The sequence below is a fragment of the Meles meles genome, chromosome 12 (genome assembly GCF_922984935.1).
Source record: "Meles meles chromosome 12, mMelMel3.1 paternal haplotype, whole genome shotgun sequence".
NCBI lineage: Eukaryota > Metazoa > Chordata > Mammalia > Carnivora > Mustelidae > Meles > Meles meles.
This window is the reverse complement of record NC_060077.1, coordinates 78,165,564-78,297,584: the sequence shown is the minus strand read 5'-3', so window position 1 is coordinate 78,297,584 and position 132,021 is coordinate 78,165,564. Positions and strand designations below refer to the sequence as shown.

The following is a 132,021-nucleotide window of genomic DNA, read 5'->3' as shown; positions in this document are numbered from 1 at the left end:
AAGGCAAAGGGAGAACCCACTAAGCCATCCAGGTGCCCCAAGTTTTAACTTTCTTAATGTGGCTGCTAGAAAATATTTAAATTATGTATGTATGAAGTTAAAAGAAACACTTTTCCAACCATGCTGGGTTCAGAGCAAATCAGAATCTTTATGTATCAAGATATCTTTCTTTAATACACTTACTTGAGGATGTCCTCTCTCCCACGAGTACAGAAGAGAGAGAGAAGCAGCTATGGGCCCAGGAAAAATGGTACTCTTCTAGATTTCAAATGGAAAGCATCCCAGGGTGACCTCTCCAGCATACCTAAAAACCCAAATTAAAACATAAAGGAAGTAAACCCTAAACATTGCTCCAAGACTAGAATGGGGATCATTTAATAGGTAGGACAATTAAGAAGCTGGGAGCTCTTAACCCAATGAGGAAGAAGAGTTAGGTATTTTTTCTCCCCCTCTTGGCAAGAAAAAAGAAGCACAATTAGAAATGTCAAGAAAGCTAATGAAAAACTAGAGAAGAAACTTTTTAAAAAAAGATTTTATTTATTTTTTTGAGAGCAAGTAAGCATGCGTGGGAGGTGTAGAGGGAGAGGAAGAGGCAGTCCGATGCAGGACTCAATCCCAGGACCCTGGGATCATGATTTGAGGCGAAGGCAGATGCCTAACCAACTGAGCCACCCAGACACCCCTGGAGAAGAAAGTTTTGCTTCAGCACAAAGTAGCAAAAGTGTGTCTCGATCTTGAGTGCTTGATGGAATAGAAGAAAATCCATTTAACCTTAACCCTTGGGACATTCTCCTTTGAGAGGATCAGTGACATATTTTTCAATGGATCTAACCACCCAATTTCTATCCTTTTCTTTCTTTTTTTAGAGAGTGAGAGAGAGTATGTAAGGGGAGGGGACGGGGGAGGAGGAGCAGAGGGAGAGGGAGAGAGAGAAACCCAAGCAGGCTCCATGTCCAGGATGGAACCCAACACAGGGCTTGATCTCACAAACCTGAGATCCTGACCCTACCTGAAATCAGGAGTTGGATGCCCAACTGATCTAGCTCCCCAGGTACCCCCAATCGCACGATTTCTGCTGTGACTAATGACTATGAATCACATTCACCTAATCACATTCACACAGTCATAATTAAATGGTTACTAGTTCCAGTTTTTATAATCAAAACAGAAGCCTTAATTGATGGTGTAGAAAAGCATGCACATGCGAACAGTTGATAGGGTAAAGGCGGTGCTCTGGTGAGTTCCAGCTGGCAGCCGGGTGCGGGAAGGCGAGTGAAGGGTGCGGCTTTCCCCGTTTGACTTTGGGATGAGGCAAGAGATACCGCGTAGGGAAGGTGGAACATAGAGCATGGCGTATAAACGTGTGTGTTTAAAAGCGTCAAGGCCACTGACAGAGGAAGTAAATATGCTAGCGTAACTGACAGAACTCACAGGAGGGAGAGACGAGGGGACCTGTAGGGTCAATTCTTCCTCTCTCCCCGAGAACAGAAATGACTTGATGTTCTCTACCCCCGGGAAGTCCAGAAATTGCGATCTGGGCGTATTGTTTAGAATTATGGTAGAAACCTGGAAGAATGAAAAGCCAAAGGTTAACAGGGGTTTCCTCCGACCTGTGAAACTTGGGTAGAGGTAGGCAGGGTGAGACAGATGACTGACTGTACTTTTCATTTGATGCCAGTCCTTGTGGCTTGAATTTTTTTTTTTTTAATGATTCTTTTTTTTTTTTTAAGATTTTATTTATTTATTTGACAGAGAGAGATCACAAGTAGGCAGAGAGGCAGGCAGAGAGAGAGGAGGAAGCAGGCTCCCCGCGGAGCAGAGAGCCCGATGCGGGGCTCGATCCCAGGACCCCGAGATCATGACCTGAGCCGAAGGCAGCGGCTTAACCCACTGAGCCACCCAGGCGCCCCGTGGCTTGAATTTTTAACTCTATGCGTGTATTATCTTAGAATATCTTAAAAATATACGCACCGGGGAGGGTGTGTGCTGTGGTGAGTGCTGGGAATTGTGTAAGACGGATGGATCACAGACCCGTACCCCTGAAGCAAATAATACATTGTATGTTGATTTGCTTCAGTAAAGATAAAAAAAAAATGTATTTATAAAAAACTGGTGCTAACAATCGGTGTAAAGAAAGCCCTAATTAAAGAATTGCTTTTCCCTGCTGGTGACGTTTGCTAGCTTGAGTCTTTAGCTAATGATGTATCTCCTTGTCCTTTGGGGAGTCCCTACTCTGCAGCTGAATTCCTTTTCTCTCCGTGGACACTCTCCATCATTCTAAATCAACGCGTGCACTTAACGGCGCTATTTAAGCCTTAATAAATATTGTATCAACATTCACAGGGGATGGTATGGAGAGATGGGAGTTCACGAGAGACAGACTCTCATCATGGCCATTGTGTGTGTATTTGTCAAAGAGATGGGCACAGAGAGGAAACAAATTGTCACGGAGATTCTGGAAAATCTGCTGGAGAAACTCACAGGGTCCTTATACATTTCCTCTGGAAGGGGGGGTAAGGCCAAGGGCTCTCTTGGCTGCTCAGGGCTCATGCTTCTGGTCTCCAATAAATGCGCCTTAGTCTGTGTCTTGCATCGGGCTTGTAGGATCTGAGTGTTCTCAGCAGCATGGTCATCAGAGGTCACAGCATCTGGGCACTTCTCAGAGCCTTCCCATGGGACGTGGTGCCCCGCCTTCATGCCCTCCCGGCGCTGGCGCTTGCCCGAGCCGTGCGATGGCGTGATCCCCCAGAACCTAGCTCTTCGTGGCGCAGACCTGAGGCCCAGGGCCCTGCTTCTCCACAGAGCTCCGCTCACGCCTCCTCTCTACTTTGGTCAGTCCTCTGCCGACTAATGTGCCGCTAACACTTGTTTGATTCTTGACCTCTCTTCTCTTGCTTGGTTGATTGGCTCTTGGCTCCTCTCCCCACTGGGCCTGATCCTTCCTAGTCTTCTCATTTCCCACTTGCCTCTAGATCTCATGCCCCGCCATATACAAGATAAGATGCTGGTGATACAAATATGAATACGATTCAGCCCTTACTGCCGAGCCAGGAGAACTAATCTCTTTTTTTTTTTCCCTTAAAGATTTTATTTATTTATTTGAGAGACAGAGAGAAAGAGAGAGAGAGCATAAGAGGGGAGAAGGTCAGAGGGAGAAGCAGACTCCCTGTGGAGCTGGGAGCCTGATGTGGGGCTCGATCCCAGGACTCCGGGATCGTGACCTGAGCCAAAGGCCGTTGCTTAACCAACTGAGCCACCCAGGAGAACCAATCTTAAACAGAGGGCTGGAACTTTCATTTCTACCTGTAGACCTCCTGGGAGGTAAGAGGGGCTGGAGATTAACTTCAGCCAACCGGGGAATAGTGATTTAGTCCATCGTGCTGTGTAATGAAGCCTCATAAAAACCCAAAAGGAGAGAGTTCAGAGAGTTTCCCTGTTGCTGGACACGGGGAGAGACGGGGAGAGTGGTGGCTTGGACAGAGCAGGGAAGCTCCACGCCTTTCCCCCATACCTTGCCCTACCCATCTCTTCCAGCAGGCCGTTCCTAAGTCCAGTGAGTAAAAGTTCTCTGAGTTCTGTGCATTACTCTAGCTAATGAGTGCGAACCAAGGAGGACTTGGTGGAAATTCCAGTCTGTGCCTGGTGGGTCAGAAGCACAGTGGTTAATTGGTGTCTGCGGGGAGGGTAGTCATACAGCACTGAGCTGTTATCCCGTGGCATCTGCTGCTGTCTCCGGGAAGATAGTGTCAGAATGGAGTTAAATTGTAGGATGCCCTGCTGTGTCCAAGAAGTGCTTGCTCCTGGAATGTGTGGGAGCCCCTCCTGCATTGGAATTTGGGCATAGAACTCCATTAGTACGTCTTAGAGCATTTGTTTAAAACACAGTCCCGTTACTGTCTAAGGTTATTTAACCATATTCTGTACATACCTTGCCTCTTGATGGGATTCTGAACTTCTGAAGGACAGTGGACCACGTTACACTTCGCACGTGCCGTGGCTGCTCACACAGGTGCGGGGCCCACGTGCAGAACGCCCATAATTATCCATGGAAGGAACAAAGAAACAATGCACTTGTTGTGAGAATAGAGAGTAAGTGCTATTGGCCGCACTTTTCCCAACGGGAAATCTCTGGGAGTGGGCGTTCTGTTTTGGTTCATTCTCTCTTGCACATCGCTGAGCACAATCACTGAAATTCAACTTAAGGGCCGCCACATTTGAAAGAGGTCTGATCAAAATGCAAAGTCTCTGTATGGCTTCTCCGGTGACTTTCAGCTCAGTAAAAATAAGCCTAGAGGGGAGGATAAACCTTTTCCTGAAACCTCACACAGGGAGAAAGTGGAAAGTTTCCCAGGTTTCTGAGAAATGACTTGTAGCTCCGAAGTGGAGTTTGATTAGGAACGCGAGAAGCCAACGTTGGTTGGCAGCCATGGAGGGGCTACTGGGAAGCCCAGGTACTGAAAGCAGGCTTGGAGAGGGAGAGACAGAAGTGCGGATCTGCAAATCGAATGCGGCTCCCAGATCCCCTGCGCCGTGCAAACACCGGGTGGCAGAATCAATTTCTCACCGCCAGGTGCTGCCGGCATTTTCTACAGGCTGAAAGCCACAGAGGTAGGTAACTTGCAAAGGTCTCCAAAAAGGACAGCTAAATGGCCTAAAAATCATTGCTTTCGCCAAACCATTCTCCCTGGCCTCTTTCCTCCCCTGGAGAAGGTTTGCTGTTTCCATTCACCCTTCCGGCCCCTGGCTACAGTTTTGCAAGCAGTTTGTGATGGAGTCCTGGCTGCCAAGAGATCTAGGGCCAGCGGGGTCAGGCCTGGGTGTGGCAGTCAGCACGGGGACCCGCAGGCCTCTGGGAAGAGCCTGAAAGAGAAGTGAAAGGGCATCAAGGTTAAATTGCGTCTGCTTCAGAATTTTGCGGAAGGCCCGCTCTGCATACCCACTGTGTGTGTGAGTGTATGTGTGTGTGTGTGTGTGTGCGTGCGTGTGCGCTATTGATCCGATGACTGGTTTCTGTTTGCTTGTTTGTCTTTTCCTGCATTGGGGGACTAAAGCATATTTAGAAAATGCTGTGCGGAACTAAGGACTGGAACTTTGCTGGGAACTGTGGGATGGCTGCCTCCAGGAGGTGAAGAGCGACAGGTGAACTATTCACAAAGACCGTGCTGCTCCTCTCCGGTGGAGCTCGGAAAGCCCAGGGGTGGGAAAGGAGCGCACTGCGGCTCTGCGGCGGCTGCCTTCTAGCCTCGGTCTAGACTTGAGCTGAGCTGACAGTTCTGAAAATCTGGGAAACCAGGAGTAGGGAGTGGATACAAAGAAAGACACCTCGTTCCTTCAGTGTGGCTGCATGGAGTGACTGCCTTCCGAAGAGGATGGCGTGGAAGGGGGGAAGAAAGCAGCTTCCCAGAGGGGAAAACTGATAACACTGCCTGGCAGCAGGGAGTGGGGGGTGGGGGGGTGGAGGGTGTCCGCGGTGACCAGCCAGGGGGGGAGTTTCAGTGACCATATAAACCCTTGATTTAATGTGAGGAGGACGGAAGATGGCACTTTACTGCTGTAATCTTCCTCCCCCAAACCCTTAATCCTGGTCTAATCATAAAGGAAACATCAGACAAATCCCAATGGAAGAAGAGCCTACGAAATTCGTGGCCAGTACTCCTCAAAACTGTCAACATCATCAAAAATAAGGAAAGTCTGAGGAACTGTCTCAGTTTAGAGAGGCTTAAAGAGACACAACGCCTAAATGTAATGGTATCCTGAAGGAAGAAAAAAGCGTATTAAGCAAAAACTAAGAAAATCTGAATAAGATATGGGCTTTAATTAAGAATAATGTGCCATTATTGAACCATTCATTGCAGCAAATGTACCATCCTAATATAAGGTGTTAATAAGAGGGGAACCTGGTTACGAGGTATAGAGAAACTCTCAGGACTATCTTGGCAATTTTTCTGTGAATCTGAAACTCTTCTAAAAAAGTAAAGTTTAGGGGTGCCTGGGTGGCTCAGTCATTAAGCGTCTGCCTTTGGCTTGGGTCATGATCCCAGGGTCCTGGGATCGAGCCCTATATCGGGCTCCCTGCTCGGCGGGAAACCTGCTTCTCCCTCTCCCACTTCCCTTGCTTGTGTTCCCTCTCTCGCTGTGTCTCTCTCTATCAAATAAATAATCTTTTAAAAAAAGTAAAGTTTATTTAAAAAATTAATGTCCCCATGAGAAGATGCTTGGCATTCTTAGTCATTAAGGAATGCTAATCAAAACCAGAATGAGACGTGACTTCACATCCAGTAGGATGGCTATGATCAAAGAGACAGACAATAACAAGTGTTGATAAGGGTGTGGAGAAACTGGAAAATGCACACGTTGATGGTGAGAATGTGAGGTAAGGCAGCTGTCAAGACAGTTTCTCCCCATAAAGGGTATTCTTTTCAACAAATGGTGCCGAAGAATATGAAAAGGAGTAAAGTGAGACCCCTGCCTCACTCCACATGCAAAAATGAACTCAAAGTGGATCAAAGACCTGCACAAAAGAGCTAAAACTATAAAACACAGAAGAAGGGATGCCTGGATGGCTCAGTGGGTAAAGCCTCTGCCTTCGGCTCAGGTCATGATCTCAGGGTCCTGGGATCGAGCCCCACATGGGGTTCTCTGTTCGGCAGGGAGCCTGCTTCCCCCTCTCTCTCTGCCTGCCTCTCTGCCTATTTGTGATCTCTCTCTCTCTGTCAAATAAATAATCTTTAAAAAATTAAAAAAAAACTTAGAAGAAGAAAACATAGGTTTAATTCTCCATGACCTTGGTTTAGGGAATGGTTTCTTATGTATGACATCAAAACTACAACCCAAGAAGAGGCTGTGTGAGGAGTGGGGAGCAAGAATGAGCTGGAACCCATGGGGTCAGCTGGAATCCTCATCTGATGAAGGACCTCCCTGATGAAGATGGGGGAAAAGCTGATGTCCTTCTCCATGGAGCCTAGTCACCTGCTGATTTAGAGCAGCCGAAGGAAGATGTGGGACAGGAGTGATAGGATGGGCATCTGCCCCCTACAAGCAAGGAGAATCAGCAGGCCGGTGACCCCATGTTGGATCTGCAGTAGTGCTGGAGCCCTGCACCAAGCTTCTTAGTGTTAGCAGCAAAGATGTGGGGGCACTGCTTTACTTCTGCCTTCCAGGTCTTCTGCAAAATATCTCTTATGGCTCAGGCTAACCCAGAATTAGGCAGGTAAGGAAATTCTACGGGATAAGGACCTAAGTAGACACAGTTCCAATCTACCACAGGACCTTAGCGTCCTCTCAAAGAGCTCTTCTCCACTACTGAACCCCAGTTTCGGGAGCCCACAATGTCTTATCTCTGCTGGCGCTCTGTTTGTGCCACTGCGCTCACTGTCCCTTGCAGTCATTACTCTACATGCTCCTTGGCTTAATGATTTATTAAATATCTCCATGCTACCCATCAGCTGTCTAGAAGCAAGGACGTTGTCTTATTTACTTCTGGATCTTTAGGACCTAATAATCATCGCGATGAAGATGTTGAATAATGGTAATCATCTATTTCTTTCATGTGCTAGGACCACTGTAGTGGTTTATGGATATGAGTTTTTGCTTATTGAACATGGAGCCCAGTACCTGGCAGAGAGCCGGTGTTCTGCTTCTAACCTGGACTCCTATGGGATGTCCAACGGGATCAGCTCGGTTGCCTAAAGACACGTGGGAGTAGATTAAAAGGGTAGCCTAGTGGTTATCCCTTATTTTAAGAGAGCAAAACTCACTAGAAAGTGACTTGGAGTTTTTGCAAAATCCTTTTTCTGACCCAAAGGAGCTATTATTCTAAATAATAATATTATTCTAAGTAAATTATCACCTCTGAGAACATTAGGCCCTCAAAAGCACAGCTATTGGGAGCACAATCCCCTTCTGGGGGCTCTCTGCTGTCTGGCCAGGCCCTCTGACACCCCTAGATGGTCTTCTGGGCTGCTTAGTCTCATCTGCCTGACAACCAGAGCCCATTGTCCGCCACTCACTAACTCTGCAGGAAGGGACTTCAGCTTCAGGACATTGGGAGATAGCCATCTTCAGGGTGGAATGTTTTTGAACCTTCTTTAAAAGTTGCCTACTTTAAAGACTCATTGCTCATATATCACTGGTAGGCATCTATTATTTGTGGTTATATCACTTTATTGATCCCCACATCCCATGGGCAAGCTGAATGACTTAAGCATGAGTAATATCATAGAGGAGCACCAGCACCTTTAAGAAGAGTCTGGTCTCCGATGTGCTTCTGTTTCTCTAGATGGTTCCTCTTGATTTATACTTGAAGCTGTTTTTGGAAAAAGGAAACCCCTGCAAACTGAAATTACCTTAAAAGTTAAGAAAACACATTTAATAAAAGGAGATTGTGCACAGCCCGCCAAAATGAATGGCGGCACATTCATGGGCGAAGGAACTTCTCCTGGGGTGGAAGTCTCTCTTTGGGTCCCCCCATTTCTTCTCTTCTGCTCTGCTCTCCCTGTGGACTTGAAGCACCACAAAACCTACACTCTTGATCCCCTTTTGCCTCTGCTGGACTTACTGGAAGATGCTGAGCGAGCTGAGGTCCAGCCAGGAGAGAGGCAGCTGAGCGGTGGTGGGCAGTCATGAATACTTGTGGGCAGAAAATGGTTTTGGAAGTTGCCCATGACTCTGGGATTGACCTCACAGCAGAACTTAGAGAACATTGATATTTCACCTTGGGCAATTTTTCTAGAAAAGGAATGTCCCTAATTGTAGATAGGCCAGTGTTAGGGAGGGGAGAGGACTTTGATGCTCCTTGTCAGCTTTCCTTTGCCATCAAATCCATTGGAAGAGTATTTTAGATCTTGTGAAATTTAAGGCTTGCAAACATATATCATAAGATTTAATCCATATGGGTGATCTTGATCTTGGATGTTGTGGTTGGAGTAATGCTGAAGACAGTTTTGGGGACACAGCCACCCTTGATAGACCTCTGAAAAAAGAGGCTATAGAACCCAAGCCCTTACTTGCCAATTCCAGGCCCTACAGCATTATCATAAGCGACACACTGTCTTTCTCCTTCACTCTCTTCTCTTTTTCCCTTCCTCCTTCTCCGTCCCCACCTCCTGTTTCTCCTCTTTTGTCTTTATCCTCTTTCCACAAAATGTTAAGAGCAAATTATAAGAACATCTAAAATGAAGCAGAAAAAATATAAATGACTAATTAATTAACTATAGAACCAAGAGGTCTTGATCAAGGTTCAAGTGTCCAGTGACCAGGCACACTTTCTCATACTGACGGTCAATGGATTGAATTGTATCCTCCAAAAATTTTTATATGTTGACTCCTAAGTGTTGGTAATTCTGACTGTGACCATATAGGGAAATAAGGTCATTGCAAATGCAATTAATGAAGATCAGGTCATACAGGAATAGGGGAGGCCCCTAAGGCAATATGCCTGGTGCCCTTAAAAAGGGGGGAATTTTGGACCCATACACACAGAGAGAACATTCTGTGAACACGTGAAGGTAGAGATTGGAGCCATGTATGTCTACAAACCAAGGAAGGTGAAAGATTGCCAGCAAACCACCAGAAGTTAAGAGATGAGCCGGGAACAGGTCCTTTCCAAGCACCTTCCCGGGGAGCATGGTCCTGCCAATACCTCTGGACTGCTGAGATAATAAGTGATTGTTGTTTTAAGCCGCTAAATTTGTCCTAATTTATTATGCAGCCATAGAGTACTAATTCAAGCCCCAAATCTTCAGTCCCAGATGACCAGCCATATTCCAACAGCAGGGTGGGGAGGGAACTAGGCTAAGCAGGCTGGGGTGGCCTGAGCCATTATAATTGGGGGCATGAGCATGGAAAAAAGGGGCTACCTCCTTTGATGGTGTTGTCTCTTGTTCCATGATTTGCTTTCACCTTATTTTTAACATCTGCTTGTTGTCATCATAAACATTGTGCTAATGAAAATATCCTTGGAAAGATACTAGTTTTATAAGATATGCTCAAGAATAGCAACAACGTCCCGACTTTCTATCTTCAAGTTGGTTCATACCCTGTGTCCATCCCTGACACAGGCTGGGGATGGCTGTGTTCTCCTCTTGGGGGACATCTGGCTCCCAGCACTGCTTCCCATACTCCCGGGTGGGCTCAAACACCCAGAACCTTCAGCCTTCGGCCAATTTTGATCCTATTTCTTGTGTCACTGAGTCACAGTGTTAGTTTGGCTTATGTCTTAGATATTTAAAGAGGATAGAGCCTCTTATTTTTTTTTTTTAATTTCTGATCTTCAAGAGCTCTATTCAGGTGCTTTGGGGGAATAGGTCAGGAACTTAGTTTTATCATTTAATACTATCCCTGTCTCTTACTGTTCAAACAATCTGCTTTAGGAACTAGTTGGGTCTTGTAGATTTCCTCTCTTTTCCTTCCTCCTCCCTGAGTTAGTGTCTGCTTTTGTTAGAGGAGGGGAGAGTGGAGTGGAGGAAGGCATATCCATAGGTGTGTTGGGTTAGGTTCTCTGGGAGGAAGACCCTGAGACTCCAAGGTCCACAGGTTTACCAGGAAGTGCTCTTGGGAGCGACCACTGGGAGGGGCGAGGAAAACAGGATGGAAAAGAGGGGAAGGTTGGCTGGCAGTTTGGGGGAAATGTTCAGTGCAGGAGGATTATATTAGGAAACACCATTGGTCACAAATATAATGCATGTTCTCCAGTTCAGCTCTACCAATAAAAATGGATTAAAAAAAAAAGACTTTCCTTTCTATGTCTCATTTCTCAATTAGTTCTGAGTTTAGGAGAAGACAGGAGGATTTTTTTATGGGTCTGAAAATCCAGCCAGAGTGGGGAAAGGGAAGGTAACGATGACAATGGCAAAGACGGTGAGGATCACTTAGAGCTCCGACGAGGTTATCCAAGAACAGTTCCATCAGGAGAGATATTTGGAGCCATTGCTCATACCAATACCGGCTGCTTTCTTTGTGGTTTCAATTTTGCAGCTCTATTAGCACCCTTTAAAGATTCATACTTGGGGCGCCTGGTGGCTCAGCTGATTGAACGTCTAACTCTTGATTTCAACTCAGGTCATGATCTCAGGGTCATGAGATTGAGCCCCACGTTGGTCTCTGTGCTCAATGGGGAATCTGCTCGAGATTCTCCCTCTCCCTCTGCCCCTCTCCCCACTCACATGTGTGCACTCCTACTCTTTCTCTTTCTCTCATAAATAAACAAATCTTTAAAAAAAATTGGGGCGCCTGGGTGGCTCAGTGGATTAAGCTGCTGCCTTCGGCTCAGGTCATGATCTCAGGGTCCTGGGATCGAGCCCCACATCGGGCTCTCTGCTCCACAGGGAGCCTGCTTCCTCCTCTCTCTTTGCCTGCCTCTCTGCCTACTTGTGATCTCTCTCTCTGTCAAATAAATAAATAAAATCTTAAAAAAAAAATTAAATTAGGGGCACCTGAGTAGCTCAGTCGTTATGTGTCTGCCTTCAGCTTGGGTCATGATCCCAGGGTCCTGGGACAGAGCCCCTCATCGGGCTCCCTGCTCTGCAGGAAGCCTGCTTCTCCCTCTCCCACTCCCCCTGCTTGAGTTCCCTCTCTCGCTGTGTCTCTCTCTGTCAATTAAATAAATAAATAAAATCTTTAAAAAATTCAATTAAAATTCACTTTTGTGGACACTTTGAGTACACACAGCCAAGTGAACTCTTACACCCGCTCTGTATGCTTCTCTGTGGTTGAGAAGTCCCAAACCTTAGGTATCAGCTCCCCCGAGTTCCAAGAACATGTCGTGGATGGAGTTCCCCAAGGGTGAAATGAAGGCTTGGAAACAGGAGCAAGTTCCTAGTGGCCATAAACTATGGCATCAAGCTGTGAGCACATTGTGTGGGGATGTTGGAAGAGCATTTGAATTGTTTGCCTTCACTTCTATCCACGTCTGTTCCTTAATAATCAGGATTTCCTACTGAAAGAACGTAGGAGCAGGGGGTCCCCAGCTGTGAGAACTAATCTAAGCTCCACTAGGAACTGGAGGAAACTACAGAAATAAGTCTAGTAGTTGGGAGAACAAGAGGAGATAAACCATGTGAGGAGTTTAGCACAATGTCCAGCACATAGTAAATATCCATCCTCCTAAGCTGTTATTAGATGAGGGTGAAGAAGGTAATTTAAACTCTTAGTACTTAATTATTCATTGGGAATAATAAGACCTGCCTTATAGGCTGTAGAGAAAAATGAGATGAATAAAAATAAATGCAGTGTAAAATGTTATTATTTATATTGAAATTAACAAATGCTATTCAATCTTTTCTAACATAGGATGTGGATAAAACACAAACTTTTACTGTAATGACCGTGACTTTTTTTTTTAAGACTGCATTTATTTATTTATTTGAGAGAAAGATCGGGGGCACGGAGAGGAGCAGAGGGAGAGGGACAAGCAGACTCCATGCTGAGCTCAGAGCCTGACTCTGGGCTCGATCTCATGACTCTGACACTGGGCTCGATCTCATGACCCTGTGGTCATAACCTGAGCTATGATCAGAGTCAGACACTATGCCAACTGAGCCCCCCAGGCGTCCCATGACTGGGACTTATTTTAGCAGATGTTAGCACAGATAGTTTGGTGTAATTTGTGTCAGTTTGTTTGTGCTTCCATCTGGGGGCAGTAAGTTGTCTTAATCAAGGGTGTACAGCCTTGGGTGGTCAGTGAACATGGTTTCTGAAAGGTCTCACTCCGGGGCAGCCACCACGCACACCAGTACTTCAGCGGTCCGCATCCCAGTCAACACCCAGCTCGGCTAATTAGCATACTGAACGCAGAAGTGGAATTTTATTTTATTAATTAATTGGTTAACTAATTAATTACTTTTTATGTACAGAAGCAGAGTTTTAATGGTGAAAATAGTAGACTATCAATTATCATGAGAAATGTGACAAATGGATTTTGGTGTTAGGTAAGATGGAAGGTATTTAGGACAGTGGGTTGGAGAACCCCTCACACCCTCTCTTGCAGGCATAAGTCGTCAGAATCCAGGGAAACCTTTAGCCTGCACAGCTGGGGAATATCCAGGAGGTCTGATCCCTAAGAGACCTCGTGTTTCAACCTTGGTTTTGGAAGTTGCTTCTTGTCTGATGCTGCCCAAGGGCTAACAATAGCCTGCCTCTGGAATGTTGCTGGGTCTGTGTAGGGTATGGTTAGAGTTCCCACTGAATGACTGTGTAGGAACAAGGAGATCAACTCCGACGTCTAGGTCTGAAGGCTGGTTCTGCTGCTCACTCCTTACCTATATTGCTACAGAGAACTTGGGCTTCATTGAGGTCATAGAGCAGGTAGTATGCCTAGGGTAGTGACTAATTTGTTCAATAGAATTTGTTTAATTCTAATACTATGTGTGGCAGTGTTTGGTCTTAGGCTCACTTTCTGTAAAATCTGACAGGGAGTTTTGGGGAAGTAGGTAACTTTTGCCCGTCTCAAAGCCACCAGAAAGAACCTAAATGTTGTGCGTGACCAAATTGGCTTAGTCAATTCATGACAATTTATTTTTTTTAAAGATTTTATTTATTTGCTTGAGAGAGAGAGAGCATGAGAGGGGAGAGGGTCAGAGGAAGAAGCAGACTCTCTGCTGAGCACAGAGTCCAATGCGGGACATGATCCGGGCCTCCAGGATCATGACCTGAGCTGAAGGCAGTCGCCCAACCAACTGAGCCACCCAGGCACCCAATTCATGACAATTTTTATGAATAGCCTTTGCATGGTAGAACAAGTGAGTTTAGTCTTCTACTAGTTACATTTCTATCGTCAGGGCTAATTGTTAATTAATGCTTTATTATGTGGTGTGCTTTGCTGCAAGTACCAAAACATGCCTCACCTTTCCGTTGGGGAATCCATGTTTCAATAGGGATTTTCACGTGGACTTTGAAAACTGACGATCCTGGGCTCAAGTCCTGGCTTCACTAGTGATTTGTAGGACAAATCACCTACTCTGAGCCTCAGACTTCGGTTTGTTTGTTTGTTTGTTGTTGTTTGTGAAATGATCGCTATCTTTAATAGCGCATATCCGTATGTACCACATTGCCTAATATTCCCAATAACTTTGTGAACTAGGCAGGGCAGGAACACACTGTTATATTCTTATTCCCAGTATACGGGAAAACTGAAGATCAGAGAATTTAAGTGACTTACGTATTGGTACGTGGTAGACCTAGAGCATGAATTCAAATCTTCTGACTCCAAACCCTGGTTTCCCTCCCAAATCAGAGCTAGAGGTAAAAACAAAAGCCTGATTCAGAGATCTAAATATTAATCATCTGAAGAGAATACTATGCCTTGGAGGTTAGTTACGCAGGGGGAGGCATGTCATCTCTTCCCCCAAATCTAGATTTCTTGGCCATGCTTGAGCTGTCCTTGGTTGAGCTTGTTAATAAAATGTAATATTTAGAAATCGACACGCGGTGAGAGAAGCCTTTTTTTTTTTTTTTTTTTGACCAACCCAGATTCGAGTGGTCCCTACTTCTTCTGAATTCTTGGCATTTTAAAAAAATTGTTTATGCCACTTATTTGGAATCTAGCAGAGATGGCTCGAGAGTAGTAGTGACTTCATGGTCCATGTTTTATCAGCCCAGCCAGGGAAAGCATGCCACACTCAGCTCCAGGTCCTCATGGTGCAACACCGAATGACTGTGTAGGAACAAGGAGATCAACTCAGACGTCTAGGTCCGAAGGCTGGTTCTGTTGCTCACTCCTTACGTATATTGCTACATCCCCACTCTCCTATTTGTGAGTGGGCCATGAGGAGCCCTGCCCCGGCCTGCTGCACGGGGTTGCTGGGCTGTGCAAGGAGGGAGGGTCGTGAAGGTGAGAGCAGGATGAGTGCTTCCAGCGTGGGCTACCCCCATTATTCGCACCTTCCAGAAACAATTGTTGTCCATGAGAAGTTGTGGACTACCACTGTTTCCTTGTGTTTGGTGGGTCTACAGGGATTTGTTTATTCCTGCTTTTTATTTTCCTTTCACAACTACTCCCCCCCCCCCCACTTAAAAATAGCCCCATTTAAGGAGGAAGAGTCCAGGAAGCAGATAAGAGTAAGAGAGGGGACTTGTCAGGACTGTGGCTAATAATTTTGGGTATTTTGACTTAAGGATACCCCATCCCGTCAAATGGCTTTAACCAAAAGCTAAACAGATGGCCTCATGAGAAAGTATTTTCCTCAATGAGCCCAATTCAAAGGGCCATTCAAAAGGTCCACCTAGACTATGAATTTCTTTTGTTTCTACTATCCTGATAGGGCTAAAGTGAGACCAGAGGACTCTTAGCCTTGAAATTTCCCAACTTTAGCTATTGCTTAACATTCTGAGTGATGGTGGTAGATTATTTGAGGCAGCAGATACCAGAGGTGGAAGAGGCTTTGGTGATCATTTAGTTTAGACTTAGCCTAGCATGTTTATTCTCTAAGATGGCTTTCTCTGTCCAGTAGCCTGAATAAATAAGGGTAAGCCATATGGGGACGAAAGATGCCAATAGCAGATAAGAGGGATTCCATCTTAGAGTCAAAGGCCATGCTATTTCAAGATCTCCACGATTAGCCCCAAGGTCGGGCTAGGCCCAGGGCTGTTCCTTGCATGTGGCTGGGGAAGCCCAGAGTTCCTCCAGAGTGTTCTAGCAGGAAGAAGGCCTTGCCTTTCCAGTGCTTCCCACCAGCTCTCCACATGGAAGGAATGGCTTGGTGAGCAGACACCAAGAGCTGAGACTAGGAGCTCATCTGCTCAGAAAGTGTCGAAATCATTTGGTCTGTGGCAGATTTTTTCAATTACATAAAGTCCACCTATAGGTGATACCTACACTGTGAGTTTGGAAATTATCAATAGTTTTTTCATAAAATGAGTCCAAGGTGTTTGAAAAAGTTGGCACAGACTAGGGTTGGGGTTGTGGAAAAAAAAACAGAGACAGAGTAGGCTTTACTATAGTATTTTACAAGTTTGCCTGGACATTAGACTCTCTAGGAGAACTTTAAAACATGTAGATTATAACAGATTGCAAAAAAGGGCTGCATTATTTCACTCCTCCTTTGACAATGTGATTGTGCACCTCTTCCCATCAAAGGTTAGAGTCTCCTTCCATTCTTTTCCCTGTGAATCTGGGCTGGATCTATTACTGTTTTCTTGGGTCAGTAGGATAGGACAGAAGCAATTATACCAATTCCATTCCCAGGCCATAAAAGGTCCAAAGAAATACCATCCTAGACCAGCCAGTCCCCCTGGGGAGCTGACATGTGGATACATGAGCCAGACAAGACCAGAAGAACCACCCACTTGAGACCAGTCCAAATTGACAACCAACAGAACTGTGACCTATAACATGAGTGTGTGTGTGTGTGTGTGTGTGTGTGTGTGTGTGTGTGTGTGAACATGTTTGTTTCTTTAAGTCACTATGTTTTGCAGTGGTTCATTATATAACAAAAATTAATGATACACAAATGGTTGGGGTCCTTTCAAATCTGATTGGTCTGTGATGAACCTAAGTTCAGTATACTTTAAAAGCTCTCTAGGTGATCTAACGTAGATCCAGAATTGGAAACCACTAGCCTAGATAAACGCACTTAGTGCTTCGTGGGCTGGGTTTTAGGTGGGTCTTCTACTTTAGGCCAAAGGTTTACCTACTGGAATTCCTTTGCAGCTTGGGGATACTTAAATTTAAAATGAATAAAAGAAATCTTTAACTCATTACCTTTAAAAAAATAAGTCAAGATACGACCTACAGGAAATTATAAATATCTTCAAAAATTTTTAACAAGAGATGTAAAGGACTTCAGATATAACCTATCCTAACCTTAACCTTGTTGGTGAAATTGAAGCCCAGAGAGTTTAAGGGACTTGCTGAAAACTATATAATTTACAGCAGAGCCTAAATTCCACACGAGGTCTCTGGCCCCAGATGTGTGTGTTTGTTTTCATTTGTTTCATATTCCATATGGTGACAGTAAAGTGATACCCTTTTTGAGTCACCACATGTGACCTCATATGGAATCTGTACAAGGACAAAGTTAGGCTAGGTCATCCCTAATGTTTTAATGGGTTAAGAATAATGCGGTCTTTGGGGCACCTGGGTGGCTCAGTAGGTCAAGCCTCTGCCTTCAGCTCAGGTCATGATCTCAGGGTCCTGGGATCGAGCCCTGCATGGGGCTCTCTGCTCATCGGGGAGCCTGCTTCCCCTTCTCTCTCTGCCTGCCTCTCTGCCCACTTGTGATCTCTCTCTCTGTGTCAAATAAATAAATAATATCTTAAAAAATAATAAAAAAAGAAGAATGCGGTCTTTACAGGGCATCCCTAACCTTTTGTGATTGATAACATGGTTGACAGATTTGTTGATTATAAAATGTGCTTCGCATCCTGTGAGACGTCATGAAGTTGCAATCTGACGAAGCTGAGCAACTTTACCATTCTTTAGGAAACTACGATGGGAGGCAATAGGAGAAGGATGCTTAATCCTTTCCATGAAAAGAGAAAGAAGCCAACTGAGCCATGGTCAATGGATGAAAGCAGTTTATTTGACATTAATTGCAGAATTTACAGCACTACCATTTAATGATAAGAATAAAAATAGGAAGAATCCAGTGTAAGCAATGTTGTGGACAAAACATCAGGGTAGGAAAGGAGCAAAATTGAAAATGCAATTAACATTCAAAGAAATCTTGCAAAGGACTGGGAGATTATCAAGGGGTGAGCAGCCCCTTGATAATGGTGTGTGATCCTCATCCCCACCAGGATTTCAGGGCGGTCACTGAACATATACCCTGTTGACCAACCCTGGGATATCTTTCAGCACAGTCTGACTTAACATGTCTGAGATGGGGCGAAATCTGTGTTAGAATATGCTTTGGAACTATAGCTTGGGGTGTAAGAAAAGAAGAATGTGGATTAACTAGTGTGTGGGTTTTCTTTTTCAAAACGGAAGGGAGTGCAAATTTTAGGGGGGGTGTTTTCCTGATTTTCAATATAAGAGGTGATGTCAAAGGGGCTGACTAAAAATAAAGTTTAAATCTTTCCTCTGTGATTTTCTTGGAGAAAATATCTGAAAAACCAAGAAATAGAACAAGAGATGTGCATGTGACTCTTTGATCTCTTGTCCCTTTGGAAGCTGGACAGAGACTGTGAAAGGTAGTTGGGTTCCTACTACAGGGCTGGGTTTCTGGAAGAGCTAAGCTAGAAGCCACATGGCAGAGCTTGGGTTCTGAACAAGTACAGGGGGTATTAACCACTATTCAGCCATTTCCCCCATGGCTTCATAAGTCTCTTCCTTACATTTTAAAACTTTAAATAGAGCTGGGGCAGATCCTTCTCTCTTTTCCTCTTCCTCCCTTCTCTTAATCTTAGTCACCTTTTAAACCATAAGGAAGGATTCGAGCCCCACAAGCCAGCATGTGAAATTAAAAGGTATTTTAATCCCCTGAATCAACATATTTGAGGTCAGGGCCTAAAGGGAGAAAATAGCTGAGAACAAAAACCCATGAAAGAAAAGATCCTAGAACTTCTTGTCACTCACTTTGGTGGAAGGATAGTTTCTCTACTAAGGATTCATTGACCAAGAAAGAATCTACTGTAACTGTACTAATAAAATATTAATTTGGATAGGGCTATTAGAATAGGAAAGATGGAAAAAATCAGCCACGCTCTTTCTCTGCAGTCCGGGAAAACACCTTTTTGGAGAAAAGCAAAGGATAGAGAAGAGAACTAGTTGAAATGTTGGTCAGTTCCTAATGATATCTGTCCATAAAATTGTTTGACATCCTAGGCTGGGTGAGAAAGGCCTGAACTGCCCTAGGATTGAGGGGGGGCAGATAAGACCTGGTGGTTGGAGATATGGATTAAAAGAAAAACCAATACCAATATTATGACCACATCACCCCAGTCCCTGCCTGCCAAACTTGGACGTTCTGTATGATTTTTTTAGTGTGAAAGTTGTCTTCCTGTTTCAGGAATTCCAGCTGGGCAGATATCTTACAACCTCACATGGTAAAAAGTTTGCTGACACCATTTAGACACCAAATAACCTAGCAAAGAAAGGAAATGATATTCTGCCTTCAAGGAAATATCTGTTAAAGGTATGACTACTGACCCAATAGCTAGTCTTTGAATACTTCACCATTCTTCCTAGGAAGCATAACTGAAAAAAATTTATTCCTAGGTAGACATAATCTAAAAAAAAAACTTCACTTTCTTCCTAGGTAGTCATAATCTGAAAGTTACTTCACCTCCTTTCTAGGTAGTCATAATCTGAAAAAACTTTCCTAGAGAGCAAACTAACTCTTGGGCTAAATGCCAAGTTGAGTCAAAGCAAGGAAGATGGGGGAAACCCCATGTTCTTTTTTTTTAGTAGGACTTTCCAGAAGAGACAGGCCCTGTTCTTGGTTGACTCAGCCTATCCCCCCCCAAAAGATCAATACCATGAGCGATGTACATAGCCCCTCTCCCTCAGAGAAGAGCAAGGATCAAAGAGGAGGTGGAGGTCTCCTTTTCCTTCTGGTATCCTTCCCGATCAAAGACCTGGAAATAGCTAAAATACAAACTGGAAACAAGATGGCAGAAAACCTATTAATATTTTTGTTTTCTCAATAACTGCATACAAAGTTATAGATAAAATAGCTAAATTACCAGGATGCAGAGGAAGAGTGGTAAGGGGGATTCTGGTTTGAAAGAGCCCCCACTGGACTGTGGAGACCTGGATGCTTTACAGTAGTCAAGATGGTAAAGCCAACCAGATGGCCCACCCATTGTCCTGGCTGGTAGAGCCCAGCTTGGGGACAGATGAGAGCCTGGAGAGTCACCGAAGATTTGGGATTGCTATTTTTTCTTCCTTCCCTTTCCTGTACAAATTGGGGTCTGTTTTCATGCTGGCATGGGCTCAAGACCAAGGGATCTCCGAGAAGTGCTGGGGTCGAGAGAGAGAGAGAGAGAGAGTAAGGTTAGTGATCTTGGGCCCGGCTCTCTTTAAAGTAACACTCAGCAGATCTCTTCCTACTGCCCAAATCTACCTTCTAGCACGTGACCTTGATTTCCTAGTCTGGGCCCACGTTCCCCCATGACAGCAGATGTGAAATCCGGGCCAAGCTAAGGGAATTCCATAGTTCTGTGTCTCCAAGGAAAGGACATCCACTGGCACAAAGCATTGAGTAAAAACCCTTTAATAACAAAATAACATTCACGATGTAGCTACTTCAGTTGTCTGAAAAACTCAGCTTACACTTGATTCAACATTTCACTTTCCACGGAAGTTTAAAAAAAGAAGGACATAAAATGGCATAACAAAATATACCTTGAGTTTCATAAGACAAGTCTTCTTGGCAAATCCTAGTGAGCCAGACCCAGGCGTCGTTTGTAATAAGAAGGGCTGGGCACGCTCATGTCTCAGACACTCCTCTGTTTACTTTGGATCGAAGATGCATTTGAACTTCGTAGATATTACAGTATCTGCATCAGGAGGAATAGTCTGTGGGTTTGTGAGTGTGAGGAGAATTTCACCGAAACAAATGATCTGTTTGGTTTATTGCGGAAGATCATATAAAGCTTTCTGGAAGATCGAACACTATTACAATCATTAAATGTCTTACAAAAGCCAACCTTAAAATCTGATATCCATTCCCATCTTTGGCAAATTAATCAGGGGGAAAAATTAAGAAGAATATGTATTACAAAGCTTTTGTAATCACAATCGACTTTATAAGGTCAAATAAAAAAACGTTTGTTTCTCTTATTAATGAAAGCACATTCCCCTAAATTCTCATTGACTGGTATTCTGAATGCTCTATTTTTGGTGGTTTCTGATGTTTTGCAGAGCAGATCTGGTTCTGCTTTCCCACCACTGTCTCCCAAACTGCACTCTCCTGTGCGGAAGAAAGGGGGCTGGGCAGTTGGTTTGGCTTTATGTCAAGCACAATGGTTTGGGAAATCAGTACAAAACTTGAGAATGAGTTTCAGACCCCAAATGTAAGAAAGAACAAGTTTGCCCAATCCACTGCAACCGTAAAATACTTTCTGAGATAGAGAGGCCTCAGATAACGGGGAAGTTTAAGCCCAGTTGGTTTTCCAAAACTGGGGTTCAAAACGTCTTATACTCCCTTTAGGATAGGCAGGACCTTGTCGGGTAGGAAACAGGGTCACCTCTGACCCTCGAGAGGAAGAATCATTAGATGACAGCACAGGGGATGTTTTGGGGGAATGGCCATCGATTTTTACCTAAATCACTGGACCAGCTGGTGGATTGTTCAAAAGAAGGGAAAAAAAGCCCAGAATAATTACTGATATGGACACCATTTGAGTTGCTTTTGAGAAGTGACTTGTCCACAAAATACAGGAAGAAACTAAGCACAAAGTAACCATTCCCAAGCAGAGATGTCGGAGAAGCTAGGGCCGGATGATTTCACATCTTCATCTACACCGTCAGTTAAGTCTGAGGTCACGAACACAAAACCAAACGGACTCCTTTTCGAGGAAATTAAAAATGCAGAGTTGAGTTGTTTCTTCCATGCTTGTTTCCAACCCCTTCTCGAATATAGCGATACTGCTGGGCTCTGAGGATCCCAATTTGTGGGAATGCACGTTGGTAACTGAAACTTGGAATGACCTTTCTCCTAAAATTTGAACTCGATTCAATTGGACTCATTTTGAAATCCCAACAGACGTCAAGGTATTTTTTTGAGGTGAGACATCTCCCAATAAAACCAATATTACCAATGTCTGAGGCTGAACTGTGTACATTTTCACAGTTTAATGTATACACAACTGTTCCACAACGGCTAACAAACGCTCGGCACCCATGCATAAATAAAGTCCATTGAACCAAAGGGGAAGATCTAGTTCAAAATGAAAAATGTTGCTATTAAGACCACAATGCATCACACTGCTAAATTTTTAGCCTCATGCATAAAATTATAGCACTGATTGGCAGTTGCTAATTATAATACTACACTGTTAACACAGAACAATTAATTGTTCAGACCAAGTAGCACAAATGTAGAAAATAATTTTTTTTTCAACAGAGCAAATGAACACAGATTGTTTCTTCAGCAAAATATGAAACTGTAAACTTTGGGCTCATTCTGCAACTTTCCCCAATCCAGAATAAATAAAATCCAAAGGGCGGGGGGGGGGGGAAAGAACATACATTTTTTTTTTTAAGCGCACCTTTTTGTCTATTACAAAAGCACAACCTAAAACGTATAAAGCTTTTTTTTCTTTTTTCTTTTTTTAAATCACAGTTACCAAAAGAAACAGTGAATAATTTATTACATACGCTATAATAACATTACTCTAAACACTAGTATCTATGAGGTATATCTGAGAAAATTCAGTAAGGATTTGCGCGGTCTGCATTGCCATCATGCCCAGATTCATATTAAAGCTTTGGAACCGTGAAAAACTAGAAAAGGGACAAGAACGGGGCGGGGGAGGCAGAAGGAGGAGACAGAGAGAAAGAACCTTTGGTATTAGTACAAATCTTGTTCTTTGCAGGGCTGCATTGCAAAGCACCACAGTACAATGAGCGCACCCATTTACCGTATGGAGGCCCAGATGAAGCTGAGGTATTCACAGAAAGGATTAAAAAAAGCACAGAGAGGTCCAGACTGGCTAAATCATTGCTTTGGTTCAAGCAAGGCACTCGTCCCGTGGTTATGTCACACTTGGCAAGTGAAGCATGAGGCTGGGGGCGGGGGGTTGCTGAGGAGGGGTCTGCCAACCTGGGATGTTTTCTGTGTTCAGGCTGTAATTGCTCTCGCTAAGTTCCCTCTTGGGTTTGGTGTGGGGGGGAGGAGGCTCGGTGTGTGTGCGTGTTGGGAGGAAGGTGGGGTGTGTTTTGCTCCTAGGGGAGCACTCTGTTGCCCTCCCAGCAGATCTTCTTAATTTATGTCTCTCAGGTATTCTGAGGATTCTATTTTTAAGAGGAATTTGGGAAGGAAACCCAAGTCATTCGCTGTCTGGAAGGAAGGCCTTACCAGTTTGCCTAGTCTGGGCGGGGGAGGATGGAGCTTGGAGCTTGTCTGGACCAGAGAGAACTTGCACCTCTGACTGTACTGGAAACTGCGGAAAGGGGTTAGGGGTCTCCTAGGCTGTCAATCTGTCGTCTCAGTTCCTCCACTAGCTAGTCTTTGGATGCATGGACTGGTGGGTTGATTGGTCTTTTCCCTTCTTGGCTTGTCTAATGGTCTTTTCAAAAGCTCAAAGATAACTACAGTATTCGAAGTGAAAACTACTGGTCCTCAGTAAACACAGACTAACGGTGGATCTTTGCACATGTCTGAAACCCATCTGGTCAAAAGCTGAGAATGATTCATTGCCTAACATACAAATCACTCTGATGAATGGGTCTTAATAGTGATTTAATCTTTTAATGGAATCAAAAGAAACTTAGAGAAGACCCATTAATTTTATGAGTAAGAAGGGCAGAGAGAAGTAACTTTAAGTAATCATTTCTTAAAGGGGACCATCCATTTCTCTGAAATTCTGGTGTCATCTTTCATTTACAATGAATAATCCTTAAGGACCTAAGGGTGTAAGGCTTAAACTTCTCATAAATGCAGAGCTGGCCTAGAAACAAAGTATCAACACCCACACGCCCAGGGGAATGGACAGAAGCTGAACAGCGTCACTGTCACACGTGCAGTGATCAAACTCCCTTTCTCCGATAAATATGACCTGAAAATATCTGTAATTATGAAACTCAACAGACCAAGAAGGAACTTTCTCTTCTCACTGAATTAAATGTTTACATTAGCAACACTTTGTGATGCCGGGACTCGACGGGGCTCACGCGGATCGTTGCATAACTTCCAGGCTCAAAACCCCTCAGTGGGCTTCAATAGCTCTGGACTGGTCACCTTTCCCGGCAACTGATCCTATGTGACTTTACGTTGAGGTTCTAACCAGACAGACATGGAAATGCCTGTGGCTACTTCTACAGAGTGAAAGGTTAAGGGAGAAGCCCCAGGCCCCACTCACTGCTAAAGGACGGCCCCTTTCCCCTCTGCCAGCATGTGGCCCATCTCGTGCCAAGGGCACTGTGAGCAATGGGTATAGCCCTGGAGCTTGCCTGGGCTTGGCCTCTAGATGGTTGACTTGGACAACTATTTCACTCCTCCGGGCCTCTGGGGCTTGAACTAAAGGATTTCTAAGGTCCCTTCCAGCTCCTTCACTCAATGATTAGAATCTCTATGGTTCAGGACATTGGAAATCTGTACTGGGATAGCTCCAAGGTGAGGACAGAGGTCATGGCTAAGAATGAAGGTCACTTCCAACCAGTCTTCTTCACCAATTTGGAATTGGAATTTAAGGAGTCCAATTACAGCAGCATCTGAACTTGAATCCTGAACGTGTGCAGGGGACAGCGAACACAGGAGAGAAACACAGAAAATATCCCTTCCCAAATTAGCAGCCGCCGCCACATTGACAATTATTTCTTTGGGGTATCTGAGCTGTGGCTGTACATACCATACGTCAGAGAGAATAGTTAAAATTATAAAAGAGCACAAGCAAAATGCAGACCGCACAGAGAAAGAAATCTTTGGTATCTTTGGTGTCATCAACACGATTAAAATTACAAATGGAAAAAGTCAGTGAGGTAGCCTTCTTTGGTTCTCACTAGAAATAGAAAGTTTTTCCTTTTTTTTTTTTCTTTTTTCTGCTTTTTTTTTCTTCCCTTTTTTGTTTGGTTGTTTTACACACACAGAGAGTTCATTCTTGGAAGCAGCTAGTGTAAGGGTTTCTCTCTTTTTGCTGTTATGATCTTTGAAAACTTATTTATTTTTTTTTTCCAGTTTCTGCAGAGAAGCCCCGACATCCGGGCAGGTGAAGCAGGGTCTCGACATGTGTTTTCTGAACGCACAGGTTCGGGCTGAATAGTCATTGCTCGTCCACAGACTTTGCTCTGTTGTTCTCACAGCAAACAAACTGCAGTGCTCTCTACTGTTTTAAATAAAAACTATAAACTATACAGTGCACCTTTCGTAGATGCTGAATAAGTTAAATAAATAAGTTACGATAGGAAGGCTCTGAGGGCCCCAATAATTAAAAGGTGGCGTTTGCCTGGTACCAGGTGGGGCCGCAAACTTAAATTAAATAATTTATCGTTATTTAAACTATTTTCAAAGTTAATTCAAGAAGGAAAAATACCTTGATTTTTTTTTTTTGGTAACCTGTACTTCTTTCCTGTAACAGAATTTCACTGCTTTAGAAAGCAAACCGTCTTTCAAGAGAATTCTGAAAGAAATTTTGCATCTCTGATGCGCCCTTGGTCTGTGTTTCGATTAATAAGCACGAGGAGTAAAATCAACCTAGGATGACATACTAATTACCAAAATCCTACACATTTGTGTGCTAGAAACTAATTCAAATAAATTAATTACATTAATGGTACATAGCCTGTTGGGTCATAACCCAAAGAGACAAGGGGGAAAAAAATGGTTCCTTTTGACGGTCTTCATTTTTTTTTTTTTTTTTGATGGACAACATGTATAGCCTCTTTCGACAGTCTAAGTGAAAATAAAGCAGGAAATCATAACCTCTGAAACTTCCTCACATTCATAAAGACCATTTCGATGTGACAAGCACGCAGAAGAAAAAATCCCCATTTCCCCTCTAGCTGGTGCGACCCTCACCACACCAGATCCCATTGTCTCAACCCTGGAAACCAGAGCCCACGTTTCTCCTATGAGTTTGCACTTTGATATTTTTTTCTTTTTGTTTTTTTTTTTTTACTTTTTTTTTTTCCTTTTTTCTTTCTTGTCCTTTTCCAGGTCTTTGGATTTAGCTGTAGTTATGAGAGATCCAGAATAAAGCTATTCAACCGAAGTCCTCAAGCCGATGTGTCATTCTTACACAGATGATTAAACAATATCCCAGGTTTCTTGAAAGTAGAGTTTATCTTGGATGTGCCCAAATGAAAGTAATTTCAAGCGTACACCATGAAGATGCTGGGATACTTTTCTTTCCTGCACTTTAGTCTTCAATGATATACTAAAGAAAGCAACGTACATTGTAGAAGTCTCGCATACGTGTTGAGGGGTCACTTGAACTCATTTGTTGTAACAGGGGACAGTATCTATGTATGGCGATGGCTGTTCACAGTCTGGACACCCACAGGAAATGTGGGTTGCTTAGAGGGACAGCTGTGAGCATACATGTCGAGAGATGCCTCTAAATCCATATTCATCCATGCTGACAGACTGGAGAAGCTTCAGACAAACTTATCTCCCGAGGTTTACGCTCTGTGAAATGTCTGCTGCTGGAGATGGAACAGAGTGGAAGGGTTCCATGGGACGAACAGACCTGTAGCGATGTGTTTTTTTCCTATACACATTTTGTCCACTAAAAAGGTCTCAGCTGGTTGATTCCAGTCAACCAAACTCAAAAACCTATAAGAACAGCTTGGGCTCTAGCTTTAACATGTCTCAGACCATCAGAGTCCTTTTGGGATCTGAGAACAATGAGCATTTCTGGTCCCTGTGGGATTCATGCAAAATAGCCCATCGGCCTCAATGATAGGCTTTGTGTTAACCTATATACGTAAGGCCTTATATTATTTTAATAATTATTTTGGTATTTAATAACACATTCTGAAACTTTCTAAAACAACCCCCCCCGCCCCCTTGGGAAGAAATAAATCCTGGGCAGAAAATGGGCATTAGGACAGCCATATCTAAAGCCAACGTCATTAATTTATGAGACTTATATAACCAACCATCCCTTCTTCCTTTAGTAAGGATTTTGGGGCCTTATTTGAAAACCAGAATCTCCTGTTGTTTTAGAGGTGACTTGGTCTTGGCTAAATGTACAAAATTATTAAGATATCCAGTCTTGCACGTGAATATGCAAAAGTTATGGACGCACCAGCCCTATCCCTTCCTTCTCCAACATGTCCTACTCACTCCTCCTGGTTAGGCTAATGAGTCCGAATCACCCAGCAGCAGCAGCAGCAGCAGCAACAAGAACAACAAAAATTCTCTGATCGGTTAAGAACCATGTTAGTTATTTCCATAGGACTTGTCTTTGGGCTTTTGGGGTCTCGGCTTTTTAATATAGTACATTCTTCTTCAACAACACTGGGACTCAGGCTGTTCTTTTTGTATTTTTAAAAAATCCCTCCTATACAACCTGTGGAAAATCTGAGTTCACCATAAAGTTGTATTGTCAGGACCTTGCGGTAATGGTAATAGGACACTTTAGTAATTCTACCAGCATTTGCAAAAGTGGGAACGTGTCCCCACCTGTACCAAGTGGTCGTGATTTTTTTTTTAATTTGTTCAACTTTAATTTACTGGCATTAATAGGTAAGTGTCCAGCACAGGTAAGATGAAATGATGGATCATCTAAAAAGCATTTATATTTAGCTTTCAAATACACTGAATTATAAAAATGCATATATATGTGTGTATATATATGTATGTGTGTGTGTGTGTGAGAGAGAGAGATTTACCTTCTGAATTTTGATTTCACTTTAGAGATGAAAATTAGCTTAAATTTCTTATGCCCACAGTTGCCAGGAGCCTGTAGGCAAAGCTGCGGAGGAGACGCTCTGATCTCTCCAGAGAAAGCGTCCTGCTGAGTCCTTCATTCCTTTCTCTCTCCTGTACCTTTAAGTGGTACAACCTGTCATTTTACATTTTGGAAAAGCCTTTACATATCAGAGTGGAGTTTTTATGGTTGTCGCTGTTTTCCTTTAAAAATGAAATAGACTGGCTCTTTTAAAAATGTTCCCGGAATGAAAGGATTATGTCCCCAGTACCAAAATCACGTTGAAAACAAAAGTAAAGCGAGCCTATTTCCCTCCAGGAATAGAGAAACGTTATTTTCCCACTCAATAGCCTTTAGATTTCTGCTGCCTCGAGAGTGTGAGTTTTGGTTCAGAACGGTCCCGAACTTCATGCTGTCCCCTTCGTTCCTAATGGCTGAGGCACGCCTGGAATTTTTCTTGGATTGAAGAAACAGATCCTCACCTATAACTAAGTCCAAATGGTTATTTTCTCTGAAATTATTAACTTAAGTAAATTTTAGAAATGCTGGAGGAAACCCACTGGGTCAAATTTCATCACCTTTTAATTGGTAGGGTTTTTTTCTTTTTCAGATTTTTCACAAATTGGAATTATGTAGGGCTGACCATTTTGATATGTACAAATATGAACGCACATGCATGCATTCATGTGTCTGTAAATAATTGTCTAAAAGCAAGCACCTCTCTCTGGTATGACATTATCCAGTTAGAGACATTTACATCTGGAGGGAAGTTCTTGTCTTTTGTACATTAGGACGTCCTCCTCGGGTCACCGGGACCACTGAGGGGGCGGACGTGGCTACAAGAGCTTTTATCGGTATTGAAATCTCAGGCCACAAAGGCAGGCTCTTTGGGTTTTGACATCTTCAGGGGTGCCCAAACCCAAGTGGTGAGATTAGTGTGCCAAAGGATCACTAACCAAACCCAGCAGGTCTGTTCCCTCAATCCAATCTCCAGAACATTGGCCACAAGTCACAAGGATTTTACGCAGAAATCACCGACTGGAAGTTCCTTTGTTTCAACCCACAGGGAGCATTCCCCGGCAGAAGCATGCTCTTTTCTCCGTCGTTTGACAAAGGAAACATGGGATAGGAGAAGAGACAAAAGGATACAGGGCAAAGTCCTGGGACATCCCAAAGTCGGATGGAATACAAGAGCCGTGGAGAGTCGCATGCTTTCCCAGCTCTGCGGCTGCTGTCCCCGCAAAGGGAGACCCCTTCTCCCTCACCGGTGGGGAGCGAGGAGGTGGCACCACGGATGACGGGGCTCCGGGGAGCAGGACGCTGGGCTTCTCCCCCAATCCTGCTTCGCATTTTCCCTCCAGGACGGAGACAAGCCCCTGGTCAGTACCACTGCCTCACTCCACGCCAGCTGTGGTTGCACACAGGCTGGCCAAAACACCAGGGAACGGCCGCCCTAAGGAAACCCGATCAGCTATTCCAACAAGAGCTGGACTTCCCCTACGAGAAGTCCCTTTTGTGGATCTGCTCCCTGAGGAGATCAGCAACACCCTGATGGGACAGGATGGCTACTGGAGAGATTTCTGGGCTGGCCTCATCTCCACAGCTAGTGGGACCGGACCCCCCGAGGCTTCCCATCAGTTACAGAAGACAAGCTCCCCACTGGCCCACGGGTGGGCCAGGTCTCATGGACAGACCTCACTGGCCACCTTGGTGGTGGCTGAGGCGTCCGCCTAGAGCTGACTCCAAATACGAATAAAACTCATTTGCGCCACAAGTCCATTTATCAACAGGTTAAACGCTGAAATGCTTGACTTTCAACTTTCCTGGGAATTTTCACAGAAATCTGAGTACTCCAAATCATCCACAGTGGAAAACGGACTCTGGGATGGCATGAGAAACGAGCAAAATTCGGAACTAAGGCCTAATAAATGAAGCAGTTGACCAAAACCAGACATGGACTTGGACAGCAAGAATTTGGTTTGACAAATTAGATTCAATTTGTCAAGTTGAATCTATATATGTATTCATATATTATATATATATATCTCTTTCTTTAGAAATGCAACTTTACAGCTGAATTTTAAAAAGCTAATAGAAAAGTAGAAACTGGCAATTATTTTTCCGTTCCCCCCCCACCCCCAAATGAAGCCGTTAGGATGTAGCAATCACATGAAAATGAGGCTGTTGATTCCTCTATAAACTCTTTGGTTCTGTGGTTCAGGAGAGTACATGTCACCAAGACCCCTAACCCTGACCCTCACTCCCCTTCCCTCCCCTGATGCTGAGGCTCTGAACATAGAAGGAACCAAGTCTAAGGGATAAGCAAAGAACATTCACGTGACATTATTCCCCGTGCTCCGAGGAGTAGAGGGAACAGATCAGTATCCCAACATCTTAAACTTGGAGTCCATGGAACCTTCTGGGAGATTCCAGGTTGGGGCAGAAAGCCATAAAACAAAATTAAAGGGAAACAATATCGATGACCCTTGCCTTTTGTTGCTCAGAAACAAAATTGATTACCTTTACACAGATCAATGGCGCTATTAGTATTTTAGCCAGACAAGAGGAGATACTGAACTGAAACAAAAGATGTGAGAAATCCTCGTCTTTGGTATTGTAGCTGTTGAGGTTTCTGTTGTTCGGTTCCGTGTTCTTTTGAAAAACTGCATAGGCACAAATTAAAGACAATCTTCAACTTTACGATTACCGATGAGTTGTCAAAATGAAGCAGGAGCCGCCGAGGCTTTTCCTTATATCTATTCCTGTCTCAACCCTTTCTTTAAAATCTGCTTCCAAAAAATGTCCCAAGAGGTCTGTTTACACACAGTGTGTCTCGCTGTTTTTTGGTTTTTTTTTTTTTTTTTTCTTTCTGGCGTGCTTCCTTCTTGGTGATGGTGACGTTCACTGATTTACGTATTTATTTATTTATTCATTTTTAATGGAACAGTTTTGTTTGTTGCAGAAGTAGGTGCAGAAAAAGTTTCTTTGGTTTCGATTAAGTAATTCATAAAAAAGTCAGTCTCAAGTGTCTGTAAAGAATCATTGCAGCGTTTGGCTTGCTTCGAACACCCCCATGGGGCCCACCTGGGGCCATTCACTGGTAAATATGCACATCGTGACCTTCGCATCTCCCAGAGTTTTGCGGGCGCTCTTCCACGTGCCGTGGGAAGGTGGCAGCCAGGGACCAGAGCTGGCGTGGCAAAGCCACTCCCTGGGTGGCTGGGCTAGCTGGTCTGCTCAGCCCGATGGTGAGCCAAATGCAAGAGCTGAATGCCATTTGGAGTTGCAGAGGTTTTCTGATTTCTAAAAGTAATCACAGTATTTTTAGGCTAGAAAATGGCAAGTAAGAAATGTCTTTGGTTTGCAGTATTCTGCTTCTTTGGTGTGCTGTGTTTTCTCCAGATTTACTCTGCGGTTTTGCAAGGGTGATTCGACAATGGAAGAGATTTGGGACTAGATGACCCTCATGAGTAACACGTATGGTGGTTTGAATTCCTTTTTTTTTTTTTAATTTTCTAGCTAGAAAACACTGAAAAACGGCCCTACCAATGGGATGGATGAGGAAACAACCGAAATGCGAAAGAGTGAGAATGAATCATGTTAATGCACAGGGGAGGAACCAGGTGACTACTAACCCAGAAGGACACATCGATGATCTAAAAAAATCTACATCTTTGAAAATGCTGCATTTGCTCCATGTACCGTAACAGTTAAATTGGCCTCCTGAGTGTGCGTCTGCATTGTGTACAAACAGAATTTGTAGCAAACTGCAAAATGTGCTTGAAGCCATATTCCCAACGATTCCCTAATGACTTCACAATCAGCGTCTTGAAAATCCAGATGCGGTGAATCCAGAACCTTCCTTACTTCTCTGTTTATCTACGTTGTGCTTGATATGTTGAGCTCAAGAGAACTGATTTTTTTTTTTTTTTGATGGATCCAAGACCACGTGAGATTTCCAGGAGGTAAGGAAAAGAAAATTGTAAACTGGATCAACTTAAAGCTTTCTAAACCATCCAATGGAATGATGCCTGAGTTGGAAAAACAGGTCCTCGGATTTTTTTTTTTAATTTCCGTATTTAAAAGTTGTGCTCAGTAATTATCATTCTGATGTTTTTTATGTTATGGCTGTGAACTTTGGTGTACTGTGGTATGATGAGTCTAAGCACTGGGAAAGCAAATGAGGTCATTCTTGTTGCTAGAAGAATCTCTCATGGTAGCATCTTGGGAGCCCAAACTCAGAATCCTTACACAGGCCAAAATCCCACCGTGACACATGGGAACTCGGACTGCAACAGGGCCCCAAGTGGGACTGTTGACACCTGAAGAGATCCTGAGCTTGGCTAACACCACGCTGAAATCAACCTGCTCCAGGAAGGCCTCCCCCCATTTGGATTTCTGGGATGCTTAGCATGCTCAGAGGACAATGTCTGGTTCAAAGAGATTCATTTTCAGCTTGCACTTGGACTCCATAGCCATGAAAAACAAAACAAGAAAAGAACACCTGGCCTATGATTACAGCTAGAATAGAAGTTTCTTTTCAAGAGAATTGTGCTTTCAAATCACCAGTGAAGGGCCCCAGCTAAGAATCCGGTGTCTTTTTCCTTTGTGTTTTCTTTTGTGTCGGTTGTCCTCACCTGGAGGGGACCTGTGCCCACCCGAGAGTCCCTCCATCACGCTTTGGTACAAGTGCCGGAGGTGGACGAGGAGCCCCCTGTGCTCAGATCATCCTGCCACTTCTCCAGGCTGCGGCGGCGGGCGTTCATGAAGAAGTTGCTGACGGTCGTGAGCTCCAGGCCCAGCTGCTGGGAAATGGTGATCTGCATCTCTTTGGACGGGCGTTTGTTCTCCTTGAAGATGGCAAAGAGTGTTCGGCGTTGGAGGTCGGTGAACACCAGGCGGGATTTCTTCTGGGAATTGTTCCTGTCTTTGTTTGGTTCTTGCTCTTTGCGTTTGCACGCTTGGAGGGAAAAGAGAAGAAGGAGGGAGTCAGTACAAGTGTGAGAACCAGCCCCCGAGAAGGGGAGCCATTGAGAACATTGACAGAGTCATACGAGGGGGATGTAAACTGTTAAACTTTATTGTGCGCTCTGCCCAGCTGTCAATAACCAGCCTTCCCCGTTCGCCTCCGGGTGATGGAAGGCACCAGGGAACGAACGGAGAAGGGAGGAAGGGGAGAACAGCGGGGCGGCTCTCGGCGGTCTGCTTTTAAACCAGGGGCAGCCCCCTGCCTCCCAGCACACCCTTATAATTCTTCATCTCTGAAATCCGGCACTGTGAAGAGAGTGAGGACCCCAGGTCCCCAGCGGGAGCCCGGGCAGGCCGTTCCTCCTTCATATTCAGCTTCTAGAAGTGTGCACGGCTGAGCTGAAAGGACTTTCTGGAGTCAAAACTTCAAAGTGCCTTCTTTTTTCAAAAATCAAAGCTTCTACGCATGTGATTCCAGAAATTGTTAACAGAACGAAGGTAGAAGCGACGGAACGATGGTATCATCCCAACCCAAATCCCCTTCTTCCAGAGTTCTGAAAAATCACGGAAAAACGAAACAAAAACAAAACAAGGAGAGAAAGACCCAAAGAAATTGGTTGAGCCCGCTCCACGCTGGGTAGTTTGAGGTGAAGCCGGTACAAGAGGACAGGGCTGGGGGCGGCGGAAGCAGCCCGACTAAAGGGGACATTAATTAACCGATGTGTCGCTATCTCTGCCTTAGCCTACGAGTGCCTGGAAGGCAGGGAGCCGGTCTGCGGAATGTTCCCAACTGGCCTGTTTGGGAGCCATCAACCTAATGGAATGCCTGGGGTGCCGTCACGTGATGCCTGGACTCTTTCAGGGGGTCTGTGTACTTCACCGACCGATCTGGGTCTCAGAAAAGAGCCTCATACGGGCGAAATAACATGGGGCCTGCCTGTCAAGAACGTGAACACGACTTTTTTTAGAAAAGATTTTATTTATTTATTTGACAGATTGAGAGAGATCACAAGTAGACAGAGAGGCAGGCAGAGAGAGAGGGGGAAGCAGGCTCCCCGCTGAGAAGAGAACCCAATGCAGGGCTCGATCCCAGGACCCTGGGATCATGACCTGAGCTGAAGGCAGAGGCTTAACCCACTGAGCCACCCAGGCGCCCCAATTTTTTTTAATTTTTTATTTTTTAAAAGATTTTATTTATTTATTTGCCAGAGAAAGAGAGCACAGGCAGGCAGAGAGGCAGGCAGAGGCAGAGGGAGAAGCAGAGTCCCTGCAGAGCAAGGAGCCAGATGTGGGGCTCGATCCCGAGACTCTGGGATCATGACCTGAGCTGAAGGCACCCGCTTCACTGACTGAGCCACCCAGGAGTCCCGATTTGTTTTCATTTTAAAATGAATCAGTCCAGACCTAGATTGGGTAAGTCATTGACCTGAGGTCCCATTCCAAGTCTGATGCAGACCCAGGGTAAGAATCCAGTCCTTCCCTCTCTCCAACTTTCTTTCCTTCCTTCCTTCTGTTCTCTTTCTAAGATTTGTTTATTTGAGAGAGAGAGAGAGAGAATAAGCAGGGGGGCAGGGAGAGGGAGAAGCACGCTCCCCGCTGGGCAGGGAGCCCGATGCGGGACTTGATCCTAGGACCCTGGGATCATGACCTGAGCCGAAGGCAGACACTTAGCTGACTGAGGCACCCAGGCACCCCTCTCTCTGTCTTTCTCATATACAGAAATAGCACCCACGCCGCTGTCACAATAGAGGGGATCCGTTCGCAGGGCAGCCTCTGGGGCTCCGCTCCCAGACATTCTGGTTTTCACCCATGTGGGGCAGGGTTTTGGAATCTGTGCTTTTACAAACCTTAACATACACACCTGTGTTAATATACACAACCCGTTCTGCCTGCAAAGTCCCACACTGGGCAGGTGCCTCTTTTGAGGACACCTATCCCACCTACCTAGTGGAGAGTGGAATCAGGAGTTTCTTTTCCCTCCCAGATGAGACGCTTTGGGGTTGGAGCTCTGGGACCACCACCTCGCAAGGATCCTAGGGGGCGCTCCTGAGTTACGCGCTGGCGGAAGGTGGCACGGGGCAGGCAGGACCTGATTTGGTCTCCAGGGGATGCAAACGTCCGCCTCCCCCGGCTTGTCCTTTGATCTCCGATCTTTCAAATTGGATGTGTAAACCCCTGTCTCTCAAGTTTCTTCCCAGCGTGTTGTTTCTCTTTTCATGAGCTTTCAGGTCCTGTCCCTGTCCTCCAGGAACCCAACCGCTCTTCCCACCTCCGCCCTAGCCCTGGCTTTCCCTCCTCCGCTCCACCCCACTCAGCACCTCCCTGCCCCTCCAGCTTCCTGTGTGGGCCAGCTTGGCCCTGGAGTCCTGCGGAAATGGCCTTGGCCTTGCAACCCTCCTTCCTGGAAACCACAAGCACACAGGACAGAGAGGTCTTTGCAGAGGCCGGTGGGAAGGTGAGCTGCTGAGCTCCTGGAGAGGAGGGGAGTCCTGGCTCTGACAGCAAACAGGATGTTTGGGGCTGGGCAAGGGGGAGCCTACTCCAGAGGGGCCTCTGCAAGGAGCACCAGTCTCCGGTGAAGGCAGAGAAGGATCTATCTGCCCCTGGAAGGCCTGCTGCCCCTAGCTCCCCAGACTCCCCTCTGCATGCTGGCTCATGCTGAGGACGCCTGCTTTAGCTTTAATCAGAGTGGGTGGAACCTCTGCCAGACTGACTGCCCTCCTTCCTCTTGGGAAAGGAGTCATTTTAAATTCTCCACAGCAGAGCAGGGGCACCTGGGTGGCTCAGTGGGTTAAAGCCTCTGCCTTCAGCTCAGGTCATGATCCCAGGGTCCTGGGATCGAGCCCCGCACTGGGCTCTCTGCTCAGCAGGGAGCCTGCTTCCCCCCTCTCTTTGCTTCTCTGCCTACTCGTGATCTCTGTCAAATAAATAAAATCTTTTAATAAATAAATAAATAAATTCTCCACAGCGGCCGTCCTGCCCCTTAGTGTAAATAAGGAGAGGCTCCTAGAGCAGACTTTGCAGGGTGGGGGGAGCAGAGGCTTACAGTAAGCAGGTGCCCCCAAGGGGGCAGAGCTGCCCCACAATGGGAACTGAGGCAGACTACTTGCAAAATTGGCCCCAATTCTTCCCTTCCCAATATTTACACCCCCTGCAATGTGACTCAAATGCCCCCCACCCCCCGTCCCAGCATGAGATGGCGTTTGCTTGTCTTTGCTGGGGATCTGGACCGGCCAGATGGTTTGCTTTAGCCGAAAGAATGTGGCCGAAAGAATGTGGCCGAAGGGACAGGGTGGCAGTTCTGAGCCGAGGCCTCAAGAAGCCATGTGCTTTGTTCATGCTGTTGGAACTCTGCCTGGTGGCCACGCGACAAGCCCAGACCCACCCGGGCCAGCGGACTGCAGGTGCAGCAGGAGTGTGGCTGAGACCACCCCAGCGGGGGCCCTGGAGCCGCCGAACCGCCCAGCTGACCCACAGACCGCAGCAAAAATAAACATTGATGGCTTTAGGCTACTGGTTTTGTGGTTTCACATTATGTAGCATTGTTGTGGTGATAGATACAGAAGCCAAGGAAGAAAACCTTTGCATTCCTGCCCGGGGAAAGTCAAATGTCGGATAAGAAGTCTCCGCTTGAAATGGAGACCTGGTTCTCGGCCGCATGACCTTGAGTCTCCGTTTCCTCATCTACCTCATGTCTAAAATGGGGGTAGGAATGCCCACCACTCCAGACATCAAGAGGCCAGCTGTAGCACTTGGAACACAGTAGGTCCTTAGTAAATGCAAATATTCATTCTCCCTTCATAGAAAAGGAAGAAAAAAGGTGCATAAGAAGGTAAGGTTAGGGGCATCTGGGCAGCACAGTCAGTTAAATGTCTGACTCTTGATTTTGGCTCCGGTCAGGATCTCAGGGTCATGAGATTGAGCCCAAGCCGGGCTCTGAGCTCAGGGCAGAATCTGCTTAAGATTCTCTCTCCCTCTGCCTCTCCCCACCCACGCTAGCTCTCTCTCAAAAATAAATAAATCTTTAAAAAATTAGAAGTTAAGTTTAGGAATTCATAATTTCAAATGGTTTTCTAAGACTTACTCAATGGTAGATGTACTGCCCAGAGAGCTAATGGCAAATAAAAGGTTAAAGATATTTGTTTTCTTTGTGAAGTTGTCTCATGGTCAATTCCCAGCCGCACGGGAAAGGTAAGACCATGATGTGTGGGGCACCTGGGTGGCTCAGTGGGTTAAGCCTCTGCCTTCAGCTCAGGTCATGATCTCGGGGTTCTGAGGTCAAGCCCCGCATCGGGCTCTCTGCTCAGCAGGGGCCTGCTTCCCACTCTCTCTCCGCCTGCCTCTCTGCCTACTTGTGATCTCTGTCAAATAAATAAATAAACTCTTAAAAAAAAAAAAAAGACCATGATGTGTTTCCATGTATGTGTCAGAGATCCTAATAGGCTTGGGACAACTGCTGTTTCCTAACATCACGAATTTATTTCCAAATACATTCTACATATGATGGGTATTGTTAGCCCCTAATAAATAGTGCAGAAGGGTCATATTCTCCTTGCATTCAGTAAAAACTTTCCCTGAATAGTTCAATGTGATCTTGCCAGGGCGCGGGGAGGGGGTGTGGGAGGAAGTCATGGGGGTGTGCACTTGTCAATGGTCACTTGACCTCCAAGTATACGGGTCTGGAAAATCTGCTAAGGAGAATCAATGTCCTCTTTCAGATGGAGAGCCTGAAGCTGCCCGCTTAGGAGGACTTGTGCAAAGTGGGAGAGCGACTCTCTAGCAAGAAGGGAACACACACACCAGGGCTGGAGCTGTGCTGGAAAGATCACCTGGTTTGTACTGGAAAAACCAATGACAAACATAAGTTCATATTTGTAGCTCCAACCTTGTTCCAAGAAACCTACGGGTTTTCCTTTTTAAGTTTTTATTTGAACTCCAGTGAGTTCACATACAGTGTGATAGTAGTTTCAGGTGTACAATATAGTGATTCGACACTTCCACGTAAGACCCCATGCTCATCACGACCAGAGCACCCCTGCATCCCCATCCCCTCTATAGCCCATCCTCCTACCCACCTACTCTATAGTTAAGAGTCTATTTCTTGGTTTGCCCCTCTCTCTCTTTTTTCCCTTTGCTCCTTTGTTTTGTTTCTTAAATTGCACATATGAGTGAAATCAGATGCATGAAAAGATGCTCAACATCACTGATCCTCATGGAAATGCAAATCGAAACCACGATGAGATACCACCTCACACCTGTCAGGAGGGCTAAGATCGACAACACAAGGAACAACGAGTGTTGGCGAGGATGCGGAGAAAGGCAGACCCTCCTGCACTGTTGGCCAGAAGGCAAACGGGTGCAACCATGCAGGGAAACAGTATGGAGGTTCCTCAAAAAGTTGAAAATAAAACTACCATACGAGCTACCAACTGCACTCCTAGGTATTTAACCAAAGGATACAAAAATACTCCTTCGAAGGGATGCTCACACCCCAGTGTTTACAGCAGCGTTATCCACAACAGACAAATGGAAACAGCCCAAGTGTCCACCGACCGATGAATGGATAAAGAAGATGTGGTGGATATGCACAATGGAATATTACTCTGCCATAAAAAAGAATGAAATTTTGCCATTTGCAGTGACATGGATGGCGCTAGAGAGTATTATCCTAAGTGAAATAAGTCATAGAAACCTATGGGGTGCAGGTAAGAAGAAGGAGGTAAACTCCCTTTACCTCTTGCTCTGAGGAGGTCCAGGAGGGTCCCCTGCCTTTGGAACTAAGGATATGCAGATATCCAAGAGCTTTGAAAACAATAACAGGATCCCCTACATTCAAATAGGGAAGCAAGAATAGAGACGCTACATACCCTGATGGTACATATTTAATGTTCCAAAAGCCATCAATGCTGATAAGTCTTAGCAATGCAGACTTCTCAGACCGCAAAGACGATGAGCTGGCACATTGCTGCAGGGACAGGGAAAAGAGGGGTCTGACGCACAAGACTGAGGGCTCCAGCTCTACGCCTTGGCCCCTGAGGGCCAGGGTGGCACAGACCTGTGAGGTGGGAGGGCTTGATGGCGGGGGAGGGGCTGCAAGGGACACGAGCTTCTCAAATCACTGAATTATCGGGCGCTGTCTAAAATTTGGAAACTATGAACAGTTTGCACTTAAATGCTTTGCAGTTTTCCCTGCCTCCCTCTGATTCCTGACTTTGGTCCTGATCACTACAGAGCCAGTAAAGTGAACTTGGCCCCTGAGAGCTAAACTCTAACTTCACTCTGGTTTCTGCAAATGTCCCTGGCCTGAATCAGACAAAAAGCTTAATGGCTTTATCTCCAGGTTCTTCACGGGTCAGATGCCAGTCCACTCAGACCATGGAGCCAGTGACATCCAGACTCCCATCCGTCTGAGAGGCCAAGAGCAGAGACAGGGAGGACCCGCCGCACAAATGGACTTGGAGTCACTCTTGGCTGTTGGGTTCCAGCTTTCCTTCATTCCCTTCGAACTGGGAGTGCAGACAAAACCCTGGCGAGAAAACCCTCTAAACCATTTGGCAGATTTTCCTGGACAGGCCTGGCAGTCCAGGTTGAAGGACTACACAGCAGGGAGAAAGCTGTTCCCTGGCTTCTTAGAGCAAATATGAGCTGGGGATGGGGTAGTGGGGGTGGGGGGAAGGGTAGAGAGAGAGGGAGAAGGGTGAGAAGCATCGGCAGAGCATGGGGGCCGTGCCCACGTGAGCACACACAGGCACCCCTCATTCAGGAGACCCTGGAAGGGGTTATGTCCAAAATGCAGAAATGCCAACAGTCCCAGGAAGTTTGGGGTCACCTCTGAGTGCCTGAGCCACCCCTGAGGCTTCACTCCACACGTGGGGCAAATTTCTGTCCACCTGGGTATCCCTGCAGTACCCTCTTCCCATCTGGAAATGTGGACGATACACGATAAATCTCTGGGGCGCCTGGGTGGCTCAGTGGGTTAAGCCTCTGTCTTCGGCTCAGGTCATGATCCCAGAGTCCTGGGATCGAGCCCGGCATCAGGCTCTCTGCTCGGCCGGGAGCCTGCTTCCTCCTCTCTCTCAGCCTGTCTCTCTGCCTACTTGTGATCTCTCTCTCTGTCAAATAAATCAAATCTTTAAAAAAAAAAGAAAGAAAGAAAGAAAGAAAAGTCTCTGCTTCTCCTCTATCCCGTGCCCCTGCCTTGGCTTGGGTGTTGGGAGGGTTATCACGACAAGTGTTAGAGCAACTCCCTGATGTCCATTTATTGTCAAATGAAAGGCAGTCAGCCAGCCGCCGTTCTTGTTTCCTGCGCCTCAAAGACATTCTCTGAAGGAAACAGGTTTTGTTTCGTGTCTTTACTTTTACCTTCAATACAAAGGCACTGGGGGGGACTCATGAAATGGGGGTCCTCGGATGCCTGACGACTTTTGTAGGTAGCGGGAGAGCCAGAAAAAGGCCCAAGTGGCCCCAGAAGGTGAATCTTGGAAGGAGGGCGCCAGCCCTCGGCCCATCCCACAGCCCAGCGCTCCCCCGGCTGCTCCTAACAGCAGGTTCTGCGCCCCCAGAGCTCGGGTGTGCGTACCCGACGTGCCTTCAGCTTCTGCTTCCCTTTCAGCAGAAGCTCTGAGTGCAGAAGGGACCACATTTCTAATAGCGGATGTTTCAGGACAGCTGGGAAAACCACCGAGTGCCAACGTCAAGGCTGTAGAGACCACGCGGCCCCATCCTTTATCCTGGATGGGGCAGCGTGAGGCCCTCAGACTGGCCACGCATAGCCCAAGACTGAGCACAGCTGGTCTGTGCGGAGCCCCGAGGAGCCAGATTCTCTCACTTCTACTCCAGTAGGACTTTCCTTTCCCCGCTGGCTATTAGGATAAGTCTTTGGGGGGCACTTGGCCTTTGAAATGATAATTTCTGGTTATTAATTCTGCTGATGACAAAGAAACAGCTTTCCTTCTGCAGCACGGCTGCGTTCCTGCCGGCTATCTAGGAAGTCGTGAGTTGCTCAAATGAACACTTCATTCTGCGTAGAAACGTCTGGCAGAAAATGGCTAAGGGAGCCAGTGAAGCGGCTCCCAACTTCCCACTAAAATCATCTCAAAAAACCGAGAGCAGGAGGTAAAACTCGCCCAACTGAAAGCCAGGCCTGCAGTCGACCTGTATGAGGCCATCTCTGAGGAATGTTCAACTCACCACGAGGCCAGTGGAACTAGGTTGAAAAATAAGATCTGAGTTGGAAAAACAAACAAACAAACAAAAACCCCAAACCTGTTTCCCCCGAGTTGTTCAGAAATTCAAATTAAGCAGCCAGCACTTGTCTTGGTAGGTCCCTCCTGAAACAGGTGGAGTGCTTTCCACTCCCCTCCCCTACCCATTGAGAACTGGAACTCTCAGGAAATAATCAGGAGAGACAACCCCGGGGGCAGGGGGCAGAACGGAAGCACCAGCAGTGGTGGGTCACAGCGTGGAAGGCTGAGTTTCCAAAGGCGCTCTAGGCGGGGGAGGACAAGAGGAGCGGAGCAGGACATGGGGACACGGGGACTGGGGTGCAAGGCATGGGGACGGACGCACGGAGGGTCTTCAGCAAGCAGAGCTGAATCCAAGGTGCTCCAGCAGAGCCAAAGGAGAAGAAAGCTGAGCAGATATTAGGAGTTGGGTAGGTGTGTCCGTTGGTCCACGGACCTCCAGAAAGGACGTCGTCAGGAAAACACACACCGTTTCTGTTAACCACATCAGGCCTGACGGGGTTTTTCTCATTTGAGAATGAATCAGAGGAAATTCTTCTGAGAATATCTTATAGAAACTTAAAGAGTATTTTAGAGTTTCATGTGGTATCTCAATATGATGTGAAAGGAGATGGTTTCTATGAAACAGAAACAGAAAACGGTTAAGAAAACAGAACTCTCTAAGTAACAGTATGTAATTTAAAAAAAAAAAAAACAGATTGATGAAGTGAGAAAGATAAAAACTTGCAGGAGAATGAGAAACACACAGCACAGGAGGAAGCCCAGAGCAACACTGACGGGGCAGTCACAACGCTAGAATTTCTGTCAGTCCGTGGTCTTGCCTATAGGGAGACATTCTCAGGTACATACTGACTCAGAAAAGTGTGTCTACAGACTTGATGAAAAGAAAAATAACTGAAGACATACTCTAGCTTACTTGGTATATGATCAGAATTAAAAGCTCAAGAATGTTCTATTGTCCTCAAAAAAGGACTGGCTAACAGCCCCATGTGGCTATGAACACCCCTGAACTCAACCCAAACATCCAAAGGAGTATCCTTACATGAACAAACATTGCCTCGGGAAAGCCTACAGCAATGAATCTGTCTCCTTTTCCAACAGGATCTCAGTAATGTTTACAAACAAATAATTTCATTATTAATGGTTTTCATTACTTGAATATATAGTTTGAATAAAAAAAATCCTCTGGAGAAGTAGTTCCCTCTTTCAGAGTGAAACACCAGATTCATAAGTCCAGTTAAAAATGATTTCAGGAGGGTGCCTGGGTGGCACAGTGGGTTAAAGCCTCAATTCGGCTCGGGTCATGGTCCCAGGGTCCTGGGATCGAGCCCCGCATCGGACTCTCTGCTCAGCGGGGAGCCTGCTTCCTCCTCTCTCTCTCTCTCTCTGCCTGCCTCTCTGCCTACTTGTGATCTCTGTCTGTCAAATAAATAAATAAAATCTTAAAAAAATGTTTCGTATATGTCAAATAGACAAAAAAGAAAACAACTATGCCTACAACAACAAGAAAAAAACTAGAAGGAAATGCCTCCGAGTGTTCAGGTGAGACCTGAAAGCACCACTACTATCCAGTATTGTGCTGAGAACGTGATCAATGCAATGAGAATAAGAAAAAAAAAAACAGATAAGGGAAAATTTAGACAGGAATGAAACTAATTAATGACAGAAGTGTACATAATTTGAGCGCTCATTATTTGATAGGCATTATTTGGAAGGTAATAACTCATTTAATTTTTACAATCAACCTATGAGGTAGTTTGCAGTGAATGATACTGAGTCACAGAAGATTACGCAAATTACTGAAGGTTCCAGAGTGAGCAAAGGAGCTGGATACAAAGTCAGGTGGTCAGATTCCAGACTCCTTGTACCTAACAGCTACCTACACTGCTTCTCCAGGCAGAAACAGAACACTAGTTATAAGTTAATACGATTTTTTTAAACCCAGAGAACCCGAGAGCCTCAATACTGAAATTACTAGTAAACAGATAAACTATTAAAATTAATATGATAATTTAGCAAGGTTCATGGCCTCAGTATCAGTAGACAAAAATCCTCTATAACACAACAAATAGGAAATGAAAAAGATACCACTTATAATAGGAACAAAACACCAGGTATGTAGCACTAAGTCTAACAATAGGTATGCAATATTTTGACAGAAAACTATAAGCTTTGTTGGAGAAATTAAAGAATATCTAAATAATATTATACTCAATATCCCATTACTCAATATTATAGAGTTTAATTCTCTCCATGATGATCTATAGATCCAATCAAATCTTTTTTTTTTTTTTAAGATTTTATTTATTCATTTGACAGACAGAGATCACAAGTAGGCAGAGAAGCAGGCAGAGAGAGAGGAAGGGAAGCAGGCTCCCCGCTGAGCAGAGAGCCCGATGCGGGGCTCGATCCCAGGATCCTGGGACCATGACCTGAGCCGAAGGCAGAGGCTTTAACCCACTGAGCCACCCAGGCGCCCCAAGATCCAATCAAATCTTTAACGAAAGTCCCAGCAGTTGGCTCTCCATTCCTCCTTTTCTCCTTTCATGCCTTTCAGTTTTTGGGATTTGACAAGCTGATTTTGAAATCTTTTATGAGAACGCAAAAAATCAAAGGATGATCAAGCTAGTCTTGCTAAAAAGAGAAAGATAGGAAGACTTGCTGTATCAACCATCATGACCTTTAATAAGTCTATCATGGTGTGGTACTGGGATAAGGACAAATAACTAGACCAGTGGAACAGAAGACAAAGCCCACAAACAGATCCACGCACATATAGACACTTGATTTAACAACAAGATTTAATGACACTCGATTTAATGACAAGTGCTATTTAATGACAATACCACTGCAGAATATAAAGAGCATGTGTTCTTTCCAATAATGGAGCTGGGGTAACTGGATAGGCATTGGGGCTGTGCTTAATTCTTAACCTTTACCTTAAGGATCGGTTCTGCACAGATCACAGACCTTCATGTTAATGGCAAAACAATAAGGCTTATAGTAGGTAATATATAAGGTCCTATCCTCATAATCATGGGACAGACTTCTTAAGACTCAAAAAGTACTAACCAAAAGGGAAAAGATATACAAATTAAAGCATATTAAAATTAAGAACTCTGCATATCAAAAGACACGAATAAAAGAACAAAAGGAAGACAAGAGGGCAAGGGAGACTAAAAGAGAGCCATGGATATTTGCAGCATGTAAGACAGACAAAGGGCCTGAATTCAGAATACACAAAATCTCTTGGAAAGCAATCAGAAAATGTCAGACATCTCAATAGGAGAGCAGGCAAAGACTTGAACAGGCACTCCCAGAAGAAGAAATCCAAATTTCCAGTAATTATGCAAAAAGGCACAATTATTAGTCATCCAAAAATTACAAATTAAAAACAACATTGCACACCCATCAAGACGGCTTAAATGGAAACTAAGCGCCGGTAAGGCTAGAGAACGCTCCTGTGCTGCTGGTGGGACTGTAAATTGATACAGTTTTAGGAAACTATTTGACAGCATCTCATAAGGTTGAACGTACACATGTCCTATGACCCAGAAGTTCTTCCTCCTACGCAGACTGTCTTGATGTAGATGCTATCACATACTGGCACACTCTCCTGGCTGTCACCACGGCAGAGCATGCCAGCCCAACTCCCAATTGCCAGGACATTTATCTCTTCGTCTGATGGCTTTCTCTGGTTACTAGACCCCGCTCTGTCCATATGCAGGTCATGCCAGAAGGCTGGGGAGTCAATGCCCCCCTCCCAGGAGCTTCTCCCAATCAGTGAATGGTGAGTGCTGCCAGATAGAGACCTCAACACCCTTGTTTTCCAGGTGCAAGAACTCTGAGGCATGTTTTCTATGAACACACAGAGAGTTACTCAGTAGGTTTAAGCTCCCGCTGCCAGCTGTGGGAATGTGCTTGATAAAACAACACTTACTGTGTTTCCTCCTTCCTGGTCTTACTTCTCTCCTCTACCAGTGCTTTCTGGGATCACCTTTCAAATAAATGACCTGTCTTAGAATCCTTGTTTCAGAGTCTGCTTCTGGGGGAACCCAGATAAAGAAAACCCTACAGGAAACGTATGCCAGGTACATTAGGATTCTTGTCCAAGAATGTTCAGAGTAGCTGTTTGTAATGAAACTAGAAACAATCCAAGTGCCCATCAACAGTAGAAAGGATAGGGGCGCCTGGGTGGCTCAGTGGGTTAAAGCCTCTGCCTTCGGCTTGGGTCATGATCTCAGGGTCTGGGATCAAGCCCCGCATCGGGCTCTCTGCTCCACAGGGAGCCTGCTTCCTCCTCTCTCTCTCTGCCTGCCTCTCTGCCTAGTTGTGATTTCTCTCCGTCAAATAAATAAAATATTTAAAAAAACAGTAGAAAGGATATATTATGGCATATTAATTTAATGGAATACTATACGTCTTTAAAAAAGAAAGAACTACTACTATTCCTACTACATGCAACAACGCGTAACAACATGAAGAAAGTGTTGAAAAAAAGAAGCCAGACAAAAAAGAAACACACACCAAGTGAATTTATTTCCATGAAGTTTTAAAAACCTGGCAAAACTATTCATTAGGGATACATATTTGTGTTAAGAACTGTAAGACAAAACCAAGAGATGATTATCATAAAAGACAGGTTATTACTTAAATTTTATGATTGAGGAATGGGTTTTTGATAAGGAAAGGAAATATGGAGGACTTCTGGGGAGCTGGCAATATTCAATCTGCTTTACAATGATTTACTAAGCAATCTATTTATGTTTCATCACTCCTTGTATACATGTTTTCTTTATAATAATACATTTTAAAAAGCAATAGCTTTTCTGTATACCTGACATTACCTATTAGAAAATGCATCGGAAAAAGAAATTTACAATAATACAAGTACCTGGGAATAACTATTAGCAAAAAAATGGAAAGACCAAAGCTAAAACTTTTCTTAATGAAAATACAAACAAAAATTTGGATAAATGAACTCTATGCCTTATATATAATTGGAAAGGTCAAAATAATAAATACGTTGAAACTGATTCTATAATTCTTGGAGAATGAAAGGGCAGGAAAGGCTAGGAAAATGCAGAAACAAAAGATGAAGAGGTAAAAACATGCTTTACCAGCCCTCAAGACTTTATAAAACAAAAATAATTTATATAGTGTGATGTTGACATGGGAATTGATAGATCAATAGCAGAGAATAGAGTTCAGAAACAGACCCAAGTATATAGAAGAATTTAATACCTGTAAGAGAATACTATATTTCAAAGTCTAAGAAAGGGATGAATTGTTCAGAAACTAGAGGTGGATTAAGTGGTTATCCATTCAAGGAAAATAATAGACACCAACCTCACATCATTTACAAAAAGAAATTTCTAGCAAAGAAAGAGTAAAGCTATCAGCACACTTAATGGTAAGAAACTTGAAGCTTTCCCACTAAGATGAGGTACGAGGGAGGAGAAAAGGCAAGTGGCCCCTCTCACCACTCCTTTTCAACATTATACTGGAAGTCCTTGCTAATGCAATAAGGCAAGAATGGAAGTAAAAGGTATACAGATTGTGAAGGAGGACATAAAAGTTCGTTTATAGGTAACATGTTCATCTCTGCAGAAAATCCAAAAGAATCAAAACAAAAGAAAACAGAAAACAAACCCAAAAAATGAAAACTCCTGGAACTAACAGCAATTAGAACGAGGCTGAAGGATGCAGGTTAATATACAAAAGTCAATTGCTTTCCCATATACAATAATGAGTAAGTGGAATTTCAAATTGAGAACATAATACCATTTACGTCAGTATCCAAAAGAGCTGAAGAGTTGGAAGAAGTTGAAATTTATACTTAGGTATAAACCTAATATATACTACACTTGATCTTAGCCAAAAGGCCGAGAAGTGACAGACAGACAGACACACACACACACACATATACACACACATAAGATCTATGAGAAAAAGCACAGATTCTGATGAACAAAATCTAAGAACTAAGTAAATGGACAGGTATTTCATGTTCATGGATAGGAGGACTCAATACTTTCTAGAGGTCAGTTCTTCCCGACTTGATCTACAGAGTTGGCGCAATCCCAATCAATCCCAGTAATTTATTTTATGGATATTGACAAACTGATTCTAAAGTTTATACAGAGAGACAAAGACCCAGAATTACCAATACCAATTTGAAGAGAACAAAGTTGGAGGGCGGACACTACTTGACCTCAAGACTTCCTATAAAGCTACAGTAGTCCAGGGTGGCTCAGTGGGTTGAGCCTCTGCCTTCAGCTCAGTTCATGATCCCAGGATCCTGGGATCGAGCCCTGCATTTGGATCTCTGCTCAGCAGGGAGCCTGCTTCCTCCTCTTTCTCCACCTGCCTCTCTGCCTACTTGTGATCTCTCTGTCAAATAAATAAATAAAATCTTAAAAAAGAAAAAAGCTACAGTAGTTCAAACAGTGTGGTGTTGGTGAAAGAATGACAAAGAGACCAGTAGGGCAGAATAGAGAGCCTAAAAATGGACCCCCATGATTACAGTCAACAGATACAATGGAGCAAAGATAGTCTCTTCAACAAATGGGCTGGAACATCTGGATATCCACACGTTAAAAAAACAAAAACAAAAACAAAAAAGAATGCAGACATAAACATAACATCCTGCACAAAATCTGACCGAAAATGGATCCGAGACCTACATTTAAAACACAAAGCTATAAAACTAGAAGGTAACTAAGGAGAAAACCGAGATGACCTTGAATGTGGTGTTATTTTTTTAGAGATGACACTGAAGACACAATGTATGAAAGAAATAACGGATAAGCTAGACTTCATGAAAATTAAACATTTCTGCTCTGCAAAAGCTAACATGAAAAGAATTAGAAGACAAGCCACAAATTGGGAGAAAATATTTGCTAAAGACACATCTCATAAAGAATTGTTATTCAAAATATAAAAAGTACTCTTAAAACCACAAAAACAAAAACAAAAACACCCTCAACAAGAAAAGAAACATTCCAATTAAAAAAATGGGCCAATGACCTTAACAGAGACCTCACCAAAGAAGATACACAGATGGCAAATGGCAAATAAGCATATGAAAAGATGCCCCATATGTCAGCAGGGAAATATGTAAATTAAGACAACACTCTGATTACCACCACACACCCATTAGAATAACCAAAATTCTAACGTCAGTCCAGAGCATGGACGTTAAATGCTGGCAAGGACGCGGAGTATCAGCAACTCCTATACATTGCTGGAAGGAATGCAAAATAGTAGTTACTTTGGAAGACAGTTGGGCAGTTTCTCACAAAACTGAACATACTCTTACCATATGATCCAGAAATTGGGCTCCCTGGTATTTATCCGAAAGTGTTGACAACCACATCCGCGCAAACTCTCGCACACAGATGTTTAGGGCAGTTTTATTCATAACTGCTAAAACTCAGAAACAAGCAAGATGTCCCTCAGCAGGTGAATGGGTGAATAAACTCCGGCCCATCCAGACAGTGGAATGTTTATTATTTAGCACGAAAATGAATGGAACTATCAGGCCATGAGAAGACACGGAGGACTCTTCAGTGCTTATCACTAAGAGAAGGAAGCCAATCTGAAAAGGCTACATATTGTGGGATTCCAACTATCTGACATTCTGGAAAAGGAAAAACTATGGAGACGATACAAAGATCACTGACTGCCTGGGGAAGGGAGAGGGAAGAGATGAACAGGCACGGCACAGAGGAGTTTTAGGGCAGTGAAAATTCTCTGTATGATCATAATGGATACATGTCATTAGACATTTGTCCAAACCCACAGAATGTACAACACCAAGAGCGAAAACCAAGGGAAACTATAAGCTTGAGTGATTAGGATATGTCAATTCAGGTTCCTTCTACTAAAAAAAAAAAAAAAAGTGTACTATTCTGGTGTGGGATGTTGATAGCGGGATAGACGGTGCACGTGTGGGGCAGGAGCTCTGTGGGAATTCTCTGTAGCTTCCTCTTCATTAAACGCTGTAAACCGAAAACTCATAGAAAAACCAGTCTTAAAAAAATAAAGAGCCAAATGTTTAAAAATTACCTAAGAAGCAAATGTATGAAATAGAACAACACAAAAAGGTTAATTTGATCACATGAAAGTTAGAAGAAACCTTATTAAACTTCAAAACAAAAAGAGTTTGGGAGAAAATATTGGCAGTATCTAAAACAAAGGAGTATTAGCATTCAGAATCAAAAGAAGTACAAAAAAAAAAGAGAAAAAGAAAAGAAAAATCAGCAAATTAAAAAATGGGCAAAGCATGTGAACAGAACATTTTCAGAAAAGGAAATATATATAACCAGTAGGTCTGTGAAAATATTCAGGCTCACCAGAAAGAAATCATGAACATGTAAATTAGAACAACACAAAATGCCATTTTTACCTATCAAGGATGCAAAAAAAAAGGAAGGATGGACAATACATGAACTATTTGCAAGTGTGGGGGAAATAGGTGCTTTCCCGCATTGCTCAATTTGGTCATCTCTATAAAAATTCAAACATGTGCTTCTCCACCACCCAGAACTCCAGCTCTCAGGGTCTGCCCCGGGAAGTACTCGCTCACACACCCAGGGACGTGTGCACAAGGCAGTTCACTCAACACTGCCCAGAAAATCCAGCAAACAGCAAAACACGGACAGTCCAGCTGTCCATCTGTACAGGAGTGGCTAAGGAAATGAAAAGAGCCATGCCATGGGATACAGTGCAGCAGATATGGGTTGGGTGGATCTCAGTTACACATAGAAACCAGGTGGTCTGACCACTGAATGAAAGTGGCAAGCTTCAGAATGGCGTGTGCTGTGCCATGGGACTCGTGCTAAAGCAGAACACGGTGCAAACCTCGGAGATAAACATTTCTGTGGGTACCAGCCTCCTTAAATAAACACACTGGAAGCACCTGGATCGGCAGACACCACTGTAGCTGTAAGAGTGTCCATAGTGGGAAGTGATAAATAGACCGGAAGGGCCGCTGAGTGGCAAAGTCGGTTGAGTGTCTGACTCTTGGTTTCGGCTCAGGTCATGATCTTAGGGTTATGAGATTGAGCCCCGCATTGGGTTCCACGCTCAGCCTGGGGTCTGCTTGAGGTTCTCTCCCTCTCTCTCCCCCTCTGCTGCTATCCCTGCTTGTGCTCTTTCTCTCTCTCTCTAAAATAGATGAATTAATTAAAAACAAAAAAAGGAGCACGGAGTCTGCTTGAGGTTCCCTCTCTCCCTCTGCTACTCCTCCTGCTCACACATGTTCACACTCTCTCTCTAAAATAAATAAATTAATTTTAAAAAGAGGCTGGTGGCGCCAGGGTGGCTCAGTGGGTTGAAGCCTCTGCTTGCGGCTCAGGTCATGATCTCAGGGTCCTGGGATTGAGCCCCGTATCGGGCTCTCTGCTCAGCGGGAGCCTACTTCCCTGCACCCCCTGCACCTGCCTCTCTGCCTACTTGTGATCTCTGTCTGTCAAATAAATAAATAAAATCTTAAAAAAAAAAAAGAGAGAGAGACTGGGATCACAGGAGGTGGGCAAAGGAGACTTCATCCTGATCATGAAGGTTTTGAGTTTTTACACAGAGAATGTTTTACTGCATTACCTAAGTAACTAAAAAATAAATTTAATAAAAGCGAAGTATTAAGATGGTTGTCTTTGGACGGTGGAACATTTTTGGTTTTCTATTTTTCTGCTCTCTAATTTTTACGATTAAGAAAGCATTACAGTGGGGCGCCGGGGTGGCTCAGTGGATTAAGCCGCTGCCTTCGGCTCAGGTCATGGTCTCAGGGTCCTGGGATCGAGCCCCGCATCGGGTTCTCTGCTCCACAGCGAGCCTGCTTCCTCCTCTCTCTCTGCCTGCCTCTCTACCTACTTGTGATCTCTCTGTCAAATAAATAAATAAAATCTTTAAAAAAAAAAGAAAGAAAGCATTACAGTGTAAGTGATGATCTATTTTTTTTAAATTGTGCTAAAATACACATAACAAAATTGACCACCTTAACCACTTTTAAGTGTACAGTTCATTAGTGTCTAATATATTCACATTTTTGTGCAAGCAACTGCCAAAACGTTTTCATCTTTTAAGACGGGAAACTCTAGATCTGTTGAACAACAATCTCTCCTTCCTCCTCTCCCCAGCCCCTGGCAACCACCATGTCTCTCACTGTTTTTATGAATTTGATGACTTTAGATACCTCATATAAATGAAGTCACCAGTATCTGTCTTTTTATGACTGGCTTATTTCACTTAGTATAATGTCCTCAAGGTTCATCCAGAAACTTGTCAGGTGTTCCCTCCTTTCTAAGGCTGAATATTACCCCATTGTATGTATATACTACATCTTGTTTATCCATCTAATTTTTTTAAAGATTTTATTTATTTATTTGAAAGAGAGGGAGAGAGAGAGAGAGAGAGAGATCATGGGTGGGGGGAGGGGCAGAAGGAGAAGCAGACTCCCCACTGAGCAGACAGCCTGATGTGGGGCTCGATCCCAGGACCCTGGGATTATGACCTGAGCCAAAGGCAGGCAGACGCTAAACCGACTGAGCCACCCAGGCGCCCCATCTATTCATCTGCTGATAGATATTTGGTTGTCCCCACCTTTGACTACTGTGAATAATGCTGCTATAAACATGGGTGTACAAAGCTCTCTTAGAGACCCTGTCTCAACTCTTTCAGGTCTGTAGCCAGAATTGGTATTGCTGGATCATATGGTCATGTTATTTTTAGTTTTTTAAAGAACTGCCATATATTTTTTTTCATAGAGGCTGCATCATTTTACATTCCCACCAATGGTGCACAAGGTTTCCGATTTCTCCACAGCTATTGCTTGTTAGTTTCTGTTAGTTTGTTAGTTCTGTTAGTTTGTTAGTTGTTTTGTTTTGTTTTTGACAGGTGCCATCCTAATGGGTATGAGGTCCGATGAACTTTTAGTGAAAACCATTGGCATCAGAACTCTGCGTGGGAAGCAGGCTTCCGGAGTGTAGCCAGTGCCGGGCCACACATCCGCGAGAACAGAAGAGAATTTGCTTGCCTTTGAGAAAGGCGGATTTCTCTGGGCACTATCCTGTCCATACCTCAGGTTCCAGAAGAGGTTCAAGTGATGCTTACCTCCCACCAAGAAGCTCTGCCCCCACTCCATCCTCCATAAGCCCGTCCCTCCTCCCCCATAGAAGACCAGGCCTCCCTGCAGACTTCCCTCCCTCCCTGCATCCAAGGGCAGGCACCGGGTGCAGCTGGAACTAGACCCCATCAGAGCCGCTCAAGATGTGTCTGTAGATCAGAACTAATGGCATTAGGCGATCACTCAGGGAATAGAGCTGCAATTACCCCCTTGGATGCGTTCTCCAAGATGACCACATGCAGAACACCGAGAGGGAGAGCAGATGAATCACCAAGTGAATTAACTGGAAGCTGCTCTAATTAGCGTTATAATTTTTCATGAAAACACTAATGAATATGAAATAATGTGGCCATAAAACCACTAGGACAATTAATGCCTCGGAGTAATTTGGGGTCAGGAAAGGATTCTAGAGGCTGTTTAAATAGACTTGCGTGTTGAGCATTCAGAGGCCCATGGCTTCGAAATCTTCTATTAGCAAAAAAACCCTGCTACTTCAGAAAAGACAGCGGTGGGGTGGCTGCGAGATTTCTTGCTTTTCTTGTTAAGCCTCCGGCTTGGGAGTAAAGATGATGGTGGGAACCAAAACAGGAGCCCATCACAGAGTCAGATGAGAGCACAAGTGAGTGCACAAAGGATGATTTGGGGACCACGAAAAGGAGGCAGGGTCCGGACACGCTGAAAGAAGAAAAGTTGTTAAAGAGGGAACCATTCTCAGCACTCTTAGCCTCATAATCACCTGGGCGTCTGTGAAAATAACTTTGTGATATGACCCCCGGCCTGCGATCACGATGAGGATAGGAGACGGCTGAGCCATGTTGGCTGGGCTGCATTTTCCACATGGAAAATCGTAATGTTCTATCAGACACAGAGTTTGTGCTCAGCACATACCACGCCAAAGTGGACTTTATCCCAACATAAGGTGGTAAGGATTCAGTGAGACCACTACATGCTGGGCCGACTTCTGTATGCTGAGCATGAGCTTCACAAAGTGTCCAGAATTGTTGAGTCTTAAAAGGACACAGGGGTGAGGGAGGAGGGGCGGGGGGTGGGAGGGGGTCAACAGGACTGCTCTGTGTCTGATCAGTGTGAACGGAGCGTATCCTGAGACCAGTGCGCTGTGTGGCAATCCCTCCCATCACAGATTCTGCCAGTGAAAATGATGCAGAGATTACGCCGGAAAACAGATGTGTCCCTGCCAAGCGGGATGGCATCTGTGGTGTGGAGCAAGCAAGAGGAAAGTGTGTTAAGTGCGGTGCTAAGCGGAGATCTCCCTTAGCCCCCGCACCAACCACGTGATCCCCGATAGCAACCTTACCCCCATTACACAGAGAAAGTAACTGAGTCTCCCTAAAGTGAATTACTCACCTGAGGTCACACAGCTAACTAGTAAGTGGTGCAGCTGGGACACAAATCAGATCTGTCTGATCCCAAAGCTCGTGCTCTCAATGACCACCCCAAGCAACACTCTTAACATACAAAAATTATGGGAGAGGGGGCGCCTGGGTGGCTCAGTGGGTTAAAGCCTCTGCCTTCGGCTCAGGTCATGATCCCGGGGTCCTGGGATCGAGCCCCACATCGGGCTCTCTGCTCAGCAGGGAGCCTGCTTCCTCCTCTCTCTCCCTGCCTGCCTCTCTGACTAGTTACAATCTCTGTCTATCAAATAAATAAATAAAATCTTTAAAAAAAAATTACGGGAGAGTTGTTGACTCAGGCCAAGTCTCCTACGGATATACAGAGAACTTACAGAAGGTGGTATTATCCAACAGTAACAATGATACAGCGGAATTAGCAAGCATTCAGGTGTTCCGAGTGTCTATGTGACTTAGCTCTTTGAAGGCTCACAGTTACTTAATGATTGCTGTGGGCTGAATACTTGTGGCCCCCAAATTCATATGTTGAAAGCCTAACCCCCAAAGGTGATGGCATTAGTCGGTGCGGTCTTTGGGAGGTGCTTAAGTCATGAAGATGGGGCCCTCCGCCAACAGGCTTAGTGTCTTTATGCAAGAGGCTCCAAAGAGATCCCATCTCTTTGTCCACGTGAGGACACAATGACATGTCTGGGACCCAGAGGAGGGTCCTCACTCTACCATGCTGGCACCCCCCCCCCGCTCCCAACCTCAGACTTCCAGACTCTGGAACTGTGAGCAATACATTTCTGCAGCTTCTAAACTACTTGGTTGGGGTATTTTGTTACAGCAGCAGGAATGGACTAAGACGAGATCAGGATAAACCTGAAGACCTTGAAAGGTCCTAGGGAAGTCTGAAATGTTTAAAGGCTAATTAACAGTGCAACAAAAAGCAGTTCTTTGGGGCAATCTTTTCCCCCAAGATTTTGTTTCTTTGAGAGAGATAGGACAAGCAGTGGAGAGGGATGCCGGTGGGGGCGGGGGGAGAGAAAGAAAGAGAGAAAGAGAAGCTGTTTGCCTTGACCTGGAGTGTGAGCTTATCCACAGGAGTCCCTGGACTCCAGTAATCCATGAAAGAAGAAGTTATGAATTTTGTTCACAAGGCTCTGAGTTTCCACTGAGCAGAGAGCCTGAAGTGGGGCTCAATCCCAGGACACTGAAATCATGACCTGAGCCGAAGGCAAATGCTTAACCGACTGAGCTTGCAGGCGCCCCTCTTTGGGACTATTTTTAAAAATATTAAAGCAGTGCCTATGGAGTGTCGGCCCTCCAATTACAGCTTTATCACCGCAGGTTCCCTTGCCTTCGAATTTAATGGAGTGGCTGTCTCAGGAAGAGCTTGCATAAAAGAGGAGGAGGGTCTGCTTTTCTCGCCTTCAGCAGCAGAGTGGGTGGGACTGAGAGATAAGGCCTTTGTCCTGTTTCTTGCTTCTAACGATACAAAACATTGAAAATCACACTTCTTCCACTGGGGATGAACCCTCAGACCACTCGCTCTATTTGCTTTCAAACCCAGTCTGGAATTCGACCCTCTTGGCTGTGCAAATACGATTACGTAGGAAGCTGGTTGCCTTGAGCTGGAGTGCGAGCTGATCCACAGGAGTCCCTGGACTCCAGTAATCCGTGAAAGAAGTTATGAATTTTGTTCACAATGCTCAGGATCTGAATAAATGAGCCTGCCGAGCCACAGGCACAAAAGTGCAAGGACATTTTGGAATTACAAAGTTCAGCAACCAGGGACAGCTTGTTATAATAACAGGAGACTACGTCTGCCTAATAAGGGTGTCATTTTTTCACATCTATGGGAAGTCTACACACTGGGTATTGATTCATGGGATGCCATTTCATACGTACGCAGAACGAATCTGGCCAAAGTTATCTGCCCAATGGAACTCAAAAATATTTCTCAATTTAATTTTAAACAGACCTTGATGTGAAGGAAATTTAATTAGGTAAGTAATATAGAACACAATGAAATGTCGGTCAAAATTGCTTCCAAAGGTTTAAAATGTTTTCCTTTTCAGACAATGTAGTTAGAACAGCTGAGATATCAATGTTGGTACAATGTCTTGAAAAGTGGGGCTCAGAAATCAATGCAATCACCTCTCTGAATTAAGTATGCACAAATGAGAGCAACTGAGATCCATATAAATCAGCTCAAGTAGTCCTCTGTGTGCCAGCCCATTAGGGGACAGGCAGAGAAGAAGAAGATGTAAATAAACACATTATCTGGGCATTCTCACTAATGGAAGGCATCTCTTAACACCCGCATTAAGAATCAAGACAGAACTGTCTGGTGCTTTTAACATTGCTTATGTCTTAAAAAATAATGCCCCAGATGTAGAACCTAAGGTTAAAAACAAACGAAGAAAAACAAACCTTAGATATTGTCGTAGTCACAAATGAGCAAATCTTTTGATCTTTTGGATAATCGTCTCCAAATCGCTTCCATATTTGTTGGCAAACTCTAAGCAAAGCGTTGGCCGTGTTTGGATTTTGTTGGCACAGAATAACGGAGATCTAAATTGAATACCTTAACTGTGGATAGGCATCAGATATTTGGTGATTATTTCAGTGGGAAAAAAGAGGAAAAATGGGAAATAAAGCCTTATTTAAAAATACACATGGGAGGGGGGGCTGCCTGGCTGGCTCAGTCATTGAGCGTCTGCTTTTGGCTTGGGTCATGATCCCAGGGTCCTGGGACTGTGCCTCTCATCAGGCTCCCTGCTCAGCGGGAAGCCTCCTTCTCCCTCTCCCACTCCCCCTGCTTGTGTTCCCTCTCTCGCTGTGTATCTCTCTGTCAAATAAATAAATTAAATGTTTCTGAAAATTAAAAAAAAAAATACTTGTAGAGTGCATGTGGGTTACCTAGAGGGGACCTTCTGTTAGAACACTAGAGCTGCGTGACCCTGGGGATCATATGGCATCCTGTATATATAACCACATATAACTATGTACGTATAACTACATGTTAGGCCCTGCACTAGTGCTAAAGGGAAGATGGAGGAAAGCAAAGCTCAGGAGGCCTGTCTGCTATGATCTAGAAGAGCCTGCCGGGCATGTCCACAAATAGACATGGTATAAAGATATATGGCTCCCATCAAGTTGGCCACAGGTTTGTTACTTGTATAAAATATAAAATAACAAAGTATATTGAAATATTTCCATATTTATTGCCAAATTTCTTATCCTATCCTATCCCGACCATAGGATTGGCTTCTTGCAAAATTAGAAGTGAGCTAAAATATATGGTATTAAGTAGACTGCAGAATAAAAAGTTCCAGTTCACCCTTCCCTGTACTCATGCTCCTTGCCATGTAACCATGTAGCACCCTCCCACAGTCTCTGGGTTCAACCATGTGACATGCTTTCGCCAATGGTATGTTCCAGACTATGTTATTGCTTGCACTTTCCCCTTTGCCACTGCATGCAACGGACACACTCACACCACTACAGTGGCTCCAGAAAAGGATGGGAAGCATGTGGAGCAGAGCCCCCCAAAAACACATGACCAAGCCAACTGAACCAAAGATGCATGAGCAAGCCTGGCAGGGACCAGCCTAGATCAACCGAATCCTGCAAATTTGTGAGAAGAAAAAAAATGTTTATTTTTGAATGTTGAATTTGGGGGATGGTTTGTTTCTTGGCATTGTTATGGCAATAGGTAACTGATACACAGCATGTAATAGAATTTCAGTAAAATCTGTACTTTACTTCCTTTCTTTCCCCCTCTTCAGTATTCAAAGTCACCGCTCCTTTGAGTCACCGCTCTAAGTAAGTGATTCTGTGGGGAAGTCCTGAAGACAGCCCAGCAGCCTGTTATCTGACAACTGCGTTATACAGATCATCTCTAATACTTACATCTGTTCTCCAGGGTGGACATATTATCCCCATTTTATAAAGGGGGAAACCGAGACTCAGAGCAGTTAGGTTAGAGCTAGTAAATGGCAGTTAGAAGCAAAGACCATTCATTCTACTGAACTGACCGGCTGCTACTTTTGTAAGATCAGCTGGGTGAAGGCGTGGTGAGAAAGGAAACTTTGGTGCCTCCAAACCCTTCCCACCAGCCCAGGAAGAAGGATCTGGGTTGTGTAGATACAGTTCCCAGGCCCTGCTGTTGACTCCCACTTTCTTAGCTTGGGGCTCACATGGGGATATGCCTATCCCAGGGAATTTCAGAGCTCTAAGGAAGCAGAACACTTGGCCTCCAGAGTTGGTATGGCCATTAGCAGAGAAGTCCACCTACTTCTCCTGTTGATTTTCCTCCCTTTCCCCTCTAATTCAATCAACCACCCACTCCCCACTCTGCCTTTATTAACTGAATTTCCAGCATCTGCCAATGGAAGCCCAAGTCCAAAACTCTAGGTGGAAAACTGGTCCAGGAGGAGTGAGTTCAACAGTTCTGCATCTGCTGGGTCCAACGTGATTCCTCTGGTGGATGGCAGAGGAGGAGGCTGCGGTCCCAGGCATAAGAGAGAAAAGGAGAGTGTGTGGTGTTTGTCATTAGCCCATGGTGTCCCGGCTAGAGAAGAGTGTGGCCCGTACTGGGTGGTCTTCAGACAGGCCCCAGGGCTGCCTCCTGCTCTGCTCAACCTGCCTATCTCTGGAAAATTGGTTGGGCTATGCAAGGCACCCGAATGACAGTCACTTCACTCAACTGCTTACGGAGAAGACCCAATTTCATGCAGCCCAGAAGTGCATATGCAGTTAAAGGCATCAGGAAAGAAAAAGTCTGGGATGTTTTAATGTTAACACTAAATTTTTATATATGCTCGGTCTTCTTAGTTACTCATGTAATACAGAGATCAAAAAAACATAACTGTAGAATAGATAAAACATCTCAAGGCAATAAATAAACCCCACCTAAGATGGATAGCAAATTTTCTTAGTTTCAATTTCTCACTGAAGTTGAGATAACCATAAAGTCTCTTTTTGTTCAATCCTACCTGGATATTGCAAAGGTAAATGAGGATTTCTCCTCTTAAATCTTAAAACTCCAGTAAAATGAAAGGTTAAAAAAATAGTCAACTTTTCCCATTCTTAACTACTTCATTCTGTACTGTATAGGCAGAACTGGTATACCCAGAAGTTTTTGAACTGCTGGGTTGCAAAGATCTCAGGTAATTTTGTTTATGGACACATTTGCCAGAAAATAAGGAAAAGAATAAACTTGAGACTATAAAAATGTTGACCTCTGGCTTTTTTCCTTATAGGTTAAATTTAAGGCAATAACCTCAGAATTTGCCGTATATGGAGTAATAGCCATTGAAACGCAAACTTAGTTTACTGGTAACTAAAATGACTTGAAAGAGGACAGCAGTCCCTCTGATTTGCTGATGTGTTTGCAGACATCAATGTTCTAAAATATTCAGTTTTGGGGCGCCTGGGTGGCTCAGTGGGTTAAGCCTCTGCCTTTGGCTCAGGTCATGATCTCAGGGTCCTGGGATCGAGTCCTGCATCAGGCTCTCTGCTCGGAAGGGAGTCTGCTTCCTCCTCTCTCTCTCTCTGCCTATTTGTGATCTCTCTCTCTCTGTCAAATAAATAAACAAAATCTTAAAAAAAAATAAAATAAAATATTCAGTTTTGTGTGGAAGTAGAAGAGCCTTTGTTATTAACTGGCTAACATGAGTAGTTTCTCCATATTAAGCTTATCTCTCATTTCAGGTTGACATAGGAATCTATTTTGTGGTATGTAAGCAAGAATTTCTGTCACCGATCAAAACATGTATAGAAAAGAATATTCTTTTTTGAAGAGCAGAGGCTAGAAAAAATGCCAGATGTAAGTCAACATGCTCCTGTTCCTTGCAAGAGTGACAGAAATTAGGGGAACCCGTAAAGACAGGCGAGAGTCCATCAAAGGTCTCACTTGAAAAAAAAAAAAAAGCCTAATGGGGTCAGCTATGAACCAGTAGCTGTGGGATATAATATATAATATATAATATTACAATATCTCCTCTCCAGAGTCATAGGGAGATATAGGAGAGGTCTGGAGGTCTAGAGACCACAGCTAAGAAGCTGCTCAGTACTTTGGAATGGAGGATTGCAGCCAGAGTTCAGCAAAGAAAGAGAAAAGAATGGGCTAGAGTAGGATGGGAACATCCACAGAAGGAAGAACTGAGGTGGCCAGGAAGGGATGTGGAGAGAGACAGGAAATAAGGCATTCCGGGTACGGAGGAAAAGAGTGTGCAAAAAGACCTGGTCTTGGCAAAAAAGATAACGTAGAGCAGAACAGCAAGGAAGACCACCTAATTGGAGCAGGTTACCTTGGGGGACTAGCGTCAACTGGTAAAATGGGCTCTGATTCTAGTGTCTAGTCATCGTCACTTTACCTCCCTCACCTCACTGATGACAATATGAAGCTCTGGATAAGATTTAAACCCACTTCAAGATTCCCTTTAAAACTCATGCATATCTATAGTATCTTAGCTTAGAGGAAAAATGACATTGACGAGAACTTGATATTGTGAAATATGAAATACTGCTCTGAAATGATGCACCGACACAGATGATTCTTTTTTGAATACCATTGACTTGGGACACTTGGGTGGCTCAGTCAGTTAAGCATCTGCCTTCGGCTCAGGTCATGATCCCAGGGTCCTAGAATTGAGTCCTGCATCGGGCTCCTTGCTCAGTGAGGAACCTGCTTCTCCCTCTGCCTGCTGCTCCCCCTGCTTGTGCTCTCTCTTTCTCTGACAAATAAAATAAAATCTAAACAAAAAAAATTTTTTAATGCCATCTACTAACTTGAGGGAATAAAGTGGGAAGAAACAGTGTCATACAAAAGAAAAGTATTTATTAATTTATTCACAGGTCCTTACTGGCTGCCCATTATATAACATATCCAACTTTTGCTCTTGCAAAGCTTAGAATCTTTGGCAGGAACGCACCGACAAATTAGTAGGTGATACCTGTTTGTGTTCTACGTGCAATGGGAGGGGTTGTCCAAGGGCATCCCAATTTAGGAGACTAGAGAAGACTTTCTAGAGGCAAGGACATCTAAGCCAAAATCTGAAACTGAGGTCAAGTTAGTTGAGTATGGAAATAAACGTTCTAGGCTAAAGGAATGGCCTGATGACTTTGGCAAACGGACAGTAGTGGGGCACGGCTGGCGCAGGGCAAAGGGGTAGCAGTGTGAGATGCTGCCGAACGTGTCAGGAGTCAGTCCGTACAGGGACTGGCACACACTGCTTAGGGACCTGCACCTTCATCCAATGGTCACAGATCGCTAACAAAGAGTTTTAAATAATGGTGTAATGTGATTATATTTGGGTTCCAGAAAAATCACTCTGGCTTAAGGTTAGAAAATGGATGGAAGAAGTCAAGACTGGAGATAGGGAGACCAGTCAGGAGGCTGTTGAAGTTGGGCTGGCTCCAACTGGGGCAGCAGCACAGGGAATGGAGAGACATAGACAGATATTTAGGAGGTAAAATCCATATGGCTATTATGGTTGACTCAAGGGGAAAGAGGAAAAGGAGAGAGTCCAAATTGATTTCCCAGCTTATGGTGTGTACAAAGGGATATTACTGAAAGAGAGAGGGAATTAAAAAAAGACTCACATATAGTGGTAGTGGTGAGGGGGTCAGAGTGAGGCAAGACCATGAGTTCACTTTGAGTTAAACTGAATTTGAGGGCATTCAGGCAAAGATGTTCAGATGCAGAAGGAAATAAGGACCTGGAGCTAGGAGAGACATCAGGGCTGGAGAGAGACTGAGAAGACCTCATCTTAGAGAGACATGGTAACCGAATGGATGAGATCTTCCAGGGTGAGTATGTTGAGCATAAAAATGAAATAGCCTTGGTCAGAATGCTGATCTAGATAGACAGAGCAAGAGGAGCCCAGAAAGGAGACTGACAAGGAGTGACCAGAAGACTAACAATGAGAAGAAAGAGTCTAGTGTTATTTTAGAAGTCAAGCGAAGAAAGGGTTTAAAGGTGTGGGTGGTCATCAGTGTGTCAAATGCTGAGGAAAGCCCACGTTTAAAATAAGAACTGAGAAGTGTCCATTGGGTTTGGCTACAAAAACTTCAACAGTGACACCAGTCAGAGATGGTTTAGTAAACAGGGCTGGCTAGAAGCAGCCTGCAGAGGGCTGGGCCTGAAAGGGGAAGCAAAGAAAAGGCATGGAGTTAAGGCAACTCCAGAAGTGAAGAGAGGGAAAAGATGAAATTAGAACAGGTGTTGGGGTAGGGTGCATTGTTTAAAAAGATAAGAGAAACTGGAGCCCAAAAATGTGGATGGGAAAAAGGTAATAGAGAGGAGAGGTTAAAAGCACAGGGAAGGGGGTGCCTGGGTGGCTCAGTGGGTTAAAGCCTCTGCTTTTGGCTCAGGTCATGATCCCAGGGTCCTGGGATTGAGCCCCGCATTTGGCTCTCTGCTTAGCAGGGAGCCTGCTTCCCTCCTCTCTCTCTCTGCCTGCCTCTGTCTACTTGTGAGCTCTCTCTGTCAAATAAATAAATAAAATCTTTTAAAAAAAAAAGCACAGGGATAGCTGGGGTCCTGAGAAGGCAGGAGAGGCAAGTGCCCAGAATCAGCTTGAGAAATTGGCCTTTATCAGAAAAGCAGTCTCTTCCTTTTCAGAAGTATAAAAGAGAAAGGAAGAGAGGCTGCACACTGGGATGAATAAAGAGCCCACTCTTGTGCCTTGAACATGAACTGAAGTGAACTCTGGTATACATTAGGAGACAACTGAATCCAAGATTAAAAAAAAAAAATCTCTTAGATTTGGGAATCTGTCATACTCTTTCAGAAAAGCAAAAAGTTCTTTACTACATTCATTTTTTAGTATTTGGAATTAAAAAAAAAGACTGGAAGTCCCATTCATAGTGCAGTCTTGTTGAAATATCTTTTGAAATGCACATAGAATTCACAAGAAAAGAGATGTAATTAAGTACAAGCCCTTGCAGTGTACTGCCTGATCCATTTAAAATGGACTAAAACAAGGCTTAGCTCACTGTCAAATCCATGTTTTACTGGAAAAGGTTTTGATGGTGTAACCCAACAACTTCTAAGAAATGCATGTCTGCAAATTCAAAGATTATATAGCTTTCAGAAACTGCTTTACGGGTCGGCTTTAGCTCAAGCGGTTACTTCGCGAAGTCTTCAGAAACTGCTTTACTCAGTGTTTATCAAATAGATTTAAAACCAGTTCTTAGATATGATTTAAATATGTTCCTGCTCATTTCTAGGGCAAAATTTTAGGAATTTAGACAAAGAAAATTATTTCTTTTTAATATTGGCAGGGAATGCTCTCTCACATTTGTTTTGTTTTGGGCTGTATTTTCCTTCTTTTCATCCAAGAGCCACTAGGAATTTAAAGATGAATTGTCACAGGGAGGACAATCTCATCTATCATGTCCTTGACTTTCTTTTAAAGTGGACACACTTGTCTGTTCCTGTGCCCTATCTCCCTGAGAACCACTATAGCAATAAATTAGGCTTGAACTAAAATTCCTTGAAATAAAGCAAAAGTTTTACATTCTAATTAGCTTTGGGAGGGGCTCCTGGGTGGCTCAGTTGGTTGAGTGTAGGGCTCTTCTTCTCCGCTCAGGTCAGGATCTCGGAGTTGTGGGATCGAGGCCTGCATCATGCTCCATGCAGCATGGAGTCCACTGGACACTGTCTCCCTCTCCCTCCTCCTCTGCCCCTCCCCTCTTCTAAAATAAATAAATAAATAAATAAATACATAAATAAATAAATAAAATTTTCTTATTAGCTTTGGGAAGTCAAAGGTCATTTTACCAGAAACCCAAAGCGGTATGAGTCGTGCAGACCAAAAGAACCCACCTGTCTCTTTTCTCTGGAATAAAAACACAAAGCAGAGCAACTAACTAAAAATGGTCAGAGTCAGGGGGTCTGTGCCTAATGTTAGCTCTCACCCTGTGTGGCCTGGAGGAAGGGACTCAACCCTTCACCCACAGGAGTGGTGCAGAGTTGCTTAAAGAGAGCCCATCAAAGATGACTCAAGAAATCAAACCCAGCTTCAAGATTTATAGGAGGGAGTGAGGTCCCTTAGTTGGCTTTCCCTGCAACATTACTGCTGATACAATGTGAGAATATTGTTTAATATAATGAAAACCGTGTTTTCAAAAGTCAGTATGTGGGGTGGGGTGGGGTGGAGGAAAGCATCCACTTATGCACATCTGTGTGCGTGGCAACCAGACTGTAAACCTTGAAAGGAAATCCAAAGCTGAAATATCATGTTAAGAGTGGCCATCAGCGTCTGCACGAGGCAGTAACATGGAGTAAAACAGTTCAATCCCTCAGCCCCCCAACAGAGGTAATGCTCTTCCTCTTCTGAAGGAAAGGGTCGTTTAGCATCTTTTGTCCTCTCACTCCGCATCGCCTCCTCTCCGTCTATTATCGTTGACCTCACACAGAGAACGGAAGCCATGGGGCGCCAGAGGAAAATCTGAGGCCCGTTTCTGTCTGGCGCGCTGAGATCTAGAGAGCTGGAGCTACTGATCAGGGTCCTGCCCAGACTTAACCCGAGTAGAGGGCTCATCTTTCTTCTGCGGGTTGAGATGGAAACTCGCTCAGAGAGTGGTCGAAGCGCACAGCCGTGGGGCGCTGTTCGTGGTGCTGACGCCCGCGCTAAGGCGCGAAGGCGGCAACCCACCCACAGGCGCTAGGCAGCCAGGGGCTCTGGGCCGAGATCGATGTGAGGCGAGTCTGGAAACATCTGCTGCCCACAGACCTACAGCCCGCTCCACAGTTTGGCTCCAAATCTAGCTCACTGGCTCACTTCTTTGCAATTGCAAAACGGCTGGTTCACTTTTTCTCATCCCGGGGGATTTCACAGGGCCCACCTCTGGCTCGCTGATTTGGCGTATCTTTCCTGAAGTCCTCCCTCGCCAATATTAATTCTCTCCAACACCCTCTCCTTTGTACAATACATTACTTTTTGCAGAGCACCTTACAGCTGGCATAGCTCTCACTGGCATCATCAGCTGAGCCATTTCTCCCCCACACATAACCATTCCTCTTCTCTCCCACAGATATTTTTTGCTTTCTCCATCCCTCCTCTCCCAAGCAGGAGGAGACTATCACCTCAACATGCAGGGTGGGCAAATCATCTCACCCACCACAGTAGACCCACCGATTTCTCTTTGATGATGAATTAGGAGAGGCAGAGGCTAGAGTCCCAACGGACAAGAAAAAGTCCCTCAAGAAAATGTGGGTAGTGGTCTGGAGACTGGGGATGGGGACACACACTAGAAGTAAAGCAAAGGAAGGGAACACATACTAGAAGTACCTCGGGAGGAGGTGCAAGGCTTGCTGCAGTTAGAAGACTCCCGGTAGGTGGCACTCTAGCTCAAGGTGCTCTCCACAGAAGCTGGGACTGTGCTGGGGCTCCACCTCAAACCTTCTTTCTGCTAAACAACTCCCCCACCATGTCCCAGCCATGTTTGCAGGTCTATCGTCCTCTTGATCCAAGCACTTACCCAGACTATATTCCTGCTAATAAGCACCGTTTGCACAATTCTACTTACTGTAATGCACAACAAACAAAACATAAATAGAAAAGAGAGGGTTAGTGGGAGGATTTTTTTTTTCCTAGGGTGATTGATGGTGCTCAGATCAGAATTGTTTAATCATCAATAACATGATTCAGCAATTGGGAAATGTAAACAAATTGTGCAACTGCTTGCTGCGGTCAAAGCCCTGAAGGGGCCTACAGCCCTGAGCCAAGTGTGGGGAGGGCAATGCCAGCAGAATGCCCCCTCCCTCCCACCAGGGCAGAGCTGGCTATGCCTACAGCCTGACTGGCGTGACCTTTGGCTTTTGCAGCACACACATGATTGGGCTGGGGTTAATGGCACTTTGCAGGGAGCTCCAATTGAGTAAACAAAAAAATGCCTTGCCCTGTTCTAATGGAGCACATTATTAGGAGGCCTAAGCCTTCATCCAGGCCCCTGCAGCTGCTCTGCAGGTCAGTGCTACCAATAAAGCAATTAGCCAATGAGAAAACTCTTCTTCCCCGAGGGGGACTGTGAGGGTTTTGTTGCAGTTGCTGTGCTTTGCTTTGGGTTTTTAAACAGGCAATCCAAGTTGATCCGAGCCTCTTACATCAGACTCCAGGATGAGGACAGTGAAATTGTGTGTTTGCTGAGTGTGATATTTTAAGGGACTGGACCCTTGCTCAACATAGCCTGGAGAGCTCACTGCTTCCTGTTCAATTAACCTGAACCATAGCTGAACTCTGCCCTTTGAACTCACTCAGCAGATAAATACATTAGCTCACCTAAGGAATCATTAATATTTTTCAATCACAGAAAACAAACATGAATGTCTGAACACAACCCAAGAGATAGTCAATTAGGAATAATGCATGTACCATGTTGAAAAAAAAAATCACAAATGGATGTTATTTACAGAACAAAAAAGGGTCAAAGAAGAAATGAAATGGATTGTGCCAATAGTTCTGGAAACAAAGGTACTTTCATTTTCATATCTGCAAACATGAGGGATACTGGGGAATATTTAGCAATTCCTATTCCATCTACACTGTTCTTTAAATAAATTTTTTAAAAAGGGTGTCCCTTCTATTGGCCTGGTTTCACCTACTTCCATCAGAACACAAAACTCCAAGCCCTCCAAGCTGAAGTCACTCTTCTGGAGTGACTTCAGCGTCCATGCTCAAATACATAACCCAAAATGTTGCATTTCTGGGGAAAGTTCTATTCCATGCCTGATTTGCTACAAATGAGCCAAAATAATTTTTATGGAAGTATTAACTGCTTTTAAGTACCAGTTTGAATGAACCAAGCTAGTGGCTGATTGAAATAATTTTATAGTAGAAAATGATGTTCCTGACACATTGTGACTCTAGCATGTAAACAGATTTGTGTTTATGTGTGTGTGTGTAAAAAAGGAGAGAGAGAGAGAGAGAGAGAGAGAGATGCTAAATGCATCTATTTTGTTCTTAACCCTGCATGTCGTCTTAGAAGAATGAGAAAAAACATCTCCAACCGACTCATTACACATTTCAGTTTGATTCAATTTCACTTCCCACAATTCTGCATCCTGACCCCTCCCCTCCAACCCCTCCCTACTTTTCATTTTTGTTTGGTTTGGAGTGTGGGCTTAATGCCCAGCTATCCTAGATGAGAACACTTAAAGGAATATCACAAGCACGAAGGGTAAATCTATTGAACGAGGGTCTTTAACTATGTGGTTTCCTTAAAGGGAAAGGTTGGATCAATAGGATCAATATGAAAGGTTTCCCTGGCCCTGCATAAAAGGGTAAGGGCTTCTCTTTTCACTGGTTTAACTTTACTCTCTGACAAATGCAAATCAATGGATCTGTGTTTACAACAGATTCCCTAACAGACTCAACTTGGGTAAAGCCCAGAGCCTCGCCCTGGGGGTGGGGAGTCCGGGCTTGCTCCAGGAGGATGCTCTAGGGCAGAGCTTCAAGCTCAAGGCCCTGCGGGTAGAGTAAGGAGCGAGCTGCCAATAGCTACCACTCACCGTTAAAGAAGGGGCTCCTGGCCCACTGAGATCCTGATGCTGCTGCCTGTGGAATACCAAACAGGTTCCTCCAAGGATGTCTCAACCCAAGGATAGAGCCCAGATTCCTAGGATCTTGTGAGCCAGTCACTGTTCTTTCCTACCTACGTAGATTTGTGGGGTTAACTACACAGAGGGAGTGGGAATGAAATGTCTAAAATCGGAGCAGCCCTTTCTTAGATGGTAACTGGCTCTCTTAGCAATGGCAAGGCAAACCACTAAACGTGTGGGTTCTTTTCCTCTTAATTTTACCTTTCCCTTTAAAAATGTGATGCTTTCCAGAGATTACATGACTTCAAGTCAATACCAGTTACAGAGAAATTATTTTTCTTCCTGCAGGAGAAAGTATATGTATATTTGATTATACGAACCAAAGTCCGATGCTGATTAAATTACACTGGAGGTGTGCTTCCAACCCAAACAAAGTCTGCATTCTACGGAAGAGTCATGGATCTTCGAATGGCGACAGAAGCACCAAGGTGGAATGCAGAGCCTCCCTTCCCTCGGGGGCAATTTGCGAGCAGTCGGCTTTTCATAAAAAATGTCCACAACTTCTAGGAAACCTGCTCCCCAAGTAAGGCTATCTATCTCTATATGCATGTCGCCAGCCTGCCTTCGTGTTTTGCCCATTCTGCACCTTGTCGGGCACCAGATGGGCTGAATTACCCAGTAAGTTTCCCTTCCTCCCCTCTCCCTGCACTTAGGAGAACTTATGCACATTTTCCAGAGTTGTTGGCTTGAGTGAGACTTGGGAAACAAAAAGCCTTTCCCAAAGGCAGTGAAGTGGGGTAGGGGGACAGAGTGGGTGAAGAGGGGTGCTGATGGGCCTCCGGTGCACCTGAAGGAGGCTCTGCACATGATAGCCTAAATGATCCCATTAGACTTCTTCATAAAGTTCTCTTCCCACCAAGAAAAGTACCCCCTGGAGAAAGTGACTTTCCCTAGGCCAAGAAAAAAAGAAAATAATAAAGTGTCTCTGAGATGTCAGGGGTGAGGATAATCCAGAGAATCTGTAGATAAAGTTTAAGGCCCAGGGTGCCTCCATACTCACCCTTTCCCCCAGGGTCCTTTATCCAGGCAATTATTTCTATTTATTCCCTTCTAATTTCCCTTCCTTTGGCAAGAACCCAGAAATTAAACTCTCTCCTTCTCCTCTGAGGTTTTCATTCCTCCAGGGATCCCCCGACATGATCCCACTCTTCCTGAAGACAATTTCTGCCAACATCAGCCACCAGCTATAGTGTGGTGGGGCTCAGTACATTCTTCCTTCAGCCTCTTTCCTCTGCTATTCCTTTAGAAATAGAAACTAACGGCCAGAAAATCAAGAGGTGAAAACAGAAAGAGAGAGAGGCTCTCCTTCCCTCTAGGTTCAGGTTTGGAGCTTGGGGACCTGCCCTGTTACCTCTAGACCTGGCTCTAGAAGTAAGTAAAAACATTTCTCATCTTGGAACCCAAATCTGGGGAGTCAGTTTCCCCTCTGCTTTACTCTCACCATTCACCAGAATCCCTGTCCTATTTTGGGATTCTAAGATTGATATGGAGGAGAGTCTAAGCTCACTCACCCCTCCCAGAACCTAGGAGCTCTTCCAGTGGGGGCTCTGGGGAGGAGGACCCATTGTCTTCCTGACCTGAAGGACACTAGCCACTCTTCTTGGTTTCTTTATCTGGTCACCTGACCCAGGGAACTGTAGTTTTCAGTAGGCTGTTGGGCATATTCTGACTAGAAATCAAGCTGTATCAGAGCTCCCTTCTTTAAGAAGTCCACTGGTGGGAAGATGAACCCCATCTCTGGGAATGATAGGAAGAAATACCAGTTCACCCTCTGGCACACCTCAAAGCAGAACTATGAAAGATTTTTCTTCTTCTCTCTCCTTCCTTCTTCTCGTTTCATTCTTGGAGAAGGAAGGAAAGCACTCCTTTCCTTCCAGACTGAGACCTACTCTTGAAGGAAAAGCTTCGTTTTTCCCAGTCGTAGGATTTAGAGTTTCATAAAACCAGAACAATTTAATTCTCATCCCACCCCCACTATCTAACCCAGCTCTTTCATTCTTTTCAGTATAATTCACCTTAGCGTTCCTTCTGGACGAATAAGCCACCATTTGGCAAGGGAAGCCTGTAGGGCATGGTGTGGACATCTCCTCCGCGGGAAGGAAGGAAGAGCTCAAAAGTTGTCTTCTCCAGTCAATGCACGTGCCTTAGAGAAAACCTTCCATCCCGGGTCTCAGAGGATAAGTTCTCTCCAGTTGGTGGGAAGGGGTGGGGTGGGGTTCCCCAGTTTGATTTTCTTACCTTACTGCCCCCCGCCCCTACAGGAAACAAGATTCTGCGCTGGTAGACCCAATTAGCCTACAGCAGACTGTTCTGAGGGATGAAGCACAGGCCTTTGTCACTGGGGCGGCGTTTAATTGCCCACTTAATGCAACAGTGTAGAAAGTCTGTGAATGCGAACACTCTGGTGTGAGTGATTCCTTTTAATGAAAACAAGGAAAGATGCGAGGGGATCCGAGGATCCGAAAGCTGCGCGGTTATCATGGCAGCTCGAGAGACGTTTCCAAGTTGCGTTTGGTCGTTCCCGCAAATCGAGAGGTAGGTCAAACTGCCTGGATGGTTTAGAAGAAAAGATATTGCCCGGGCCCTGTTTGACCAGGCGAGGGCCGTGGGGACCGGGAGCGACGGTCCCCCGAGAACGAGAGAGCTGGGAGGACTCCAGAGCCGTCCGGAGCAGCCCTTTCGCGGACTCGGTCCGCCGCAGAGCCCTCCGCGGGGACGCAGGACGCAGAGCGCGCGCGCGCGCGCGGGGACTACGGAGATGGCTGGAGCTCGGCGACCCGAGAAAGTCTCGGAAAGAGGCGGGCTGGGGCAGCGCGGGGAGAAGCCGCGGCCTGACCTGTGGGCCCGCCGGGAGCAGGGACAGCGGCGCGGCGGGAGCGCGGGGGAGACTGGGCGCTGGGGAGCGGGGGCGCTGGCGAGCGCTCTGCTGGGAAGAGCGCGCCGTCGGGCTTACTGGAAACCCGCCGGATCAGGTTCCAGATCAATGAGATCTGGGTCCACACGTTTACGTTATTGTTGCCAGCATTAATGCTCTTTTAATCTTCTAAACATTATCAGCATCGATCTCCCTCCATATACACATTTGTTTGAGAAAGTGACATAACCACACGGTGGAAAGCCTGGAACAAAATGCACAGCCGCTCGCGTGGAGGGCGCCCAGCGGCCTGGACTGCTGCTCGCGCTCGGCCTCACTACCCTTCCTTGCGTTCTGTCTTCTCCGCCCGCTCCCGCTCACCCTGATGCGTGTTAGGAGGGTGCTCTCCAGGCACCCGGGACTTGACCAAACAAGGACAGTAGCGAGCTTTTCAGTTATTAATCCGACCAGCCAGCAGGCGAAAGTATCTTGTGCTCAGTACGGACGCAGGTTTGTGTTCGGTCTCTCGGGCTCGGATCCCGCACTAACTGCGGGGAGAGAGGGCCTGAGCTGGGCCGGGAGCCGACCAGCAGGAGGGACGGTGGGCTTCCGACAACGATGTCCCTGCCTCTCCACTTAGAAGAGGCCAGTCGACCACCAGCATAGCCCATGACTTTCCTGGCGCCGAAGGAGAGACGCCGGCCCGTGGTGTCCTTGACAGGAGCCGCTGCACACTGTCCCCAGCAGGCTTTGCCGCCGCGAGCGTCAGATGGCCCAGGCAACATCTTGGCAGGCTGGTGAAAGGCCATCAGCTGTCTGAACAGAGTTGCCTCCAGACTGGCCTCTGGGACTTGCTGTCTGAAGAGGACCGTGTGTCTGTCCACCGCCAGGACATGTAGCAGGTTTCGAGCAGGCCTCCCCCGCCCTCCCCGGAGCCCGGGTCGCGGGAGGCGCAAACCTTGGCAGGTCGTACCGTCAGAGGCTTCGCTCTAGCTGCGGGCCTTTGGAGGACACCACTCCCGCCATGGAGGCCCGGATATTCCTCCGTGAGCCGCCAGTCCCAGGTTTTGCCTGGGTTTTTCAGCCCCTCCTTCTTCGTGTCTGTGCTTCGTTCAGAAGCTTCTTGGGCTCTTAGTCAGGAGTGTTAGTGTTCAAACCCGGAGGAGTTTGTCCGAGCCGCTTTGTGCGGGGCGGAAATACAAACTGCCTGCGGGAGCGCGCCCTGAGAACCGCCCAAGGCACGGCTACAACCCCTGGCGGCCTTGGCCACCCTTTCCCAACGAAATCGTGCTCTTGGAGTCCGTTTCTCTGAAATATAGTGCTGGGGCGATCTGAGTTTCCCCAGGGTCTTGTCCCTTTGAAATGCCACCCTGAGCTGGGGACCCACCAATGGGCCCAAAGGAGACCTGGGGGAGGCAGGTGGGAGAGGAGAGGGAGGACCTGTTTCTGTGGATCCGGAGTTTGCTTCGCCTAAATGTGAGGTCTGCAACATCTGGTCCAAATCAGACATCCTGATTCCGAGATCCCTCAAACCCCTGCCTGCTTGAGCCTCTGGCAAGACACAGAGGGGGCCAAAATGAGAAAGAGAAAGGGAAACTAAAAGGAGAGGAAGGGAGAGAAAAGAGGCCTGGTTGGGGCAAGCTGGAGGTGCCCAGGCAGCTCTTGGAGGCTCCATCCTGGCAGGCAGGACCAGCTGCCCTGTGGAGCGATGGGCTTGTTTAAGCCCCAGAGCCCTGCCGCGTGGGCCCTCAGCGGCGTCCCTGCGGGGATTCCGATCGATACTCCTGGCGGGGAAGGCCTCTGCTTTTCTTCTCCATTTGCTCCCGTCCCCTAGCACTCCTGAGCACATAATACCTACTTACCAGTCCTAGCTTCTGTGTCAGCGTCTGAAGAGACTGATCTACTGACCCCATACTGAAAAGCCTCCTATGTAATAATAACCACTCAACACACTTGTAGTTGCTGATAAAATGGCCAGATAAAAAGGCTAAAGCCCTTGTCCCTTTTCAACTCAGGGTAATAAAACAGACACACATTTGAATGCTTGAGCAAAGCGGGGTCCTCAGCAGGAATTTCCCACTCGCTGAAGGAGGCTTTCAATTTCCTGCGGAGGTGGCTTCAGCACTTCTCCTTGGAAGAGCCTCTGTGCTTCCCGGGGCAGCCTCTCAGGAGTGTCCCCCTACCCCGACTTTCCTGGGGTGGGTGGTGGGACCGGGGATCCCCACATATGCCACACATTCCCTTATCCCAGCAATGCTTGGGGCTAATGTGGGCTAACAGGTCAAGCATTACTTGCCATGTCACTTTCAGACACACATAGGCACAAGGCACACGATCTATTTCTCTTTCTTTCTTTCTAGCTCTGTCCTTTGCAGGACAGGCGTGAGGGGGCGGCAGCGTTCTGAGATGGTCTGGAATGGAAAAGCTGTCATCCTGCCTTTAACTGTACCCTCCACTCCAGCTGCCAAGTTTCTTCTGACTCCCTGTGCCAGGGAAGCCAGCCGCTGCTGGAGCTCACCTGACAGGCACTCGCGGAGTTTTGGGGGGCCAAGACAAAGGAGTACCGCTCTGTTCAGAAGTGTTAGGAAACCTCCAGTTTATTCCTCACCGCTGCCCTCTATTCACTGCTTAATCTTTTCTAGGAACCGGGAGCAAACAAGAGAGAATTGTGGTAGAGAATGAAGAGTAAGCTAAAGGAAAAAGACGACTAAAAGCACACAAAAATATTAGGAGTCCATAGATTTGGGGAAGCTTTTGGGGGGATAGTTTTCTTTACCTTTTCAGATCAATACTGAGGGGGGATTACTGCCTGGAGATCGGAATCCTCCAACAGCGGGGAAAGGCGGAGGCTGTCAGAGTGGAAACGCCCCCTCCCCAAGCCTGGGTGAACACGCCCCCAGCCCCGTCCCGCATCCGTAGAGTGCACCCCGTAAGCCAGGTTCAACGGTGCGAGGAAAGCCCCAGGGAGCGGGAGAGGAAGCCTGAGCTCGCCGCTCCGGAAGCGCGTTGTGTACAGCTGGCTCGGACCATGCCGGCCGCACACAACGCACATCCCACTTTCCGCACCAATGTAAATCACTGCCACTACGAATTGTCCCCTCGGTGGTTCACGGATCCGGAGAGATGGCCCCAGTCCAAGAGAAACTGCCCATACAGACTTGCAGTAGGATACTGTGTATCCTCCCCAGTGGGGCGCCTGGACCCTTTGCCCCTCTGGACCCATGACTAAGTCCTGGAGGCAGCGCAACTGCCACACGCACCGCGCTGGGTCTGCGCGCACAAAAGCGCGCAACTGTATGTCAGTCGCAGCCAGGGCTGCGTCTTTCTCTCTTGCTCCCGCCGCCCACACAGGAGGTATCTGTGCTCCTAGAACAATAGAGGGCTGTACCTCGCGGCTCGGCCGCTAGAGGAGGCACAAAGAACCAAGCCCGCTCCTGAACAATGTAACCAACGCGTCGACCGGTCCCCTCCCGCGGGCAGCCTGCCCTCCCCGCCGCCGCGCTACGCGCACAATCAGCGTCCGCTTAATGCAAAGGCGGAGCCTGTAGCCAGTGGCCAAGATGCTTTAACTAACCTGCATCTTAATTTTCAGCACCTCTCCTCACAAACGCCCAGTCTCTCTCCCAGCCCAGCCAAATCTCGGCAAATGTCAGCAAAAGCTGGGTGCCGGGCGAGCGTGGCCGGCGAATTAGGCAGCTGTCCATTATTAGTTTTTCCTCCCCCATCCTCCCAGAGGTGAATGTGTTAGTCCCAACCTTCGTCCTTGCACCCTCCCCTCTCGGTAGGCAATGACACGGGAACTGGCCCAGCCCGGCTCTTTCTGTCAGAAACTCCCCGAGCCAGCGCCAAGGCCGGGGATGAGCCTGGAAAGCGCTGTTGTATCCTACCAACCGTTCCCCCGCGCGGTCAAGATTGTGACTCCTGCCAATAACTACACAAGTTTGCCTGGTGTGGTGGGTAGGAGAAGAACGGAGATTTATTTTTTCATTTCTGAAGAGCAAAGCGCCTCAACTGCCTCCGTACAGGGAAACCAGGCAGCCTGGAAAACTGAAATGTATTGTCTAAGCTAGAGTTCAAGTGCACAGGGCCAATCCTGAGTCTCCTTGAGTCCTGTAAAGAGAAAGCTCCTGTAGACACAGCGCACCCCCTCCCTTGTCCCAGAACTAGGGAAGGCAAAAAGAGGGGGTAAAATTGGCACATTCAGGGGAGGGTGAATGAAATGTGGTGGTGGAGCGTGGGTCAATGAAAGCTTGGAGTCAAGGAAGGAGGAAGAGAAGTATGAAAATGCAGAAGAAAAGGATGACAGAAAATGACAGAAAAGGAACAAGGGAGCAGAAGGAGGAAATGACAGAACAAGAAATAAAGTGGAGAGAAAATAGGAAGTGCGTAGCGGAGAGGAGGGAAGAACCGAAGCCAGGCGCGCTGACCTGGGGCCACAAACGCCGGGAGAACTCTCCCCAGCAGCCGGGGTCCAGGAGACCCTCTGTGCTTACCTGCCAGGCGTAAGGCGGACATGCGCTGGAACTCGGGCTCCTGCAGCCACTTCCACATCCTGCGAAAGGTCTCCCTGCCAGATTTGAGTTTACTCCACGGTTTTGGGTTCCGGAGCAGGTCGGAGAGAGTCCCCTGAGACCGGCACAGCACCCTCTGCGCGAAGATCGCCTGGGGGATGCTGTAGCGCTTCAGCTCCGCGGTGATGCGCTGGGCCACCTCTTTGGTGTTGATCTCCTCCAGCTGGCCCGATGTAGCCACCTGCGAGCCAGAGGAGGACGAGGGTGGCCGCTCGCGGCTGGGCGCCAGCACCGGCCCATGGGACTGAGCATGGCCCGGGTGGTGCAGGCCATTGAGGTGCGACATCATGGCCGCGGGCGGGGTGCCCAGGCCGCGAGACAGGTGCTGCTCACCGCGGGTCAGCATGGCAGTGTGGTGCGCGTCGAAGTTAGGGCTGAGCATTTTGTCGTGGCCCGGCGGCCCGTAGTTGGGCAGGCTCTGCTGCGCGTTGTGGAGGCCGCCCAGCCCGTTGCCCAGTGGCGTGGCGGCCAGCGGGGACAGGCTCTGGCTCATGCCGGGCATCTCCTTGTAGGGGCTGTAGAGGTTGTTCATGGCCGGGAGCCCGCGCTCGTCGCGCATGAGGGTGAAGCTGCCGCTGACGTTGCCCGACAGGCGCTGGTGGTGGTGGTGGTGGTGGTGGTGCGGGTGGTGGTGCGGGTGCGGGTGGTGGAACTTGTCCGACACTGTGGAGATGGGCGGCAGCGGCTGGAGCGGCGTCAGCGTGGTGTAGGTGTTGCTCATGCCCATGCCGGGCGGGGACGAGTCGCAAGACATGCTCATGGCGTGATGGAGCGGGATGGAGAGCTCGGGCCGGTAGTCGCCGCCGTCCAGGATCGAGGCCATGCTAGTGACCATGGCCGAGCGCGACGCCGCCGCCGCCGCCGCCGCTGCCGCCGTGCCCAGCTCCTGGTGCGCCGTTGGCGGCGGCGGCGGGCCCCGCAGCGAGCCAGCAGCGCCGCGGCCGGCGTGGTGGGGGCTGGGGCTGGCCAGCAGCTCCTGCTCATGGCTCGGGCCCCCGCCGCCGCCCCCGCCGCCCCCGCCGCCGCCCCCGCCGCTGCCGCCGCCGGCCGGCCCGTGCAAAGTGCCCAGACTTTCCATTGTCAGCTCCGGGTTCATGGCGCAGCCTTCTAGGTCTTTGGTGAGGCATCGATAGGCGGTGTAGGCAGCCTTCATTCAGTCCATCGGGGCCCGGGGGCGGCGGGGGCGGCGGGGGCGGCCGGCGGGCTGGCAAGGCGCGCGTGGCGGAGCTCGGTCGCGGGAGCGGGGGAGGGCGCGGGAGTGCGTGAGTGTGTGGAGGGGGAGCGTGCGTGCGGGTGTGCGCCCCGGGCTGCGGGCGGGCAGGCGGGCGCGCCCGGGGTGGGGGTGGGGTGGGGGCGGACGGGGCGTGCGAGCGGGAGAGGGGAGGGGGCGGGGAGGGAGGGAGGGATCACCGGGCCCCACCGCTCGGGCCGGCGCGCTGCCTCGCCATGTCCGAGCCCGCTCCGGCGCCGACGTCTTCTGTTTGGGTGAGCGGGAGCTGTCCAGAAGGGCTCTGCCGCTCGCCCGGGCAGCCAACCTAGCCTCCCGGACCCGGGGCGGGGCAGCGCCCGATGGGCGCTGCAAACAGCCACTCCGAGTGCGCTACTGCCCCGGGGGGCGGGCCTCCTGAGTGAGGCTACCAATGGCCGAGGAGGGGGGCGGGACCATGTGTTTCAGGTTTGGCTGACGGCTCTGTGCCTTTTTTTCCTCCTTTGCCACTAGAATCAAACGTCAAGGAGAGGGAGGGAGGGGAAGAGGGTGTAGTGGGGAGGGAGAGGCGAGAGTGCAAGCGAGGGAGAGAAATTATGTTAAAGATGCCGCTCTGTGTCCCTCTTGAGCAGCTGCGATCTGTAGAAAAGGGCATTGCTTTCGTTCCCTTTGCCTCACCCCACAGCTTTTCTGGAGGCTACCAAGCCGGTCTGTACTGTGAAAATACAAACCCAAGTCTCCTAGCGAGCCACTTCCCAAGCGTCTCTATCTGAGAGCCAGTAGTTTACCCTTTTCAAATGCAGGCGCTTAGGTATTCTAATGCAGGGTAAATTCCGGAGACCGAGGCTTGCATATCCACCGGGCGAAAGGAACCCCAGGACCCTCGCTGCCTTGGAGCTGCGGCCGGCGACGCGAGTCCACAGGCGGCGCGGGCCACCGTAATCCAAGCAAAGTTAACACAATAACATCATTTAATTACCCGGCGAGCCCATAAATCTCCCAGTTATGAGGCTTCAGAAGGGCCCTGTTAGATTGCAAAACAAAACTAGAACTCTAGGAGCTGCGGTTTCAGGGTGACCAAATGCTCCCCCCATTAGCGTCTTGTAAAGAAGTGGTTGTGGGTGGGGGACGGCAAGACTGTTCCCAAAGCCTGTAGTGAGCAAACTTCTCCTGGGAGCAAGGAGTACGTAAACCTTCTGGGACGACACCCGCGGATTTTTCTTCTATCGCGTCCCCCCACCCCCCCCGCGCGCGCGCACACACACACACACACGCTCGAATCCCGAGAAAGGAAAGCCCCAGATTGGGGCTGTGGGTAGATGACACGGATCCTCGGCCGACATCTGAATATCAAAAACTTGTTTCGGAAAAGACCAGAACCCTGGCGAGTTTTAAAAAGTGCACCTTCGTCTATCCAGAATTTCCGTTGTTTGCTCACCCTGGGTCGGGGACTGGAAGTGGAGCGGCAGAGAAAGGAGGTGGAGATTTCCGAGGCCTGGGTGGGGGCGGAGGGGTGGCTGAAGACAGGGAGCTACCCGACATTGAAACCCTTAAAAGTAACAGATTCTTCCAAAGCAGGTTGCTCTCTGTTTGTCTCCGAAGATTCAAGCTAGCTGAGGTTGCGCAGATGTTGCCTTTGTTTAAAGAGACAGTAATTAAGGACAGGGTGGACATAAGTTTGAGAAGCGTGACCTATTTTCTTTTGATCAGCTGTCAAAAGAAGAGCGGGGGGTCTCCTTAAGACAGCCCCCTCCAACCACTTCCAGCTGTTAGAGAAAACTTGATAAGAAAACAAGGACACACAGCCTGGAATACTGTATTTGCCTTCCTGGTGCTAGAGAAAGGTTTGGTTCGTTTGGAAAATAGTTCTTAGTCTTGATGACCTTTTGCTGCTGCCCTCCTTTCCCTTCTAGCTACAGAGCAAAAAAAAAGAGAAAAAAGAAAAGAAAAAAATCCACCCACTCCCACACCATTCTGTCACATTGAATGTACAGTGATGTTACTGATAGATCAACTTCACTGAGCTCTGGCCAATACATTGCCAATTATTCATTCAAATAGCTTCTTTGTGATATCAGAGCCTGAGTAAGAAAGTGGACGTTCCTCTACTTTGCTAGGCATACTTTTCTAGCTGCTAACATTTTTTAATGTCACAAAATTAGACAGGTAAAATAAGCGAATTTTCTGTTTCTCTGTCTTTCCTCTCCCCATCAACCCTCTCTTACTGTCTCTCTTTTCACTCCCCACCTTATATATGGCAGCTGGACAGTTGGGATAATTTGAAACAGTTAATGTTTGAAAAACTTACCGAGTTGAACAAAAGTTCAACCTCCTGTTGGTCTAGGAGTGCTCAGAGACTGAAATAGGGAGAGAGAGAAGCAAGGCTGGGGAATGAGTCTGATATGCCCCAATGCTGAACACAGCATTGTGTTCTTCTCTGCCTTGGCTTCAGGCTTGAAGAGTGGCCAGGGACCCCAGAATGAGACATTGAGTAGGCACTGCCTCCATACAGAAAACTGAGTATATAGATGGCCATTAAAATAATTTCTCAAAATGATAAACTCGTTTACCAGGCTACCAAGATAAATCTGCTCTTGGGAATTGCATTTTGGTGTGCCTGGGAGCAGTCACGTGCTGGAGAGTTGAAAGGTGAGTTGCATATTCTTGCTGCCTTCCTTCCTCCCTCTCTCCCTCCTCCCTCTCTCCCACCATCCCTCCCCCTTCCCTCGATCAATATTGGCGATCTCAGGGAAATCATGAAATCGTATTGGCTTCTTTGTGTATAATTTCATTGGGCTAGATTAAAGCAGATTTTCCACGTTGTTTTTCTTAATGATGGTTTGAGGTTTTGTATGTCAAACTAAAACCCATTTAAAAGGGAAATTAATGTGCATTTTTAGTCGGCATCCTAATTTTTAGTAAATTAGTCTTGCATGCCTTTTCCCTTTCTAAAAAGGAAAAAATATTTTCTACTTGAAGATAATTTTAAGAATATCAGTATTAATAAGATTTTCAAATATGTTTCAAAATGTCTTTGATGTTCCTTTCTCTAAGAAAATAAAAGGAAAAGGTACTTTCTAACTGCCCCTTATTTACACACGTACTCTAACATTCAGAAGTTGTGTAACTCAGAATTTAAAAAAAAATTGAAGCTACACTCTTGTTCCCCTTCCCTTCAGCAGTTGATTCAAAAATAGATGGTAGCAGGCATGCTACTTCATAACTGAGTCTGGACAAACAGCTACACCAGCCACTATACTGGGATCAGGAAATCCCTTTCTTAACATACCACGTCCGCAGACCTGATTTTCTTCAAAATCAGACACTTAAATGGTCAAAAGAAGTCTGTAAATAAAATACAGCTTTGACAACAAATGTAAGGTACTGCATTATAAAAGAAAAAAAGAAACACTTGAGTTAGGAATTGTAGGAAAAGACTGGAAATTTTTACTGCCAGAGCTTTTCATATGTGTTTTCATATTCAAAAAAATTTTTTAGGCTCTGAGAGGGAGAGAAAGGTGAGCATTCAATTAAAACAGAGACCCTATAAATTATTCACACGCACACACACACACACACACACACACACACAATACATAGAACACAAGTAAACCCAATCTGGATAAGGGGCCCAACAGCTTTGTTTCTAAACAACAGTAACCACAGCCCAAATCCCAAGAAGAAGAGGGCTGCTTATTTCTACCCAAATGTTCAAAATCCTGAGGAAGGTTTTGTGTTGGGAGAACACATTTGTGCTACAACTAGGTTTATCAAAGCAATACAAAAAGACATAATGGTGGGTTGATTTGGACTATTTTATTTTTGTCCTTCCCCAAACCATCTGGCGCGTGAGTGTAGGGGTATTGATCAGGATCTGTGAGCTGCAGACCCCATGCCAATCCATAGCGTTTCTGGCAATCAGTGTCGCCCATGATTGCAGCTGTCTGTATGGCTCCCGAAAAGAAATCTTCAGAAAAGTCCCCCCTTATCAAGCACTTCATCCGTTCAGGGGTAAGTCAATATCACTTCTTTGTCATTTCGTGGGCGAGGATTATGCAGGAGAAAGTTTTTGTTGTCGGTTGTAGCTGCTGCTGAGCTTTTTTTTTTTTTTTTTTTTTTTAAGGAAGGAGAGCAATTTTCTAGCCATTGAATGGTAATGGTTTTCCAGAAAGGCCTCAAGCGTTTGTATGAATCGTACAACAAATGCTGTTTCAATATTGTGGGGGAATTTTAAGGGGGGGGGATTCTCATGTTGCTATACACAAATAATAAGAGTGATAATAGAGGGTTCCTTTTAACGACGGAGAAATTTCTCCCCCTTTTTTTCGGAGCCTCTAGTGATGAAGACAGCGCAAGTCTCTGTGATTAAACTTGCAGATGGACGGTGGGTGCTTGTGGAGGAAAGGGAGCCTTAGGAATTGTGGCTCTGTTTGATATCTCCATTAGCTTCAATTTTATTCTGCCTGAAAGCTCAGGCTGGTTGAACACAGGGAGAAGAAAACTAAAACCGAAGCCCGGCACCATTGACCCTCTTCTGCCTCTCAGCTCAGAAATTCTCTGACACCTCGTGGATTCTAGTCGAATCTAGGAAAGTTGTTGTTGTTTAAGTGTTTTAGGTGGTGAGGTCCCATGGGTCCTTTTTCGTGAACTCGCTTCTCCTCCGCGTCAATCTGGTTAAAATTCGAAAAGCAAGTTTAGTTACGAGCTGTCAGGGACTGCCCCTAACTTTTCGGGTGACACTGTGCGCCGGGACGGAGGATTATTTGGAGTGTGTTGGTGTTCTTCCCACCTTCCGGTGGTCTCTTAGGAAAAGAAAAATGAGGCTTCGAGAGCTCTGTCAGCCAGGGAGCCTTCTCTCACAGCCCCAAGCACCGCCTGGGTTCGCAGGTGGGGAGCAGGGCTGCGGGGCGAACCCAGCAAAACCCACCCAAGCCTCAGTAGTCCGGGCGCGGGCAGTGGGCGGGCTTGAGGGCGGAGAGAAGGAGGAGGAGACCCTGAGCCAGAAGAGCGGTAGCACCTGCTCCTGGGGCGACGAGTCTGGAGGGGCAGCGGCAGAATCCTTGGCTCCGCAGAGCTAAGTAGCAAGAAGGTCCTCCTGCCTAGTTTTAAAGAAAGCCAGAGACTAGGTCGGCGAACCTTGATCTTTCCCCCTCCATGCCCACAGATAGGAAATGTTTGGAGTTACTGTGCCCTCAGGGATGGACACACACACACACACACACACACACACACACACACACACTTCTGTCCCTCTCCATTCCGGTTCTGGCTTGGTTCCCCGACCCCCTCGCGGGAGGAGTTTGGGTAGAAATCAGAGCCTGGGCCTCTGATCCGGACTGGAGGCGACTGTCGCCAGTGGTTGAGTGCTAGGATTGCAGACCTTGCCCAGGACAGTTTCCTTCTCCCGAATTCGGAGCCCACCACAGAACCTTCTTTGGGGCCACTCTCTGGTTCTGTTTTCGCGGCTGCTACCACTGCAGAAGCTCGTGGCAGAAATAATTTGACTGTTGGGGAAAGTGAAATTCAAAAAAGTGAAGGGGAATTTGAGGATTTGGAACTGCAGCGATCAGAGGGCTTCTTTTTCTGGGGGGAGGGGACGGTGGGAAGGCTGCGGTGGGGGGAGCCTGCAGGACGACGACCCTCAACCGGAATACAGCTTTTTCTGTAAAAGAACGTTGCACTTTGTGAAAGCAACTTGTTAGCCTGAGAACGGAGATGAGTTTTATCGCCGAGGCCTTTAGTACCTGTTTCATTATTTCTCCTCACCAAAGCCCTGGAGCATCGGTTTTGAGCCACGTGAATTGGCAGTCGCATTTTCTTTTAAATGGGTTTCCAAAAGTACAGTTTTGGATTTCCAAAAATACAATTCATGTATGCTGAAAATAAAGTTTTCCTCTCTTCCAGTTGTCACCCCACAAAAGAAAAACTGGCGTGAGGTCCTTTTGTTCAGGTTAAGTTGTGCGTGAAATCTTTTTTGTTGTCCTTTCAAAGGGAAGGCAAAAGTTGCAGTTGATTGTAAAAAGGACAAATTTAACTCTCTGAAAGTAGAACTGTTTTCAAGTTATCCTGAGACACTAAACACGGACATTGCCTTTTATTTATTACCGTCTTAAAACGATCATTTATTTGCTCTGGACATAACCACTTTTGATTGAGGATTCAATATTGTTTAGGTATTAATACAAATATCCACCACATTTACTCTCTATGAAAATGGGAGAGTTTAAAGATCTTTTTCTGTAATTTTAATTGTCTCCCTACGATGTAAATAAGAAAAGAGGACAGAGTACCGAAAAAAGAAAAAGAGTTGGCCGGCTTTTAAACTTAAGAAATATTATTTCCGATTTCTAAAGATAATATTTCTATTTGAAAACTAACAAAAGCAGTCGAGGGTTTTAAAATATTTATGCGAGTCAGAAGATTTCTTTATAAAAAAAATCACATGGTATATGTTTTTTAGATCACGTGTATATCAGCTCCTAATGTAATTAAATAACTAAGTGAGTCTGCGCTGATCTTTGAAGACGACACGATCAAAAGTAATATATCACATGCAGATTATTTTAGGAGTATTTTATCTTGGGAAATCGCTTCGGTGCCACTCTTTTAGAATTTTGAACTGTTTCACTTCCAAGCGTGTAGGAAAAAGCAACTCTGGCCGACCCTAGGGTTCATGGGCGGCGATTTCGTAACTGTGGGGGCCGTGGTGGTTGGGGGAGCCGGACGCGGTCCCCGCGGGCCACTCGCAGCAGCGCCGGGGCCCGGGACCGGCCAGACACAGGTGGTTTGGCCGCTTCTGGAGAACCCGGGCTCCGAGGGCGTCGGGCCGCCGGGGCTGGGAGAGAGGATGCGGCGGCGCTCCTGACTCGGGAGAGACTCGGGAGACCTGTTGGCCGCGGCGGAGCGGTGCTCGCGCCTGCAGCTCCGGCGGCGCAGAGGCTGGCGTCGAGGCCGCGGGCGCGGGGTGGCGGCGAGGGGCTCCCCGGGCCGGCCGTGCCCTGGTGCGGCTGTCGGGCCAGCCTCGCCAGCCGGCCTCGGGCCCCGAGGCGAGCCTCTTCCCGGGAGGGGGCTGCGCGGCCCCGCGGCTCGGAAGGCGGAGGGAGCCGGCCAGGATTGATGTCTAAATCAATGCCGTTTCTAGGCGCTTCTGTCTGCTCCTCTCCATCTTCCTCAAAGGCAAATCGCCTCCTGAGGGTGATTTCCTCTCCCTTCGCGAAGTCGGCGTGAGGGGAGAGGAAAGCGCAGCCCCACGCGAGACACTGCGGGGCCGGACGATCTGGAACAAGCCCCCAGATGGAGCTCCTCGGCGGGGTGCCCTGCTTGTCCCCAGGCCGCGCGCGCTTTCTCCCTGCCCCGAGCTCCTGCGTCTTCACGCGGAGCCGCTCTCCCGGCGGCGGCACAGGGCGAGGCCTGTCCCCTGGCTGCCCTCCCGGCTCCCAGCTGGGCCCCCAGTTTGATGGGATCTGCTGGGGGAGACCCCTAGTCTCCGACGCCAAGCCGGGCCCTAGCTCAGGCAGGCCTGGCTGCTTCTGATTTAATTATTCACTGACGAATTAGACAGCTGCAATTGTCGTGAAAAATCAGCGGTCACTATTGATTCCGGGAGCTAGTGGGGGTGGGGAGACCGCGGGGTGCGCGCCAGGGAGCGGAGTCGGCCTGGCCCTCGGGTGCCTTCGACCGGGCGTCCTGGCCTGGCTCCCCGCCCGGGCCCGGGCCGCGCACGCGGCAGGGTCGGGCTGCCGGGGCTCCGGCTCCTCTCCTCGAGCTAGGCCCGGCGGGGGCCGAGGTCGGGGGGCCAGGCTTGGGTCCCTCCTCCGGCCTGCTCTCGCCCCCTCGGGAGGAGAGCGAGGGAGGCGAAGACAGCCGGCCGGGGGTGGAAAGAGGCTCCCCCCGAGGCCTGCCGGGCCATGCCAGCAGGTGCCCCAGGCCTGGCGCGGCTCCCCGGCCCCGCGCCCGCGTTCTGGAGGCGGAAGGGCGGACCACGGGCGCTTCCGGTCCCCGCGCTCCGGGCGCGGGTTTTGTACGACCGCAGCCCGGCTCCAGGCCCGGCCTCGCGAGGCGCAGAGGCTCTCAGGGCCGCGGCGTCCCCTGCGCGTGGGACGACCAGCCTGGGACGGCGGGTCCGGGCACATGCCGGCCTCCCGGTGCGCAGGGCGACCCGCGTTCGGTCGATAATGGTGAGTTCCCGCCACCCGAGCAACAAGTCTCAGGTGTCCTCGAGGTCGGAGCCAGGAGCCCCGAGGGCAGGGCAGGCGGCTTCCCTCTCCTTTGCTCAGGCCGGGGATGATGTCCTGAGAAGGATTCTCTGTGTGCTCGGAGCCGGAGCCGACGCAGCCGTGCGGACGGTACACGCTGAAGAAGCCATTATGGTTCTGTAGACGCAAAAATGTGGAAGGAGTTGATGTATTCACATAGTGAATATAGAATAGTGAAGAGCTCCCCTCCCCCTCCATCTAGAGCAGAAAAGCGCTGGAAGCCAGTTTGGTCTAAACAGTTGATGTTCTCTTGGGTCGTCTTAAAGCCGAGTGGTTTACTTTACCATTTGAAATTGCTTTTTATACCACATTTTAGAGGAATCACGAATTATACAGGAAACTTAGAGGCTACGTAAAGCAAAAGTAATAAAACGTTTAACACTCCGTATCCCCAATGTTTCATTTTTCTCTTTCTTCTTAAAACTACTTTGAAGTGTTTACTATCCACTTTTGTTTTGTGAAATGTGTTCTTCAGACTTTATCCGGGAAAGAGTTGAGCTCAGGCTCCCTGGAGACCAGATACAGAGTCAAAAAGGCACTACATTGCCTGCCTCATAATCCATGGGGCTGAGTATAGGTCACTGAACACAAAGTGGCCTTTCCTCTCTTGCTTACTGAGATGGTTTAATGGATTTTGTAATGGTTTCCAACTATCAGCCAGGGGAGACCTGGTTTTGGGGCTTTGTGTTCACATAAACCGAATACAATGCACTATGTTAATAGCACTTTGCCTTATCAACGGAAATTGGTAACAAGGGAGTGGAATTTCTCAGGGCAATTCTGAAACATCACGTTTCGATACACCACGTTTCAAACATGGCTTCTAAGTATACATGTGAAAAGTCTCCAGAATTTTCCATTTGGTTCATTCCAGGCGTGAAAGATTTCTGAAAATCCTTCGAATAATCATATACATCTGCTAGAAAACTATGATACTGAATTTGAAAGCAATTTTCTGTATTAATCCCCCCTCCCCTTTCTTTGAAATCAGGGGATTTTGTGGGGGAAGGGATGAGTTCTGGTTGATTTCGGCATTCAGTGGAGTAGAGGTGGGGTGAATGGAAACATTTTTAAGAATTCACAAACCAAGTAGGTTAAACAGAGCCATCTGATTAAAGCAAAGATTTTTGTGTTGTGAAGGGACACAGTTTTTGCCTTTGCAGATGCTGTTCCTTCCAAGTCCCTGAACCGTTTCCACCCACAGTGCCCCTGCCCAGTGTCAGCTCATAATCTGAAGTTTCAGTTGCCTTTTTTAAGACTTTTTTGAATTTATTTCCAAATCTAATTTCTTTTGAATAAAATTATTTCACTTTTTTCACTTTTAATACTCATACTTGGTTTTTCTCCCTAGCTCTTATTTTAAACTTCCCTTTTAGAGGTTTTACATAATCAAATTACTTATTACTTACATGGTATTACTCATAGTGGTAGCTGACACCAAGAGATATTATGGCAGACCTTGAGAAATGAAGTCTAAACCTTGTTTAGTTAAAATAATTTTTTTAAAAAAAATTTGATTCTTGCATTAAGAAAAATTTGCCTTGGCTAAATGTCATAACTTAAATATTGGAACATAAATGCAGTTGCAACCAGATGCAGAATATTGGGGAGTTCTTGAAAACTGTAAGTGTTATACAGAAAATTACGATGGTGGTTAATTGCTTTATTAATTTATTTGTTCATTTTAGAAATATTTACTGAATGCCTACTATGCCTATTAGAGGTTTTGGTTATAAGCAGAAACTGCCTTGAACCAACTTAAGTAGAAAAGAACTTTCATGGCAAAAACCAGGTAGCTCACAGAAGCAGTAGGAATGCAGCTTGGAAAGCAGTGAGCAGGGGAGACCAGCAGACACTGTAGTCTCTGTCACTGCTACTGAGTAACTTCTTTGCTATCACTGTTTTTTTTTTTTTTTTTTAAGATTTTATTTATTTATTTGACAGAGAGATCACAAGTAGGCAGAGAGGCAGGCAGAGAGAGGAGGAAGCAGGCTCCTCGCCCAGCAGAGAGCATGACTTGACTCGGGGCTTGATCCCAGGACCCTGGGATCATGACCCAAGCAGGAAGGCAGAGGCTTAACCCACTGAGCCACCCAGGCGCCCCTATCCCTGTTTTTATGTTGCCTCCACAAGAATCAGTGGGGGGCTGTCGTAACTACCAGAAGGTGAGAAGAGGGTCACTCATTCTACCTATACTGCCTATTATAGGGAATTACTTTAAAATAAGAAGGGTATTTGGATCATGGGCAGCAAAAACCAGAAAACAAGCAGAAAGAACCCAGAAATATGTTACCACATAGATGCTGGGGATAGAGTAATGAACAAGTTAGATGTGGACCCTGCTCTCATGAATCCTCTACTTTAGTGGAATATTTTATATTTTCAAATATTTATACTTATAATATTTAGTATTAAATAATAAAATATTTAAAATATTTACACTTTAAAAAAACGTCTTATAGTTGCACACAGCTTTATGTTTCTTGTATAAAGGAGGAAAAAAACCCCAACTATTCGGATCTTATCTCAAAGTAATAGATTCAACTTCCCTCTATTTTTACTTATTTATTTATTTATTTGTTTTCTTCTGTTGTCTTTTGGATATGGTTGGATGTTGGTCAGGGTAAGTCAGAAAATACTGATGTAGGAAGTGCTATGTGTAGTCCTCTACCGTCAGTCTCAAGGCCAAGGATGTGGTGGAAACAAGCTGCGGATCCTGAGGAAGAGCCCTGCGTTCCAGTCCCAAAGTGTGACTTTGAGCTCCTTTCTGTAGAGGGTCTCTTCAAGTCTGATTTGATAGGGTTCCCCTTTTATCAAAATAGAGTCTTTATGATGATCGGGTTAATATTCCGAGGGCTTTCTTTTAGATATTCTAAATCCGAATCCAAATAGTTATGGGGCTTATAGCCTTAAAAAGCTACTTCGTTCTTTCTTTCTTTTTGAAGATTTTATTTGTTTATCTGAGAGGGAGAAAAGAGAGAGAGCGTGCGTGGTAGACACTTAACTGACTGAGCCACCCAGGTGCCCCTTAAAAAGCTATTTCTGATGGGATAAATTTGTAATGATTAACTTTATATTCCAAAAAGCTTTGAAGATTTTCATTTTCAAACTGAATTTTCTTTTATTTCTAATTCTACGTGATCTAATTCAGTAAATGGGCTTGTTGCTTTCAGTTTCGAATTATATTCTGGGTTTTTGTTGTATTTCTAATGAATTTTCAGCCCAAGAAAGGCAAAAGGAATAGAAGACAGGATGAAAGAACAGAAACTGTCATGATTCAAAGTAATTGGGGAGTCTAGAATTGCTTCAGAGTTATGCCATTTTTTTGAGGCTATTTACTACAAGTTTTTGAACAGGTATTGCTTTTGAAGAGAATTTTAAGTTTAATATGAAAAAAAATTACTTGATGTGACAAAATCCTTATTTTAAACCCTATTTCAAGGTGAAAGGATGGTGATATTTACTATATCATCAAAATGTCCTGACGAAAGATGTGGGAATAGTTTCAAGGGTCATGTTTAACATTAGGTTTGTTACACAATATAAGCAAACAGAGGCAACCCTGGATATTTTGTGTTTGTGGTATTCTGAAAAAAACTGGGTGTCAATCACATGAACCCATATTAAGCCAGGGTCACTTGCCTTGTACATGAGCCTTATGTGTGATCTGTGATCCATTTTATTTTATTTTATTTTTTAACTTAGAAAATCTTAAAAGAGAGGCACCTGGGTGGCTCAGTGGGTTAAAACCTCTGCCTTCAGCTCAGGTCATGATCCCAGGGTCCTGGGATTGAGCCCCGCATCGGAGGCTCTGCTCAGCAGGGAGCCTGCTTCCCCCACCCCACCCCCTTTCTGCCTGTTTCTCTGCCTACTTGTCTGTCAAATAAATAAACACAATCTTTAAAAAAAAAATCTTAAAAGATTTATTTATTTTAGAAAGAGAGAGAAAAAGAGAGACAGTGAGCAAGTGAGCTAATGGGAAGAGGGACAGAGAGAGAGAAGCTTCAAGACAATTCCCCACTGAGCATGGAGCCCCACCTAGGCTCAGACTCACAACCCTGAGATCATTACCTGAGCCAAAATCAATAGGCAGCTGTTTAGCAGACTGCGTCATCCAGGTGCCCCTTTACTTTTTTATTTCTTAGAGTAATCTCTACACCCAACATGGGACTTGATCTCACAACCCCAAGATCAAGAGTTGCATGCATGCACCATGCACTAAGCTAGGCAGGCCTCCCTGTATGACTGATTTTTAAAAGTGAGCAATTTCTTGGGAAACCAGTCATTTAAAGACATATATACTTAAGATATTGATTTCTGCATGTTGGGTTGGGTGGGTGGAGTCAAGCTGGCAGCAGGAAGAGTTACATCTATAGGAGCTGTAGATCCATAATGGGGCAAGATTGTTTCCTTTGCTAATTCCCCCATTCCTTGTGACATTTCAAAATCCTACTCATCCTTTAATGCTGGGTTTGTAAACTTTCTGGGTGAGATCATTTGTAGGAAATGGCTTTTATGTTACAACCCTAGTACAGATATATGCACTTTTAGGAATGAGATACATTTTTTTTTAAGATTTTATTTATTTGAAAGAAAAAAAGAGAGAGCAGGCATGAGCCCACACACAAGGCTGGGAGGAGCAGAGGGAGAGGGAGAAGCAGACTCCCTGCTGAGCAGGGAGCCTTGGAGGCTGTGCCCCAGGACCCCGAGATCATGACCTGTGCCAAAGGCAGATGCCCAACCCACTGAGCCACCCAGGTGCCCCTGAGATACATCCTTTTAAATTTTAGTTACTAAGATGTAGAGCTTGGTCTGATGGTTCTGAGCTGTGTTGTTTTCTTCTCTGTATAGCATTTGTTTTTCTTATTGCTCATTCAATACCTGTCAACTAGAGCTTGGTATTATTATTTGTGTATGGAGTTCATTGGCTATTTTAGATGGTAAGCACTTGAGGATGCCATCCAGGAGGGAAGTCTCCAGCATGCCATATTGAACATATTGAACATATCTTGTTCAATGTTTTTATTAAAGTCTTTACTGGAGGTTAAGGACTGCTCATCAGATTTGTAGGTGATACAGAGCTAGAAGCCATAGCTAATATACAGAAAGATGAAATCAAGATTCAAAGTGAAATGTAAATGTTGGAATGAAAACCAATGTGATGTAATTGAACCAGTAGAAAACCCCTTTACTGAGACCGAAAAATTTAAATCAAGGGAGATGTAGAGATTAATATACTATAAATGCAAAACAATCCAAAAGTATCATGCTGCATACAAAAAAAAAAAAAAAAAAAAAAAAACAACAAACACCTAATGTAATTTCAGGCTGCATTCAGGAACATGATATATAGCTTACAAGGAAGATAACAGGTTCCCTGCATTCTGGGCTGGAGATTTATGTAGCTCTGGCTACCTTGTTTTATTATACACATTGATAAGTTAGAGATTAGTATGGGCTTTCAGGATGTAAGGGAAGAGGAAACTATACTTTATGCGGAAGAGTTAGAGCAAATGTTTAGCCTAGAGAAGAGGCAGAAGATGTGGTATGTGATCAGCACTTCAAATATTTGCCTAGCTGTCACGTGACAGAGGGGCTAACTAGAGTAGTTGTTCCTGCTCCCCAGGACAGAGTTAGGACTAAGGGGTAAAAGTGACAGGTCTGACTTTGATGCTCATACTTAAGGTTTTCCGAAAGTGCAGCAAGTTGCCACATGAAGGAGTGAAATTTTGCAAAGGCTGAGTGACCATCTAGATAGGAATCTATTCGCAGGGATCAGCTGAATTAGGTGGCAGTTTGAAACAGATGATCTCTCTGGCTGAATTCCAGAATTTGCTGAACTGAATACTAAAAAAATATTTTGAAAGTGATTTTAGATAGATGATTTAAAGAGAGTAATATTAATATTCAAACTTATAAGAACTTTGCACGTACACAGTGAGCATTTTTTATCTCAAGGCACTATAGATCCATTCCCCTTTTTATGAAAAATACAACTTTGTTTTTATCTGCATTTTTAAAATCCTAAGAAAGCTCTGAAAACCAGAAGTTTTTGAATCTTATGTTGAAATAAACTTAACTGAACTGATGTGAGACTTTCCTGTTTATTCCCCTTAGACTGGACATTCATACATACTTCTGCAGAAATAATTATTGTGTTTGATTGCAGGGGGCTGTCCCAGACCCTGCTGGGGGTTCTATAATATATGATTTTTACCATGAACATCTTTCAAATAAATGAAGCATTTTCAATTTTAAATCTACAAAAGATTTGGTTAAAGGATTGTTACTATTAGCTATTCTACAACCAGATAGGTCTTGTTTTCTCAGGGTAACTTGAATCCATTGGCCAGAAATCAACATAAGCTCCGTTACTTCTCCATGCTAGAATGATTCTCAATAACTATTATCTGGTCCCTAAAACTTGTCACAGGAGGAATTTGCTCTACAAGCCAAATTTATACTATATAATGAAACAATTAAGTTGCTCTGCCATTTCCATATTTATTTTATGAAGAGGTCAGTGGCAGAAATTTTCAGTGTCAAGGGTCTACTCTCCAAGCACATTTGATATGACTTTAGACTGGCTCTGGGTGACAACATCACCCTTTTCTGGTCTAGGTGGAGGGTAGAGTAGGATCAGCTAATTAATGGCTTTCATTTTGCAGATCTTTTCTATAGCGATTACTCATTCTGTAGACATTTATGGAACACCAACTCCAGCCAACCCTAAGCTCGTCCACAGTGTTACAAAGATGAATGAGATGAAGATAGTAGCCTTAATATGCTCACACACTCATTTATTTGATCCTCAAAACCAATCTGTAAGATAAGCAGGGCAGATATCACTGTTCTCATTTTAAAGATGAAAAAAAAAAATATGGGAAGCTCAGGGAAGTTGAGTGACTTGCTTAGGATCACACATTTAGTAAGTGGTAGAATAGGACCTGAATCTAAGGCTTTTATCCAGTCTACTTATTATTATTATTATTATTATTATTATTACTGGCCATATAGCACTTTTATTTATTTATTTGTTTTTATTTTTTTATTTTTTAATTAACATAGAATGTATTATTTGTTTCAGGGGTACAGGTCTGCGAATCATCAGTCTTACCCAATTCACAGCACTCTCCATAGCCCTCACCCTCCCCAGTGTCCACCCCTTCCCTCCCAAGCCCTTCCATTCCAGCAACCCTCAGTTTGTTTCCCTTGATTAAGAGTCTCTTATGGTTTGTCTCTCTCTCTGGTTTCATCCCATTTCATTTTTTCCTCTCTTCTCCTATGATTCTCTGCCTTGTTTCTCAAATTCCACATATCAGAGTGAGAGCGTCTGATGATTTTTCTTCTCTGATTAACATTTCGTTTAGGATAATACCCTCTAGTTCCATTCGTGTCATTGCAAATGGCAAGATTTCATTTTTTGATGGCTACATAGTATTCCATTGTGTGTGTATGTATGTATATATGTATATACACATTGTGTGTGTGTATATATGTGTGTGTGTATATATATATATATATACATATATTTATCATATTTTCTTTATCCATTCATCTGTTGATGGACATCTAGGCTTTTTCCATAGTTTGGCTATTGTGGACATTGCTCTATAAACACTGGGACGCATGTACCCCTTCGGATCACTACATTTGTATCTTTAGGGTAAATACCCAGTAGTGCGATTGCTGGGTCGTAGGGTAGCTCTATTTTCAACTTTTTGAGGGAACTCCAGTCTCCTTATTTTTCCATATATGTTGAGAACCTGTTGTTTGTATACAAAATGTATCTTCTTACTTAACCCTTATCATAGACATTTAATTTATTTGACTGCTCAGAATTTGTAGCTACCTTTTGTTTGGAAAATGCTGTGTGAAATGAGTTTTTATGGAAGATGGGTCTCCACCTCTTCCTATGAAACCCAGAATGCCAACTTTCCCCTTCATCATCCTGCAGTAGTTGGGACTCAGGAGCATCTGCTAAGCTCAGCCAATTAAATACACTTCTCTGGAGGGAAGACACCAAAGAACGAAAGGATGGGGACAGCCTAGAATTCATGCTGTTGATGCTGGTGCAACAGCGGCTCTTCATCAGCCCGGCTGGTTCTTTGGCTCTGACTCCTTATACTTAAACTTCCTTGATTTTAGACCATTTTCTGGATTTGGTTCTCATACCCTTTGTTTTGGTCTATGAGCCGTCTGATTTCCTTTCACTAAATTTGTGTGCAATTTTAGTCCAAGTCAGTTTCTGTTGTTTTCAACCAAGAATTTTGACTAAATGAGATCTATCTTATAGATGAGGTGATGAAATTGGTCCTATTTTGGACATATTTGGAAAAGAAACTTGACAGAATTTGTTGAGGGATTGGATATGGAATGTGAGAGAAAGGAAGCAAGGATGACTTCATCATTTCTGGTATGATTAATTGAAGGAATCAGCTTGCTATCAGTTCCAGTTTTTTATTAACTACAAACCACACCTAAACTAGTGAACTAAATCAACAACCGTTTCTGTTGTGTTTTAAAAATGTTACCGGCTTGGGCTTTTTACAGGATAACAGTTGAGGATTTTGAAAAGGAGATCTTCCTGAGGGGGAACATTTCAGGAGAACCAGGAAGAAACTGCGTGATTTCTTATGACTGAGCCTCAGAACTCAAATAGTGTTACTTCCCCCATATTTTATGGCTAGAATTATGCACGGGCTCGTCCACCTTCAAAGAGGTGGGGGCATTGAGGTATCAAAGAACTTGGAGGCTTGATTTAAAACTATCATGCCATTTATTAGAGAGTTCTTAGAAAGTTTTCTTTCTTTTTCTTAGAAGCCCCTGGAGGAAGACAGGGAGAGGAACAAGTTGAGACGGGGGAATCATGTGTTTGAATGTGTTAGGTGTAGATGTCTGTTAAGTGTTCGAGAGAAGATATTAGGTCGGCATTTGGATATGTGTCAGGAGTTCAGGTAATAAATTGAGGCTAAAATTATACATTTAGGAGTTGTATGTGTATGAATGGTTTGTAAATCGATGGGCCTAGTTGAGAGAGATCGTATAGAGATGTAGTTTTGTAATGGTTTGAAATCAGGGAGTGTGATACCTCTCCAGCTTTGTTGTTCTTGCTCAAAATTGCTTTGGCCATTCAGGTCTTTTGTTGTTCTGAATGAATTTTAGGATTCTTTTTTCTATTACAATAAAAAATGCCGCTGGGATTATTATGGGAACCGTTGAATCTATAGATCATTTTGGAAAGTATGGATATTTTAACAATATCAGTTCTTCTATTTTCTGAACATGGAATGTCCTTCTACTTATCTGTGACTTTAAAAAGTTCTCTTGTCATTGTTTTGTAGTTTTTAGTGTACAAGACTTTCACCTCTTCTGTTAAGCTTATTCCTAAGTATTTTATTTTTTCAATGCTATTGCAAATGGAATTGTTTTCTTAATTTCCTTTTCAGATAGGTTGTTAGTGTATAGAAACATACTAATTTTTGTATGTTGATTTTGTATTTTGTTACTTTACTGAATTTGCTTAATCTAACAGTTTTTGTAGAGTCTTTGGGGTTTTCTTTTTTTTTTTCCTAGTTGTTTTTTTTTTTTTTTTTAAGATTTTACTTATTTACTTGACAGACAGAGATCACAAGTAGGCAGAGAGGCAGACAGAGAGAGAGGAGGAAGCAGAGCTGAGCAGAGAGGCCGATGTGGGGCTCCATCCCAGGACCCTGGGATCATGACCTGAGCCGAAGGCAGAGGCTTTAACCCACTGACCCACCCAAGTGCCCCTCTTTAGGATTTTCTATGTACAAGATTGTGTTGTCTGCAGGCAGATAGTTTTACTTCTTCCTTTCTAATTTGGATGGCTTTTATTTCTTTTTCTTGCCTAATCACTCTGGCTAAGACACCTGGTACTATATTGAATAGGGGAAGTGAGAGTGGGCATTCTTGCCTTGTTCTGGATCTTAGAGGGAAAGATTTCAACTTTCCCTTGTTGAATATGATGTTAGCTATGAGCTTTTTGTAAATGGACTTTATTATATTGAGGTAAGCTACCTCTATACATAATTTGTTGGGAGTTTTTATCATGAAAGGGTGTCGAATATTGTCAAGTGCTTTTTCTGCCTCCATTGCAGTGACTGTGTGATTTTTAGCCTTTGTTCTATTAGTGTGGTATATCACATTGATTGATTTGCATATATTGAACCATCCTGGAATACCAGAGATAAATTCTACTTGGTCATGATATATGATTCTTTTCATGTGATTTTGCATTCAGTTTATCAGTATTTTGTTGAGAAATTTGCATCATTGATTTATCAGGAATATTGACCTATAGTTTTCTTTCCTCATGTAATCTTTTTTTTAGCCTTGGTGTAAGTTTGAAGCTGTCTTCATAGAGTGAATTTGGAAATGTTTCTTCTAATTTTGGAAGACTTTAAGAAGGATTGGTTCTTTACCAAACATTCTTTAAATGTTTGGTAAAATTCACCCATGAAACCATCTGGTCATGGGGTTTTCTGTGTTGGAGGTTTTTTGATTACTTTTTAAATTTCTTCATTTGTTTTTGGTATGTTCAGACTTTATATTTTTTCCTTTATTCATTCTTGGTAGGTTGTATGTGTTTAGGAATTTCTCCATTTCCTCTAGATTGTCCAATTTGTTGGCATATACTTGTTCATAATAGTACCTTATGACCTTTTTATTTCTGTGGGATCAATTACAATGTCTCCTCTTTCATTTCTGATTTTGAGTCTTCTCTTCCTCTCTCTCTCTTTTTAAAAAGGTTTTATTTATTTATTTAAGAGAGAGAGAGAGAGCACAAGAAGGGGGAGCAGCAGAGGGAGAGGGAAAAGCAGGATCCCCACTGAGCAAGGAGCCTGATATGTGGGACTCAATCTCAGGACCCTGGGATCATGACCTGAGCCAAAGGCAGGTGCTTAACTGACTGAGCCACTCAGGCACACCTCTTCCTGTGTTTTTTTTAAGTCTAACTGAGGTTTTTTTGATTTTTTTCTTTTCAAAAAGTCAACTCTCAGTCTTGTCAATTTTATGTATGTATGTATGTATCTATCTATTTATAAGATTATTATTTATTTGAGAGAGAGAAGGAGAGAGAGAGAGAGAGAGTGAGAAATCATGAACAGGGGGAGCGGCAGACGGAGAAGTAGTTGAGCAGGGAGCCCCTAGTGGAGCTCAATCCCAGGCCCTGGGATCATGACCTGAGTTGAAGGCAGATGCTTGACTGACTGAACCACCCAGGTGCCCCTCATCAATTTTTAAAAATGTTTTTCTATTTTCCATTTCATTTATTTCTGCTCTACTATATATTATTTCCTTTTTTTCTACTAATTTGGGGGCTTTGTTTGTTCTTTTTCTGGTTCCTTGAGTTGTAAAGGTAGGTTGTTTATTTGAAATCTTTCTTCTTTGTTAATTTAGGTGTTTATTGCTATGACCATCCCTTTTAGTACTGTTTTTGTTGCATCTTACAAGTTTTGGTATGATATGTTTTCATTTTCATTGAAATATTTTGAGCTGTTTTCTAATTTCCTTTTTTATTTCTTCTTAGGCCCAGTAGTTATTTGAGTGTGTTGTTTAATTTTGTTAAATTTGAGTGTGTTGTTTAATTGAGTGTGCTGGTGAATTTTCCTATGTTCTTTCTTTTGTTGACATCTAGTTTCAATCCATAGGAATTGGAAAAGATACCTTGAATTTGCTCCATTTCTTAAATTTGTTAAGACTTATTTTATGACCTAGCATGTGATCTATTCTGCAGAATGTTCCATATGCACTTGAATGAATGTTCTGTTGCTGTGAGGTGGAATGTTCTTTATATATGTCTGTTAGGCCCATTTGATATGCAGTGTTGTTCAGTTCTGGTGCTTCTTCATTAATTTTCTGTCTGGATGGTCTATCTATTTTAGAGAATGGGTATATTGTTGTATTATTGTATTAATGTACTATTATTGTAATGTGCATTTCTCTGTCCAGCTCTGCCGATGTTTCCTTTATACATTTATATTTAGGTGGTTTGATGTGTATATATATATATCTATATATCTATATATATATATATATAGATATATATATATATATATAGATGTGTATATATATTTATATATAATTGTTATATCTGCCTATTGAATTGATCCTTTTATCATTATTTAATTTTTATCATTTTATTTTTATCATTATTTAATTGTTTTTATATTATTATGTAATAGCCTTCCTGTTGTGTTCACCATATTATTTTACATATGGTTTTTGTCTCTTGTGGCAGTTTTTTTTTTTTTTTAAGATTTTATTTATTTATTTGACAGAGAGATCACAAGTAGACAGAGAGGCAGGCAGAGAGAGAGAGAGAGAGAGAGAAGCAGGCTCCCTGCTGTCTTGTGGCAGTTTTTGACTTAAAGTCTATTTTGTCTGATATAAGTATAACCACCTGATCTCTTTTCATTTCAGTTTGCGTGGAATATCTTTCTCCACTCTTTCATTTTCAGCCTATATATGTTCTTCGGTCTAAAGGGAGTCTCTTGTAGACAGCATATAGTTGGGTCTTATCTATTTTATCCATTCAACTGCTCTATGTCTTTTGATTGGTGAGTTTAGTCCGTTTACATTTAAGGTAGTTATTGATAGGTAAGGGCTTAGTATTGCTCTTTTGTTAGTTGTTTTGTAGTTTTCTTGTGGTCTTGTCTTTCTTTATGGTTTGATAATTTTTCTGGTAATATGCCTTGATCCCTTTTTCTTTATCTTTTGTGTATCTAATGTACCTTTTTTTGTTGGTCACCATGGGGTTCATATTGACTATTTTATAGTTAAAGTAGTCTGTTTTAAACCGATAACAACTTCAATTGCATACAAAAACTCTTCAGTTTACCCCCCATTTACACTTTATGTAATCAATATTAGATTTTACTTCTTTCTGTATTGCATTGAATTGACAAATTTCTGTAGTTATAGTTATTTTTACTACATTTATCTTTTGATTTATATAACCAGAGTTAAAAGTGATTTACATGCTACTACTGTAGTATTAGAATATTTTCTTTGTCTTTATATTTACCATTAGCAGTGAGATTTTTACTTTCAGATGCTGTCATTTCATTTTTAGTATCTTTTTATTCATCTTGAAGAACTCTTTTTAGCCTTTCTTATAGGGCTCATCTAGAGGAGATGAACCCCCTTAGTTTTTATCTGTTTCCTATATTCTTTTTTTTAATTGTCTCTGAGAAATGGACTTTATTTTATTAATTTAATTTAATTATTTTTAAATTTAAATTCAATTAGTTAATATATAGTGTATTATTTATTTCAGGGGTAAAGGTCTGTGATTCATTAGTTCTATATAATACCCAGTGCTCATCTTACATTCCTTTTTTTTTTTTAAGATTTTATTTATTTATTTGACAGACAGAGATCACAAGTAGGCAGAGAGCCAGGCGGGGGGCGGGGGGAGATTGCTCCCTGCTGAGCAGAGAGACCGATGTGGGGCTCGATCCCAGGACCCTGAGATCATGACCTGAGCCAAAGGCAGAGGCTTTAACCCACTGAGCCACCTAGGTGCCCTCCCCTTTTTTAAAGATTTTATTTATTTATTTGACAGAGAGATAGAGAGTATAAGTAAGCAGAGTGCCAGGCAGAAGGAGAGAGGGAAGCAGGCTCTCCACTGAGCAGGAAACCTGATGCAGGGCTTGATCCCAGGACCCTGGAATCATGACCTGAGCCAAAGGCAGCTGCTTAACCAACTGAGCCACCCAGGCGTCTCCATCCTACATTCTTAAAGGACAGTTTTTCTGGGTACAATATTCTTGGTTGGCACGTTTTTTTTCTTTAAGTACCTTGAATATAGCATCACATTCTCTACTGGTTTGCAAGGTTTCTGCTGAGCAATATGCTTTATATGGTGTGAAGTATTTCCCTTGTGTGTGACAAGTCTCTTTTTTCTTGTGGCTCTTAAAATTTTATTTTTCTTTGAAATTTTTAATAAAAGAATTTATTTATTTGAGAGAGAGTGAGAGAGCATGAGTGAGGTCAAGGAGCAGAAAGAGAGGAGGAAGTAGATTCTCCTCTGAGCAGGGAGCCAGACTCGGGGCTTGATCTCAGGATCCTGAGATCATGACCTGAGCCAAAGGCAGATACTTCACTGACTAATCCACCCAGGTGCCCCTCCTTTAAGCATTCTTAGGCTATTTTAGTTCTTTTGTTTTTTCATATACATGTTAAGATCATCTTATTTATATCCACAAAAATTCTTGCTGGAGTTTTAGTGGGAATTGTGTTAAACTTGTATATAAATTCAGGAATAATAGACATCTTTATTATGTTGAGTCTTCTAATCCATAAACGTAGTATGTCACTCAATTTATTTATATTTTATCTGATTTATTTCATCCCAATATGTAGTTTTCTACAGTTCTTTATGGATTTTGTTTTATTTCCCCAAGAGTTTCATTTTGGTGGGTGATTGTAAGTTATAGCCTATTTTTAGTTTTGGTATACATGTGTTCATTGCTATCTATAAATCTATGATTATTTTTTGTGTTTATCTTGTCTCCTCCAAACTTACTGAGTTTATTTATTAGTCTTTTTCTTTAAATAGGGGGAGTCCTTGGGGTTTTCTATGTAGACATTCATTGTCATTTTAAATAAGGACAATTTTATGTCTTCCTTAATGATCTAAGGAAATTTTATTTCTTTTTTGCTGTATAGTTCAGGCTAGAGCTTCTAGTAGTATGTTGAATGAGAGTGGTGAGAATGGACATCTTTGTCTTGTTCCAAAACTTAGAGGGGAACACACTTAGCCTTTCATCATTTAGTATAACATTACTCGTAGGTGCTCTTTTTTTTTTTTTTTTAAGATTTTATTTATTTATCTGATAGAGATCACAGGTAGGCAGAGAGGCAGGCAGAGAGAGAGAAAGGGAAGCAGGCTCCCTGCTGAGCAGAGAGCCCGATGCGGGGCTCAATCCCAGGACCCTGGGATCATGACCTGAGCCGAAGGCAGAGGCTTTAACCCACTGAGCCACCCAGGCACCCCTTGTAGGTGCTCTTTATAAAGTTGAGGAAATTCTCCTAAATTCGTCTTTTGATAGAGTTTTATCATGAATGAGTATTGAATTTTATCAAGTAGTTTTAGTCATTGCTTGATATGATCATATAATTTTTCTTCTTTCATTTGTTAATAAGGTGGGTTACATTGATTTTCTAATATTGAGTTAGAAATCATCTCTTGCATCTTTGGAATTAACATCACTTGGTCATTGTGATGATCAGTTATGTGTGTCATTATATATGTCAACTTTATTGGACTAAAGAATACCTGGATAGTTGACAAAATACCCTCATAGTTGACAAAACACTATTTCTGAGTATGTCTGTGAGAGTGTTTCTAGAAGAGGTTAGAATTTGAATTGGTGACCTGAGTAAAGTAGATAGTTTTCCTCAATATATGTAGACATTATCCAATCCATTAAGGGCCTAAATAGAAGAAGAAAAAAAAAGCAGTGGAAGGGCAAATACTTGTTTAAAATACATCAAAGAGGGAAAAAGAAGCATAAAGTAGGTGGAACAAATAGTAAACAGATAATAAGATGGCTGATACAGGTAACATCAGTAATTGCTTTAGATGTAAACAGACTTAATGCTTTAGCTAAAAGACAGCCATTATAAGACTAGATAAAAACCATAACCCTATGAAGTGTTACTCAGAAGAGATATACCTTAAACATAAATAAAGATTGGAAGATTGAAAGGAAGAGGTTGGAAAAGTATATATCTAATATTCAACAAACTAGACTCTAGAGAAGAAATATTATAATATTTCACATAAGCAAGATTTTATGAAGACAAAAGGGTCAATCCAGTAGGAACATAAAAGGATATTGGGAAATTTTAACCTGTCTCTGTCAATAGTTGATAGTATAAACAGATAAAAAAAATCAGAAATCTTTTGGAAGACCTGAACAACATGCTAAACAAACTCGACTTAATTGATATGTATAGAACCCTGCATTCAGGAATAATAAGAATGAATTAGATTCAAGTACACTTAGAACATTTACCAAAATTCATTGTATGCAGGGACATAAGTCAAATCTCAACAGATTTCAAAATTTTAATCATCCGGAGTATCATCTCTGACCACAGAGGATTTAAGCTTGAAATCAATTATAAAGACAACTAGAAAATTCTTCAAAGTTTTGGGATTAGGCAGTGTGCTTTTAAATTACCTTGGATCAAAGAAGAAATCACAAAATGTTTTGAATCAAATGTTAATGGAAATAAGATTTAGCAAAACTTGGCAGATTCAACTAAAACTATGCTTAGAGATAAATTTATAGCATTAAGTGAAAATCTTAGAGAAGAAAGACTGAAAATAAGCAATCTAAATATCCATCTCAAGATAATAGAAAAATAATAGGAAATTAAGATCAAATAAAGGGGAAGGATTCACGTGATAAAAGAAGAAACCAACAAAATAGGATTCAGGTCGGGCCTTCTAGGACATTTGCCACACCTAAATACACCTATTTGGAGGCAAGTTTATACTCATATTTTCAAAAAGAATAAGAGGTCAAATTAGAGCACTTTGGCTTGATATAGCAGAAAGACTCTGGCGTAGACATTAACGTGACTGGCTTCTAATCAGGGTTCTGCCGTGATTGAGCTACCTGACGTCCTCACACCTCATATTTATCTTTTTGTCAAATAGGACTATACTACCCAACTTATTTCACTGGGTTTTAGATCTTGTTGTATTGGAATAAGTCAGAAGACTAGGTGGAGACTTGAACCTAGAATCCTAGGTTCTAGCCCTGCCTGGGTTACTGACTGTCTGATGTTAAGTTACTTATACTGAATGTCTGTTTTCATCTATAAAATAATAGGGTTACACTCCTTTCTGGTTTTCTGCGTTAGGAAGAAAGATGTCAATCGTTCCCATTTCCCAAGTGAGGTATTGTAAGATACAGAGAGGCTAAGTCACTTGTCTGAGGGCACACAGCTTATTGGTCAGGGACGGGACTAGGAATAGGTCTCCTGCTTCCTGGGCATCTCTCTCTCTTTCCACTCCCTTTTGATTTACTCATTAATTTGACTAACATATAAATGTCTTTAAATTCGTGCTGAATATGCTTGACAGAAAAGTGACCATCTGTATGGTATGATTTGAAGTACTGATGGTCTCTAAAGTTTTTGCTGAAAAATCAACTGTTTCCTTGGCTTGCCAATGGCATTTGAAATTCCCATCTTTTTTCATTTCTTTAAGTTCAACCACTGAAGACCTTATGAAAAAAGCAGTACACTAAGAAGGCACACAAAATCTACCATCAAGACTCCAACACCAAGGCTTCCATCGCATTGTTTTAGAACAGAGCTGCGAGTCTGGAAATGGAACACAGCAAGGATGTGCGCCATGGCTGCTGGGTTGGCAGTTAGTGTCCTCACTTAGTCAGGTAGGAGTGAATCTTACGGGTTTCTCAGTGTGGGGTCAATGTATATCATTCATGGCAAGAAACGTTCTATAAAGAAATGAATTTTTCAAATTTGGCCATATGTTCTTTTGCAAAATGGAAACCTGTCATTCAAACACTCAACACAACTCAGTAATGTTAATTAGTAATTATTACACAATTATTATCACAGTTTGCATGGGAGCAAGTGGCTACTCATGCCTTACCCTCAATCCTGTGGCAAGGAACCAATGCTGAACCGTTCCTGACCTGACCTCTGGAGCACTCATTTACATGGGGGGAAATTCCAGGTTTCACAGAGGAGGCTGATTCTGGAAATTCGTGTGTACTTGGAAGGCCTATGGAGGGAGTGAGATCTGAGGTGACTCTGGGAAAGAAAGCTGTTTGCTGTTCAGCTGAATACAAAGGGGAGGGAGGGGTTGTTAACATAGATAAAAAAAAAAAAAGAGGGACGAAGGATAAGGAAAAAAGTTAGCCTTACTCACAGGAGGAGAATATACGGTTTAGGGCCATTTAAAGATGAGATTAAATGGGATGGATTGGATTGATGGAGTTTTTCCAAATCATTTTGATCTGGCATTTGTTGGAGTGTTTTTTGGATTTTGGTCATTGTGTTTCCTCATAATATATGTGCCAGCGCTGAAGTGGTTCAGTGGCCTGGGGAGCGGGCTTCCTGGGATCGCTCTAAGAAGACAGATAGACCTGGTTCTCACCGTGCAGCTATTTGGCCACAGTGAGGTCCCACTTAAGAATATTACCCGGATTTAAGATAATCCTCGGAGGATTTTGGTTCCATTAAAAATTTTGAGCACGGGATAGATGTAATCCTTGATTCCTCATTTAATAAAATATAAAGATAAATTGGTGCACACACACCAGCACCTGAAATGAGAGATGATTAGAAATAACTCGATGGGAATACATTCAGACAGAAATACATTTCAGATCATGGGGTGGCGTTTCAGGGGGCTTGGGGAAGTGGAGTTCCCTCCTGTCTTTTACAATCTGATGCAAACAAAACAAAACAAAACAAAAACCTCTCTCCCATAGGGTATTACAGAAGTCATTTGCACTGATTTCTGTCTGGCGAGTTAGGGGAAAGACCTTTAGCAGCAGCCGACAAACACTGTGTTAGTGGTTTTGGAGGCAAATGAAATGAAAGAGCAGGACCCTGTTTTTTGGTTAAGAAGATAAAGCCTCTGGGAAGATGTAAAATATTACCTATTAGTGATATCATTGTAATTGTAACTGCTAGTGTTTTCGTAGCATGTTACAGTTTCAAGAAAGTTCTGCAAGCAACCTTGCATTTGATTCTTGCTGTATATGGACTGTTTACTATGTTCCAGATATCATAAATATTCAATTAAATGACTTACTGAAATTATTTGACCTTAATGACCTAGTTTTCCAATGCTTTTTTTTCCTAAATTTTATTTATTTATTTGACAGATAGAGATCACAAGTAGGCAGAGAGGCAGGCAGAGAGAGAGGGGGAAACAGGCTCCCTGCTGAGCAGAGAGCCCGATGTAGGGCTCCATTCCAGGACCCTGAGATCATGACCTGCACTGAAGGGAGAGGCTTAACCCACTGAGCCACCCAGGCGCCCCCCCCAATGTTTCTTCATGTGACCTTTCTGACTCTAAGTATCTTTAAGTACTAAATTTTAGCCGTCTATTTCAGTCTTTATATCTGTAGTCCAACATTTTGTGTTGGAAGAAACGGGTTACTTTGTAACAGATTTTTTTTTTTCTAAAAGATTTTATTTTTATGTATTTGTAAATCCAACATGGGACTCAAACTCACAACCCTGAGATCAAGAGTTGCACGCAACTGAGCCAGCCAGGTGCCCCTGCATCAGGTTTTTTTTTTGTTTTTTTTTTTGTTTTTTTTTTTTAAATAACTCGTATAGTCTCATAGATTCAGAGTAAGACTTGAAGGAGCAATAACTCACCCAGATTTTGGGAGGGCAGGTTGAATCGATTAAATGAACTCACTTAAGGAGATAAGAACCAAAAGGAACAACTTCTGCTCAAGGTTCCAGTGCAGTCTGTGTAGGCCATCTGATGGGGGCATCGCTTGAAGCTTTGCCTTCCGGGAAGAGTGCTGTCTTCTGGGTTCCCCCAGAGCGGGCCGTAGTGCAGCAGCAAGTAAGCCCCTTCCCTCCTATGTCTCTAGAGCCTGAGAAGCTCTTTGCAGCTGGAGGAGGGGGGTTGGTGCACAGGTCCTGGAGGGCCCGTGGATTTGTGCCCCTCCCTGACGCAGCCTTGCACATGCTCTCTGAACCTGCTTATGCCTGATCCCTGTTGGAGCACTTTCATTTTTAACCAGTTCTTCTTTCTTTTCTTTTTTTTTAATTTCAAAAAGGTGATGATACCATGCCATCTAGGAGAATTCAAAGACCTAATAAATTCTGTATTTCCTGGCTTAAGGATTAAGCAACAGCTTCCAAGAATAAATGCTGGTAACTGTTGCCCATAGTTGAGCTGCATCTAGGCAATCTGGTTAAGGACTAAAAGGAATTTCAGAGAGAGCCGAAATACCTCCAGTGTCCAAACAGCTAAGGCTGGTTGAAGCTAACCTGTGACGGAAGCAGAGTTTGTTTTTTTCTTTTTCTATAGTTTTGTACTCAAATATTTTTGTAGTTAAAAATTGGAAGGTACTTGGATTTTGCTGTATAAACCACCCAGATTAAAATCTTAGCTCTATTATCTTCCAGCTCTGTGATCTCAGGTAAATCATTATTATTTTTCAAAAGTTTGTTTGATTGTTTGTTTTCGTGATCTCTACACCCGGCATGGGGCTAGAACTCACAACCCTAAAGTCAAGAGTCACGTGCTTTACTGATTGAGCCATTTCTGGAGAGCAGCCATCACCATGCTAAACAAAAACCAAACCAAACCAAACCAAAACAAAAAAGCCCTGAAAAAAAACAAAAAACCAGCAGAATATGCATCTGTTGGGTCATTATTATGTGTCTCTTTAGACCTTCCAGCAAATAAACAAGGAAGTCCCTGTGTGGAGAACCCTGCTTCATTTTCAGTGTGCGTTTGGAGACATGATGTTGCTTCCCTGAACTTCAGTTTCATAAGTTGAGAATATTAGGTTTGATCACTAAGGTCTTCTCCAGTAAGACAAGTACATGACTTTAGGAAGTAGGAGGGCAATAAATTATATGCTATAAGTTCTTTGCATGGCTGGCTCGGTGTCATTTAGGTCCCCTAGTTGCTCTACCATATGGCCCCGGATTTTAATTTTGGGTGGTGGTAAGTTGGAGAAAGAAACAGCCAGCCTTCCTCTCATCCTTCCTTTCTTTTTTCTTTCCTTCCTTGTTTATTGGTTCATTGTTCACCTCTCTTCACTAAAATGTGAGCTGCGGGGGTTCAGCGCCCATGTTTTATCCGGATGTTTCCCTAGCATCAACAATGGTGCCTGGTGTGTAGAAGGTGCTCTGTAAATATTTGTTCATTGGAAGAATGAGGTCCATTAAACTGGATAGATCCAACTGTATTTGGACCATGAATAGCCAGACTCCTTGCCAGCAAGCGAGTTCTAACAGTTCATCCGGTCTTCTGTCTAGAAGTGCACAGCAGCTGGGCAGGGCAAGTGGGTTTCCTCACGGGCTCATGAGCAGGAAGAGTCACCGCGCCTTTAGTCGCTTAGGCGTTATGCTGTCATGCTGTGCCTTTGGCCTTTTATGTCATGCGGTGGCTTCTGACAGCCCAGGCTTTAGGAACCACACATGATGGTGGTTCCAGCCTTGTGAATACGATTCGAGGATTTGTTTTAATGTATGAGTTCTTCGGACCCGTCCTTCCTCGCTTTTGAAAGCAAGTCTGGAGCCGTCACTTTGTGAGTCCTCTTGATACGTTTTCATCTCCCATCGGCTGGTTCATTACACTGCCTGGTTTACATGGTCTCCCCATGGGTGGTCAGCTCATTTGTATGGCGGCTTGTTCTGCCTACAGGGCGTCATTGTTTTCAAAGAAGAGATAGTGTTTGCAGCGAGCATGGCCGCAGATCTTGCTCTGCTGAGATTGTAGAGATAAAACAGCTCCGTGGACCAACGCTTGCTTGAGGCCCAGGGCTAGTGGAATTTCGTGCCTTCCTGAGACTGAGTGTTTGGGGTAGGGTGGTGAGCTGGGACAGCTGGGACCTCTAGGATGGAATCAAGCATCAGTCTTAGTCGAATCGTAGAGCAAGGGCAAGGGGAGGGTGGGAAGAAGGGAGAATGTGTACCAGGGATTGTGCTGTGCACGATTATCTCAGTCAATCCCCTGGCAAAACGGGAGAAAAGCAGTGCTCATTTATTTATTTATTTATTATTACTATTTTTAAAAATTTGGGGCACCTGGGTGGCTCAGTGGGTTAAGCCTCTGCCTTCTGCTCAGGTCATAATCTCGGGGTCCTGGGATCGAGCCCCGCGTCGGGCTCTCTGCTCAGCGGGAAGCCTGCTTCGCCCTCTCTCTCTGCCTGCCTCTCTGCCTACTTGTGATCTCTGTCTGTCAAATAAATAAATAAATAAATAAATAAATAAATAAATAAAAAAAATTTTTTTTTTTTTAAAGATTTTATTTATTTATTTGACAGAGAGAGACCACAAGTAGGCAGAGAGGCAGGCAGAGAGAGAGAGAGGGAAGCAGGCTCCCTGCTGAGCAGAGAGCCCGATGCGGGACTCGATCCCAGGACCCTGAGATCACGACCCGAGCCGAAGGCAGCGGCCCAACCCACTGAGCCACCCAGGTGCCCCAATAAATAAAATATTTTTAAAAAATAAAATATATTTGACAGACAGAGTATCACAAGCAGGCAGAAAGCGAGGGGGAAGCAGGCTCCGTGCTGAGCAGAGAGCTGGGATGTGGGGCTTGATCCCAGGACCCTGGGATCATGACCTGAGCCCTGAGCGGGAGGCTGCAGCTTAACCGACTGAGCCACCCAGGCACCCCAGAGGTCATTGATTTAAATACCTACAGTGAATAGGCTGAGCTAGTGAGTCAACACAGACCTGGCAGACATCAAAGGCTGTGACTTTTTTCACTATACTGCGCTGCGCCAAGAATAGAACCCGATACATCATATTGAATGAATGAATGAATGAATGTTGACCAAGTTTGGTTTTACTTCTTTGCAATTTCCATTTTGATGCCTTCTTTTCCATCCTATTCTAGAACTGCTGGCCACTTAGCCCCTCTCCCTAACTTTGATGCTCTCTGTGGGTCCGCTATTCTCTTAATTCGCTGATCCATTCTTTACCTTGCAAACTGGGCTCTCCACCCACCAGACCTTCCAGTCTTGCTCCTACTCTTTTCAGAACCTGTGCTAGGAGTTTGCCTCAGTGTTCATGGTGCTCATTGTGCCCCTTGCAAGGTCCTTCTTAAAGATGTGCTTTGGCACAAGATAGATCTCTTTCTTGTAGCATCTGTTTTTGGGGACAGTTGCTGGTAGATAGAGGGGGTAGATTTTGGGGAGGGTGGAATTTGAATGTCTTTCAAGTTGTTGTAGGCCTTCTGCTGCTTCTAGTTGTGCGGATGAAACAGAACTGAGAGGGAAACCCAGCTGTGAGGAGACTGTATGGTTGGGAGCTGGAAGAGGAGATTGAAGCATATTCCAACTGTGAGGAAGGAACCATCAGCTAGCAGACCAAGACTTTTAAGCTTGTAGTGCTGCAGAATGAAAACAAGATCTGTACTCCAGGCTTCTTCCCTAGATTTTAATGAATTCGATGGGGGATTTTGTTTTCCTACCTTTTAAGAAAATGTGACGCTGTATATAGCCATTTATCCTAAGAACCTACCCATCATAAACAGGGAGATTAGTAGCAGAGATTTGAAACCTTACAGGTCCCCCAAAGACTGCATCAGTGGTACTCCCTTCACTCCACCATCCGCCTGTCAGGGGCGCCTGCTCACGGCAGCCCAGCCCCAGGACCTGAGAAGTCTAGAAGCTTCCAGGGCAGCGGCATTAATTGTTTTCAGGTAGCAGCCTTAGGAAATCCTCTTCTGCGACTTCCATCCTTCAGCTTGCCTGTGGCCCTGGGGATGGGAAGAGATTCAGTGCTGGCGAGGCCCAGCTCCAGCTAGCTCAGCCCCATGAGGGTTAATTATGCATGCAGCTCTGTCTGCAGAGCGAAGGCGCAGGAGGCAGCGCAGAATTAAAGTCACAGAAGCAGCACCTTCTAGCCGACACATCCCCAAACGCAGAAATGTGGGTAAAAGCTACAAACGTGGGTCAGTTTTCCCGTTGACTGTGTGGCAGATTCTCTGTGGCTGTGCTTCTTCATCTTCATTTGGAATTTTGGGCTCCATGTCTGATTCTAAGCACCAGAAAAATAACCCCTGCTTTCTAAATCTCTCTCTTTAATGAGGAGTAGCACAGGGGAAGAATCCCAGAGATCTAGATTGTTCTATAATTGATAAAGAAGGAAGAGCCTTCTGAAATTTTTTGCACAGTTCTCCAGTAAGGTCACTGCACATACTGTAGCCGTAATCTCTGAATTTGATTAGTCATCGATGATAGAGTCCAACCTTGAAATGTTCTCCCTTGGACACAGCGTCATTTGTGTTTAGTTGGTATTTACTGAGTGTCTACTGGGTGGACAATCCAATTGCTGCTTCTGCATGGAAGGGGTTGTCTAAGCCACCTGTGGGTTTGAGACTGAGCAGGAAAAACATCAGTGATATTAGTCAGGTCATCATAATTGTAGCCGCCATTCATTGAGTGCCTACTCATTAGGTAGATACTTCGGTATCTCTCTGATTTATGTAACTGCTGCTTTGCGACCCCTCACGGTGACATCCTTGCCAAATGGCTATTATCAGAGGGTCTGCAACCAGGATCTGTCAGAGCAGGGGGCTGCAGTCCAGGCTCTTCTGACTGCATAGCCTTGGGTCTCTCCTGGAAGTCACCTTGCTTCCCCAGAAGGATGGGGGGGCAGGAACCAGTCACAAGGCAACATCAGCAACTTTGTGGTGAGAACAAGGTGGTTCTATCCAGTCCACACAGTCTCACTGAGCATGCAAATATCTTGTAGGGTGACTTTAGTCTAGGCAGAAATCATGGAGGAGGTGTCTCCTTGGTGAATCATACAAGGAAGGGAGAATTCACATTCATGGGGAAATCAGCCTGAGCTTGCCTCTGTTTTAATTTGCTTTGGGATCAAACATAACTGACAAATGGAAAAGCTACTATCTCTTTCTCCCTTCCTTTTTTCTTCAGTAAGGAGAAACTCTAACTTAAAGGAAGGGATCTTCTCCCTCTGGCTCTCTCTCTTTTTGCCTGTGCTGAGGTAGGAAAACCCATCTCCCTATTCATCTTCTTCTTCCCTCTCCCCCCAGACTGGAGTTCCTGTCCTGTACTTTGTGGTTTTCACTTAACGAATGTTAATGAGACGGCATTGTAATCACCGGATTTTATAAATATCTCATCCACAAATTGGACCACAAAACCCAAATGAGCCAGCTGAGCATCTATATTCCATGAGCCTGTGTTTTCCCCACAGTCTTAACCGAAGGATGTAAAACGTGTTCTTGCTTTGAAGCTGTTCAGGCCCATGGGTGTTAGATGCTGAGGACAACCGCTGTTTGCCCAGCCTGAGTCAAGTGGCTTGTTGGGTACGAGCCTTTCACAGAGTCCGGGGTGATGTAAGGGATTTAGGCTTGATCAATTATACCCTTTTCAAGTTAACGCTAGAAAAATGAGAAATTGATTTTTTTGACGAAACAATATTTTAGAAATTCAGGATATAAAAATGGGATTTGACCTCTCTTATCAAGTCAGCTATCATCATGATGATTACAGTCTACAATTATGCCATATTTTGTATGTCACGGCCTAACGTGATCGGCTTGTCAGAATTGTGCGGGGAGAGGGCAGAGCAATGATAAAACATCCAGCTGTGCCTGCTTTGTGGTGTGAAGGGGAGAACCCGGAAGATCCATCTTCAGCAGACTTGCTGGAGTGAGCGTCCTCAGGTGTGGGCAGCAGAGTCTACCCATCCTGCTTAATCTCTCAGCAGACCTCTAATAGGCAAGAGCTCCGTGGAATGATTTTTTTTGGTATTTCATGTTTGTACCTGGTATTTCTCAGTTTAATGCTTCTATTGTTATACCTAAATCATCACCGAGCAATACGCGAAGCGGTAACGTATATTTCAGTCTGTTTACTAACCGATAGGTTAAACAGCACTCTGAAGGTGGGATTGAACCTTACGTATTTTGTATCCCCAGTACCTAGCACGATGCTTGGTCCACAGGAAGGATTGAAATCATAGTCACTGAACACTTGTAAATAACAGCCCAGCCTTAGAGCTGTCTGGAAAACTCCAGCCTTAGAGCCCAGGCTTCTCCCCTGCAGTGATAGAAAAGAAATCCCAGTTCTTTAAAATTTGCCCATAAAACATAATGCTTGCTTTGGGTAAGGGATTGTTTGCAAAGTGGTTAGTTAATCCAGACATTTGAGTGGTCTGGTGAGTGAAACAAAAAATAAATATAATGGAAGGAGAACTTGGAAGATTTTGTTTAAAACAACCACCATCACCGTCACCTCCCTTCACATATGGGAACCTGAATGACTGTAACTTTAACTTTCTTACTATTAATTTCCAGGTACTTCTGTATTTTTCACTACCATTTATTTAATCACTAATTTAAAATGTCATTATAATCATATACTGAATTCTCTGATCTGCTTTCAAAATTTCTCTTCTGGAACAGAATATATTGATTTTTTGGTCTACTCATTCACTAATAATACATTTTTTAAAAAAAGATTTTATTTATTTATTTGACAGAGAGAGAGATCACAAGTTGGCAGAGAGGCAGGCGGGGGGTGGGGGGTGGGGGAAGCAGGCTCCCCACTGAGCAGAGAGCCAGCTGTGGGGCTCCATCCCAGGACCTCGAGATTATGACGTGAGCCGAAGGCAGAGGCTCAACCCACTAGCCACCCAGGCACCCCAATACACTTTTTAAAAAAATATTTTATTTATTTATTTGACAGAGAGAGATCACAAGTATGCAGAGAGGCAGGCAGAGTGAGAGGGGGGAAGCAGGCTCGCCGCTGAGCAGAGAGCCCAACATGAGGTTCAATCCCAGGACCCTGGGATCATGACCTGAGCTGAAAGCAGAAGCTTTAACCCACTGAGCCACCCTGGCGCCCCCCCCAATACACTTTTTAAAAAAAATTTATTTATTTTTATTTTTTATTTTTTTATTAACATATAATTTATTATTAGCCCCAGGGGTACAGGTCTGTGAATCTCCAGGTTTACACACTTCACAGCACTCACCATAGCACATACCCTCCCCAATGTCCATATCCCCACCACCCTCTCCCTACCCCCCTCCCCCCAGCAACCCTCAGTTTGTTTTGTGAGATTAAGAGTCTTTTATGGTTTGTCTCCCTCCCGATTCCATCTTGTATCATTTATTATTTTCCTACCTCCCAAACCCCCCATGTTGCTTCTCGACTTCCTCATATCAGGGAGATCATATGATAGTTGTCTTTCTCCGACTGACTTATTTCGCTAAGCATAATACCCTCTAGTTCCATGCACGTCGTCTCAAATGGCAAGATTTCATTTCTTTTGATAGCTGCATAGTATTCCATTGTGTATATATACCACATCTTCTTTATCCATTCATCTGTTGATGGACATCTAGGTTCTTTCCATAGTTTGAGCCCCCAATACACTTTTACTTATAGAAACTCTTTCGTATGTTTTAACATCTGCCAAGGCTTGTCATTCATTATTAATTGTTCTTCAATAATTTTTTGGGGTTATTTTTGCATAGCTATTTTTTAGGCTAAACTTAATAGACATTTTGTCAAGTTAAGTTGTTTTTTGCTTGCTCTCTGCCTTCCATTCCCAAAATTTGGTTGGAATTTTTATAGGAACTGTGTTAAATCTATTTATTAATTTGTGGGAAAATTGACCAATTTATGATGTTTCATCTCTCCATTTGATATTCTGTTTCCCAGTATAGAGGCAACACAGCAGCAGTCACTAAGGCACTAAGGCACTAAGAATCAAGGCACATGGATTCTAGTCTCTAGAATACGAGTCATAACTACGTACCTGTCGATGTTGTTTTCTTGTCTCAGATGTTGAAAAATATAAATACATTTACATATCGGCAACTTTAATATTTACCATTCTAAAAATGATTTATAATCCTTTGTTTGATAGAATGTAGATATCCTCTCCTTAATTCTAGGGTTTTGTGTCACATTAAAAATGAAATTACAACTCTAGATTTAGAAGACTTCTAAGTCTGGTTAGGGGATAGAAAATTACAAGACACCATTGTTTCCACCCTGCAAAGGAGAATAAGCCAGATAAGCCACAAAATCATAAATTTAAAAACTCATCAGACAATATAGCAACCTAAGTATCCATGGAGGGGTGAACAGATAAAATGCAGTATCTCATACGATGAAATATTCAGCCTTTAAAAGAAAGGAAATTCTGACACATGACAACCTGGATGGACTTTGAGGACATTTTGCTAAGTGAAATAAGCTAGTTCCAGAAGGACAGAGATCCTTGGCTCTGTTTGCATGACATGGCCAGAGTACTCAAAGTCACGGAGTCAGAAAGTAGATTGGTTATTGTCAGAGGCTGGGGAGAAAGAAAATGAGGAGCCACTGTTTAATGGGAATAGAGTTTCAGTTTGGGAAGATGGGAAAGTTCTGGAGACGGTTGAAGGTGCTGGTGCCACAGCATGAATGTACTTAATGCCATGGAAATGTATGTTTAAAAATGACTCAAGTGTTAAATTTTACCTTATATATATTTTATTTATGTATTTATTTATAAAGATTTTATTTATTTATTTGAAAGAGAGAGAGAAAGCATGAATAGAGGGAGGGGCAGAGGGAGAGGGAGAAGCAGGCTCCCTGCTGAGCAGGGAGCCCAATCGGCTCTCCATCCTGGGACTCCAGGATCATGACCTGAGCCAAAGGCAGATGATTAAACAACTGAGCCACCCAGGTGCCCAAGATTTAATATTCCTAGATATGCATACATCTAATAAGAGGAGTTCAATATTATGACACAAAATTGATCTTTCTAAAGGGAAAAATAGACAAAGCTACACTCATAGTGGGTGATTTTTACACCCTCTCAATTGATAAGAAAGTAGACTGAAAATGAGTGATCCGGAGCTTCTAGATCTCTGGCTTGGTATAATTAATTTTGGAAAGTTCTTGGCCATTACTACTTCAAATATTTCTTCTCTCTTATCCTGGTGTTCTAATTCTCCTGGTAGTCTTCTTCTCCTGGTATTCTAATTACGCATATGTTGTACCTTTTGATATGGTCTCACAGTTTTTGGAGGTTGTGGTTCCCCCACCTCCATTCTTTTTTTCTCTTTGTATTTAGTTTGGGAAGTTTCCATTGACATATCTTCAGGCTCATTGATTCTTCCCTTGGCTATGGACAGTTTACCGATGAATTCTTTATGGCATTTTTAATTTTTCTATTTCTGTTACAGTGTTTTTGATTTATGGAATATCTTTTGATTCTTTCTTTTGCTTACATATCTCCCCCTTACCTATTTATTCTTGAGTGTTGTCTTCTTTTCCATTAGAACTCTTAACATGATCATTATTGTTTTTAAAATTCCCTGACGCTTTGACATCTCTGTCACATCTGAGTCTGGTTCTGATGATGGTTTATTCAGACTTTGTTTCTTTTTTCATTTTGGTTTGTTTTCTAGTTTTTTTCTTGAAAGCCATGCATATTATTTTGGGTACTAGGAACTGAGATAAATGGGCTTTTAGTATGAGGATTTAACCTGACTACGATTTGGGTTGTTTTTTTTTTTTTTTAAAGATTTTATTTATTTATTTGACAGATAGAGATCACAAGGAGGCAGAGAGGCAGGCAGAGAGAGAGAGAGAGAGAGGAGGAAGCAGGCTCCCTGCTGAGCAGAGAGCCCGATGTGGGGCTCGATCCCAGGACCCTGGGATCATGACCTGAGCTGAAGGCAGAGGCTTTAACCCACTGAGCCACTCAGGTGCCCCTGGGTTGTTTTTATATGTGCCATAGCTCCAGGTGCCAGAAGTTTCAGCTTCTTCTAGCCTCTTTGCTTTTGTGTTCTCTTGACTTTGGGTTTCCCTAAATCTTCCTCTCCAGTGAGCACCTGTGGCTTGCAGCTCTTTCATTCACTGGCATTACAGGGCATTCTCCAGGTGTGGTGGTAAGGTAGGGGAAGGAGGAACATTCTCTAGTCTAAACCTCAGTCTTTTAGTGGACCTGTGTCTCAGGGCTGTGACCTTTACACCTGGTTTTCCAGAGGTATTCTTTTTTTTCTCTGACCCTTTACTCCCCTACCTGGATATAGCACTTCCAATCTATTTTATTTATTTATTTTTTTGCAGCTCTGATCCCTGTTTATTGCATTTCCCCCTTTTACGTGACACAGGAAGGCTACAGGGGGCTGGAACGGGAGGAATTCCCTTCCTTCAGCAGGTACAGTGCTCCGCCAAAATCCGTCCCTTAGAAGGTGGACCTTTGTTATAGATAAGGCTCTAGCTGGGTGTATCGGAAATGATTGCTCTTCCTTTCCCCCTTCTAGAGCTGTAAGCTGCAGGATCCCTTTCACATGAAGTCTAAGAATGGAGAAAGTAATCTATGGTCCTAGAAATCAGGATGGTTTTGTCTTGGGGTAGGAGAATTGACTGAAAGGGCATAAATGAAAATTTCAGGATTCATTGAAATATTTTATATGTTGTTTTTGTTGTCAAAATCATGGGACTGGGGCACCTGGGTGGCTCAGTGGGTTAAAGCCTCTGCCTTCGGCTCAGGTCATGATCTCGGGGTCCTGGGATCGAGCCCCGCATCGGGCTCTCTGCTCAGCAGGGGAATCTGCTTCTCTCACTCTCCCTGCCTGCCTTTCTGCCTACTTGTGATCTCTGTCTGTCAAATAAATAAATAAAATCTTAAAAAAAAGTTATGGGACCGAACACCTACAATTTATGTATTTTTATATATAAATTATACTTCAGTAAGAGAAAAAGAAAACTAGCCGATAGATATGGAAGAGCACAGTAATACTAGCGAAGTGTGCGTAGTAACCGTGAGGTTACTGATGAACGGAGATCCTGGTACAAGCCTAGGTGAATAGTTTGGGAGAGGCAAGTTGGTATCAATCCTTTACTTTGTGAACTTGCATCAGTCCCTTCACTTAACCGGGTTTGAGTTTCCTCCTCTAAGAAAAGAAGTAGCTAGACCAGACCATCAGTAAGTAGGGTGATCTTATGTATTGTCTGTATCATGACATTCTTGAGGGAGAGATGCAGCTCTCTTAATAATGATGCCAGGAGAAGAATCATAAAACCACTCCTATCCTGGGCTAGGCAGATGAACCATATCTTCTCAATAAGGGTCTCTAAAATGTCTCAGATCATGGGAGGTGGCAGCCTGGGTATCAGCAGGAGCAGAAATCTAGGAGCTGGATCTCATGAGCCCTTGTGGGTTCTGTTTGATCTGAGGACGTGTCAGAACCTGTCAGCCCAGCTACTTGTAGGGCAGGAAAGGGATTTCAGAAAGGCTTCCAGCCCTTCTGGTCAAGGACTGCTATCTTCCATGTCTATGGAATAATAATTACTATCTAATAGTAAGACATTGACATTTCTAGGCTAAAAACTATTGTTGAAATGACGCTAATTTCTCAATAGGATGAAAAATGGGTCCTGCTTTCTGCTGCTCTGATGATATGAAAATAATGGGTCTCCTTTATAGATTACCCCCCTTTTTTTCAATCTTCAAAGGCAGTTGATTAACTTTTATTTATTTATTTAAAGTGTTTTTTTGTTTTTGTTTTTGTTTTAGTTTTTAATTTATTTGCCAGAGAGAGAGAGCGCGCGCGCACGCACAAGCAGGCAGAGTGGCAGGCAGAGGGAGAGGGAGAAGCAGGCTCCCCGTTGAACAAGGAGCCCGATGTGGGACTTGATTCCCAGAAGCCTAGGGTCATGACCTGAGCTGAAGGCAGCCACTCAACCGACTGAGCCACCCAGGCATTCCTATTTATTATTTTTTAAAGATTTATTTATTTTTTGAGAGAGACAGAGAGTGGGCAGGGGGAGGGTCAGAGGGAGAGAGACAGTCCTAAGTAGACTCCACGCTGAGTGTGCAGGGCTCAATCCCAGGACCTTGAGATCATGACCTGAGCTGAAATCAAGGGTCAGATGCTCAACCGACTGAGCCACCCAGGCATCCCGACTGACCTCTATTTATAAAACTCACAGAGATTTTAAGGTATTAGTGTCATCTCTGTGCTCCCAAAGCTTTGGGGGGGGGGACTAAGAAGTTTCTAAGTGACTAGGGTTCTAGCCATTCTGAGATATAATAATGTAATGTTGGTGGAATTCACTCTACTAAGAGACATCTGACCAGAATCCACTCCTAGAAGGAATCTAGTGAGTAGTACAGACTTTAATCCAGAGACAAGAAGATATCTAGGACGTGACTGGAAAATGCTCCAGAAGTTAGTGACCCTCCCTACGATCCTAGGAAGGGAGTGGGATTTAGACAAAACAAAGTACTGTGCTCAGTGAGGCGGGACTGAGACACTTGTGAATAAATAAGCTTATTTATAAATGAATCCAGTCTCCAAGATAGTGAGAGCAGCAGGCAGCTTCCAATCTGTATGGTGCTTAATAGGAGCTCTTTGTCTGCACCCATGCCCTGGCAGATGTGTCCTGTGTTGAGAATCAGAAGGGGAGATTCCAGTACCAGGTGTGCCCTGGGAAGGTCGGGTTGCCTGATGGCCAAGTGTATGGACTTCATTAGCAGGACCTTAGCAGTTAGTGAACACCTTAAAGGATGGTGGAGAGGTAAAGGGAATAATGTTTTAAAGTCCTTTAGTGTACTGCCCGGTACATCATTCCATAAATTCCACTACTAGAAAGCTACTCTTGGATTCTGCACTGTGCCTCTACAGTTCTTAACCCCTTGTGTGCTGCTGGATCTCTCTGACAGTAGAGTGAAGCCTGGTGACCTTGTCTCATAATTTTAGAAATGCAACTGTAAATAGAAAAATGTACAGAAAAAACTGGAAATTTGTAAGCCAAAAAAAAAAAAAAAAAGGAAATGCAATTGTATGGTATATGACTATCAAAGTAGCAAAAACAACACTTTTGATATAGTAATATGTATTTCTTAGATTAACGCATTAAATAAGATTTAGTGGTGTCTCTAATACCCATTCATTTCAAAGTAGTGACGAACGTATGATATTTTAAGATGTCTGCTGAAAGTTGATATGAAAATACCGGAATTTCTATTGTTGATCAGGGCACAGATATTGCTGATATCAGTGATTTGTTGCTTACTTTCGTATTGAAAGCAATTTGTTAATTTTAGTTGGAGGTTAATCAAATTAAGAGGTAATTTGTTTCCCATCCAGATTCAGGGACTTCTTGAATTCTTTGTAGAATGAGTGACTGTTTCCCATGACTTAGGAGTTCTAATGCTAAAGTTGGGACAGTCCCATGCAAACTGGGATAGTTGGTTTCTTAGTGAACTCAGCTTAAGCATCCCTGTTCTGGAAGCTCCTTGGTAAGATAAAAATTTCTTTCTCCAAGGCATCCTATTACCCCACTATTACTATCAGGAGGAATTAGAATTAGCTTCAGGGACCTGATTTACCAAGTGATATAGTTCTTTTAAATCTACTCTGTTTTAATTTTTTAAACACTTTCTTGATTTTAATTTTCAGTGGACTCCATTGTGTTTTTACTGTTGCTGTTGGAAGTTGGCAAGTTCATTACTAATTACAGCATAACAGTGGTTGTTTCAAATCTAAACCTGTGCCTTTTGATTAGAGAAGTCAGAAGGCCACGTCCAGCAGAGGCGTGCACCTGGAAAAGCTGAATAGGGCCACGGCAGCGAGGGGTAGAGGAAGTTGGCTGCCCACAGGGATGCAGGGAGGCCCTTTGTTTCTGATGTCCCCATGCTTTTTTTTTTAGCACAGTCATGCAAAGGGGCCCAGTGCTAAGTAAGATTCATGGGACTTGGGCTCCTGGCTTGCACCTGTCATTCACTGGCCGTGTGACTCAGTAGAAGTCAGATCACTCCTCTGAGCCCCTGAAATTCCTTCCAATGTCAATATCTTCCGGTTGTCAATCTGAGAAGCCATACCTTTAGTGTCCATTCATCTGCGAAGTGTCATCCTTCAGCATCCTCTTTCTAGATGGGGGAAAGGAAATACACAAAGGAGCATGTTCCTCCTCACTCCCCACTTTGAGCCAGGTCTCAAAGTGCCATTGGTCGTGGTTCATGGAGCTTCTGGCTCCTGGTCTATAGGCTCCCCATAAAGAATGCCATGGAGTATTCATGGAGGACCATTGGTATTCAGCCCAAGTGGGTTATTTGGGACAGCTCTCTGTGGAGATTGATATTCCTGTGTATGGCTGTAAAAATGAGTGGACCTACTGGTTTTAACTGTTTAGCTTCTGACGGTTGGTTGAACATTTTATCTGATGAATAAAGACACCTCACTCAGGCTCCCAGTGCCTCATCTAGTCATGGCTGTCGCTAAGGGGTAGGGCTGAGTCACACCTAAGGCTTCCATATCCCATGAGGGATATATTTAATTGTATTCTGAATGGAATCATGGCGTTTTTTTGGTGGGAAGAAGAAACAAAACAATCAAACTTTTTTTTTCAAGTCACAAAAATAAATGTTTATTGGAGAAAATGTAGACAATTATAAAAAGCTACTAGAATAGCACCATGCAGTGCTAACCACTCTTAAGTAAGATGCTGGTATCTAGCCTTCTAGGCACAGATGTGAGAGAAAAGCCATCATGGAATATCATGGAATATCTGAAGGGATTTCTGAATGTATCTACTCCTGAAACTCTCTCTACCAGCCAGCGAGCTTCATTCTGAAATTAAGTAGTATGTGCTGACTCCTCAGAGCTGTTTACTTAAGAGGAAAAGAATTCGGTGGGGAACGCAAGCCTTATCAGAGGAGCTAGGGTCTGTAGCTGGATACGGGGATGTTGAATTGGGACACTTTCTGTTTGCACGCCATCTTTTGGTGACATCTATTTGTAAAAGTGTAAAGTCTAGGGGTGCCTGGGTGGCTCAGTCAGTTAAGTGTCTGACTTGGGGTCAGGTCATGATCCCAGGGTCCTTGGATCGAGCCTGGCATGAGGCTCCCTGCTCTGGGGGTGTCTGCTTGTCCCCCTCCCTCTCCCTTTGCTCCTCCTCCCCAGTTCATGCTCTCTTTCTCTCTTTCAAAGAGATTGAGAGAGAGATTTAAAATAAAATAAAACCGAGGGGCGCCTGGGTGGCTCAGTGGGTTAAAGCCTCTGCTTTCCGCTCAGGTCATGATCCTGGGGTCCTGGGATCAAGCCCCGCGTTGGCTCTCTGCTCCGTGGAGAGCCTGCTTCCTCCTCTCTCTCTCTGCCTGCCTCTCTTGCCTACTTGTAATCTGTCAAATAAATAAATAAAATCTTAAAAAAAAATAAAATCGAAGTGTAAAGTCTAAGGTACTGTATTAATTTGAGTGAGCTAGGTTATGTTTTGGTAATAAATTAACCCCCAATTCTCCGTGGTTTAACAACAGGAGTTGACTCGCCTCACTTAACACTTTTGGGAATGCAAAATCATGACTAGGTTTCTGAAGAAGTCATTTTTCTACGAGGCTGTCAGGAATCTATCTGACCACTCCGGCTTCCTGCCTCTCTTTCTGTGGCCACTTTCTCCCTCTACAGAGAGACTCAATTTATTTTTCCTTCTTCATCACAGTGCTACTGCCTGTGTGATCCCTTGAGCTTCTTCTGTGCACCTCCAAACTGGCAGCCAAGAAAGGCCAGGCTCCTCATTCCCAGCACCCAGGCTTATTTTCATAATTCTCTCCTTACATGGGCTGCGGCTTGGGGGCACCGTGGGCTTGCCCAGTCCTGTCCCAAGTGCCTGGCTCAGGGAGCCCCATCGCAAGTCTGAGGTTATTATGGCTCGTGCATCTCAAGGGCAATCCTTGGTTTGAAAACAAGGGAAAGTCTTGGAGTTGGAATGAGGACACCAAGCTGGGAGCTGAGTACAAGGGGGACCGTGGGGAGTTACCGTGTGAAGAAGGTCGTGTGCTCAGAAGGAAAGCAGATGGGGAGAACTTCCCTGAAGCAGCATGCTGAGACCATTTAAAGGGGCTGCCAGAGAGTTAACTCTACCACAGAGGGGAAATAGCCTAGGCGTGAGGCAAAGGAAATATGGGGAATTACAGAGGTTAAAGAGAACGACAAAGTTCTCTGGTCCTTTGTCCTTGGTTGGAAGGTAGATGAGTCTCTTCTTCAGGGAGTAGCCAGGTCAACCCAATCCTCTCCCTTTTATACCAAGGTCTTACTGAACTTACCTCTTCCATCATTGGTTGTCCCTGCTCGAGTATTTGATCTACATGGAAAATACCCTCCCTTAGCTAGGGCTGGATCAGAGAGTGAGAACAGACTGGCCTTGTGTTTTCTCTGGACCAGCATTTTCTGATCTAGGCCATCCAAGTTCAGGGCTTGGGAAAGGGGGGGAATGTCCCCTAACTGGGAACACCCAGCTTCCGACAGGAAACACCATTTGGGCCATTTCTTATAAGAAGCCTTCACATTCGTGTAATTTTGTCTCCCAAGAATGCAGGCTCCAAGTAGTCATTTTGGTCCTGACATACTGAAAGCAGAAAAGTTTCTTGTGCTGTAATGTCCTATTTTGGAGGATGTCATGCTTCCAAAAGGACAAAACAAATCTATGTGTTCAGTTTCTGACTTTCTATTTAACTCTGACTTTTCTCCCCTTTAAGTCACTTGATCACCCTCTTTTATATCCTCTCCATTTTGTGAATGATAGTTTCCATCTCTGAGAAATATGTCTCCAACTAAATTTCCACCTTAGTTGCCACCAGACTTTGTTTGCTGATCAGGTCACAAAGGTTTCTGGAAGTGAAATCAGACATATTAGTGTTTGTGAGTAAAGTTGTTTAGATCTATATCTATGTATCTGTGGTATCTGCTGCAAGACGAGAATGAGTTAAATTGATCTTTAAGTGTTGAACAGCTGTGTCTCCTGAACCATTTCAGACATTTCTTCTGATCTTATCACTTCATGTCATAGGTTGGTCAACTTTTGTATTTTCACTACACACCTTTATTTTTTTTTTAAACTTTTGATATGGTTGCATGTACCCCAGCCAGAAAATTCACTTAACACCAGGTCAGATTCCCTGGCACTGAGCATCTCTAGGGTGTTAGAATGAGTTCTTGTATATGAGTAATGTCTTGAGGATTTGTTGATTTTGGAGGTGATGTTTGATTTGTCTCTGAATCCATTGTTGGAAACACATCCATTTACTGTCTATAGACTGGAGAGCTTTATAAATGTAATTTGAGAACGTAGCTTCCACCACCCAATAATGCTTTTGGGCTTTTACTGTAGGGTTTGTTACCTTCAAAGAGGAAAAATGACCCCCACAGCACATCTGAGTCTGCATCAGAGAATTGTGTTCCTCGGTCCCTTCTCTACGGGTCCGCAGATGACTTGGTGGGTGGGGTTATAATGTAAACAGTTGTAGTGGGTTGAGCTGTGGCCCCCAACCGTTGTGTCCACCTGGAATGGGACCTTATTTGTAAAACAAGTCTTTGCAGATGTCATTGAGGTAAAGATCTTGAGATGAGATCACTCTGAATTATGGTGGGCCCCAAACCCAATGGCAAGCCCTCAGAAGAGAAGAGAAGGGGAAACAGATATAGACACACAGAGAAGGCCATGTGAAGATGGAGGCAGACTGGAGTTATGTTCCTATAAGCCAAGGAACACCGGAGTTACCGGCAGGCGCCAGCAGCAAGGAGAGAGACCAGATGACTCTCCCTCAGAACTTCAAGAGGGAATCAACCTTGCTGATATCTTGATTTCAGATTTCTGGTCTTAAGGACTTTAAAGAATACATTTCTGTTGCTTTAAACCATGGATACTGTGGTAATTTATTATGACAGCCCTAGGAAATGAATACAACGGAGGTTGTCAAGTGAAATATTTAACATAAAGAACATGTTAGTTAAAGCAAGGGTTGGCAAACCATAACGCCATGGGCCAGATCAGGCTGCTGCCTAGTTTGTAAATAAAGTTTTATTGGAACACAGACATATTCATTTATGTATCATTTCTGGTGCTTTTATGTCATGATGTCAGAGTTGAATGGTTGCAACAGAGACTGTAAGACCGACAGTGATTAATACATGTACTAATATATTTCTTTGTGCAAATACAGATTTACTTAACAGAGGGACAGTGATGGGGAATAGGGAATTTTATAGTGATTTCTTCTTTTCAGCCACCCTTAACACATCTGCTTTGAAAGTCTATGTGTTCGTATTTCTATTTACTTAGAGTCATATCTCTCCTACAGAAGTAGAGGTATTGATTAAAAGAAAGTTCAACAAAAACAACTGATCTATAGGATTTGTGTAGCCTCAAGGTAGATTGTTAGTTCATCTCCTCATTTTGGGTTCTTGGACTTAATGTGAATTGGAAGCATTATTAGGTTGGTAGGATTGAGTAAGCAATAAACATCCTCTTGGAATAAGGGAAAGAGCTATCTATCATTGTATTGAAGGTTTGTCTTTCCCAGATAGTCCTGGGTGCTTTTTATTTGATTAGCAATGAATAGCAATTGGATGGGCTTTCTCTCTCAATGTGTGAAGTTCTCCCTTCTCCTGAACAGGAGATGCAGTAACTGAATGGAAGCAGCACACACCAGTAGCTTATTTATTTATGCTAATATAGTACAGAAAAAGGCATTACCGCTGTGTGAAGGAAGTCATCCTTGGTGGTGACGCACGCTTTTCTCCTAACCTTTTTGCCTTTTCTAAGCCTTTTAAAGTTTTCTAGGGAAATAAAGATTTAGAAAGTTGGTCATTGACCTTCCATTGAACACTTCTGACTGCCTTTGAAAAAGACTCCTCTTGCAAAATTTTTTCATGTCTCTTGAAGATCTACTTCAAGGGATTATTCAGGGAAATAATCGTGGAGGTTCAAACATTGTTACAAAGATGTTCATCAAAGCACAGTTTACAGCGATGCATGATGACAAAGAACCTAAACTTAAATTTGAAACAACAATAGAAAGTGGGTTAAATAAATGCTTCCATCCTGTGAGCTTAGCAAAGAATATTTAATGACAGAGAAAGATGCTCTTGGTATATTTTGAAGTGGGGAAAAAGCAGAAAACACATCAGATGCATGGTATAGAAGAAGCACACAGGTGAATCAGGTCAACGTTTTAGGTGTTTTTTTAAATAGTTTTGCTTATCTCTATTTCCTAATGGTTCTTCAAAGAATATTTTTATGATAAGAAGAAAAAAGAGTTAGCTTCAGATGAGCAGACTGTCCTACCCAATATTTCATTGAGAGTTAAGAATGTTGGTTGATAGAAAAGTAACTTTCTTCTCCTTTTGCTTCCCAGAAGAGCTGAGAAAGTACTTAAATCATTGCTTGCTAGCGGAGTACCTTTGGACAAGTGACTTTCTCCCCTGAGTCTTGGTTTCTTCATCTGGAAATGAGAGCTTTGAATTCATTGAATCCGGTCACCTATGACTAAATGACGTGACACACTGTTCAGATCAGCCTTCGTCAGGCTAACTCGCTCACTAAGAAACGCGCACTCAAAATGGGAGGTAGGTCAGTTGTTGAGGCGGATGTCAGCCACCCCCGGCCCTTAGAACCTGCGCAAGTCATGCTGGGTAAGGAGCCTAAGCCCTTGCTTCCACTGATGCAGAAAGCCTACTTCAGATTGGGTCAGATTGGTGCTTTTATGAGTGGGGTTTCCTTAATCCTCTTTGTCTTGATCAAGCTGTGGCAATGCATTTTCTTAGGGAAAAAAAAAATCTACTTTTAAAATTTAATTTGTACTAAGCGGCCCCAGGCAAAGAGAGCCTGCAATAAACTTGGTGTCAATTTCATGTTTTGCCAAAGTTTGTGAAGTGCTTTGTTTTAGAAGAACTTACCATTTCTCTGTTGGAGCAGGTAATCATCAGACTGGCAAGTAGTTTTCAGAAAATAGAAGCCTTAAGTATTTACATTTGGCCTTTATAATTTTTATTGTGTTCACTTTAATGGGACCATTCTTCTCTCTCTCTCTTTTATTTTTTTTTAAAGATTTTTATTTATTTATGTGACAGAGAAAGACACAATGAGAGAGGAACACAAGCAGGAGGAGTGGGGGAGGGAGAAGCAGGCTTCCTGTTGAGCAGGAAGCCCGATGTGGGGCTCAATCCCAGGATTCTGGGATCATGGCCTGAGCTGAAGGCAGACACTTAACGACTAAGCCACCCAGACGCCCCTAATGAGGCCATTCTTTTTTTTTTTTTTTTTTTTAAAGATTTTTATTCATTTATTTGACAGAGATCACAAGTAGCCAGGGAGGCAGGCGGGGGGTGGGGGGAAGCAGGGTCCCTGCTGAGCAGAGAGCCGGACATGGGGCTTGATCCCAGGACCCTGGGATCATGACCTGAGCTGAAGGCAGAGGCTTTAACCCACTGAGACAACCAGGTGCCCCTAATGGGGCCATTCTTTTTTCTGTCTGCCCCTTTCTATGTCCCTTACCTGCATCCCAACATTCCCTGGCACTGCCCAGGATGAAAGATATTCTCTTATAATGTGTTGAACTGGAAGTTCCTTCAGGATAGGCACTGTGATGTTGTATCCTGTTCCTGTCCCCCCCGTGTTGTACATAGTGACCAACAAGAGCTTTTGGTGTGAATTAAAGAGCGTTACAGCTGGCTCTTCCAGATGGGACCCTGTTTCCTAAAGGCAGGGTCTTCCTACTAATGTGATATTTTTACCTTATGTGATTTCTTGTTTTGCTTGAAATTATAATCAACCAAGTACAAGAACAGGACGCACTTTGATGCATGAATATGCTGGGACATTCTTGATGTCAGAGCAGGGATGTTGAGAAAAACCGTTCCTAGGACGATGCATTCATTCAGTCAACACATAACGTTCATGGTATTGAGGCAGCTCGGTCAGAACAGAGTGAGGACTTTTGGTGTCTGTGGTGTAGGCATCAAGATGGGAAGGGAGATGAAAAAGAGAAGTGACACATAGACTCTGGTGTATCCATCCCTCCGTCCATCCATCCATGCATCCATCCAACAGAGATGAAGTGATAGCCTGCTCAGCTTCCAGTACTGTTATCGGCACTGGGAACAGGGTGTGATTAAGACAAGCAAAGTTACGTACTTTGTAGAAGGTAGAGCTTAAGGGAGATGCAGGGGTGCCTGGGTGGCTCAGTGGGTTAAAGCCTCTGCCTTCGGCTCAGGTCATGATCCCAGCCAGCATCCTGGGTTCGAGCCCCACATTGGGCTCTCTGCTCAGCAGGGAGCCTGCTTCCTCCTCTCTCTCTGCCTGCCTCTCTGCCTACTTGTGACCTCTGTCTGTCAAATAAATAAATAAAATCTTAAAAAAAAATAAGCGGGAGATGCAGACAATGGAGTAATTCAATACTGTCATTTCAAACAAGGGAAGAGAATGCTGGGGCTCCTAGGTCGCTCAGTTGGTTGAGCATCTGCTCTTGGTTTTGGCTCAGGTCACGATCTCCGGGTCGTGGGATTGAGCCCTGAGTCAGGCTCTTTGCTCATCCTGCAGTCTGCTGGAGATTCCCTCCCTCCCTCTCTCCCTCTGCTCCTCCCCCTGCTCACGCATGCGCACGTGCGCTCTCTCTCTCTCTCTCTCTAAAATAAACAAAATCTTAGGGAAAAACCCAAGGAAAGAAAATCCTATGAAGAAAAATAAAACCATGTAAAGGGATGGAGGCTGATAGGGACATTGAGGGAAGGCTCTGTGGGAAGGTGGCCTGAAGAGAGCCTGGAAGGGGTGAAGAGGCAGGAGAGAGCGCCGGACTGGCATCAGGCTGCAGCCCAACTTAACTCCACCACCGTCTGTACGACAGGGACCAACTCCCTCGGTGTCCCTCCCACCTGACTCTTGATGAACTTAAGTGGCGTGTGTGACTGTACACTCAAGACGAATGTACTATCATTAATAATGTCGAAGGCCTTCCATCAAGGACCTATGGAAGGATGGTGTGTGGGGGCGCTTTTACTATTTGCTTCTCCTTCATGGCTAAAGGCAGCCAAACCCAGCCTTCCTGAAGTGGTCCACGTCTCCGAGGAGAACTTCTCAAAACACAGGGACTGAACAAAAGGAGGGACGCTTAACCTTTGCATTGGATGGAGCGTGTTCGTGTGGGGGTGGGAGGGTCTCCCAGATGGGACAGAGACACCCAGCCGTGTTTCCAATGCACAGTAGGAGAGTTTATTCAAAAACAACGCATTCAGTACTGTGTTTGGCACATGAGGCAACGAGGCAGGCATATTCACACGGAACAGGTACATCTGGGGAGCCGTCGAAGCAGATCACTGCGTTTTTCTTCACACACTACAGTCACAAGGTACACACGATTACCTCTACAAAAGAAAGACGGTTATCCTTGTTTACCAAGAAGGCGGAAGCTATTTACATGTTCCTCAGTCCAGCAGCGCTGGCTCCTTTCGGGTCTCCATGGCCCCGTCCGTCTGCACCTTGTTTCTCAGGACGGCTGAGGCTGCCCGTCCCAGGGGAGGGGGTCTGATCCGAAGGGCCGCAGCTTCTCCCCAAGAGCAAGGGTGCTTCTGATGTAGTTGAGAAGGAGCGAACTCTTCAAGTCTCTTGCCGTAAAACGGCATTTTCCAAAATAAATGCATCAAGTGTGTGAGGGGAGGGTTAGGGTTGTGACAATGTAAGAAGCATTTCTTTTCCCTGACGCATGCTTCTTGCTCATTTCTTCAGTAACTTACATTCACTCTTCTCCCACCTTTTGGTTTCATCATCATTCTGAAAAGAGCTTTGTTCCTCCTTCTACCTTGGTATAACATTCTTTAAAAGGATGCTGAAATGAAGTGGTGAAACCAAGTAGGTCAATTGAGAGAAGGTATCACAAACATTCTTTGTCTTGATCTCTGATTTACGCTTTACAATGGACTGTCAGCTTCCCTGTCTAAAGAACGGAGGCAGCATGGTGTGCTTGAGTAGAGTCAGCGGTTGGGGGACCCAGAACTCTAACTGCAGTTAACTAGCTGGGCGGGTAAATCATTTCCTACCTTCTGGACCTCAGCGGTCTCATCACCATGTTGAAGATGTTGATGTGGAATCTAAACCTGAGATAATGTCTAGAGCTGGGACGTTCTGCTCTGCGCGTAGTTGGCTCTCCTCAGTGAGCATACGAGGCTGCATGGTGATCGTTCAGTATTTTTGTTCTGTGTCCTGGGAGGATTTCAGCACTAATTGCTGATGCTTGGTGGTTGGATCTCAAATCATCAATAAACCCCTCCCAGGGCTCTTGGCTGTAAGGCTGCTTTTTGCATAATAAGGGCTTAGATTTGGATTTTGAAATGTGGTTAAAGGGTCTTTTGACATGGAGACCAATTATTCTAAACCTTGCAAAATGATCTAGGTTCCAGATTTCAGAGGGAAACCTCCCCTTTCCTTTTTGTAAGTACTTCAGTGACTTTATTCCACGTCTGCACATTGATCAAACCTCTCTCCTCATCACATCTCATCTACCAATTTTTCTAACCTACCTCCTTAGCTAAAAATATTGTGGGAGTGACTGGTTGCTCAAGGCTGGTTTTGCTGTGAATTTGTTCATAATAAAATGGGGCCTACTGTCAAGTCCCTTCTGCTTGTAGCTATGGACTTATCTCTTTGGCGTCCACAAAAAACCAGGGAATGAAGGTATATTTTGTGCCGAGGCTACATGCAATTTGTTGAATACAGAAAAACCTCTGAGCGGGTACCTGATTTATTTAAAACAAAATGTAGCTTATTCAGTATAAAGAGGCAAACTCGTTTCAAAGACCGTTAAAGAGTGCAGAAAACAGAGGGATAGCCCGGCCTTTTAAACACAAGATAGACAATGTTCAAGTTGAGTTTCAAACATCTGTAGTCTAGAAATGCCTTACAGACCCTGAAGGATATTTTACTATAGTAAGGAAAGTAGATTTTCTCTGTTATGATCTAGTTTTGATTTACTACATACAGAATAAAAGCCCATGTCCACTTATGATGTTTAAGGAATTAAATCCATTCTTTTTCCAGTGTTGTCTTCCAAAGGATTAAATCAAATCTACCTAAGAATGGTTTCCATCAGAAAAACCTTTCATTTGCAAACAAAGCTTGTTCTGTGGCTCACCAGAGTGTCTGATTTCTAAACACTCTGTTAAGTAGGGCATTCACTTAGAGCCAGTGGGAAGAAGAAGGGAAGTTGTAGTACTACTGCTCCATGCCCAGGGAACGTCAGTGGCCAAACGTTTGTTGGTAGTTTTTCCCGGGGTCCAGCCTTACCCTAGCATAGCTAAGGGCAAGGTGTCACCTAATGGCTCCCTCTACAAAGTTTACCCCTTGGTGTTCTTATTTCCGGTCTTTATCCCATTAGAAACCTTTTGTGGGCAAAAAACCCCAGCCGAGTGCCTACCCAAGCCTTGGGCATGAGGCTTAGCAGATGTCCCTTAGTGGGGCAGAGACCTTTGAATCATGGAGCCTCTGCAGGTGTGGTGGGGCCAGTTGAAACTACTGGATGGTTGTCTGTTCTTCCCCTGTTCCTGTGCAGGCACTGATTTCTGGGTGCTGTGTCAGAGAATGAGGAGCAAGTGAACCGGGAACATGAGAGATTTGGGGAAACAGGCAATGGGCTATAGGATATACAGAAAGATCAGCCAAACATGGTTGGAACTGGCAGTTAAATTAAAGAACGTTTACCTGGTAGCTCACCCAAAGGACGGAGTGGTCTGTTGAGAGGTTCTTAAGAGTCACGTGGCTAGGAAATATTTTGCACATCTTAGAGTCCTTAGCCTCAAGGACCCAATTGTATACTAAAAAGTAGTAGATTTAACCGAAGTAGAAATGCCTCCTTGCGGAGAGGGGGCACTTGGGAGTTTCTCCAAAGCTGCTTCTAGCCTCTCCTGTTTGGTTCTTTCTGACTCAGAAGATGCTCAGGCAGTCCCGGGCTCGAGCCAGCTCCTAGTGGCTCCTGAAAACGTGTTGTTCCATGTTCACCTGGTTAACGGCAAGTTAGTAGCTTGAAACTGTCAACGTTGAGAGTATTGGTACCATGGGGATCGGCCGGTGCTATAGGTCAGGGCTCCCCCTTCTCCAGAGCCAGCCGTTACGTGTTTAGCAGCACTCTGAAGAGCTACGATCGTCTGAGTCCTCCAGAAAGAAAATCAAAGGCGCCCTTTAGCATCTCTGATGATGTATAATTTGAAGGTTTTGCATGTGAACAGCTGGCAAAAGGAGCCTGATCAAAGCTTCATTAGCACGGTGGCACCTTATCCAGCAGAGGCTGGCCCAGGGCAGCCAGGGATCGCTAGCTCAGTTGCTCCTGGAATTTCATACTCAGTTGGTCTTAGAATTTTAACTTCTTGCATTTCCTTTTTTTGATTGGTTTTGTTGTGACCTGAGGATCTTTGCATTTGGGGCATTACCTGTCGGTTGAGAAATCAGACCCCTTCAGGAATAGTTTAGGCTCTGGGAATGACATCCAAGTAGAATCTGAATGAATTATTTAACGTCCCTGTTTCTCAGTCTATCCATTTGTAGAGATGAACGACCTGAGATCTGCCTCTTCATCTGAAATATCAAAAGTATATTAAAGCTATGTCCCTCACTCCAGCTGTCTTCAGGCGTGTATCAATTCTGACTAAATTAACCAGTTACTATTTGCTTACAAATTAGCGACAGGTCAATTCAGCCAAAACAGTTGAATAGTTGAGTCACTAAGACTGCATCTGTATCGCTGTGTATTATGATAACTTCAAGGAACAGATGTGATACTAATTGCCTGAGGAGTGATAAGCATTCAGCTACTCTGGTCAAAACGGTCTATATGATTTCGCTATATATTATTTGTTTCCAAATGCTGGCGACGTCAGAATCTCCTGGGAATCTTTGTAAGCTTAGCTTATCCCAGGACATTCTGAGTCAAAGGTCTGGGGTGTGGTGCCAGAATTGTGTTTTAAAGAGCTCGTCGTGTCCTACAGCTTTGTTTGCTGGTGGATCAGCTGCATAATCCAGGTCCTAACCCCATAAACCCATAATCTCAGGTTGGAGTCAGCTTCTCTGTGACAGGCTCTTCACTGTGATTCCACTGTAATTAACAACATGAGAATGGGCTTCATTGAGGATAAAAACATCTATTAAAATACATATCTTCAATAATAAGTCAACACAATAAAAACAAATTTTAGGAAATACTGTGTAATACAATAATGACATTCTAAAATGTCTCCCATTTCCAATGTTATGTCTATGTGGCAAAGCAATCAGAGCAAGAGAGGCGTATTTAGTCATTCTGGTCCTTGGTGTCAATTCACCCGTGGCCTTGATTAATTGGGCCACAGAGCCCAGATAGGTCAGGTAGGTGGCCCAGGGGCTTTAAGTCTCTGGCACCTGTGATGCTCCATCTGGGGTTTTCAGCCACATACACACAGTCCCAACAATCTTCGTAAGCAAAAGTACAGTTCTGCGTATTCAGGGAAAAGTAGAGGCGGAACAGATACTTGAGCCTGGCACATTTAAACAATCAGAGGAAAAGGACTTAAGGATCCAGGTTTATACAGAAAACTGCTTGGTCTGTTATTTCGCACATGAAGACCCAGCTCAGTGTCATTCACTATTATTTGCACATCTTCTTAGCATATTGAACTAACGCAATAGTGCAAAATCTGCTGTTGAAATTACAACGTGGAAAGCACTGACAGAATGTATTCCTGATCTCAACAGGCCCCCCCTGAAAATAATACACATGGAACGATGCAACAAGTGATCTGTTTGGGGGTGTTTTCCAGCTTAAATAAGCTGAATAAAAATTTTAAAAAGAAGTACATGACTGTTGGTATTCAGCTTCAAATTATACATCCATATTGCTAAGACAAGGTTTGATATGGTGAACACTGAATTACTGGATAAGCTTCCAGCCGTCAAATATGAACTGCTAATAACTAAATTGTGATTTACCAGAATCATGATCGACCAAGGGAGTTTTCTCTCATTTCAGGGGAGAATGTAGGTGAATACCAGTGGGCTGTTGTATGCCTAGGCAACAAATAAATACTGCTTTACATTGACAAATAAATACTTTTTTCCCGGGGTGGGAAGAAGAGAATACATTTTCCTCCTTTACAGTCTGACTTATTTTCTGTACCATGAGGACCCCAGACTATAATACATTCTTTTTGGGCCCACCTTCATTTAATACTGATATGGAGGAGACGAAGAGTCACACTTTTTCTACTGATAGTCTGTGCAATCTTGGGACAATCACTTAGCCTCCCTATTTCTCCATATCTCCTTTGTAGCATCGTAGCTTAGGACTAGAGAAGCTGAAAGGCTCCTTGACTTCCCATATCCTATGGTTCTACAATTCCATCTCTGAACCAGGTTAAGCTTTCTTTGTGTCTTAGAGTTCCTAATAACTACTGCTTAGCTCAAAGTCAGAAAAAAAGCTCTTCCCTTCTCTAACTTCCCCACCAAATTAGGTTAATCATGGCACTCACATTCGTGGATAACTAGAGGCCTGGGCACAAGGAGGTCAAGGAACCTCTCCCCTTGCATGTCCTGGCTGGCAGCCCCACGGTCACATGCCCGACATCAAGGTCACAGGCAAATGGTACAGCAGTCACAGTCAGCACTGCTAGGCACACAACACTACTAAACACACAGCACTTTTCAATGGTCAAGGACACTTGACACGCAGAAGCAAAGGCAGAACTGTAACTGTTTTAATCATCAAATATGGGGAAGATATCTGGGTGTGGGAGGAATTCTTGGTATCTCATTTTAGCTCTCTATCCCCTGGTTTAAATGTCTGCACATGACTCTCAGAACAACCAATGAAAACTGGTTGAGGGACTGGCATTAAGCTGGTCATGAAATGTGGGCTTTTTTCTCCTCCACCACTGACATGGTCATTTGTGTTGGTATCAAGCATACATGGCCTTGAGGGTTCTATGGTAAAATTTATTGCAAGAGCTGAGGGTGAATTCTACTGTGAGGATCCCAGACAAAAGGATGCACTTAGCCTAGAACAAATAAAGCAAGGGCAATACACAAGCCAGGGGTCTGTATCTGGGTTGAATCGGTGGGGGGGGGGGGGGGGACTTAATAGTCCTGTCTGCCCGCTTCACTGCTCTTAACCACACAGCCCCAGAGTTCTGGTTACTTATACCACCGCCTTTCCAATCAGGACTCAGGGGACCCACCAACTCTTTCAGTGGCGACAGTGGTTACATAGGTTTGATCTTTGAAACAGTTTTTTAAAAACAAGAAGAGAGGGCCTATGATCAGCTAGAGGCTCTTTCTCTGTGCTGGAGTTATAGGTCAAGAGTACAACGAACAAAAGAAACAACAGTAAAAGCTGCCATATATTGAGTGCTTACTACATGCTGAAAACTGGGCTAGATGCTTTACCCACACTCGGGGTCTAATTTTTGCAATAGGAGGGATATAGGCTGTGCAGAAAGAATTTATAAGGTATGAGAATTGTGGTTAACCACTATGGCATGGCCCAAGGCTTTCTTCAGAGATCTTTGAAGAAAAGGGAAGGGTGGTCTTTTGGATCAGTTCCAGAAAGTCGTGCCTGGAAACAGGATAAGCCTGATCTCTAAGCCCTCTGGTTCTGGGAAACCAGCCTGTTTCCTCAGTATTCTGAGTTCTTGTGAAAGCGACAGATGAAATGATGTTGGAAGATGGAAAAGTCCTCTCACTCTGATGTAAGACGGAGCCAAGAGCAGCGTGAGATGTTAAACATCTTCCTGAACTTGAAAAGACAAAAAAAAACCCAAAACCAAAAAAACAAAAACAAACAAAAAACAAACAA

General features: G+C 44.4%; 2 protein-coding genes and 1 pseudogene across 3 annotated transcripts in view; all 3 read right to left on the bottom strand.

Moving 5' to 3' along the window:
• Positions 1-17,494: 17,494 nt before the first annotated feature.
• ONECUT2 (one cut homeobox 2) lies at positions 17,495-75,786 on the bottom strand. 2 transcript variants are annotated; one of them, XR_006820989.1, is made up of 3 exons: positions 74,125-75,786; positions 29,992-32,431; positions 17,495-19,897 (listed from the first exon to the last, which is right to left on the bottom strand). XR_006820989.1 is itself a non-coding variant. In XM_046024256.1 (2 exons), exons 1-2 carry the CDS (start codon positions 75,353-75,355, stop codon positions 32,145-32,147), a joined length of 1,518 nt encoding a protein of 505 aa, XP_045880212.1. In that variant the 5' UTR covers positions 75,356-75,786; the 3' UTR covers positions 17,495-32,144. The 2 variants fall into 2 exon arrangements, 1 of the variants encoding a protein (XP_045880212.1); XM_046024256.1 differs by having other exon boundaries at positions 17,495-32,431.
• LOC123954823 lies at positions 46,409-46,579 on the bottom strand (annotated as a pseudogene).
• A 53,272-nt stretch (positions 75,787-129,058) lies between the features above and the next one.
• Positions 129,059-132,021, bottom strand: part of ST8SIA3 (ST8 alpha-N-acetyl-neuraminide alpha-2,8-sialyltransferase 3) — a 13,247-nt gene continuing 10,284 nt past the window's right edge. Inside the window, exon 4 of the mRNA XM_046025719.1 lies at positions 129,059-132,021. This exon is cut by the window's right edge and continues 2,673 nt beyond it. The gene's annotated coding sequence lies outside the window, so the exon portion shown is untranslated.

Coding starts and splice junctions, on each gene's coding strand:
- ONECUT2 (XM_046024256.1), bottom strand. CDS start 75,355: ATGAAGGCTGCCTACACCGCCTATCGATGCCTCACCAAAGACCTAGAA. Junction 32,432..74,124: donor GTCCGCCTTACGCCTGGCAG/GTAAGCACAGAG, acceptor TTTCCCTCCAAG/CGTGCAAACGCAAAGAGCAA.